At 44.1% G+C, this 115230-nt stretch overlaps 1 protein-coding gene across 4 annotated transcripts; it reads right to left on the bottom strand.

Moving 5' to 3' along the window:
- Positions 1-2380: 2380 nt before the first annotated feature.
- On the bottom strand, positions 2381-109092 carry phc3a (polyhomeotic homolog 3a). Of its 4 annotated transcripts, XR_013579636.1 has the most exons (16): positions 108926-109092; positions 92811-92996; positions 82737-82895; positions 80364-80432; positions 76651-76809; positions 71563-71655; positions 60495-60771; positions 56854-57722; positions 52418-52574; positions 49780-50027; positions 45115-45283; positions 42978-43092; positions 24420-24570; positions 14929-15163; positions 12061-12309; positions 2381-3819 (listed from the first exon to the last, which is right to left on the bottom strand). XR_013579636.1 is itself a non-coding variant. In XM_078564344.1 (15 exons), the coding sequence occupies exons 2-15, from the start codon at positions 92925-92927 to the stop codon at positions 12155-12157; spliced, it is 2973 nt and encodes a 990-aa protein (XP_078420470.1). In that variant the 5' UTR covers positions 92928-92996; positions 108926-109092; the 3' UTR covers positions 11322-12154. The 4 variants fall into 4 exon arrangements, 3 of the variants coding, with proteins under 3 accessions (XP_078420470.1, XP_078420472.1, XP_078420473.1); XM_078564344.1 differs by lacking the exon at positions 2381-3819 and having other exon boundaries at positions 11322-12309; XM_078564346.1 differs by lacking the exons at positions 2381-3819; positions 71563-71655 and having other exon boundaries at positions 11322-12309.
- Between the last annotated feature and the right edge of the window lie 6138 nt (positions 109093-115230).

Below are 115230 nucleotides of genomic sequence, written 5' to 3'. Positions count from 1 at the left end.
CCTTATGACTTACCGCCTCCAATGGCATGACAAGAGCCTCGTCTCTCTCTGCAGGACACTTTCAATACTAATCTGCAGTGGCTGCTCTTGATCTGGCTGTAAAATGAGGACGGATGGAATACATGTCATTCAGCCCATTAAGCATCTTTGTGCTTCAAGCAACTAGGTAGTCTGCTCTATCATGGACTTCACCAACACTATTCAGCTCCTGCACCCTAACCCCAACTCGAACAGCAAGCGAAGCTCCTGCCTTTGCATCGCAAGCCTGCCCAGTTGCTACTGATTGGACATTTGGCTGGCACTTAACAGTGCTGGAACTTGCATGTGCCCTGGGAATTAGATCATCTATAAGTATCTCTAGAACTTTCAATCCTCTTCCTAAAGAGTTAACTAGCATTTTATTACTGTAGTTAATGGATGAAACATCAGTGGGAGTTGTTCCTACACAGCGACCACCTAACCCTTCTCCTCCGAAATCTTGTTTAATGCTTGTTAATTTTGTACTTTGGCCTCTAATTTTGCACCTATAATTCCAGAAATGAAGAACCATTTTATTGATGCAAATACAACATACAAGCACTTAACTAGACTTTCCACAAACTGCTATTATGTTCTTTTATGGGTTGCTAATTGTTTGGGAGATAGGAGAGAGTAGATTGTACATTCTAAATAAAAAGAGGGAAAGTAAAGGATTGTACATTCTGATTGCTGGCATGTGATAAGTAGTGTTCCCTGGGGATCTGTACTGGGACCTCAGCTTTCCAGCATATATTGTAATAACTTGGATGAAAGTTTGCAGCGACACCAAATTAGGAGACAGTAAACTGTGTGAATAGGAGGAGGAAGTTACAAAAACAACATAGGCTAAGTGAGTTGGACAAAACTACGGCAGATGAAGTTCACCGTGAGGAAGTGTGAGATCAGAGAGTATTAAAAGACTATGAACTGCGGAATCACTAGAAATGTGTGAAGAGATACAATAAGCAATTAAAACGACTGATGGAATGTTGCCTTTTACCTCAAGAGGTTTGGAATTCTAAAGTGAGAAAGTTGTGCAGAGCTTTGGTCATTCCCCGTCTGGAATAGCATGTCTGTTTTGGGAAGCAAACCTCAGGCAAGATATATTGGCTTCAGAAAGGCTACAGTGTGGATTAGCCAGGTTAAACTAGGGTTTAAAGAGTAAAATTATGAAGATGTTGCATACACATGATTCGTATTCCCTTTTCTGACCAACCAAAACAGCTGATGGGGCTTCTGTTTAACATTTCATCTGAAAGACAGCACCTCTGCAGCGCTCCCTTAGTACTGCCCTGGGAGTGTCAGCTGGATTTTGTGCTCCCACTCTGGAGGGGGACTTGAATCCACAACCTTCAGACTCAGGGATGAGTGTGTTACCAACTGAGTCATGGTTGACACCTGAGAAGAGCAATAATATGGAAGCACTATCCTCCGCTGTTGCTGTGGAGTTCACCAACACCATCACAAGGACAGCAGAGATTCAAGGAGAAAACCGCAACATCGCCTTATGAAGGTGACTAGGGATGGCCAATAAATCTGACCATACCACCATCACCCACGTCCCGTCAATGAATAAAGATTTTTTAAAAACTCAATGAACTTTTTTCAATTATTTTTATTAATTGAAAACTTGGCACAGGAGGAGAATGAGGGTATTTGGGGTGTATGGTCACCAAGACCCTTAGGCTGGTTGGTACACACTAAACACATTGTCACAGGTGTGGTTTAGCACAGTGACACTAAGATAGATGCACAGTCCTTAAACAACCATTGCACATTTAACGAATAAAGATACACCATGTACAAAACAATACAACGCAATTATCCAACGTGAAAGTCTGATATTTTTCTTTCATCAAAATAATGATATGCGACTCAGTGGGGTTGGCACACAAACCACAGGGATCATGTCCTCAATGAGTGTGGCAATGTGATTTGGCAGTGAGCATGTTTCTGTCTCAGGGGACACTATTTACAAACATTCACTCCTGGAAAGAGCCAGAGCTGCTCCTGCTCCAGCCACTGGGCAGCCACCCAGTGTAAATGGTGCATCAACATGGTGAACCTTTAACTATTAAAACACAAAATGCCTTCGCAAAACTATCAAAGCTGGCTTTGCCAAAGATTTCTATTAAAATTTTCAATGGAATCAACAAATTAAATGCTTATCAACATAATACTATAAACATTAATAGTTTGTAAGAAACACAATACAATATCTATAGGCTGTTTCCCAAAGCCTCATTTTACAATAGTTTGTGGTTTTTACACTGGTCCTTGGGTCCACTTAAAGGGGCTGTGCATGGGGGCTAGAAAACAATCTATTGGCATGGTGATGTCAACTGGTAAATCCAATGTCATGTACAAACTGGAAGTGGCCATATCTGCTGCCAAAGACTGTCCTCCAGCCCAGGAGTAGGTGGGGGTCCTTACAATGCCCAGAATAGGCTGCAGAGTGTAGCTGCATCTAACCCAGTCAGATATTGGGCACCCACCCAGTATAGATGGTGGATCAACACTGTGAGCCTTTAACTCTTAAAACACAAAATAACTTCTCAAAGCTATCAAAGCTGGCTTTGCCAGAAACCTCAAATTATCTTCAACAAATTACAAATTGACATAACCCCTTTTAAATAGAGCTGAAAAGTCCAGCAAGTATTTTTAAGATTACCAACAGTTCTAACTTGCTGCAAGTAACTGATACAGACACAACCCCATTATAAAACTCTGCTGCAAGATTTTTAAGGACCAGCAAAGCAACAGAATAACATCCCATCCCCAGGCAGCCATTTAAAATATTCAGTGTTCCATCATAGTCAAACCAAACAGGTTGACCTCTGCAACTAAATAAAGCACAAAGTAAATTTCCAGTATAAATCCATGTCTCCTGGCTCTTGGAGCCTCTTTTATTAAGTGAAAACCAAATAAGATTGCACTTGCGTACTTGATCTGGCCCCTTTGTTTTCCTTTGGTTATGCCCCCTTGTCTGCAAGCCACAGATTTCTCAACAAGTACCTGCAATAATTCTTTATTACTGTTCTTTGGCAAGGATGTTTGCATCAGAAAGATAGCATCAGCAGGGAACCAGATTATGGCTGATCTGTATTGCATTGCCACTTATCTGCCTTTAAAAACAAAAAGACTTGCATTAATACAGTGCCTTCCCTTAACTTCAGGATGTTCCAAACTGCTTTACAGCCAATTAAGTATTCTGAATACAATGGTGTTGTATAAAACATGGTAGCCAATTTGCATGCAGCAAAGACCAGATAATCAGGTTTTTTTGGTGGTCTTGGTTGAGGGTTAGATATTGGCCAGGAGTCCAGGGAGAACTCCAGGGCTCTTCCTCAAAATAGTGCCATGGAATCTTTTACATCCAGCTGAGGGGGCATACAGGGCCTTATTCATCTGAATAATGGCACCTTAGACAGTGCAGCACTACCTCACTACTGCATGAGTATCAAGGTAGATTGTAAAAACCAGATAGCAATATGCAGTACACCATACCGAAACCATAGTGACTACCCTGTCCAGTTTGGTAATCCTATTTCAGGGGAAAGATTTCTCCACTGAGGCACAATGAGTGTTCAAGAATGCTAAGAGTCGAGAGACAGTGGGAGGAAAAAGGGAAGAAAAATCAAGTAGCACTCTCACCTCTGAGTCAGGGATTGTGGATTCAAGTCCCACTCCAGAGATTTGAGCACAAAAATGCAGGCTGACAGGAGTGCAGCACGGAGGGAGAGCAGCACTGTTGGTGATCCTGTTTTTCCCACGAGATGTTAATAACGAGCCCCATGTTCCCTGTCAGGTGGGAGTAAAAGACCCCATGGCACTATTTCAAGGAAGATCAGAAGAATGCTCTCCTGGGTGTCCTGACAAATATTTACTAAATATATTTATTAAACCAATATCACTAAAAAACATTATCTGGTCAGTTATCATATTGCTGTTTAGTGGGAGCTTGCTGTGCACAAATTCGCTGTTGCACTTCCTACATTACAGCAGTGACCACACTACACTTCTGGAGAACATTTTGGGATGTCCTGAGGTTGTGAAAGATGTTATATAAATACAAGATAAAAACAAAATACAGCGGATGTTGGAAATCTGAAATAAAAACAGAAAGTACTGGAAAAACACAGCAAGTCTGGCAGCATCTGTGGAGAGACGTTTTAGGTCCACTATGACTTCCTCTGTTTATATTTTTTTATTATATATGAACGCAAGTCTTTGTTTTATGTATGGTTTAAAAGGGTAGCAAATGACAAGTACAACTGAAATCCTTGCAACCATTTTAAGAAATTGTGTTTTTTTGAAAACTTCCCATGAAGGATTAGGAGGTCAGTGCTTCAGACTCATGTATCTCACATGTTGACTTCACCTACTTCTACACTTCTGTTTGGATTATCACTGTCTCAAGCCTTATGTGAACAGGAGCAAACCTTGGATCCAAATTAAAGGCTGGTTGCGATGCAGCTATGTAATAACATGTATGCCCTTCCAAAGCTTTTGGAGAAGGAGAGAGAGAGAGAGGAATCATCACATAGCAAGTAAAGATCATACACCAAACACAATTTTGCCCATCCAAGATCATACTGATACAGGCACAGGAGAAGGTCATTTTGACCCTCGATCTGGTTCCGCCATTCAGTGAGATCATGGCTGATCTGTGACCGAACTCCACCTTTGGCCTATATCCCTTAACACCTTTGGTTAATTAAAACCTATCAATGAGTTTTAAATTTAACAATTGATCTTGCATCAATTATCGTTTGTGGAAGACAGTTCCAAACTTCCATCACCCTTTGTGTGTAGAAGTCTTTCCTAATTTCACTCTTGGAATGGGCTCTGCTGTATTCCAAAAGTCCAATATAAAACTTCATGACCAGACTTATCATTTTAATACTGTACATCCCATAGCAATCATCCTTTCATTCACATTCTGCATCTGAAGGCCTTTGTGAATAGTCAAGATTAAAATCTGCCACAAATTCACCTGGCTCCTTGGACTATCGTTGCAATTTGTACTTAAATTGTATCTTAAACCTTAAAGGGAAGTTTCAGTAATTTTAATCAATGTGTCTGATCTGACTAACCATGGTGTCTAATTTAGTGATCGTTAAAACACACACGATAACCAAACTTAAGACTGGGGATGTTTTGGAACCAATGTATTGTGTAAATGTGCATCTAACTGACAGGTGGCATGAAGGAGCAAGTCTATTTTCATTTCCTTCAAAGGGTGGAATGGCTTTATTCTGAATTGTATGATTAAGAAAGAAAAGAAAGACTTGTGTTTATATCGCACTTTTCACAACTGGGTGTCTTAAAGTGCTTTACATTCAATGTTGTAATGCCAGAACACAGCAGCCAATTTGTACACAGCAAACTTCCACAAACAGCAATGTGATAAAGACCAGTAATAATCTTTTTTTTTGTGATGTTGATTGAGGGGTTAATGTTAGCCAGAACACCCGGGTTACTCCTCTGCTCTTCTTCGGAATAGTGCCATGAGATCATGCACATCCACCTGAGCAGACAGATGTGGCCGTGGTTTAACGTCTTATCCAAACGCTGGCACCCTCAACAGAGCAACACTCCCGTAATAAAAATAAAAATACCTGGAAAAACTCAGCAGGTCTGGCAGCATCTGCGGAGAGTTAACGTTTCGAGTCCGTATGACTCTTCAACAGAACTAAGTAAAAATTCGTCAAAACGTTAACTGTGTTGCTCTCCGCAGATGCTGCCAGACCTGCTGAGTTTTTCCAGGTATTTTTATTTTTGTTTTGGATTTCCAGCATCCGCAGTTTTTTGCTTCTATCTTAACACTCCCTTAATACTGCACTGGAGTGTCAATGTAGATTTTTGTAGTCAAGCCCTAGAGCGGGACTTGAACCCAGTACCTTATGACTCAGAGGCGAGACCATGCGGAGATGACACTTGATTCCACAAGTCACTGACAGAAAGATGGTCAGATATGACAGTTTCATGCCTAGGTGTAGTTTGAAAATCTAACCTTCGTAGCATTTCTAGACTTGAGTTTCAAAAGCCTGTAGGTTTAAAGAGGAAGAGAAGACTCAGGAAGCCTAGGCTGTTAAATTGCTCGAGAGAGATAGCGGCATGGTAGTAATGTCATTGGACCAATAATCCAGTGACCCAAGTTAATGCTCTGGGAAAGGGATTCAAATCCCACCATGGTAGCTCATGCAATTTAAATCTAATTAATAAAATCTGGAATTAAAACTAGTTGCAGTGATAGTGTGAACTGTTGTTAAAAACTCATATGGTTTACTATGTCCTCTAGGGAAGGAAATCTGCCATCCTGGTCTGGCCTACCTGTGACTCCAAACCCGCAGCAATGGTAGTTAACCCTTAACTAGGGGGCAACAAATGCTGGGCTTGCTAGCAACACCCACTTGCCCTGAATATTAAAAAAAAAATCACTGTCTCACGTCAATATTTCTTTGGTCCAGCTATGAGTTGATTCAAAGTCCTGGTGTCTGTTGTTTCATGTTCTAGATGGCAGTCAGTCTGAGGCCACTTTAGGAATAAAACATCTTGGCTGAATGATTAGAGTTTCTCTTTCAACAGTTACTGTAAATGTGAAACTGTATTAACAGAATAATGTGACTCAGGGTGCTGAACACGAATAGAAAATACAGTTAGTAACATAGCAACATCTGCAAAATGACACCAAGTCCAAATTAATTCCCTATCAGGTTTAGTTCAATGTTAAAGCTACATGGTTGAATTTGTGATTGGTTTAAAGTGTTTTGTGGGAGTCAAAGCAATTCTGTTACTTGAGGAGAAAAAATTAATATACTCTATTCGGATTATCCCTGGACGGTGGTAACTGTCAGAGATTCTGGAAAAAGACAACACAGGACAGTAGCAAGGCTGAATAAGTCTTGTACTATCTTGCTTGTAAGCAAGTAAACAGCAATAGTAAATCACATTGCTATGAAGCTGTCCCCTCCCCGTGTGTAGCCATGTTCAATAGTGTTGCACTATTACTGGTGAGCTTGTGTGTAACAGGCACCAATACCAAAAGTTAGTAAGAATCCCTTCTGACTTCCCTTGTGTTTCAGCTGCTGCAGTAGCACTTGTTAACCGACCAGGGGACACTTCTTTCTTTACTGAGTACTACACCACATCACATACAAAACGGAAGAGTTGGAGTGTCTTGGACTTAAGAAGCAAGCTTTGTGAGGATAAAGAAACAAGCTTGGTTAGCACGTACACCATCCAGAGTGGTACCAGACCATATCCAACCAGGAAGGTGCCATGTTCGAACCCTGAGCTATGTTAGTTTGTCCCAGTTAGATGACAACACAAGGGGTAGGATTAGGGGTTGCCAACTTGGGTTGCACATTTCACTGGATGTTTTATCACATGACCTCCTTCCATCGAACCATCCCACGGTCTTCCAACCTAGCAACTGGTCATCTGGCATGTCCATCCTAACCTGCCCCACTTTCCTGTGCCTATCGGAAAGTGAAGAGGTTCTTCATTACTCGCTTGGATGGTTCATGACTGTCACTCAGCTATTTTTACTCATGTCCAATATGTTTATTACTAGCAAGCAAAGGCGTCCTGGATATTAGTCTTTCATTCCTGGAAAGTTGGTAACTTATAGTGTTGAGGGGTTGGGTCACTACAATTGGTTTGTTGCACTTGGACTTGAGAGGGAAAGGGGTTGAAGTTGAATCACGATTCCTGTTCCTGATCACTGTTCAGTGACCCCTGCTGGAAACTGTGCATAATGGACAATGTTACTCCAAGGATCAGGCAGATTGCCAACACTTGTTGTGTGTGAGCCCACGCTGGAAGAATAGCTAAGGCTCAATGTAGCAGAGGGCCACTGGCAGCCACTCAATTGGAACTCAGAGCAAAATCAACAGAGAAAGGGATACAAAGAAATAAAGCAGCAGGCAAGTCATGCTTTACACTCAATAGTATCTTGTATCTGTAATATTAAATCAAGGTTATGCCTAAGGGATTCCATCCAGTTCTGGCACTTACCATCCGAGTTCTGTCTGATTTAAATACAGACCCAAAGAGAACAAAAAATTACTGCTCCTTGAGGTTTTGCTGCTCAACGTTCAAAAGTTCAATCACCAATGAAATGCTATATTCTGCAATACTTAATTTCTCATAGATTCTTGGCACCGGGCAGTCTTTTAGTTTAATAAACTAACTCCTGTGAAAGTAAGTTTACATGCCATCTAAAATATTCTGTGGTGCACTGGCTGGTTATGAATAGTGCAAAGCACATAATTCACCCTCCTTGTTAAAATGCTAAGCGCCATTATGTTTGCAAAAGCGTCAACTTTTTCCTTTGTGCAACACTTGCACTTCAGTAGGGAGGCCAGGCAACTCCAAATATTAAAAAAGAAAATCCACTGTTTTGACAACAATCCTTTGAGTATGTAGCTGGAGTACGGAGTTCAGTTCTGGGCATCACATTTTAGGAAGGGTGCCAAAGCCTTGGCAAGGGTGCAGAGGAGGTTCACTAGAATGGTGCATGGGATGAAGGACTTCAGTTACGTGGAGAGACGGGAGAAGTTGGAATTGTTCTCCTTAGAGCACAGGAGGAGAAGCAGAGATTTAATACATTTGGAGTGGACCTCACCATGTTCTATGATTAAGATAAGCTGTAGAGGGGCAGGATACAGCTAGAAATTTCAAGGGAGTTTATGAGTTGATGTGCTGGAGGGACAACAGATTGGTTCAGCTAAACATTTCAGGGTTATGGGAGATGAGAACTGGCACAAAAGCAGAATGCTAAAATATACAAGGTCCAAGGTGTATTACAAGTGACTTAATCTTGTGCTGTAGCTTTCATGTGGATGCACAGACATGAAAGTCTGAAAACCTGGGCCAAAAAATCTGGCCTTCTAGCCTTCCAATATGCCTGGCATGAGGTGTATGCTCAATCTGAGATGGAAATGCGCCATCTACCATACTGGTGCAGATAAATACTTTGACTTCAAGAAAGCATGTTTGGATTATGCTAATGACATAAATTATTTAAATGAGATCCTCTGTTTCTTGCAGGATTGGCTATAACCAGGGGTGAAATCGTCAAAATGAAAGCATGTGAATATTTTTCAAAATTTATTGGGATATGCTTTTTCTTTGACTAATTTTTTTATATGTCATCATAAAAACAGAATCCTTGATGAAGTCAGAGGTTAAACTTTGCCGTCACACTGACTCAATCTGAGGAAGCTCATGCAAAGTGCTCTTTCTATCACTGGGATATGCAAAGTTATTATGATTTTTCCATCTGTAACTTCCTTATCCAAATCTGAACCTTGCCCAATGTCTGTGGAAGATTTCTGCAGGCCCAAAGTATGAGGGTCACGTTATTGACCTAAAAGAAGAGGAGCAAAACTAAGGACCATCAGCAGAGAGATGTATGGAAACTCATGGTGCTAGCTGAGGCCATTTGCATTCAACTTTGGCACTGCTGTCCCCTACAAAAATTTTGAAAAACTGCTCTTGAGATTGGTCAGTGATCCTCTGGCAGTCACATCACTGGCTTCAATCGTAATTTCCCTGTCCCTCTGCTCCATGCCTGATGAAATCCAGGTCCCACAGAGGCTGTGAGGAATTGGAGAATTAAAATGGAGCAGGGACTGTGGGGAGGGTGCGCAGGAAACTCTCTCTCCGTTCCTACCAAATCTGACTGACTCCAATTTTAAATTACAGACAGCAAGGTTATCAGCCCCAAGCTGGGGTCCCCTTTGGTTTACACCCTTCTTAGATTATGACTGTTTTCTTTCATTCTCAGAATGTGGGCATCGCTGGCAAGGCCAGCATTTATTGCTCATCTCTAAGCTATCCTTGAGAAAGTGGTGGTGAGCTGCCCTGTTCTGGAACTGCTAAGGCCTGTGTGGTATAGGTACACCCACAGTGCTGTTAAGAGACAGTTTCAGCCTTTTGACCCAGCTGTGATAAAAGATCGGCGGCACAGTTCCAAATTGGGGTGGCGTGTGACTTGGAGGGGAACTTGGAGATGACAAGTTTCGATGTGTCTACTATCATTGTCGTTCTAAATGATAGAGGAAGATTAGGAAGGTACCATCAAAGAAGTCCTGGTGAATTGCTGCAGTACAGCTCTAGTTCTCAGCATGTTCCTCCTTGTGGGTAGAATCCACCACTTCTCTCAGTTCAGCCCACAGATAATTTGGCAGATCAGGCCCCAAAAACATTATTAGAGCCTAATCTGTTTTATCTGCTACAATAAACTGCTGACAAAGCAGCCTGCTTCATCAGCGCCCATCCACTACCTTAAACATTTACTCCCTCCGCCACTGATGCAGTAGTAGCAGCATGTACCATATATAAGATGCACAGCAGCAACTTGTCAAGCCTCCTTCAACAGCACCTTCCAAACCTGCGACCTTCCCCACCCAGAAGGATAAGGGCAGCAAGCACATTGGAACACTATCATCTTCAAAACAAAAATAAAAATACCTGGAAAAACTCAGCAGGTCTGGCAGCATCTGCGGAGAGGAACACAGTTAACATTTCGAGCCCGTATGACTCTTCAACAGAACTAAGTAAAAATAGAAAAGAGGTGAAATATAAGCTGGTTTAAGGGGGTGGGGTAGAGCTGGATAGAGGGCCAGTGATAGGTGGAGATAGCCAAAAGATGTCATAGACAAAAGGACAAAGAGGTGTTGAAGGTGGTGATATTATCTAAGGAATGTGCTAATTAAGGGTAGAAAGCAGGACAAGCAAAGTACAGATAGCCCTAGTGGGGGTGGGGTGGAGTGAAGGGAAGGGATCGAAATAGGCTAAAAGGTAGAGATAAAACAATGGATGGAAATACATTTAAAAATAATGGAAATAGGTGGGAAAAGAAAAATCTATATAAATTATTGGAAAAAAAGGGGGGGGATCGGAAAGGGGGTGGGGATGGAGGAGAGAGTTCATGATCTAAAATTGTTGAACTCAATATTCAGTCCGGAAGGCTGTTAAGTGCCTAGTTGGAAGATGAGGTGCTGTTCCTCCAGTTTGCGTTGAGCTTCACTGGGACAATGCAGCAGGCCAAGGACGGACATGTGGGCATGAGAGCAGGGTAGAGTGTTGAGATGGCAAGCGACAGGGAGATCTGGGTCAAGCTTGCGGACAGACCGAAGATGTTCTGCAAAGCGGTCACCCAGTGTGCGTTTGGTCTCTCCAATGTAGAGGAAACCGCATTGGGAGCAACGAATGCAGTAGACTAAATTGAGGGAAGTGCAAGTGAAATGCTGCTTCACTTGAAAGGAGTGTTTGTGCCCTTGGACGGTGAGGAGAGGGGAAGTAAAGGGGCAGGTGTTGCACCTTCTGCGGTTGCATGGGAAGGTGCCGTGGGAGGGGGCTGAGGTGTAGGGGGTGATGAAGGAGTGGACCAGGGTGTCCCGGAGGGAACGATCCCTGTGGAATGCCGGCAGGGGGTTACTATCATCTTCAAGATCCCCTCCAAGCCACACACCATTCTAACATGGAAATATTATCGCCGTTCTTTCATCATCGCTAGATCAAACTCTACTTAAAAGCACTGTCAGTGTACCTACAACACATGGTCTGCAGTGATTCTAGAAGAAATCACACCACAACCTTCTTAAGGGACAATAGGGCTTGGTAATAAATGCTGGCTTGCCAATGACAAAAATATCCTGAGAATGAAAGAAAATGGTCATAACATAAGGAGGGTGTAAATCAACAAATTTAACAAGGATGCACCATGATCACAGGGGAGAGGAGGACCTGCGATAGGAAGCAGTGGCTGGAAGAGTCAAGTTATATTTGTCATGATGGTGTCACAAGTAATTTAATTCCATTTTGGCGACACAATGGCATGAATCAAATTAGCAAGTCTCAGTTTTTGGCAAAGGCCTGTCAATGGCAACTTTCCCTTTAAGAAAGCTGGTGAGTTCAGGAAAGATTTTTCATCTGAAGACAAAGTTCCTCAGGTTATATTATGCTGACTCCTTGCTCTCACAACAACTGGTCCACACAAGGTCCTTGCCAGCATATAAACTGCTGTACCTTGGCACTTGCTCAATTTTAATACACGCTCTTTTAAATCACTGATCAGCAACGTGGAAGAATTTAGCAGCTTTTCTTCTGGAGATGGGGAAGGTTACGATTCCTTGAGCATGTTGATCCGAGCACAGATTTTGAGTGCTGGGCCCAGCTTGATGTTCATGGCACTCATCAGATGGTCCTCCTTTAGCAAGAGCAGAGCCTGGCCATCAATCTCCTGGGATCTGAATTCATCAGCAATGTCCTTGCAACCTGCGTATGAAAACCACACAAAATGGTCATAAATCTAACTGAAGAGGTTTTTACTTTGAATTGAGATGAAATGGAGAACACCAAGAGAAATTAGAAAAGAACGTGAGAAGCTGGGGCTTTTCTCCTTGGAGTAGAGATGGGGAGATTTTATAGATGTGTTCAAAATTATGAAGGGTTATGAAAATGATAAGATTAGGAGGGAGAAACTAATTCCCCTGACAGGACAATCAGTGACCAGGGGACACAGATTACATATTGGGGAGACAGGGGCATAGGGCTAATATCAATGGATTAGTAATCCAGAGGTCCAGGCTAGTGTTCTGGAGACATGGGTTCAAATCCCACCACGGCAGCTGGTGGAATTTAAATTCAATTAATAATCTGGAACTAAAAAGCTACTCTCAGTAATGATGACCATGGAGTCATTGTCGATTGTTGTAAAAACCCATCTGGTTCACTAATGTCCCTTAGGGAAGGAAATCTGTCATCCCCACCTGGCCTACGTGTGACTCCAGACCCACAGCAATGTGGCTGACTCTTTACTGCCCTCTGAAATAGTGTAACAAGCCACTCAGTTTAAGTGCAATGAGGGATGGGCAACAAATGCTGGCCTGGTAGCCAGTGATATCCACATTCCGTGAATGAATTAAAACATTTCAGGTAATTGCTAAAAGCACCATAGAGGAAATGAGGAGATTTGTTTTATTGCTGCAGTGAGTTGTTATGATCTGGAATGTGCTGCCTGAAAGGGCAGTGAAAACTGATTCAATAATAACTTTCAAAATGGAATTGGATAAATAGATGATGGGCAAAAAAGACAGCGTTATGGGAAAAGGGCAGGGGACGAGTGGAACTAATGGATAACTCCTCCAAAGAGCTTGCACAGGCACAATGGGCTGAATGGCCTCCTTCTGTCACGTATGATTCTATGAAAAGACAGAGTACATCAAAAAGCTGTGATTAGGTGGTATTAAGTTAAGATTTCAAAAACGTGTGGATATGTGGATGATATGTTTGTTATATTTAAATCTGCAGCTTACATGTCTTAATGGTCTCCATCCTGCGTTCAAATTCACCCTTGAAATGGGGCAGTCAAATGAGCTCCAATTCCTTAACATACTAGTTGAGAAATCTGCCAGGGGGTTCTCTACCACAGTCTACCGTGAGCCTACCTTCTCTGGTCAATATGCACGTTGGGATTCTTACAGTTCCACACACTTTAACATTGGTCTTATCGGCAACCTCGTAAATAGTGCCCGAGCCATTCGCTCACCATGCAATGCAAGCATAATGCTGAAATAGGGCACATTAGAGGCATCCTGTGGAATAATGGCTATCCTGATCAGATCATTTCCAGCTGTATATCGCGCAAACTCATGAACGGGCCTAAGGCTGTCACCTTCGGCCCTGAAAAGTGCCCAGTCTACCTCAGATTACCCTGGAAGGGAAAGGCATCTCAAAAATTTGAGCAACAGGTGAAGCTAGCTGTTTCACACAGCTACTATGCAGTAGTAACACGAGTGGTATTCACCATTAACAGGATGCTGCCGTCAAGCCAAAAAGACATTCTGCCTATCACACAAATGAGTAATGTGGTAGATTCAGTGTCAGTGTGATGCTAGGTATGTACGCCGTACGTCCCAAAGACTGGCAGATTGTATCAAACAGCATGTCCCTTCCACTGTTTGTAACAGGCAGGGAACAGACCGAACGCAACCAGCCTGTGCTTGCAAAACTCAAAACACAGTGTCCAACATTAGAAGTGATTCTGCGATTGGACAATATTTGCTAAATAATCTTCAGTATGCAAAGAATTGTGTTGACAAATAATTTAAGATTGTCAGTTGGGCTCACAGTGTGGAGCATTTGCATGTACTAGAAGCTACATATATTAATACACAGGGTCCTTTTCTTTGCAGACAGAAAGAACACGTACACAAATGGCACCTGATTCAACTAAACAAAATAAGTGAAAGCCATTCACTGGTTCATTCCTCGGGGCAATGCCTTGACCAATCAGAGTCAAGCTGCCTGGTTTAAATTTTGAACAATGCTTGGCAGTTAATTGTCAGTCACCATCAACTGGTGATTTCTCCATGGCAACACCTCCACAAATCAAAGTCCACTTCCCAACCAATCAGCACTCTCTTATCATTCAGTATTAATATGTTGTTTCACCTGACATTGTTATTTTCTTGCGAATTGCCCTAATGGGTGCAAGGTAAAAAGCTTCAACAAAAAATGTCTCTTTTTCAGCAATACTCAAGCATAAATAGTAGAAGGATAGGAGCACCTAGAGAGTTTGGGAAGCCAATAATTTAGAGCTGCTGGAAAAGGATGCATCACAGGAGGAATCCATGATGCAGGCACATGGATGTGCACGATCAAATGAGCCAAATCTCAGTACAATCATATTTTTAAGAATTTCCTCTGCAGGGTGATCCCTCAATCCCATTAGAATTGGTGTTGCAATATTTTAGCCCCAATTTCTGACTTACACTCCTATGATGCACAGTTTTTCTGCAGGGAAGAAAGAGTAACCGCACACCCCCTCCCCCCTTCACTTAAACAAGCTGACAAGTAGGTAGGTACAGTGACTGTGGTGAGTAGGGCACACACCTGGTAGCGAGTGTATGAATTCCCACACATGGTCAACTGTCCACATTGTTGGGTCAACGTGTAGCGTTTCGCCACAGTCTGCCACTTCCCTCATCCTCAGTTCTCGCATCTCCCGTTCGCGTTCCCGCTCATTCTGCCGACGGCGTGTCGTCATGGCGACAGTAACAGTTTCTTCAGGAAGTGGTGGGTTGGAGGTTGTTGTGGCCTCTTCTACAGGAGTGAAACTAACAGGAATCTAGGAGAAGTAGGAAGAGTTAATAATTTTGGTAATTTGCAGATCATCGAACGATACAAAGGCGCTGTACTTTACAACTGTACTATTGGATTATCATGGATGTTAGCAATTTGGTTGCTTCCAGTACCCTTAAATGTTTATGCATGCACTACCTTCCATTCAATTTTAAAATTCTCACACTTGTTTTGAAATCGGTCATGGTCTCTCCCCTTCCTCGTTCTGGAAGCTCCTCCAGCTCTTTAATTCTCCAAGATCTCGGTGTTCCTCTAATTCTTGCACATTGTTTGATTTTAATCACCCCAACATTAGCAACCGTTCCTTTGCTGCCTGGGCCCTAAGCTCTGGAATTCCCTCCCTAAACCTTTCTACATCTTCACCTTGCTCTCTCCTTTAAGCCGCTCCTTAAAACTCAACCTCATTGATCAAGTTTTTGGCCACCGGCTCTCATATCTCCTGATGTGTCGTATCTCTTCAGTGTCAAATTTTATTTGATGATGCTCCTGTGACGCACCTTGGGACATTTTACTACGTCAAAGGCACTATGTAACTGTGTTTGCTGGATTATAGACTTTCCCAACGCCATTATCAATACTGCTTTACAGTCAGCACAAGATTCAATTGAGCAAGGCAGGAGCCAATTAACTAACTTTTCTTTTGACCAACCCTTCAAGAGAGGGAACAGTCAGGCCTTCACATACAGCACAGGGATAGGCCATTTGGCGCAACTAGTCTATGTCGGTGTTTATTTTGCACACAAGCCTCCACCCACCCTCCTCATCTAACCAACCTCTAGGGTTGTAATCTCAGGATTACTCCCTGTGCCACGTGCCAGTGAGGCTAGAAATAGGAAGATAGTGCAGCTGAACACGTGGCTGAAAAGATGGTGTAGAAGGGAGGGTTTCCGATATCTGGATCATTGAGATCTCTTCCGGGGCAGGTGGGACCTGTACGAGAAGGACGGGTTGCATCTAAACTGGAGGGGCACCAATATCCTGGCTGCGATGTTTGCTAGTGTCACTCGGGAGGGTTTAAACTAGTATGGCGGGGTGTGGGAACCAGAGCAATAGGTCAGCAGGTGAAATGAAGGACTGGGAACCAGTGAATATGGCCAGGAGGACTAAGAGGAAGGGCAGGCAGGGAGAAATTACTGAACACAGTGGGACTGGGGGTCTGAAATGCATTTGTTTCAATGCAAGAAGTATAACAGGCAAGGCAGATGAGCTTAGAGCTTGCATTAGTACTTGGGACTATGATGTTATTGCTATTACAGAGACTTGGTTGAAGGATGGACAGGATTGGCAGATAAACGTTCCAGGATTTAGATGTTTCAGGCAGGATAGAGAGGGATGTAGAAGAGGTGGGGGAGTTGCACTGCTGGTTAAGGGGAATATCACAGCTGTACGACAGGAGGACACCTCGTTGGGCTCATGCAGCGAGGCAATATGGGTAGAGCTCCAGAATAGGAAGGGCGCAGTCACAATGTTGGGGGTTTACTATAGGCCTCCCAATTGCTGGCGGGAGATTGAGGAGCAGTTATGTAGGCAGATTCTGGAAAGATGTAAGAGCAATAGGGTTGTTGTGGTGGGTGATTTTAACTTTCCCTATATTGACTGGGAATCACTTAGTGCTAGGGGTTTGGATGGTGCAGAATTTGTGAGGTGCATCCAGCAGGGCTTCCTGAGACAATATGTAGATAGTCCAACTAGGGAAGGGGCAATACTGGACCTGGTATTAGGGAATGAACCCGGCCAGGTGGTCGAAGTTTCAGTAGGAGAGCATTTTGGGAAAAGTGACCATAATTCAGTAAGTTTCAAGGTACTGGTGGATAAGGATAACAGGAGTCCTCGGGTTAAGGTGCTTAATTGGAGGAAGGCTAATTATAACAATATTAGGCAGGAACTGAGGAATCTAGACTGGAGGCGGATGTTTGAGGGCAAATCGACAACTGACATGTGGGGGGCTTTCAAACATCAGTTGATAAGAATTCAGGACCGGCATGTTCCTGCTAGGATGAAGGATAAGCATGGCAAGTTTCAGGAACCTTGGATAACGAAGGATATTGTGAGATTAGTCAAAAAGAAAAGGGAAGCATTCGTAAGAGCTAGAAGGCTGGGAACAGATGAAGTCCGTGGAGAATATAAAGTGGGAAGAAACTTAAGCAAGGAGTCAGGAGGGCTAAAAGGGATCATGAAAAGTCACTGGCAACCAGGATTAAGGAAAATCCCAAGGCCTTTTACACATATGTAAAGGTCAAGTGGGTAGCCAGGGAAAGGATGGGCCCACTCAGGGACAGAGGTGGGAATCTGTGTGTGGAGTCAGAAGAAATGGAAGAGATACTGAATGAATACTTCTCATCAGTATTCACCAAAGAGAAGGACTTAGCGGTCGATTTGTCTAGGGAAGAGTGTGTAGATAGCCTGGATCATGTTGAGATCAAAAAAGAGGTGTTAGGCGTCTTGAAGAATATTAAGATGGATAAGTCCCCTGGGCCAGATGGGATCTACCCCAGAGTCCTGAGGGAGGCAAGGGAGGAGATTGCTGGGGCCTTGACGGATATCTTTGTATCCTCACTGGCTACGGGTGAGGTCCCAGAGGACTGGAGAATGGCCAATGTTGTTCCATTGTTTAAGAAGGGTAGCAGTGATAATCCAGGAAATTACAGGCCAGTGAGCCTTACGTCAGTGGTAGGGAAATTATTGGAGAAGATTCTTTGTGACAGGATTTACTACCATTTGGAAGCAAATGGGCGTATTAGTGAGAGGCAGCATGGTTTTGTGAAGGGGAGGTCGTGTCTCACTAACTTGATTGAGTTTTTTGAGGAAGTGACAAAGATGATCGACGATGGAAGGGCAGTGGATGTTATATACATGGATTTCAGTAAGGCCTTTGACAAGGTCCCTCATGGCAGACTGGTACAGAAGGTAAAGTCGCACGGGATCAGAGGTGAGCTGGCAGGATGGATACAGAAATGGCTTGGTCATAGAAGAAAGAGGGTAGCAGTGGAAGGGTGCTTTTCTGAATGGAGAGCTGTGACTAGTGGAGTTCCGCAGCGATCAGTGCTGGGACCTTTGCTGTTTCTGGTATACAAATGATTTGGAGGAAAATGTAAAAATGTAACTGGGCTAATGCATTTTAGAAGGTCTAATACAGGCAGGAATTATACAGTAAATGGCAGAACACTTAAGTGCATTGACGGGCAGAGGGATCTGGGTGTACAGGTCCACAGGTCACTGAAAGTTGTAACGCAGGTGGATAAGGTAGTCAGGAAGGCATATGGCATGCTTGCCTTCATTGGCAGGGGTATTGAGTATAAAAGCTGGGAAGTCACGCTGCAGCTGTATAGAACCTTGGTTAGGCCACACTTGGAAGATTGCGAGCAATTCTGGTCACCACATTACCAGAAGGATATGGAGGCATTGGAGAGGGTGCAGAGGAGGTTTACCAGGATGCTGCCTGGTCTGGAGGTTATTAGCTATGAGGAGAGGTTGGAGAAACTCGGATTGTTCTCACTAGAGCAACGGAGATTGAGGGGCGACTTGATAGAAGTTTACAAAATTATGAGTGGCATGGAAAGAGTAGATAGTCAGAAGCTTTTCCCAGGGTGGAAGAGTCAATTACTCGGGGACATAGATTTAAGGTAAGAGGAGAAAACTATAGAGGAGATGTACGGGGCAAGTTTTTTTACGCAGAGGGTAGTGAGTGTCTGGAATTCGCTGCCAGAGGAGGTGGTGGAAGCAGGTACGATAGTGGTGTTTAAGAGGCAGCTTGACAAATACATGAATAGGATGGGAATAGAGGGATACGGACCCTGGAAGTGCAAAATGTTTTAGTTGATGGGCAATATGATCGGCGCAGGCTTGGAGGGCCGAAGGGCCTGTTTCTGTGCTGTACTTTTCTTTGTTCTTTGTTCTATCATCATGCTCCCTCAACTGGGCGAGTTAGGAACTGATCAAAAACAAAAATACCTGAATAAACTCAGCAGGTCTGACAGCATCTGCAGAGAGGAATACAGTTAACATTTCGTATCCGTATGATTCTTCACCAGAACTAAAGACAAATAGAAAAGAGGTGAAAAGCTGGTTTAAGCAAGGGTGGGGGGGGAGAGCTGCTGAAGAGTCAAATGGACTCGAAGCGTTAACTGTGTTCCTCTCCGCAGATGCTATCAGACCTGCTGAGTTTTTCCAGGTATTTCTGTTCTTGTTTCAGATTTCCAGCATCCGCAGTTTTTTGCTGTTATCTTAGAAACTGATCAGATTTGCTGAAATGAAATTATTAAAATGCCCAAAAAGGCAAGAGTCAGAGAGGGAAATTCAGCCTTTTCAGCAGCTCTACCACATATCCTCTCTTCTTTTGCTCCAATAGGAGCAGCAGAACTTTCCACCACCACAATGCTGCGCTGGAGAATTATCCTCTCCACCCCTCTATCTCGCTACGCCTCTTCCCACATTCAAAACTTTCCTTAAACCTCTCTCTGTGAGAACGCACCTTTAGTCAACTAACTCTTCTCCTCATTCCTGCTCAATTCTCCTTCCTACCCCCTCCACATACACCCACGTGCGCGCACACAAATGTACACACACAAACATATGCATACATATGTGCACATGCACACACATGAACACACGCTTGCACGTGCACCCACACACTAACACACACACATGCATGCATGTGCACACACAAGCGTGCACACATGCACACACACTAACACACCATTGTGAAGTGCCTTGGAATGTTTTGCTACTTTAAAAGTTTTTTCTCATATGGCTTTGCTTCTTACGCCAATTACTTTAAATCTGTGCCTTCTCGTACTCGATCCTTTCACGAGTGGGAACAGTTTCTCCCTATCTACTCTATCCAGACCCCTTATGATTTTGAATACCTCCATTAAATCTCCCTCAACCTTCTTTTCTTCAAGGAAAACAGTCCAATCTATCTTCATAACTGAAGTTCCTCATCCCTTAGCCCATTCTCATGAATCTTTTCTACATTCTCTCCAATGCCTTCACAGCCTTCCTAAAGTGTGGCACCCAAAACTGGACGAAATACTCCAGCTGTCTTATAGTGTCTTATACAAGTTCAAAATAACGCCATGCTCTTTACTTTATTCCCCTATTAATAAAGCCAAGGATATCGTATGTTTTATTAACCACTCTCTCAACCTGTTCTGCCACCTTCAACGACTTATGCAAATATACGCCCAGGTCCCTCTGCTCCTACACCCCCCCCTTAGAATTGTACCCTTTATTTTATATTGTCTCCCAATGTTCTTCCTACCAAAATTAATCACTTCACATTTCTCTGCATTGAACTTCAGTTGCCACCTATCTGCCCACTCCACCAACTTGTCTATGTCCTTTTGAAATTCCACACTGTCCTCCTCACAGTTTACAATGCTTCCAAGTTTTGTATCATCCGCAAGCTTTGAAATTGCCCCATGCACACCAAAATCTAGATCATTAATATATATCTGGAAAAGCAAGGCTCCCAAAACTGACCCTTGGAGAACTCCACTACAAACCTTCCTCCAGTCTGAAAAACATCCATTAACTATTACTCTCTGTCTCCTGTCATTCAGCCAACTTTGTTTCCAAGTTGCTACTTTCCCTTTTAATCCATGAGCTATAACTTTGCTCACAAGTCTGATTTGTGGCACTGTATTAAATGCCTTTTGGATGTACATGTGCGCCACATCAACAGCATTGCCCTCATCAACCCTCTCTGTAACCTCTTCAAAACCTCCAGCAAGTTAATTAAATATGATTTTCCCTTAAGAATTCCATGCTGGCTTTCCTTAATTAACCCACATTTGTCCATGCGGCTATTAATTTTGTCCTGAATTACAGTTTCTCAGAGTTTCCTACCACCAATGTTAAATTAATTGGCCTGTAGCTTATCTCTACACTGTTTTTCAAACAAGGCTGTAACATTTGCAATTCTCCAGTCCTCTGGGACTACCCGAGTCTAAGGAAGACTGGAAAATTATGGCCAGTGCCTCCGCAATTTCCACTTTCACTTCCCTCAGTATCCTTGGAACCACCTCATCTGGTCCTGGTATCTTATCCAGTTTAAGTACAGACAGCCTATCCAATACAACCTCCTTATCAATTTTAAACTTTTCGAGTGACATATGAACATACGAATTAGGAACAGGTGTTGGCCACTCAGCCCCTCCAACCTGCTCTGCCATTCAGTAAGAGCATGGCTGATCAGAGTGTAACCTCAACCCCACATTCCTGCCTACCCCTGATAACCTTTCACCCCTTTGTTAATCAAGAATCTATCCAGCTCTGCCTTAAAAATATTCAAAGATTCTGCTTCCACCACCTTTTCAGGAAGAGAGTTCCAAAGACTCAAAACCCTCTGATAAAAAATTCTCATCTCTGTCCTAAATGAGCGACCCCTTATTTTTAAACAGTGACCCCTAGTTCTAGATTCTCCAACAAGAGGAAACATCCTCTTCACATCCACCATCAGGACCCCTCAGGATCCTAAAGGTTTCAATCAAGTCGTCTCTTACTCCTCTAAATTCCACGGATACAGGCCTAACCTGTCCAACCTTTCCTCATAAGACAACCCGCCCATTCCTGGTATTAGTCTAGTAAACCTTCTCTGAACTGCTTCTAATGTATTTACATCTTTCCTCAAATAAAGAGACCAGTCCTGTACACAATACTCCAGATGTGGTCTCATCACTGCTGTGTACAACTGAAGCATACCTTCCCTAATTTTGTAATCAATTCCCCTCACAATAAATGATAACATTCTATTAGCTTTCCTAATTACCTGCTGTACCTGCAAACTAACCTTTTGTGATTCATGCTCTGGGACATCCAGATCCTTCTGAGTCTCAGAGCTCTGCAATCTTTTAACATTTAGATAATAAGCTTCTTATTTATTCTTCCTGCCAAAATGAACAATTTCACATTTGCCCACATTATGTTCCATTTGCCAGATCTTTGCCCACTCACGTAACCTATCAATGTCGCTTTGTAGCCTCCTTGTGTCCTCTTCACAACTTACTTTCCTACCTATCTTTGTGTTGTCAGCAAATTTAGCAACCATTCCTTCGGTTCCTTCATCCAAGTCATTTATATAAATTGTAAAAAGTTGAGGCCCCAGCACTGATCCATGTGGTCACCTCCTGCCAACCAGAAAAGACCCATTTATGCCAACTCTCTGCTTCCTGTTAGCCAATCTTCTATCCATGCCAATACATTACCCCCTAAACCATGAGCTTTTATTTTCTGCAATAACCTTTGATGTGGCACGTTATCAAATACCTTCTGGAAATCTAAGTACTGTACATCCACCAGTTCCCCTTGATCAACAGCACATGTGTCTCCTTCAAAGAGCTCCAATAAATTGGTTAAACATGATTTCCCTTTCACAAAACCACACTGACTCTGCCTGATTGCCTTGCAGGACCTTTGAAAATCACAAACTGTCTTCGAGGTGGGGTACCCAGTGTTGCAATTTCCAAATTGCGCCTCTACCCATTCCCGTCCTAACAGCAATTGAAAATCTAGCCCATTGTGTCTAAGCGTCATTGAACACAATAAAAAGGATTTATTTTCAACCATACTTGGTGTCAGATTTGATTTGTCATAAAAGTATGTTGATAGAGTGAGATGAAGTAAGGTGTGAGTAGACTCCAGATTTCTTCAACATCTCACCGGCTAAGAGTTGGGCCAAATGGTTTGTTTCTGTGCTGAAAAATTCTGTAACTGAATTTATGTTCAATGCGCTAGGTTGACTGTTTATTCTTACAATTTTACGTATGAATTAGTTGAATTAGTTACTCTTTTTAAGTTAAATTTAACTAGACATTTCATCAAGTTATAATCGCAACCTTATTTCTCCTAGTTTATCTTGCCCACATCCCCTCATCAATTTAATAACTGGAATTATGTCCTGTCTTTTTGCTAGCCATAGTTCATTGCTGTATAAGCAAGTGTAAGATTTTGTGTATCGTAGGTCTCATGAAGGGGCTCCGAGTCTAGTACAGTTTAAAAATAAGTGTTTAGTAACTACTTGTAACTATATACATATATACAGTATAAGGTCTAAGCTAGGAGCTGTCTCCATGCTTGCCTCCATACACATCTCTGCCCACTACAAGACTGCCCTCTAGACTCGGGTCATGTGATCCTTTACATCACACTGTGGGTACTATTGCACCCAGTCCCACAATAACTCTTTCCATGCCAGACCCTTATATTACAGCAAGCACTATCAATCTCTCAACCCTTTCCAACAACTCTAAGCATGTTAATCAACACTGTAAACAAAACTGGCTACAATACTCCTAAATGCAATCCCATCATTATTTCCTAGTGTTGACATCACTTCCTTGGACTGGTACTCTCCAGATTTGCTTCAACACCTCACCATCTTGGCAAATGTTGTTAAGACAATATGAACACAATGCTTCGCCAATTAGTACACACAAACTTCACCCCTCCTCCAATGATACACTCTTCACTGTGACAGTTCAGGATCAACTGGTTAGGAACCCAACATTCTACCACCAATCCTTTCAGGTTGCCTCACAAAAGATAACAATGCGGAAATGATCACTTACCTTAACTGATTTCCTGAAAGAAAACCAATGTTAGAATATGATTAACAATCAACCAAATTGTTTGTTTAATATGATGAAAAAGTAGTCACTTTAAAGATGCTATTGTCTCTCAGGAGGCTCTACATATTCTCCGGAATATGTTAGCTTCAATAAAAGTCAGCTGGATGGAACATTTGAATGCAACGGAGCTACTGTTGAGAAGGAGGCACAGAAAATGATCGATAATTTGGTTCTTTTAAAAAAAAAAGGAACAGATATTTGCTTCGTTTGCCATTCTGAAATGGGTAAAGGCTCTTTTTATTGGCATAATGGGCACATTGATACCTGTACTGAATTACATTATCAAGTGTAGCAGGAAGACAAAAGTAACCAGATCAGTGGAAGCAACCTGTGGGAAAGATGCATTTCCTAATTTTTAAGAGAAGTGTTTGCTAAGCAGAATACACACCCTGACTAGCGTGGTCCCTCTGAGCAAAGCTCAAGTTCTTGCCACCCTCACAGGCTCACAGAACTTTAAGGTATCATTACCACATATTTTGTTTCAGTTTGGTCAGCATTGGATGCCAACCCTCCCAATCTTACTGGACTCGGGTGTCTAGAGATCAACTTGAACTAACCTGGAAACATAATGATTGCACCATGAGTCTACAAGTCTTACTGTCATGACACTTATACCTGTCTCATAAAGTGCTCGCCTGATGCTCCTTCAATGATATTGGGCCTCCTCCCTCGTCGGCTGAATCCATGGGGCTCTGTTTTTTTGGTCCACCGCGTGCTCTTGTCCGATTTAAAAAGCCCCATCCGTTTACTGCAACCAACATTGTACCTTGGAAATGAGAAGTAAAAACCTCGTTGAGAAACTTTTCAACTGAGAAAGTCAACACATTCTCCTGAAAGGGAGTGCAAGAGCAGAGAGACATTCGGGTGTACACAAATATTTGAAAGTGGCAGAAGTTGAGCAGGATGTTAATAAAATGCATAAGGGATCCATGGCTTCATAAACAAAGGCATTGAGTACAAGAAAAAAGGAGGAAGTTATGATAAATCTTTATAAATCATTGGTTAGGCCCCAGCTGGAGGCTAATTCTGGGCACCTCTCCGTAGGAAAGATATCAAGGCCTTATAAAGGGTGTAGATGAGGTTTACTAGGAAGGTACCAGGGATGAGGGACTTCAGTTCCATGTAGACTGAAGAAACTGGGCTTGTTCCCCTTAGAGCACAGAAGGTACCAAAAAAGTACTTTGCATCTGTCTTCATTAAAGAAGTGGATGTTGTCAATGTCACAGTAAAGGAGGGGTGGTAGAAAAATTGGAAAGGATAAAAATAGATAAAGGGGAGGCACTCAATAGGTTGGCTGTGCTCAAAGTTGAAAAGTCACCCAGTTCAGTTGGGATGCATCCTAGGAAATCAAGGGTAAAAATTGTGGATCTGTCACAATCTTCCAATGCTCCTTAGACATGAGTGTGGGGCTAGAAGGCTGGAGTACTGCAAATACTACAACCCTGTTTAAAAAACTGCAGCAGGATAACCCCAGCAACTACATTTTACAATTCTTTCAGAGATATCTTGCACTGTTGAAGGTAGCACACATTTGTTGGATTTTTAAATTGCTGTCTGGGTATAAAACTGGCATTGCAAATTGTTACAGAAACTGTCCAACTTTCATTTCCACCCATTTTCGGGGCTTCTAATTCATAATTCAGTTTTACAATCCCACTGGCAACTTGCAAATCTACTTTTCTGTGTCAACACTTCCACCTGATTATCAGAACAAGAGCTTGCATTTACATGGTGCCTTTAATGCAGTAAAATGTCCCAACCTGCTTCACAGGAATGTTATCAGACACATTTTGATGCCAAGCCAGATAAAGAAGATAATAGTCTGATGATAGGTCAGCAACCTAAAATGTTGAGCGGAATTTAATCCAGGCAACGGGGGTCCCCTCCATCGGCTGGAGAGCCAGCAAAAGCCCCATGTTTCCTCCAGTGGGAAAGGTGCACTGTATTAAGTGCCTATCAGACACTAAAGTGGCCATCATTGGGCATTTCTCAGGATCAAGGACCCAGGGAGCAGAAAACCTGTCCCCCCAGGACCTGCCAGCTGATCAGAGGCCTGCAGCTCTCCATTGCTCGTCAGCAGCACCAGGAGCAGGGACAATTGCCAGTAATGCACCCACCATAGGTCCAGCATCAACGAGGGACTCGAGGTCAAAGGTGAGTGAAGGTGGGATGGGGGCTGTGGGGTGGGGAGTCACGGGAGAAAGGGGGTTTCAGGGGCTAGGGCATGGGAGTGACTTTCAGTGGGTCCTCCCCCTTTCCCAATGCCAGGTCCCTCGATTAGGCACTTAATGCCTTTGAAGGAGGAATCCCCCAGAAGCCCTTAAGCAAGCTCGACAGTGACTGTTTTCTAGGCTCCCCGCATGGTGAGGACCTGCTCACCATTGGTTGAAAACTAGTGGCAGTGGGATGAAGCCCTTAAGGAGACATTAATTGTCCACTTAAGGGCCTCAATTAGCATTAGGGCAGGGAAGTATGCGGGAAAGCCATCCATGAGCCTTCCTGCCCTGGACTCCATTCAGTAGAGGTAGGAAGGCGTTGGAGTCTCCCCACCTGCCTCCATGGTGCTTCCAGGGGGCATTAAATTCTGCCCATTAGCTCTGTTCCTTTCTCCACAGATGCTACCTGACCTGCTGAGTGGTTCCAACATTTTCTGTTTTGACTTAAGATATTAGGACAGGTAAGCAAAAACTTGGTCAAAGATTTAGATTTTAAGGTGCATTTTAATGGAGTAGGGGTGCAGAGTTGGTTTAGTGAGGGAATTCGAGAGCTTAAGAGCCTAGGCAGCTGGAAGAATGGCCAACAATTGTGGGGCAAATAGAGTGAGGGATTCACAAAAGGCAGTAACTGCAGGAGCCTAGAGATCTTGGAGGACTATTAACCTATATTGATTACATCTTCCCTAAATCACGTAACATTACTGACATTATTAAGTCCTCCATGCCTGCCCCATAGTGAGTTTATAGGGATTTTCTGGCATTATCATTCTAAACACTGTTCCACATCTTCAAGGAACTCATTAGTTTACCACAGACTTGTATCAGTTCAATACAAAGGTCGCAGCAATGTTTGAGCCTTTTTGATGTGATACAGTGCTGCAAGTCTGGAGTTGGCAAGCTCTGATAAACTTTATTGAAAGTATAACTCTTGCTTAACAGTCAGCAAACAGCTTGCAATGACTTTAAAATTCCAAGGTATATCTTAGTACATGTGGCGGCGCATATTTCAAATCATAATGTTTAGTTTAGTTCAGTTTGTGATGGTATTTATACAGGACAATCTAGTTTGACTTGGCAGTGAGTTATTAACAGGGACCTGTAATGTACACACCAGAATTGTTCCCACTGTCTGACTGTACACTCTGAGCTCAGTTGCCAAATGGAAAGAATGCCATCACCATTTACTTTGAACCCTATTGATTTTTTCCCCAGAGAGCTTCAAACGAAATGGCTGGATGGTTTTCAAGGTTTTGTGCATATGAGAAGGCTTGGCAGATCTGCCAATCTGATACAGATCACTTTCATCACATCTTCTGGCAATATCTTGGATGGGGAACTACTAAACCTGACAGTTCTGGGTCAGCTTGGAGATGTCATGCACGACTTTGGAAACAGTGTGTCATGCATGAGAGCAATCAGCGATGCCAAATGAGGAACCATTTTCCTTTGTCCTGGGCAATAAGCTGTATATAAATAACTCTTGAAAATCTGCTTAACTCTTGCAGTCTGCCTCACATTTAGTTTCTTGTATTAAAGCACTAAAAATTAGAATGACACAGCAGGCAGTTCAGCATCCAAAACGGCAACAATGGGTCTATTTCAATTCTGCGTGTTCCCCACTTCTGTACTACACCTAGTCTGAAAGGCTGCAATGTGACCTTGCAAATCACCATGTGAAAATAAAACAGCAAAAACAGACATGCCTGATAAGTTATGCTATGGCCTTCTGCTGAGAAATATTTGAAAATATTCTCTTTAACTTGGGGAAAATAAAGCCTCAACTCTTGTGAAAATTTGGTGAATCATCCACTAAAATCTCCTTGTTCACTGACATCACATACCAACACTTATCTCTCGTTTTAATAAAGGCATCAACCTATTGGGCAGAGCAATGTCAGCCATGATTGAGTTTGGCAGCACTCTTGCCTCTCAGTCAGTAGGGTGTGGATTCCAGTCCCACTCCAGAGACTTAGGGGGGAATTTTCTCCCCGTCGTGCGGGCTGGGCAGGCATGCAGCCGATCGCCTCCCATGATGGGCTGCGCGCCGCCATTTTATGTGACGCGCACCCGGAAGTGCTCAACACTCCCTGAGCGGACGGGAGGAGGGAGGAGAATCGGGGCCTGTGCTCTTTCGCACATGCGCACGAAGAGCACAGAAATCTCCTTGAGGCACGGAGCTGCCTCAGGGAGATTAATTTCATTATGAAAATTTGAAAAAAACAGAAAAAATTATTCAGACATGTCCCCTCATGAGCTGGGATATGTCAACGAATTTTCGTAAAAAATTTTATTTCATTTATAAACCCTTCATGAAACCTCATCCTGCCCGTGGATGAGGTTTCATGAGAAATGCGAAGGCCGCCTGGGCTCTTCGCCTGCCCGCCAACCTTAAGATTGGACGGACAGCCCAGACAATCAGTTTAATTAGTTGTTAAAGGCTTTTGACAGTTTGGCGGGCACACATCCGACTCCGATGTGCGCCCGCCGAACTTAAGAACAAAGAACAAAGAAAAGTACAGCACAGGAACAGGCCCTTCGGCCCTCCAAGCCTGCGCCGATCATATTGCCCGTCAACTAAAACATTTTGCATTTCCGGGGTCGGTATCCCTCTATTCCAATCCTATTCATGTGTTTGTCAAGCTGCCTCTTAAACACCACTATTGTACCTGCTTCCACCACCTCCTCTGGCAGCGAATTCAAGACACTCACTACCCTCTACGTAAAAAACTTGCCCTGCACATCTCCTCTATAGTTTTCTCCTCTCACCTTAAATCTATGTACCCTAGTAATTGACTCTTCCACCCTGGGAAAAGCTTCTGACTATCTACTCTGTCCATGCCACTCATAATTTTGTAAACTTCTATTAAGTCGCCCCTCAATCTCCGTTGCTCTAGTGAGAACAATCCGAGTTTATCCAACCTCTCCTCATAGCTAATAACCTCCAGACCAGGCAGCATCCTGGTAAACCTCCTCTGCACCCTCTCCAACACCTCCATATCCTTCTGGTTCTGTGGCGACCAGAATTGCACACAATATTCCAAGTGTGGCCTAACCAAGGTTCTATACAGCTGCAGCAGGACTTCCCAGCTTTTATACTCAATACCCCTGCCAATGAAGGCAAGCATGCCATATGTCTTCCTGACTAACTTATCCACCTGCGTTGCCACTTTCAGTGACCTGTGGACCTGTACACCCAGATCCCTCTGTCCGTCAATGCACTTAAGTGTTCTGTCATTTACTGTATAATTCCTGCCTGTATCAGATCTTCCAAAATGCATTACCTCACATTTGTCCGGATTAAACTCCATCTGCCATTTCTCCGCCCAAGTCTCCAACTGATCTATATCCCGTTGTATCCTTTGACAATCCTCTTCACTATCTGCAACTCCTCCAACCTTAGTGTCGTCTGCAAACTTACTAATTAGCCCAATTACATTTTCCTCCAAATCATTTATGTATACCACAAACAGCAAAGGTCCCAGCACTGATCCCTGCCGCACTCCACTAGTCACAGCTCTCCATTCAGAAAAGCACCCTTCCACTGCTACCCTCTTTCTTCTATGACCAAGCCAATTCTGTATCCATCTTGCCAGCTCACCTCTGATCCCGTGCGACTCTACCTTTTGTACCAGTCTGCCATGAGAGACCTTGTCAAAGGCCTTACTGAAATCCATGTATATAACATCCATTGCCCTTCCATCGTCGATCATCTTTGTCATTTCCTCAAAAAACTCAATCAAGTTAGTGAGACATGACCTCCTCTTCACAAAACCATGCTGCCTCTCACTAATACGCCCATTTGCTTCCAAATGGTAGTAAATCCTGTCACAAAGAATCTTCTCCAATAATCTCCCTACCATTGACGTAAGGCTCACCAGCCTATAATTTCCTGGATTATCCCTGCTACCCTTCTTAAACAATGGAACAACATTGGCCATTCTCCAGTCCTCTGGGACCTCACCCGTAGCCAGTGAGGATACAAAGATATCCGTCAAGGCCCCAGCAATCTCCTCCCTTGCCTCCCTCAGTACTCTGGGTAAATCCCATCTGGCCCTGGGACTTATCCACCTTAATATTCTTCAAGATGCCTAACCTCCTCTTTTTTGATCTCAACATGATCCAGGCTATCTACACACTCTTCTCTAGACAAATCGACTGCTAATTCCTTCTCTTTGGTGAATACTGATGAGAAGTATTCATTCAGTATCTCTCCCATTTCTTCTGACTCCACACACAGATTCCCACCTCTGTCCCTGAGTGGGCCCACCCTTTCTCTTGCTTTTTACATATGAATAAAAGGCCTTGGGATTTTCCTTAATCCTGGTTGCCAGTGACTTTTCATGATCCCTTTTAGCCCTCCTGACTCCTTGCTTAAGTTTCTTCCTACTTTCTTTATATTCTCCACGGGCTTCATCTGTTCCCAGCCTTCTAGCCCTTGTGAATGCTTCCCTTTTCTTTTTGACTAATCTCACAATATCCTTCATTATCCAAGGTTTCTGAAACTTGTCATGCTTATCCTTCATCCTAGCAGGAACATGCCGGTTCTGAATTCTTATCAACTGATGTTTGAAAGCCCCCCACATGTCAGTTGTTGATTTGCCCTCAAACATCCGCCTCCAGTCTAGATTCCTCAGTTCCTGCCTGATATTGTTATAATTAGCCTTCCCCCAATTAAGCACCTTAACCCGAAGACTCCTGTTATCCTTACCCACCAGTACCTTGAAACTTATTGAATTATGGTCACTTTTCCCAAAATGCTCCCCTACTGAAACTTCGACCACCTGGCCGGGTTCATTCCCTAATACCAGGTCCAGTATTGCCCCTTCCCTAGTTGGACTATCTACATATTGTCTCAGAAAGCCCTCCTGGATGGACCTTACAAATTCTGCACCATCCAAACCCCTAGCACTAAGTGATTCCCAGTCAATATAGGGAAAGTTAAAATCACCCACCACGTTGCTTTTACATCTTTCCAAAATCTGCCTACATAACTGCTCCTCAATCTCCCGCCGGCAATTGGGAGGCCTATAGTAAACCCCCAACATTGTGACTGCGCCCTTCCTATTCCGGAGCTCTACCCATATTGCCTCGCTGCATGAGCCCAACGAGGTGTCCTCCTGTCGTACAGCTGTGATATTCTCCTTAACCAGCAGTGCAACTCCCCCACCTCTTCTACATCCCTCTCTATCCTGCCTGAAACATCTAAATCCTGGAACGTTTATCTGCCAACCCTGTCCATCCTTCAACCAAGTCTCTGTAATAGCAATAACATCATACTCCCAAGTACTAATGCAAGCTCTAAGTTCATCTGCCTTGCCTGTTATACTTCTTGCATTGAAACAAATGCATTTCAGACCCCCAGTCCCACTGTGTTCAGTAATTTCTCCCTGCCTGCCCTTCCTCTTAGTCCTACTGACCATATTCACTGGTTCCCAGTCATTTATTTCACCTGCTGACCTATTGCTCTGGTTCCCACCCCCCTGCCATACTAGTTTAAACCCTCCCGAGTGACACTAGCAAACCTCACCGCCAGGATATTGGTGCCCCTCCAGTTTAGATGCAACCCGTCCTTCTTGTACAGGTCCCACCTGCCCCAGACGAGATCCCACTGATCCAGATATCGGAAACCCTCCCTCCTACACCATCTGTTCAGCCACGTGTTCAGCTGCACTATCTTCCTATTTCTAGCCTCACTGGCACGTGGCACAGGGAGTAATCCTGAGATTACAACCCTAGAGGTCCTGTTTTTTAACTTTCTGCCTAAGTCCCTGAACTCCCGCTGCAGGACCTCGTCATTCTTCCTGCCTATGTTGTTAGTACCAATGTGTACCACGACCTCTGGCTATTCTCCCTCCCCCTTCAGAATGTCCCGTGCCCGATCAGAGACATCCTGGACCCTGGCACCAGGGAGGCAAGATACCATCCTGGTGTCTCTTTCAGGAACACAGAAGCACCTATCTGAGCCCCTGACTATAGAGTCCCCTATGACAATTGCTCTTCTGTGCTTTGACCACCCCCTGCTGAACAACAGAGCTAGGCGTGGTGCCACTGCTCTGACTACGGATGTTGTTTTCCCCTGATGGGCCATCCCCCCCAACAGTATCCAAAACGGTATACCTGTTAGAGAGAGGGATAGCCACAGGGGATTTCTGCACTGACTGCCTGCCCCTTCTAGCGGTCACCCATCTATCTGTCTGTACCTTGGGTGTGACCACGTCTCCAAAACTCCTGTCAATGTTAAGATCGGAATGACGCATGGTGACGCTGGAGCGCACGCCCAAAGTCACCGCGTGTCATTTTGCACGCCAACCAGAAGATTCAGGCCTTAAACACATAATCTAGACTGACACAGTGCAGTACCGCTGCACTATTGGAGATGATATGCAGAATCCTCCAATCCCACCTGCAGCAGGAATCATGGCGGGCGGGGGCACTTAATTTGGTGTGAACCAAAAAATTAGTTTCCCGACAGTGGGAAAATAGTTTGCAATTTTGTTCTCCTGACTTTCAAAGTGGGTCAAAGTTGGGTCCAGTTTCTCACTGAGTAATGCCAGGAACCCCAATTTTATTCATTAGCATGTCATGAATGCTCATTAAAAGGCCAACTCACTGGAATCACGTTCCCCGTCCAATTAAATTCCATGCCAGCGGCTAACTAGAACGTTCTGTATTACGACTGTATATAAGTGGTGTGCACTTCACTTCAATCATGACTTGATGGTCAGTAGATGCTGCTTTCACCTTCCTTTCAAAACGTGACTGATACAAATCAGGTGCCATTAACACAAGCTGCACCAAGGTTTGGCACGGGAGGCATTACCAGTGGGGAGGAGTGAGACGGAGGCAGGACTATACAGGGTTGGGGTGGGGGGGAACCATACAGGAAGGTTGAGATGCAGAAATGAGTGGAAGGAGTAGAACCAGAAAGCTCGATGGGAAGGGTGAAAGACTGTCTGGGGGTGGTGGGGAGCGGGCCATGTTTAAGAGACTGTGCGGGGAATGAGGCCACACTGTCGGGGGCATGTTAGAGGGCTCTACGTGGCACCATGTCTTGGTTCTGTTCTTGGGCAGGGGGAGGCCTCTCTGGACAGTGACAGCCATTCACAGAATTGTGTGTAGGACGTGATCAGTCATCTAAGGCATCTGGTCCTGGGGATTCGAGGCATGGTACTGGGACGCAGAGGGCACAGTCACATTCAGGGAAGGCGTTTGGATTCGGTACGGTGGCAATTTTAAGGTCATGGAAGAGTCTCTGAAAGTATGGGTGCAGTGGCTTTGAGAAGGGAAGGGGTCAGATTAACGAAGGGCATGGGGACATCAACATTGAAGGAACGGCGGGGGAGAATATGAATATCCATATAAATTATAATGGGGTCAGGAGTAATGGGGAGAGGTTGGATGGTCACAGCATGAAATGGAATCAGGTGGTGACTGTGGAGGAGGATGGGAAGAACTTGGTGGGTGACATGGGGAGATTGGAAAGTGCTGGTCACACTCACAGAAGTCAGGACAACACCTTTCCCTTTACTCAGTAATGACATAGTTGGAAAAACAAGCATGAATAAACAATATGGGAGGGGTTTCAAAGCGTGTGGGAGGAGTTAATGACTCCACTTTTGGGCTGAGTGAAGGGGCACCCTATTAATCATTTACTCAAACCATGAAGAACAAGGCTCAGGTTTCGAGGGTCAAATGTCAATTGAAGGAACATTGCACTTTGACTACTGGGGCACATTCATGTGAGAATTCATTAAAATTTGGGGCTACATTTGAGTAGGTATGATTGGCCATCTGTTCTTGACAGAGACATGTAAAAAGAGATGGAGATGGAGATTAAATCATTCAAGGGCTATGGCTGCTGGACAGCAGCTAGATGCACACCCCAAGCTTCACTAATCCCAGTTAAATGGTCATGGCTGACAAGGCACAATGCTTAAAGTTTTGACATTATGGCAAGGCTACGTTCTCTATATACAGTGTCAATGGAGGCAAGCTAACAATTGCCTTTTGGAGGGTTCTTGCACATGGCTGTAATCACCCTGATCAAGGCCCTATTTGTGCATGGGCAGTCATGTGTGAAGGGCAGGATCAGCCACCTGTGTTCCTCCAGGATGTGCCTCACCTGCAAGGAGTGGTCTGGGGATGCCATGTCTGGATGGAGGCCAGGCCAATGGCTTTGCACTGGCCTCCTGGCTGGAGATGGAGGGAAACCTGTCAAGAGAAAGCTTAAATAAATTCTCAAATATATTCATTGACAGATACAAAGAGGAGTGGAGAATGCAGGCTGCAGGCAACCCTGCCTTGTTTATAGCTCTAATATGAATGAGGAGAAGAAGTGCCTGTCACCGATTGGCACTGGTCCAGGATATGCAGCGGCATGAACTGCAAGAGGGAGTGGGGCCTCAAGAGGTCCAAGATACTCCCGAAAGGGGGCAAATGCAACAAGACCAGTGGCCCAACCACAGGTATATTGAAGACGCTGTTCATGTATGGAAATAAGCAAAAGACAATGCCACAGGCATCCTCAATTGTTCAAGGATGTGGTGACTCACATTTGCCACCTTCTCCATGAAGAACTGATGCCACAAGGTCTTGGAGGGCATCCCATGCCAGTGGCTTTGACAGGCAACTGTCGCACTGAGCCTTTTTGCCAGTGGGTCCTTCTAGGATTCCACTGGGGACCTTTGCGGTATCTCCAAATCGGCGGCACACGAATGCATAAAGGTGATAGATGCCCGTTTCACTAGAGCACACCAGTATGTCCAGTTCTACATGGATGCTGAAAACCAGGCTACCAGAGCTGTGGGATTCACAGCGATATCCGGTTTCCCCCAAGTGCAGGGTGTCATTGATTGCACATGAGAGCTCCCTGGCAGCAGCCCGCAAGATTCATCAATCGAAAAGGATTTCACTCTCTGAACATCCAGCTAATCTGTGATCACTGAAGGCAAATCCTGCATACGTTTATCTTGGTATCATATATGATACATCATATATCTTATTCTTATATCTTGACATACTTGCAGGTGCCACAGATATTTGAGGAATCTCAGCGCTTACAAGGCTAGTTCCTCAGGGACAAGGAATACCCCCAGGACACGTGGCTCAAGACGCCCGTTCGTCGTCCACTGAAATTAGTGTGGCTGAAGCGAGATACAATGCTGCACATTCTGCCACCAGGTCCCCGATAGAGCAGATGATAGGCCTCCTGAAGATGCGTTGCCAATGTTTGGACCACTCAGATAGGGCTCTCCATTACTCGCCATGGAGAGTGTCCCGGATCATCATTGTCTGCTGCGCCCTGCACAACCTAGAGCTGTGAAGTGGGAAGGGTTGCCTGAGGGAGAAACAGAGGAGCAGTCACAGCAGCTTATAAACGGCTGCAATTCCAAATTACCCAGGGATGCACTCATGACAGTCTGACACCTGCTCAATAAGATGGGCCGACCACACATATCACTCTTTCTGGCATAACCAGACAGATGGCTCAACAGTGAGCAGCATCATGAGAGCACTATATGTCTCATCACCAGCTCTCCTCAATGCAGAATGATGAGGCATCATCTCGCTAATGCTAGCCAATCACCATTAGGACATCATGAAACAATAAGCATTAGTATCTTGATCATGCAGTTATGTTTCAAGGTTTGTTTGCATTGTCCTCACTGAGAGTGTCTCAGCAGGACAATAGTGTGCTGAGGTGCAACCACTCAGGACCCTGCAATTGTCAGAAGCCTGAAAAGTTTCTGTCCTCGATGACCTTTGCATTAGGACAATATCTTGAGCAATCATTTTGGATATACCAGCCACTGAGGAATTGTTTTCTGCTTGGACTCTGTAGCCTTAAGAGAGTTGGTTTTGCGTCACAATCCTCAAGACGGTGCAGCACACAAGGCCACTCCTGTCTCTCTGTCCTAAGTCTCTGAGTGCCCTGTCGTGCAATGATTTCCAATTCGAGTCGAGTATCCAAGGACTACTGAAACCCTTGCTAAGGAGGTGCACAGGTCTAAATAAACATAAAGCTCAGGAAACAGCTTCATCAAGATGAACACACACCTCTCAATTCATACGCTCTAATCCTCTTGCAGTCAAGTCTAAGGTGCCCACATGCCTAATTCTTGCAGAGAATGACAAATCACTAAAGAAGGCCATTCAGCATTAAATGTGAACACTACAGCTTCCTCCAGACAGGCATAGAAGCCTATGGCCTTCGAAGGCTAGCATTACAGTGCTCAGAAAGTTTCTCACACATGAAAAGTCATTCTAAACGACACATTGGACAAGCGATTCTAATTTAAATCGCGGCAACTACTCGTGCCATCCACAAACTGACATTAGCACAACAGCAGCAGTAAAATCAATAACCTCAATGAGCACTTCTCCCCAGGCCAAAGCATGGTAACCTACGATAGCCGACAGGAGTATTGGCCGGGCAGCACCGTCACATATTATGTGCATTGCCCGATGTTGTTGATGTAGAATTATAGATGACTCACTCTGGTGCAAAATGTGGGAGAACTGAAGCAGTTGAAGTTCTTGATGGGACTTCTTTGGAGGCAACATCCTGGACCCTAAATGACCGTGAAACGTTGAAGTAAATTGAATAAAAATGGAAGCCATGAGACTTGAAGACGGATAGATTCAACATATATTTACAAAAGAGACATCTATACACAATGAGTAAACACCTGTGCCACCAGCGTGCATTCAATTCTTAATTTTTTGAACCCTACCACTAGGTCTAGGTGCAGCCCCGACATCTGCAGCTGAGGCAGGGGCAGTCCATTGACTGCTATGCCCTGTTGTCTGAGATGACTTTGGCGGGTGTCCTCTGATGGCCCAAGGCCTTGAGGTATCTGGCTTGCTGCTAAAGGCGTCCTGCTCAGGTGCAGGTGCACTTTCACCTGACCTGCTGGGGTTGATGGGGTCACTGGCAGAGGGGAAGTGGAGCAGCAAGGCACCCTAGGAGTGTCCTGGGTGGATGCCCCCAAAGTGCCTGGCTGGCACTCCTCCCAGTGGGTGCCTGATAGCCCCTGCCTGACTCCTTAAGAAGGGGCACCTGGAGGGAGGTCGAGGTGCCTGGTCCCCCTCTCACCTAGCCAGCTGCTGGAACATACCCATGGCTAGAGCAACGATGTGCAGGTCCGAGTGAAAATCTGGCAGAAACCGCAGGATCTGGGTCTCCAAGGCGGCCACCATTCTTTCATGGAGAATTTGATGTACTCACATGCCAGAACCATAACAGCAGACAGAACATGGACAGACTCCTCCAGCCTTCAGTCTAGTCTGTGGATGACCTCTGACAACTCTGCCTATGTTCCCCTGCCCGTCTCTGCATCTCCAAGAGGTCTCTTAGGGCCAAGTTCAGAGGCTCATCTTTGTAATCAGACTCAGAAGGGGCCTGGTCTCCAGCAGTCCACTTGAGTGTCAGAGGCCTCAGCTGTCACTGCCTCCGCCAGCTGTGGTCCCCTGTTTGTGAGGTGATCACCAGATTGCGAACCCAAGCCTGCTCTAGAACTAAGTCCCACCGAGATGTGTGTATCTGCACTGGTGGAGGGTGCAGGTGAACGCAATGATGGTGCTTCCTCTGAGGATACTGCGGCTTCCTCCTCAGAGGTGGCCTGGGGGCTGGGGCTGTGGCGCCTGGAGGGTGATGTCCTCCCCATTTTCTTGCTGGTACCTGGAATTGAGAAAAGAAAGATTTAGTGATTGACTAAGAAGGCACATACATTGAAGATCACTCACAGTCAATGCCAGCATATTGCAGATAGATACTGGATGCATCCTCACTCGATTGTTGTTGGAGGCCGATCACACCTTCTGCACAGGCATAGTGTCTCTCCTCTCCTGCCAGCTCAGCGGCCTGTTCCTCGAATGTACTGAGGGGACGGATTTCCAGGGTGCCACCTCCCGTTTTTGCACGCTCTCTCTTGTTATGGGATATCTTGTCCTGCAGAAAGACAGGATTGATTGTGAGGCCAAGAGGTGAATGTGCAGTTCAGAAGCATGCATGCCTATTGTCACTGCTGATCCCTCCCCAGTAAGTGATTAAGAATCCATTTGTCCAGCCACTAATATGAGATGGAGAGCTTAAGGTGGCTGGCACACATTCAGTGCTGATATCGCATCTGCTAATCATTTGTGCCATCCCTGTGCATTCCAACCCTTAGGCTGCCTGATGCACTTATGAGATAGAGAGTTTGCAGTGAGTAGACGTTTCACTTACCCTGGCGGAACACAGCAGATCATTTATTCTCTTCCTGCACTGCAGCCCGGCCCTTTTTTTGGACCCCATGGCCACTAACCATCCCAGCGACCTCTTCCCAGGTCAGTGTGGTCAGGTGGGAGGGATTCCTGCTCCCATCCCTTGGAAAGAGCACCTCCTGCCTTTCCTGGATGGCCTGGAGGAGAGTCTCCAGGGCAGTGTCGCTAAACTGTGGGGCCGACGGTTGCTTTTTTCTCTTGGACATTCTGATTGATGCAGAATCTGGAGCTCCTGGCCTGCAGTGAATGAATGGCTGTCCAGGTGCTGTTTAAGTATGGCACCAGAACCTTTGACCCCATGAGGTAACGGCGCCACGAGATTCGCCAAGCTTCTCACGGATGTATAATTAATGAGCTGAAAAGCGGAAGGTTGCACATGCTCAGCCATCCCAGTGGAAATCACGCCAACTTTCCTGCCTGTCACCGGAATTAGTCTCCAGAACAGAAGATTCTGCCCAACACCTTTTAAATAACATGTTAAACAGAGGTGGATTTAAAAGATCCCATAGTGCCACTCAAAAAAGAGAAGGGGAGTTCTCCCCAGTGTCCTGGCCAAGATTTATCCCTCAACCAACATCACTAAAACGGGTTATCTGGTCATTATCATATTACTGTTTGTGGGAACTTGTTGTTCAAAAATTGGCTGCTGAGTTTCCTAAATTACAACAATGACTACAACTTCAAAAGTACTTAATTGACTACAAAACACTTTGGGACTTCCTGAGATCATGAAAGATGCTTTATAAATGCAAGTCTTTCTTTAACAAGGTTTAAATCTCCTAGTCCCTACAGTGTAACTTCACTTCATGGGTAACACCAGTGTTCTCTGTAAATATTCTGCCTGTCAAGTACGCTGCTGACACATTGTTGATAAAAAGCGATATGGTTTTGGTACAATCTTTTTCAAAGAAACTGGGGCTGTTTTTCTTGGAACAGAGCAAGTTAAGGGTATATTTAACAGAATCATTCAAAATGATATGAGGTTTCGATAAGTGTTCATAGGGAAAAATGTTTCCACTGACAGGAGAAACAGTAACCAGAGGCCACAGATTTAAGATAATAGGCAAAAGAAAAAGAGGGGAGATAAGGAGAGTTTTTTAAGCAACAAATTGTTGTGATATTGAATGCACTGCCTGGAAGGGTGATGGAAGCAGTTTCAGTAACAACTTTCAAAAGAAAATTGAATATACACTTTAAAAGGAACAATTTGCGGGCTATAGGGAAAGAGCAGGAGTCTGGGACGCATTGGATGGCGCTTGCAAAGAGCTGGCAGAGACACAATTGACCAAATGGCACCCTTCTAAACTACATGAAATCATCATTTCAGAATTCAATACTGATCCACATCCAGTTGCAGCTGTGCGGTATGCTTACAGATAATCTATAGAAGCTTATTGTGTTGGCATAACTGCACATCTATAAACATAAATATGCTCAAGAATCAGAGTACCTTATTTATAAAAGGATGGTCTGATAATTTGTTTGTTATCTGAGGTTGGATTGTGGATGGTGTTGAGGCTGAGTTTGCATTGGGAGTGGAGGATGGGGATGCAATTGGGTTTGAGGTTAGGGTTTGCAGTTGGGGGTGTTGATGTGTTTCTGTTGGTTTTGGAGCTGGGCATGTGGTTGCGGATGGGGATGTGGATGGTTTGGGATGGGGTTGCAGATGGCGATGGGGCTGGGGTTGGGAATAGGCTTGTGGTTGGGGTGGGTTTGAAGGTGATGTTGGGTTTGGATTTTCTTGGGGTTCCTGGGTAGATGCACACAGGGCCAAGCCTAACGTATCCAGATGGCAGTCTATGATCTATGGTTGCAGTGCTTGGTGTGCAGCGCGATCTCCAATGCTTCCTCCCAAATCAGGCTGTTGTTCCTTTGTGGAGGTGCCTTGTGGAGCTGGTGAGAACTTGTTATACAGGTCCATGACATTTTTAAAATCAGATTCACCAGGGAAAGCTGCAGATCCATTTTAGGTCATTTTAGTGAGGGAAAATGGATTGTTATTTAAAGAGTCAATGACTTTCAAAAAATCACTGGGTCAATAAAAAGTTTTGAGGGGAATCTAGATAAGTACATGGGAGCAAGGAATTTGCGGATAAGTAGATAAGGTTAGATGAAGTAAAATGGGCGGAGTTTTGTGTGGAGCACCAACATTGGCTTAAACCAATTGGACCAAATTACCTGTTTCTGTGCTTTGAACTCTATCTAATTCTATGTAATCTGAAACACATCAGCAATTGCATTGCCATGAAAAATATTTATTCTGATAAGAACCAATAATGGTAAACCTAGCTGATTTCCAGTACATTCAAGCCGACTGGAATGCAAACCTTCCTTGGCACTTGGTATAATATTGTTACTGTGAACAATTCATAGTGGGTTCCCTTCTAGCTTTGTGGGGATCCTCCAACCTTACAATCCTCCAAGAACTCTGCATTCCTCTGACCTCCTGTGCATACCCTGACTTCTTTTGCCACACCACCAGCTGGCCATGCCTTCAGCGGCTGAGGCCCTAACCTCTGGAATTCCCTCCCTAAACCTCTCTTATCTCTTGCTCCTCCTTTAAGATGCTCCTTAAAAATGATCTCTTTGACCAAGCTTTTGGTCACCTGTCCTAAATAAAAACAGAAAGTGCTGGAAAAACTCAGCAGGTCTAGTAGCATCTGTAGAGAGAGAAACAGTTAAAGTTTTGAGTCCAACATGACTCTTCTTCATAACTGATATATCTTAATATGGCTCCGTGTCAAATTTTATCTGATAACGTTAATGTGAAGCACTTTGAGATGTTTTAATATTTTAAAGGTGCTGTGTAGATGCAATTTTTAGTTGCTGAGATAACAGCCCCTTAAGAGAACTTGGTGTATTTTTAACTGTGTAATGCAGCAGACAACACAATCCTCCCCCGCTGGGAAAACCTACATCCCACGTGTCAAACGCAGTTACTCAATTTATGTTGCTGACTCATTTTACTGTTTTTGTTCAGCAGATCGCAAAGTGTTTTATTAGCTAATGCTGCTTAAGAATGCTGGCTTAAGTTTGAGATACTAGTAAATCAGGTTTCTGTTGGACAGATACTATTCCAGCTGTTTCCCATCCCAAGCAATCCAACTTAACACAGGGGTGAAAACAAAGAGTAGATTAAACATAGAAGAAATGTCCAGCACTGAAAATAGAACTGATCACACAAAGAGAAAAGTGACAAAGGCTGCACATAACAGTGCATAGTGAAGGTCCTTCTCACTGATTAGATAAACTCCATCTTCATTAGAGCCTGGAAATTATATCGCTGCTGGAGAGTGCTTAATGTGTTCACATGGCATTCCTCTCACTACTAGGTATTTTAAACGGGTTAACAGCTATGTTAATGTAGCAGGTAAGAATGTTGTATGATCATGTTAAGCAGTTGTAGGCTAATGTTCCAAATAGTAACTTGGCTTATCAGTGCATTACTTTTAAACAAATTAAGTGGTTTGTTAAAGGAGACACGCGGCGATATTTTGTGAAAAAGTTGCATTTACAGTATAAGGGGGAGAGTTTTTCCTATGCTGGGCAGGGGCGGGCACGGAGCCGATCGCCACCTGCGATCAGCTGCGTGCCGCCATTTTACGTGGGTGGGCCAATTAAGGCCCGTCCAGTGTTACACGTGGCTGGTAGCGCTCAGCTACCTGTGCGGGCGGGGGGAGGAGGGAGAGTTGGGGCTTGCTCGCAGCAATCTCCCTGAGGCACAGAGCTGCCTCAGGGAGATTGAATGGATTATAAAACTTTCTTTTAATAAATAAAGTAAAAATTTATTTAAACTTGTCCCCTCATGTGACAGTGTCACATGAGCTGGGACATGTTTGTGAAGTTTGGAAAATGAAATTATTTATTTATAAAACCTGCAGGAAACCTCATCCTGCCCGGGGATGAGGTTTCCTGAAAAATGTGAAGGCCGCTTGGGCTCTTTGCCTGCCCGCCAGCTTAAAGTTGGATGGACAACATTCTTAACAAGTTTAATTACTTTTTAATGGCCCTAATAGGCCGTTGACATTTTGGTGGGCGCACCGAACAAAAGATCGAGGTGACGCACGATGATGTCAGGATGCACGCCCGACGTCACCACGCGCCATTTTACGCGTCGGCAAGTTGGGCCCACCCCTGCAGGCCAACCGGAAGATTCAGCCCAAGGTTACAGTTAAATAGTAGCTTAATTATCAAAAAGATAATCACCTGGTTTAGCAAAAAGGTAACAATTTATTAAAATACAACTTTATGGGGGAGATGGTGGAGTAGTGGCAATGTCACTGGACTAGTAATTCAGAGGCCCAGGCTAATGCTCTGGGGACCTAGGTTCATATTCCACCATTGCAACTGATGGAATTTGAATTCAATTAATAAATCTGGAATTGAAAGCTAGTCTCAGTAATTATCATTGATTGTTTTAAACACCCATCTGGTTCACTAATGACTTTTAGGGAAGGAAATCTGCTATCATTACCTGGTCTGGTCTTACCTATTTGTGACTCCAGACCCACAACAGTGTGTTTGACTCTTAACTGCCCTCCGAAATGACCTAGCAAGCCACTCAGTTCAAGGGCATTTAGGGATAGGCAACAAATGCTGGCCTTGCCAGCAACACCCACATCCCATGAAGAAAGGGAAAAAAAAACTTAATCTGCACAGAAAGATACCAAATATACAAAAGTGAGTTTCATACCTTTTAGCGCATGACATAGAGCAGAAGCGCTTTGATCTTCTGAATTTGTGTGCATAATCCATCTTCCCACAGAACTCACACTTCAGCATGTCTGGATCGCTGCCCTCCATCCCTTCTGAAATTATAATCAGAAATGAAAAAAAAATCATTCCATGAGGTAACTCATATCTAAAAACAGGCTCTTCTGCTGCTTCTGCCTGACAGCTGATCTTCTTTCCCTCCTTCAGATCAACTTCAAGGTTCCCAATTCCATCTCGACATCCATACCAACAGCACGACATAAGGGGAGTTCAACACACCATGACATGTAGTGGCAGAACACTGGCCTAGGTCCATGATTTTCTGCACAGCACGTTCCTGATCACAACTGTTCTTGTCAGGGGGAGGAAGGTGAAAATCCAAAAGGGATTTGTCCACTCTCTGAACATAATGTGAACATTTTTAAGAACAATGGCTTTTTCTGGCAAATTATTGCACTTCTTTCTTTGGGTTCTGCATGATGAAGGAAGTTCCCAAACAAAGGGTTCAGGGCAGGGAAATGGAAGTGGGGGGTGGGGTGGAACTCATTCACTCCTTTTCCACCTTGATCTGACCAACTGCAGATGGCAAGGGCACCCGCCCCAAACCAGTAAGGTCACCTTTAAATATGCAGATTGGGCCCTGATGAAGCCATGCACAAAGGATGGTAATGTGAGGTTTGAAAATGGATTTTGAATAATGTACAGCACACGAAGGAGGCCATTTAGTCTATCGTGACTGTACTGGCTCTTTGAAAAAGTCCCACTCATCTGCTCTTTCCCCATAGTGCTGCAAATTTTTCCTTTTCAAAAATTTATCCAGTTCCCTTTTTAAAGTTACTACTGAATCTGCATCCACCAACCTTTCAGGCAGCTCATTCCAGACCACAACAACTCTGCATTAAAAAATATCTCCTCATTGCCCCTCCGGCTTTTTTTTTCAATTATCTAAAATCTGTGTTCTTTGGTCACTGGCCCTTCTGCCATTGGAAACACTCAATTACTCAAATAAACCTTTAATAATCTTAAACAGCTCTACGAATCTCCCCTTAACCTTTTCTGCTCTAAGAAGAATGAAGCCCGACTTCTCTAATCTTCCCATATAACACAAGTCCCTCATCCTTGGTCATGTTCTACTAAATCTCCTCTGCACCCTCTCCAAGGTCTTGACATCCTCCCTAAAGTATGGTGTCTAGAATTGGACTCAATATTCCAGCTAGGACATGAGAATATACCTCAGTGTTATAAAAAGAGCCCTCAACCTTTCCAGGACATGTTGAATTCTGTTAAGTATCTACAAAGATCTCCCAAGATGCTCCTAGCTCCTTATGTCACAATAACACTAACTATTGCACATTTCTAAACAGTCATGAGAAAGACCAGGCAAAACTGAGCAGGTTGAGAAGTAGAAGGTTGAGAGATGAGCTAATAGAGGCCCTTAAGGTTATGAAAGGGTTTGATTGGGGAAATGATGTTTCCACTTGTGGGGGAGGCAAAAACCAAGGGCTACAAATATAAGACAGTCATTAATAAATCCGATAAGAAATCCAGGTGAACATAAAAAATAGGAGGAGGAGTAGACCATATGGCCTGTCGAGCCTGCTCTGCCATTCTATATGATCATGGCTGATCTTCAGCTTCAACTCCATTTTCCCTCCCAGTACCCATTTTCCTTGATTTCCTGAGAGACTGAAAATCTGTCTATCTGAACTTTAAATATATTCAACAATAGAGAACCTTGTTTACCCAGAGTGGTGAGAATGTAGAACTTGTTACCACAGGGAATAGTTGAGGCAGATAGCATAGATGTATTCAGGGGAAGCAAGATAAAAACATAAAGGAAAATGGAATAGATTATTTCGATCGGGTTAGAAGAGAGGGCAGGAGGAGGCTTGTGTGGAGCATAATCAGTTAATATCAATGACCTCATTCTGTGCTGCAAAATTCAATGCAGTTACTCTACTTCAATTAGCCACTCTACCTGATTTTAATGTCCATTTTTAACGTCCTTTGAACGGGACAGAAAATTGGGTGGGTGTATAATGGTCAGCGGGTCTCATTATTGCCCGATTTGCGTCTTTGCACTTTTTCCCACGCTCTGCAAGAAATGGTTTACAAACCTTCACCGGTGAGGTCATCCAAATCGCTGTCAAGAGACCCTTCCAGCTGTTTGCCTGCGTTGCTCTGGAGCTCACCAACTGACTGGACAGAGGTGGGGGATGTGGCTGGACCTTCGCAGTGCATCTTCTGCTTGACCGGCTGCTCAGTCAACAAAGAGGAGCGACTCACCTGTCAGAGGGACGTCATTCTAGTCAAGTTATCAAAGCCATCTCATTGAAACTCAAAGAACATGAAACTTGGGTGCTAAAAGTGTTAAATTATGAAGCCAGGTTACATAGACTGCACTTTTATCCCCTCAAGTTTGGAAGATTAAGGGGTGATCTAATTGTGTTTAAGATAATTAAAGGAATTGATAGGTTAGATAGTGAGAAACCATTTCCTCTGATGCGGGGAATCCTGAACACGGGGACATAGCCTTAAAACTAAAGCTTGGCCATTCAGGGGTGATGTCAGGAAGCACGTCTTCGCATAAATGGTAGTGGAAATCTGGAACTCCCTTCTCAAAAAAAAGCTATAAGGCTGTGGGAGGAGGGGGTTGCATCAAAGAAAATGTCAAAACTGAGATTGACATATGTTTGATAGGCAAGGACATTAGGAGTAACAGAACCAAAGTGAGTCAATAGAGCTAAGTTACAGAGAAGCCTTGATCTAACTGAATGGTGGAAGAGGCTTGATGGGCTGAATGACCTAGTCTTGTTCCTAAGTTGCAGAAACCTGCACAACAGACCAGTTTATGGACGATAATATCAGTTCCTTTGTCAACTAGCTTAGAATTAATTATTAAAAATCGATGATGGGGAACCAGCACTGATAACATAACTAAAATTTGGAATCGTAGAATCTTACAACACAAATAGAGGCCATTCAATCCTTATATCCCATGCCAGCTCTTTGAAAGAGCTAGCTAAAAATCCACTCTCCCTTTTCTTTCCCCAGAGCCCTGCAAATGTTTAATTTTTGATTTGCCCCAACGGATGCTCCTAATCTCTCCCTATCCAGCCATTATAAAGCAAGTGGCAATGAAGAGACATCCATAAGTGGACGGGTTTATAACGTTTAAGATAATTCAACAGACTTTGGTTCCCCTTTAAACAAGTGCTATTTCTGCGCAGATTTACAGGTCTCCTCACATTGCATGATTTCAGCTTTTGAGCAATGTGTAAGCTCAAACCATTAATTCTGCGAAACATACTGTATGTCAGACCAGTCTTTCGTTTTAACTACAGAGAGATAAGAATCAAAAAATTCTGCTTGGAATTTCACTATGATCTCCTGACAAGGGGATAAAATGTTGCGAAAAATAAGGTTATTCAGTCAACAGTAACTAAATGCTGCAGCATTGTATCCTCTCGAAAGCAAAAGAAATAGATGGCTAGCCTAAGCCAAGTTTTCTGACCCTACTTTCACATCACTGTCCACAGGGTCAAGAAGAAAAATTAAGTGTACAATTCATTCTGTTCTTTTTTTATATATATACAATAAATAACAGATGGCAATGGTTGTAGTTCGCTATTTACGTAGGCAAGCTGTTTTGCAACATTTAATTTCAGCAACTATAGCCATTACTTCGCACTTCAGGTCCCAGATTCACTCTAACACCAATTGCCTATCTCTAGTTGTCATAGAGACCGTGAAAGAGGCATTATTAGTCAGCAGGATGCCTGAGTGCACAACAAAACCAAAGAAAGGAACTTGCATTTGTCTAGCACCTTTCACTATCTTAAGGTCTCAAAGTGCTTCAAAAATTTTTTTATTCATTCATGGGATGTGGGTGTCGCAGGCTACGCCTGCATTTATTGCCCATTTGAATTGCCCTTGAGAAGGTGGTGATGAGCTGCCTTCTTGAACTGCTGCAGTCTGTGGTGTAGGTACATCCACAGTGCTGTTTGGAAGAGAGTTCCAGGATTTTTACCCAGCGACAGTGAAGGAACGGCAGTTCCAAGTCAGGATGATGAGTGGCTTGGAGAGGAACTTCCAGGTGGTGGTGATCCCATGTGTCTGCTGCCCTTGTCCTTCTAGATGGTAGTGGTCGTGGGTTTGGAAGGTGTTGCCTAAGGGGGCTTGGTAAGTTCCTGCAGTGCATCTTGTAGATGGCATACAATGCAGCCACTGTGCATCAGTAGTGGAGGGAGTGAATGTTTGTGGATGGGGTGCCAATCAAGCGGGCCTCTTTATCCTGGATGGTGCCAAACTTCTTGATTGTTGTTTGAGCTGGAGTCATCCAGGCAAGTGACGAGTATTTCATCACAATCCTGACTTGCACCTTGTAGATGGTGGACAGGCTTTGGTGAGTCAGAGGGTGAGTTACTCGCCACAGGATTCCTAGCCTCTCACCTGCTCTTGTAGCCACAGTATTTATATGGCTAGTCCAATTCAGTTTCTGGTCAATGGTAACCCCCAGGATGTTGATAATGGGGGATTCAGCAATGGTAATGCCATTGAGTGTCAAGGGGTGATGGTTAGGTTCTCTCTGGTTAGAGATTTTCATTGCCTAGCACTTGTGTGGCGTGAATGTTACTTGTCAGCCCAAACTTGAATATTGTTCAGGTCCTGCTGCATTTGGACATGGACTGCTTCAGTAGCTGAGGAGTGGCAAATGGTGCTGAACATTGTGCAAAGATCAGTGAACATCCCCACTTCTGACCTTATGATGGAAGGAATGTCATTGATGAAGCAGCTGAAGATGGTTGGGCCAAGGACACTACCTTGAGGAACTCCTGCAGTGATGTCCTGGACAAGTGCAATTAGGGATGGGCAATAAATGCTCACCTAGCCAGCAACGCCGACATCCCATGAATGAATAATTTAAAAAAACTGAGATAATTGACCTCCAACAACCACAGCCATCTTTCTTTGTGCTAGGTATGATTCCAACAATCAATAAAGTAACAAGATATAGTTGTGTAGTACTTATACAGCTGCACCCCTTTTTAAGGGTCCCAAATTGAATAGTTTTGTACGAAGTAGTTCAAAAATTACTACCCATTTATAAGTTTTAAGTATAACCAACCCCTGTATAAAGAGGTATATTTAGGAACCAGGTGCATCAGTCTTTTTCTTACTGTCTGAATAGATATGGGGGCTGGGTGGGTCAATGAAAGGGCTGTTTCTCCATTCTCTGAACTTTCGGCTTAGGATTTGGTCTCCCCCTACCACCGCCCAACCATGGAACTGCTGGGCAGCATCACTGGCTCCGCAGGAAGAATGGGGCCAAGGTCAAGAAGTGTCCAGTAATGGGTCAAATTAGCACAGGCAACCTGGTCATTTTAAGGGATGAAACAAATTAACACAAGTGAGCATAGGGGAAATCGATCTCTTCCTTGGGGATATATTTTGTCGCTTTATTTTAGAATAATCAGGTAAAACAAAACCTATTTTCTTTGGTTCTTTGCTGCATCACTAGGAATGCAGATTATGTATTCACATTCTGTTTTATTTATTTCATGTTTATGTTACTTATTGGGGTTGAAAATCTTGGGTTGGGGATGCATAATCTAATATTACATGCATTTAAATAAAAAAACCTGCTTTCATATAAATAGTTTTGATATAAGTAGTGGTTTCTAGGAACGTATCTACAATTTAAAAAAGGCTATCTCTGTATTACTGAGCTAGTAAATCTGGAGTAATAATCTGAAATCAAATCCCACCGTGGCAGTTTGACTATTTGAATTCAGTTAAAATAAATATGGCAATCGAATAAATCTGATTAAAATGAATATAGTTTAAAACTGGAGTCTGCACAAGCAACAATGAAGCTGTTGGACTGTCATAAAAACGCAAATGGTTCACTACTGTCCTTTGACTGCAGTCCCACACCAAAGTAGTTGGTTTAACTGGCCTCTACCGTGGCCTAGTAAGTCACTCAGTTGTATTAAGCATCTATAAAAGGTGGCCCACAACCATCTTTTCAGAGCAACTAGAGCTGGTCAATAAACACAAGCTTTGTCAGCAACGTGGATGTTCTGAGGGCCAACCTTAAAAAAAGCAGTCTTGAAATGAAGTCACTATTGCAATGCAGGGAAATTTCACACAGCAAAATCCCATAAATGATCAATTAAACAGATTTAGTGATGTTTTGAGGGTTAAATGCTGACCAGAAAACCAGAGAGGAAATTCCCTGTTCTTCTTCGAAATCATGCCAATAGACCTTAGAGAGCAGGCACGGCCTCGATTTAACATCTCATCTGAAAGATGGCACCTCCAACAACTGCAGCATTCCTTTGGTATTGCACTGGAGCGTTAGTGGTCGTGGAGGTGGCCAGCAATCTTCTTGCATGAATCAGTGACTTTATGAAGTGAAGGGGTAAAATCACTAGGGTTATTATTAATGATCCGGAAAAGCTGCTTGTGACAAACCCCACTGGTCAAATGGCAGGTTTTGATCTACCATGGCGGGAGTAGTCCTAAACAGGTTCAGGACAAGTCAGGGTCCCTGTGCAGCCAACCTCCACCACTGGAGCCTCAGTACAAACTCCTTATGCACTTGTGGAGAGACATAAACAATGCTGCACATTACCAAGGAGCGTCCCCTCTACAGACGAAGTGCCAGACTAATCATCTTAAATTCAGCTAATGAGGAGGCGATCGCTTGGCTCCGGGGATTTGCATTTGCTAAATAATAATAATAATGATCTGGAACAAAAAAGACAAGGTCTACTCACAGGGAATGGCTCCAGTCCCTCCTGAATTACAAACCCTTCAATGACGTGGGTCAGGATCTGTGGTTTCACAATGGCCTGTGGTGGCTTGTTATCCGTCCCAGGAAGGTTGCTGGAAGAGACTGCGCCATTGTGTTTCAGTTTGGCAGGTGGGACAATGAGAGCGGAAGGACTGGAGAACCTCAGCGTGTCTGCAGAGGACCTGATAACGGATGCATTTGCTGAGGTCACACTAGGTGGCCCTGCTCGTTCTGTAAGATAAAGAAATGTTGCTGAAGTAAAAACTCTTTTACTGGAAAATAAATAAATGCTTCCATTTATACAGTTCCTTCCACAATCTCAGGATGTGCCAAAGTACTTCACAGCCAGTGAAGTACTTCTTAAGTGTAGTCATTGTTGTAATGTAGGAAGCACAGCAGACAATTTGTGCACAGCAAGCTCCCACAAACAGCAATATGATAATGACCAATGTTGATTGAGGGTTAAATGATGGCCAGGACACTGGGGAAAACTCTCTTGCTCATCAAATAGTTCTAATACATCCAGCTGAGAGAGCGTATGAACATATGAAAGAGAAACAGAAGTAGGCCATTCGGCTCCTCAAGCCTGCTCCGCCATTTGATAAGATCATAGCTGATGTTTGCATTTTGAATTCCACTTCCCCTGTACCCCCAATAACCTTCGATTCCCTTGCCTAACAAGAACCTATCTACCTCTGTCTTAAAAATATTCAATGGCCTCTCCCCCTCCCACACCGCCTTCTGAGAGTTTCAAAGTCGCACAACCCTCAAATAAAAAAATTCTCCTCAGTGCAAAAGGAGCCTTAGTTTCACAACTCATTGGCAAGACAGCAGCTCCAAGTCTGCAGTACATCCTCAACACTGGAGTGACAAGTTTGGATTGTGTGTTCAGGTATCTGTAGTGGGACTAGAACTCATGACCTGCTGACTCTGAGGCAAGAGCGCTACTAAACTGAGTCACGACCAATGTCAACAGGAATGTAATAATAATGAAGATGATAGGGCACCATTTTGAAAATAAGCAGGGGCGTTCTACTTAATAAGAACAGAAAGTGCAGACACTGCTACCATTGTGCGATGGTGCTGGAGGCAGTGAATGCTTAAGGTGGTGGATAGGGTGCTTTGAGCTGGATCGTGTCGAGCTTCAAGTGTTTTTGGAGCTGCACTCATCCAGGCAAGTGGCAAGTATTCCATCACACTCCTGACTTGTGCTTTGTAGATGATTGGGAGTCAGGAGGTGAGTAGCTACAGTATTTATAAGGCTGGCCCAGTTCAGTTTCTGGTCAATGGTAACCCCCAGGATGTTGATAGTGGGAGATTCAGGGGCAGAAATGCCAATGACTGTCAAGGGGAGATGGTTAGATTCTTTCTTGTTGGAGATGATCATTGCCTGACATTTGTGTGGCACAAATGTTACTTGCCACTTAACAGCCCAAGCCTCAATATTGTCCAGGTCCTGCTGCATGCAGGCATGAACTGCTTTAGTATCTGAGGAGTTGCATGTGTTATTAAACACTGTGCAAACATCAGCGAATATCCCCACATCTGACCTTATAATGGAGAGATTAAGCAGCTGAAGATGGTTGGGCCTAGGACACTATTATGAAGAACTCCTGCAGCAATGTCCTGGGTCTGAGATGACTGGCCTCCAACCACCACCACCATCTTCCTTTGTGCGAGGTACGACTCCAAACAGTGGAGCGTTTGCCCATTGACTTCAATTTTGCTAGGACCCCTTGATGCCATAATCAGTCAAATGCTGCCTTGATATCAAGGGCAGTTACTCTCACTCCACCTCTTCAATTCAGCTCATCTGTCCATGTTTTGACCAAGGCTCTGCTGAGATCTGGTAGAACCCAAACTGAGCATTGGTGAGCAAGTTATTACTGAGTAATTAGGTATGTAATGAGTAATTACTGAGTACTTGGTAGCACTGTCAACGGCACCTTCCATCACTTTGCCTATGATTGAGAGTAGACTGATGAGCCAGTAATTGGCTGGATTGGATTTGTCTTGCTTCCTATGGACAGGACATAACTGGGCAATTTTCCATATTTTCAGGTAGATGCCAGTGCTGAAGCTGTACTGGAACAGCTTGGCTAGGGACACGGCAAGTTCTGGAGCACAAGTCTTCAGTACTACAATCAGGATGTTATCAGGGTCTATAGCCTTTGCTGTATCCAGTGCCTTCAGCTATTTCTCGATATCATGTGGAGTGAATTAAATTGGCTGGAGACTGGCATCTGTGATGCTGGGGACTTGAGAAGGAGGCCGAGATGGATCATCCACTCAGCACTTCTTGCTGCAGTTGGTTGCAAATGCTTCAGCCTTGTTTTGTGAAAGACTATATAAATGCAAGTCTTTCTTTCAAAAGTAACAATTTTCCACTTCCATACACCAACCAATTAGTGTTAGTTCATTCAATCAGAAATTAATATTAAGATTATGCTGAGACATTTAATGTGGGTTTCTAATAAACAGCGGGAAGAGTAAACTTTCACTTCATTAGTCTGTGCTGCGCTTGAGCCAAATTTGCAGAACTGAAAGGTTAAGAGGGCCACCAGTCTCTTGTTAGTTTCATTTCTCAAACTACCTTTATTTCCCTCTGCTTGACACCTAACCTGGGCAAATGTCCACAACTGTCAGAGCTTCTCCTTGTGCTGCAGAGATAGAGGATTCAGACTCAGAAGGGGTTGTTGAAACTGGTCTGCGTGCTGCAAAGCATTCTTCCTGGTCTTCCCTCATCTCTTGGTCACAGGCGTCATCCACCGGGCAGACCTGACAAGGCATGATATCATACAGTGAGACTGCATGGCACAACATGAAAATTCAACAAAAAATTTCATTCTTCATTAAAATTAGAATCAAAGTTCTGACTCCCAATTAATCCTCTTCATCTCAATGCTATCTCCAGTAAACACAGGCACACAAACACACAACAAAGAAGGTACATATTCCAGGCTTCTGAGAGACAAAAGAATAATGTTGAGCAGAGGACTGGTTTAATATTAACAAGCCTGAAGCAAGACTAGAAGAAGGCTCCATGTAACATTTACTCTACCTACTTTACAAATAATTCCATTGACTGATCAGTGAACCACATGGGAACTACTCTTGATATTAAGAAAGCTTTTCAATCTGAATTCAGCCTCCAGAGTGTTCACCAAGTGACCCTTAATGGTAGCGACACCCCTGAGGTATGAAGGACTCCATAAAATGTCTGCACTTGGAAGAATGTCTAGTCTTCACATTCTCAGTAGCAAATAGGCCGGACCGTGTCACCACACTTCTGTTCTAAGGAGTCCATATCAACTGGGAATAATCACTTGGATGGAAACAGGCATGACATTTGCTTGCACCATCCTCCGGGACTATGCTGAAGGGCAGTCTTTGATCAACGCTATATCTTGGCATTACAAATAAGGGATGAGGACTCCTTAATATGACCCAATCCTGGCACTAACACTGGGGCCAGGAACGATGCAGAAGCAACTGCCTGAACCTGAAGCTACGTTTGGTTTGTTGGTCGAGGGTCTCACACAGTGAAAACAAGGAGCCACGAGCCTCCTTCATGAGTCTCTGCAAATGTGGCTCCTTGATAAATCATCTTGACATTAACATCTGTGCATGAACCAGCACAAACTGATCAGTTGCTGCAGGATCAGTGGTTGACAGTTTGAATATTGGCGTTTGCCTCAAATTTGCTCATCAGTCTGGAATCATCCACTTATTGCTTCACCAACATAGCAATGTCCTTTTGAAGGAAGGGCACACACACAATATTCCAATGTGCACATGGTGAGAATAAGGGATGGAAAACTCTTTTGAAAAGTTTTACACTATTTTATGATCCGTTGTAAAGTCTTGGTATTTGTTTCTCTGTTGACTGGTTTTGACTAGAACCCTACAGATTAACAATGGATGAAATGGAGAAGAAAAAAAACTTGAAGTACGTGCAGGTAAATTTTCCTGATCACTGCATGGAGGTAATTTGGGGGACCGAATCTTTATAGGATTCACCGGATTTTAATCCCCTTGAATTCAACACAATGAAACTGATGCAGGTTCTATAAAGATCGAATGACCTGCTCTGTCAGATTACCACTTGGGTAGTGAAGGTGATAGTCTACCGCCTTATCTCAAAATCAGGCAAGGACCAATTTTTACAAATTACATCTTTTCTTTTTACTAATTTGACGATTAGTCTGAAATTAAAGAACAAGAACAAACATCAAGGATGGCAAACTTCAGTAACATAATAAGACAATATTCAAAAATGTCACCTTAATTTTCTTTATTCTTTACATTGAATCAGATTTTGGATTTTTGGCAGTCAAATCTAGCTTGATTTGAAGAAGGCTCTGAAGAAGGGTCAAATGGAATCGAAACGTTAACTTTGTTTTTTTCTCTCCACAGATGCCGTCAGACCAGATGAGATTTTCCAGCATTTTCTATTTTTGTTTCACATTTCCAGCATCCGCAGTGTTTTGCTTTTATCTAACTTTGTTATTGTTGGGTTGAAGCCTCTAATATGCCACCAGCTCTCAGATTCAAACCCACAAGTTTGGGTTGACAGAGGTTGACAGATTTCTAAATACCAATGACATAAAGGGATATGGAAATAGTGTGGGAAAAAGGTACTGAAGTGGATGATCAGCCATGATTGTACTGAATGGCAGAGCAGGCTCAATGGACTGAATGGCCTACTCCTGGTCCTATGTTCCCAAGTAGAACACCATGGACCTGGACACACAACCACCAACAGAGATTAAATTTACATCTCCCCGACTAAACTAGAAGACTATTGTACACATATCCTTCAAGATTATGAAAGCGTTTGAAAGGGTAGACATAGTGAAGATATGTCCATTTTTGGGGAAACTGAAACTGGGTGCCATAATTGTTAAGATAGTCACCAATAAATCCAATAATGAATTCAGGAAAAATATCTTTACCCACAGTGGTGAGAATGTGGCACTCACTTTTTTTTATTCATTCATTTACGGGATGCGGGCATCACTGGCTAGGCCAGCATTTATTGCCCATCCCTCATTGCCCTTGAGAAAGTGGTGGAGCTGCCTTCTTGAACTGCTGCAGTCCATGTGGTGTAGGAACAACCATAGTGCTGTTACGGACGGTGTTCCAGGATTTTAACCCAGTGACAGTGAAGGGACGGCGATATATTTCCAAGGCAGGATGGCAAGTGGCTTGGAGGGGAACTTGCAGGTGGTGGTGTTCCCATGTCCTTGTCCTTCTGGATGATAGCGGTCATGGGTTGGGAAGGTGCTGTCTAAGCAGCCTTGGCGAGTTTCTGCACTGCATCTTGTAGATGGTACACACTGCTGCCATTGTTCATCGGCGATGGAGTGAATGTAGAAGGGATGCCAATCAAGCAGGCTGCTTTGCCCCTAATACATGGATTACTATGAGTCAATGGCATTGATGCATTCAAGGGGAAGTTAGGTGAACACTTGAGGGAGAAAGGAATAGAAAGCCATGCTGATAATGTTTGATGAAGCGGCCTGGGAGGATGCTTGTATAAGCATAAACGCTGGCATAAACCAGTTGGGAACTTACATTCTGTGTAATTCTAAGTAATATGGACTATTAGTACAGGCCTCAACCACAGCCTTGACTAGTGGCAACAGACATACATGACTGGAGTCATACATGGAGTGAAATGCATAGAACAAATCAATTCACCTACCTTTGAAGAAACAATCAGCCGACACATGGTTTGGTCAAGCCCGACTAACAGAAAGGTCAGTGTACCTTATGCTGCTTGTGCATGTCATCATGTTATAGAGAGCAAATTTGAATTGGTATAAACTGGGCTGAAATTCATATTTATCCCCAAAAAAAAATCTGAAACTACATGATTCAGACCGGGGTGGATTTGGCTCCTCTCTCCCAGAAACATGACTCTTCTTAACCATTGTATATAGATGGTTTTGTGATGACCTAGTTGGGAATCACAGTTAATTTGAAAGGTACTGAGATTGAAATTTTGAAGAATAAGTGTGTTCTGTTATTAACATGTTCTTTTAAGTAAACACTTTCCATCCCTAACCTTTACCAAGAGGATGGTCAGAATACCTGCTGCTCCCAGGCGTCCACTAGTAGTCCTCCATTGGTTACTATGAGCTATATGTCTCACTCTCCAACTCCACCCTGTCACAGCCTGGGCTGCATTCAGAATCTTCCCCGATGGTATGGCTGAAATCATGGTCTTGCAACATGGAATTTGGCCGTTGCTTACCCATGTTCAAGTGCTCTGTGGCACAATGTACCTGGAGTACCAAGGCACTGCACCACTGCCCATTTGTTGGGCATGGTAGCATACCTTTCCACTGTTCCTCTAGTGACCTCATAATTACCCACAAGTGATCAACTCATGAGCAAATTATCATGGTCACGTGATGCATACAATAGCCTGTGTTAGATGGATTAATACAACATAATCTAGTCAACGTTGAAAGTGAACATCATTTGTTGCAATTCATGGAGACCTTTATGTCTAACCAATAATTTAATTTTAAAGTCTGTTGGTTTCTGCAGAGGTAGGGCAGCTGTGCTGGAAGATGTAATCATAACCACGTCACTGGTACAGTGAGTAATTCAGCCTTGAATTACGCTAAGTCTAGCTTTGTAAGTAACCCTGCATGATTTTTGCATTCAGTGGATGTATTCAACAGCTTATGGGAACATTCTCATTAAGAATTGGACAACACTCAGTCAATTGTGGGCTTCAGGAGGTCACTCCTGTACAATGAGTAGAGCAAAACACCAAACACAAATCCTTCTGGAACCCTAACTCAAATCCCAGTCTTGACTGCCATTCAAACACAACTGCCCCAAGAATAATTGCAGGATTGCAAAGCTGTTGACTGGATGGAACACTGAGTTTCCTTAAAATAATGTGGAATGCATAGTTTCAATATAAAACAAGTAAATACATTCAATGTTGAAGGCAAATATTCCAACAAGCGGTGGTTAATTCTCATTAAAATCAACACAATTTTTCATGCAAGATGTAAAAAATTCAATAAATCCCTACCAGTGGTACATCCACTGGGGGCGAAGGCTGGACTTGAAGATTAACAGCAATGGTCTGGGGCGGGGGAAGAGCCTGAAAGGGCATTTGGATCAGAGCCTGGGCTGCAGGGAGCTGTTCCCGTGAATGTAGAACAGTCTGTGGCAGTACCTGTGTAGAGGAAACAATCTCAGATGGTACTGTTAGGGTCTGCACTGACTGCAAGGGCAGTCGCTGGAGGTGGGTTGGTGCCGTTGACGGGGCCTCTTGCGAAGACGATCCTAGGGTTGGATGTTGCTGCTGTTGCGATGCAGTTAAATGCGTTGTCACTGGGCTTGATTGTCGCAACGGTCCAATTTGAGCCACCGGTGAGCGATGGGCTGGGGGTAAGTGTGCTGGGTGTGAGAGCTGGTTCGGTGGCACGTGGGCCGATGCTGGCTGCTGGCTGGAGCCCAAGGGCAGAGGCGCATGAACCAAGGTGTGAGACTGTGCCTGTATCAGTGCCTGCGGCTGGATGATGATGGTGGATGCCGATGGACTAGGCGGTGACTGAGAAGGTACTGGAGAGACCACAACTGTCTGCTGCTGGCTCTGGGGGTGAGAGTGAGCTGAAGGTTGGCTCAGTGGTTGGCTATGGGCCTGGGTGGATATGCAATGTGGCGAATGGGGAGAAGCCTGGATTAAGGATTGGCTGTGGGCTTGGATCGGCAGGCAGTGCTGAGACTGTGGAGGCTCAGAAGCCTGGGCCTGAAGTGCCAGAGGTTGAAGTTGCTGTCTGTGTTGGATCTGCTGCTGCTGAATAATAAGCTGATGATGTGCTTTCGGCGTCGCTTGCTGCAGTGGAATCTGTGGCTGTTTAATCAGCTGGTGTGGCTGAATCGGGGTATAAGGTGCTAGAGAGGACAAACAACAGAGTTAACAGAGAACAGCAAGATATCTTTTTCAAGGCTTTTAGCATGATATCTTTCCTTTATAAATTAATTCCAGCTCTGAAAGAAATCTCAACAAACAAAATAAAAATCCTCATTATTAAAACAACTGTTAAATATCAAAGTCACAAAGCATTACAATTAATTTTTCCAATTCCATTGATGCTTTTTAAAAATTACATGATGAATTTACATGAAGAATTTACCAATTCTTCCAGTGAAAGAGAGTTGAACTGCATTCATTTCTATCATCATTAACTTAAGCCATGTTTCTGAGTTAACTTGGGACAGGTTACATAGACTTGGCTTGTATTCCCTTAACTAAAGAATATTAAGGGATGATGTCACTGAGGTGTTTAAGATGATTAAAGGATTCAATAGGGCAGACAGAGAGAAACTATTTCCTCTGATGAGGAAGTCAAATACAAGGGGTCATAACCTTATAATTAAAGATAGGCCGTTTAGGGAAGCACTTCTCCACACTAGGGGTATTGGAAATTCCCTCCATCTTCCCCCCACCCGTCCTCCTCCAAAAAGCTGTTGCGGCTGGTGTGGGGGATCAACAGAAAATTTCAAAATCTCAGATTGACAAGATCTTGTTTGGCTTGAGTATGGAATCAAGGTGGATAAGTAAACGGCACTGGGATACAGATAAACCATGATCTTACTGAATGGCGCAACAGGCTCGAGAGGCTGAATGGCCTAATTCATTGTGTGATCTATTTTCAACGAATTTTCTGTGCCTCTTGACCTAGTAGCCATTTTGTGTGGCAAAAAGAAGCTCTGCCTGAGCAACCTTCCTTTGGGTTTCACAAGATGTTGCTGGAATGAGTAGCATGGGCCTACAGCCACAGAATGAGACAGTCAGGCCGGACGACCCCATCTGTTGCCCAGCCAGCCACTGCTTTTTTTTTATTTCAGTTGAACTAAATTAGGAAAAACGAGGGGCAAAACAAGATGCAGCCCCTTAAAGCGACACTGCAAACAGAAAGTCAAATGTTAAAGGAACCTTAAACATTAAACCAAAATGTGATCAAAGGGGTCTAGAAAATACCCCAGTCCCCACGGTGCCCACTGAGCACGGAAGGCCTCTAAAGTCCATGCTGGCTGACTCTACCTTATATACAATTGAGTATGATTAACAAATCAACACCCAGCACTTGTTCACCTTAGGTAAACACTTGTTCACCAATTCATTGGAGTTCTTTGAAGGAGTCACATGTACTGTGGATAAAGGGGAACCGGTGGATGTACTGTACTTAGATTTCCAGAAGGCATTTGATAAGGTGCCACATCAAAGGTTACTGAGGAAAATAAAAGCTCATAGTGTAGGGGGTAACACACTGGCATGGATAGAAGATTCGCTGGCTAACAGGAAACAGAGAGTAGGCATAAATGGGTCTTTTTCTGGTTAGCAGGATGCGACGAGGGATCAGTGCTGTGGCCTCAACTTTTTACAATTTATATAAATAATTTGGATGAAGGGACTGAAGGTATGGTTGCTAATGACACAAAGATAGGTAGGAAACTGAGTTGTGAAGAGGACATAAGGAGGCTAACAAAGGGATTATAGATAAATTAAGTGAGTGGGAAAAGATCTGGAAAATGGAGTATATTGTGGGCAAATGCGAGCAAAATGTCCATTTTGGCAGGGAGCATAAAAAAAGCATATTATCTAAATGGTGAGAGATTGCAGAGCTCAGAGGGATCTGGGTATCCTAGTACATGAATCACAAAAAGCTAGTATGCAGGTACAGCAAGTAATTAGGAAAGCTAATAGAATGTTGGTGTATTACGAGGGGAATTGAATACAAAAAGTAGGGAGGTTATGCTTCAGTTGTACAGGTAAGAACACATCTGGAGTACTGTGCACAGTATTGAGTTCCTTATTTAAGGAAGTATGTAAATGCATTAGAAGCAGTTCAGAGAAGGTTTACTTAACGAACAGCAGGAATGGGTGGGTTGTCTTATGAGGAAAGGTTGGACAGGTTAGGTTTGTTTCAACTGGCGTTTAGAAGAGTAAAAGGTGACTTGATTGAAACCTTTAAGATCCTGAGGGGTCTTGACAGGGTGGATGTGGAGAGGATGTTTCCTCTTGTAGGAGAATCTAAAACTAGGGGTGACCGTTTAAAAATGAAGGGTCGCTCATTTGAGACAGAGACGAGGAGGATTTTTTTCTCTCGGGGGTTGTGAGTCCTTGGAACTCTTCCTCAAAAGGCAGTGGAAGCAGAGTCTGAATATTTTTAAGGCAGAGGTAGGTAGATTCTTGATAAGTGAGGGGATGAAAGGTTATTGGGAGTAGGTGGGAAATTACAATCAGATCAGCCATGATTTTATTGAATAGCGGAGCAAACTCAAGGGGCTGAGTGACCTCCTCCTGCTCCTAATTCATATGTTCGTATTTTGAATACTAAGGGAATTAGGGAACAAGATGATAGGGTGGCAAAGTGGAATTAAGGTATAAGATCAGTCATAAACTTATTGAATGGCAGAATAGTCTTGAGGGGCCATAAGGCTTATTCCAGCTCCTATTTTATTATGTTTTACATAATTACACTGTATGCTGCCTTTGGCACACCAATTAACACACTTTTGTGAAAATAGTCCACATAGAATCTGACTTGAAGCGTGTTAACCAGTGCACCTACAAAGTAGGACTTAGTGGAATTTCAACCCCAAGGTGTCATAGTCAAATTAAAATGCATCTTTCCAACTCATTGTTAGCTTGCTGCTTACCAGGGACTATTAACTGCTGTGTGTTTGTTGGCATTTGTAACCGTGTGACAGTGGACACCCGGGTCTCAGGGCTGGCCGGGGTCAGACTTTCTCCTTTCTTGATGCTCTCAGGGGCCGAGTCGTGTTGGCTAACCTTGGGGCCGGTTCCTTGGCCTGCCGGCTTGGTGTGGTTCATCGGGAGTTGCTGGGTCTGACAGGTGCCTTTAAGCGGGACGCTCTGAGGTGATGAAGCAGGCAACGCACCTGACTGTTGGCTCCGAACTGCCAGGTTCTGAACCTACCACCAAATAGAGGAGAGGGAAGGACCAAATTACTGGACAACAATCAAATTATCTTGAACAACTGAGCTAGATTTTTGATAAAATAAAGGAATTATAGCAAGGTAAAGACACCTTTTGCATTCTGTGTATGAGGCATTTTGATAGAGTAAATAGGGGGAAACTATTTCCATTGGCAGTTGATTGGATAACCAGAGGACACAGATTTAAGATGATTGGCCAAAGAACCAGAGGGAGAGATTTACAAAATGTTTTTACACATTATGATCTGAATTTATTGCCTGAAAGGATGGTGGAAGCAGATTCAATAATAACTTTCAAAAGGAAATTGGATAATTATTTAGAATTATAAGTTTGAACGTTTACCTATCTGACTCCTCGAGAGTGTGGTGGGGTTGTCCAAAAGGCACAAGGAACTCTGAAGTCGAGATTTCCCCGCGAGTACACGTGACATCAGTGACCTCTTCCCACCTTGAAGTTGAGCCCGGTGGTGGTGACGGAGGAAGGGGAGTGGGCAGTGAGAAGGAAATAGGTTTTGATGGAGGTCGGGAGTGGGTGGGAATTGGCAGGAAGCTGAGGAGGCAGATTGGAGGTCTAGTGGGGTGGACCAGAAGCCTGGGGGAGGGGGAGGGAGTTTGGAGGCCTTGAGAGGAAGGTCAAGGAAGGCACTCACCTCACTCATCTCTTGGATCCACAAAGTCCTCACCTGGATGTAACTACCAGGTTCCCTGATGACCAAGGTGAAAGGCTGAATGGAAATGAGACTTGCAGTGTCTTTGTCATACTGAAAGCACCAACCTGTCTCCTTGGAGCCAGTTGGCTGTTGTTTCACCTTTTGGCCTCAGTAAAAGACAGGAGTGGGCAGTTTAGTGGCAGGTTTGGGTCAGCAATCTGATTTTTAAGACTTTAACCACAACCCTCCTACTCACCTGACCCAAACCACCCTTCGCCCCCACCCCCCCATTTTCTTTGTTAAAATTTCCCACTCAACCCATTTTGCCTGTATCAGCTCTTTGGTCGAGCTATTAATCAGTTCCACTTCTGTGCTCTTTCCACATATTTATGCTTTTGAAAGTTACTGTTGAAGCTGCTGCCAATCTTTCCAGCAGCTCAATCCAGACTCACTAAGTCAAAAAACGCTTGGCCATGTCACCTCTGGATCTTTAGCCTAGTATCTAAAATCTGTGTCCTCTGGTTACCGGCCAGTTCGGCAACTGAAAACAGTTTTTCTTTCTTTACTCTTTCATGACCATGTGATTTTGAACACCTGTACTAAATCACCTCTTCGTCTTCTCTGCTCTAAGGAGGACAACCCCAGTTTCTCCAGATAACCAAAGGTCCTCATTGCTGGTACCATTCATCACACATCAACACTAGCTTTTTGGATGGGTCAAAATGTTCCAACAAGCATGATGAATGAAGCAGTTTCTTCGCTGTTACAAAGGCTCCTTCTAGTTGTGAACCCCATGACCAGTGGTGGTTCTTCCTCAGCAACAAATGTAGTGGTGCCAGTACAGTGGACAGATTAGGTAAAAAATGGCTATCGTAATTAGTCATTCCGAGGAAAGATTTAAACTCTGTCATAATAGAGGTTGATGGTGCATCTTTAATTGTTTGGACCTTATCTTCAACAGGATGCAACCCCATTGCGTCCAATCTGTGAGCCAGGTAGGTTGCCTCCAATGCTTGAAATGTGCCTTTTTCTCACTTCAAATGCACACCTGCTTCCATAAATCTTCTCAGCGCTTCCTTGAGGTTGGCTAAATGTTCAGCTTCGGTCAATCCAGTGATGAGAACGTCATCTAAGTACACGGTCACACGTGGAAGTCCCTGCAGGAGACTCTCCATGGTGTGCTGAAAAATAGCACATGCTGATGAAATTCCAAAAGACAATTGGGTGTACTGGTAGAGGCCTTTATGGGTATTAATTGTCACGTGTTCTCTTGACGTGCTATCGAACTCCAATTGTTGATAGGCATGACTCATGTCTAGTTTTGTATATGACTTGCCTCCAGCCAACTTGGCATACAAGTCATCGATTCTAGGAATGGGGTATTTGTCTAACTTTGCTGCTTTGTTGACTGCCAGTTTGTAGTCACCGCATATACGTATAGTCTGGTCTGGCTTGACAGCTGGGACTATGGGTGCGGCCCACTCAGAAAACTGGACAAGCTTAATTATTCCCAGGTTTTCCAACCTGCACAACTCTGCTTCCACTTTTTCTTTTAGTGAGTAAGGCACTGGTCTGTCCTTGAAGAAACGTGGTGTTGCCTGGGGATCAATGTGCATTCTAGCTTGCATGCTCTTCAGTTTTCCCAATTTGTCTTGAACAACAGTGTCATATTTCTTCAATAGTTCTGGAATTCCATCGGACTTCAAATGGAATATTTCTGACCAGTCAAGTTTTATTTCCTGCAGCCAATCTCAACCCAGAAGACTGGGTCCCTCTTTCACGATTATCACAGGCAGTTGGGCTGTCTGTGGTTTGTAGCAGATTGGGACAGCAGGGGGAAGTGATGGCATGGTGGTATTGTAGCTGGGCTAGTAGTCCAGAAACCCAGGGTAATGCTCTGGGGACCCAGGTTCGAAACCTGCTGTGGCAAATGATGGAATTTAAAGTCAATAAAAATCTGAAATTAAAAGTCCGACGATGAAACCATTGTCCATTGTTTTAAAAATCCATCTGGTTCACTAATGTCCTTTAGGAAAGGAAAATGTTCATACCTGGTCTGGCCTACATGCGGCTCCAGACCCACAGCAATGTGGCTGACTCTTAAATGCCCTCTCAAATGGCCTGGCAAGCCACTCAGTTGTATCAAACAGTGACAAAGTCACAAAAAAGAAATGAAACCAAATGGACGACCCAGCATCGACCTAGGCACCAGAAACGACAGTGATAATCTCAGCCCTGTCGACCCTACAAAGTCCTCCTTACAAACAATGGGGGCTCGTGCCAAAATTGAGAGAGCTGTCTCACAGGCTAGTCAAGCAACAGCCTGACATAGTCATCCTCATGGAATCATACCTTACAGGTAATGTTCCAGGCACCACCATTATAATCCCTGGGTATGTCCTGTCCCACCAACAGGACACACCCAGCAGAGGCAGCGGCACAGTGACATACAGTCAGGAGGGAGTTGGCCTGGGAGTCCTCAAACATCAACTCCAGACCCCATGAAATCTCATGGCATCAGGTCAAACATGGGCAAGGAAACCTCCTGCTGATTACCACATACCGCCCTCCCTCAGCTGATGAATCAGTACTCCACTTTGAACATCACTTGGAGGAAGCACTGAGTGTGGCAAGGGCACAGAATGCACTCTGGGTGGGGGACATGAATTTCCAGCACCAAGAGTGGCTCGTTAGCGCCACGACTGACAGAGCTGGCCGAGCACTAAATGACATAGCTGCTAGACTGGATCTGCGACAAGTGATGAGGGAGCCAACAAGAGCGAAAAACATACTTGACCTCATCCTCACCAACCTGCCTGCCACAGATGAGTCTGTCTATGTCAGTATCGATAGGAGTGACCACCGCACAGTCGTTGTGGAGACCACCACTGTGCTAAATGGGATAGATTTCAAACAGATCTAGCAATTCAAGACTGGGCATCCATGAGGCGCTGTGGGCCATCAGCAGCAGCAGAATTGTACTCAAACACAATCTGTAACCTCATGGCCCGGCATATCCCCACAATGCTATTACCATTACCATCAAGCCAGGGGATCAACCCTGGCTCAATGAAGAGTGCAGGAGGGCATGCCAGGAACAGCACCAGGCATACCTAAAAATGAGGTGTCAACCTGGTGAAGCTACAACACAGGACTACTTGTGTGCCAAAAAGCATAAGCAACAAGTGATAGACAGAGCTAAGCGATCCCACAACCAACGGATCAGATAAAACTCTGCAGTCCTGCCACATCCAGTCGTGAATGGTGGTGGACAATTAAACAGCTCACTGCAGGAGGAGGTTCCACAAATATCTCCATCCTCAATGATGAAGGAGCCCAGAACAAAATCATCAGTGCAAAAGATAAGGTTGAAGCATATGCTACAATCTTCAGCCAGAAGGGCCGAGTGGATGATCCATCTCGGCCTCCTCTGGAGGTCCCCAGCATCACAGATGCCAGTCTTCAGTCAATTCGATTCATTCCAAGTGATATCAAGGAACGGCTGAAGGCACTGGACACTGCAAAGGCTGTGGAGCCTGATAATATTCCAGCAATAGTACAGAAGACTTAGGCTCCAGAACTTGCCGCACCCCTGGCCAAGTTGTTCCAGTACAGCTACAACACTGGCATCTACCCAACTAAGTAGGAAATTGTCCAGGTTTGTCCTGTACACAAAAAGCAGGACAAATCCAGCCCAGCCAATTACCACCCCATCAGTCTACTCTCCATCATCAGTAAAATAATGGAAGGGTCATCGACAGTGCTATCAAGCGGCACTTGCTTAGCAATAACCTGCTCATTGACACCCAATTTGAGTTCCGCCATAGCCACTCAGCACCTGACCTCATTACAGCCTTGGTTCAAACATGGACAAAAGAGCTGAACTCCCGAGGTGAGTTGAGAGCAACTGACCTTGACATCAAGGCAGCATTTGACCGAGTGTGGCACCAAGGGCCCCAGGAAAACTGGAGTCAATGGGAATCAGGGGGAAAACTTTCCGCTGGTTGGAGTCATACCTAGCACAAAGGGAGATGGTTATAGTTGTTGGAGGTCAGTCATCTCAGCTCCAGGTCATCACTGCAGGAGTTCCTCAGGGTAGTGTCCTCGGCCCAACCATCTTCAGTTGCCTCATCCATCTGTTGAAGGGTCATGAGGACTTGAAACATCAACTGTGCTCTTCTCCGCCATTGCTGCCAGACCTGCTGAGTTTTTCCAGGTATTTCTGTTTCAGTTTTTGTTTTAGCCTGCTCTCTGGTTGGTTCCACAACATATTGCTCCAAGAAACAATCTCTAATACACTCTATGAACTCTCCCTCGACGCTACCCTTGCCAATTTCATTAGTCCAGTCTAAATGCATATTAAAATCACCCATGATTATTGCCATGCCTTTTTTACATGCTCCTAGTATTTCCTGGTTTACACTGTGCCCTACTGCTGAACGACTGTTTGGGGACCTATAGATTACTCCCACCAGGGACTTCTTTCCCTTGCTATTTCTTATTTCTACCCAGACTGACTCTACATCTTGCTCTCCAGTGCCTTTCTCATTCCTCACTATAGCAATGATCTCTTCCTTTACTAACAAAGCTACACCACCTCCATTTCCTTCGTGCCTATCCTTCCGAAACACTGAGTACCCTTGGATATTCAACTCCCAAACTTGTTCTCCCTGTAACCACGTCTCAGTAAACGCCACTAAATCATATCTATTTATCTTTTACTGCGCTGTTAACTCATTAGCTTTATTCCAAATACTCCGCGCATTCAGGTACAAAGCCTATAAGTTTGCCCTATTGTTAATTTTCCCTCCTCTTATATGATTCTTTGGTGCAATATGGCGTTCACACACTCTGGCCCTTCCTCTCACTTTTTGGTAACAATCAGCCTCATCACTAACCTGCACTCTTACCCTCTCCTTAAACTTTGATTTTTTATATTTCCATGCAACTGAACCCTCCACCCAAATATTTAGTTTAAACTCCTATCTACAACCCGAGTTATGCGATTCGCCAGGACACTGGTCCCAGCATAATTCAAGTGGAGCCCATCCAAATGGAATAGCTCCCTCTTTCCCCACTACTGGTGCTAATGTCCCATGAATTCGAACTAATTTCTCCCACACCAATCGTTGAGCCACGCATTGACCTCTTTAATCTTATTGGCCTTGTGCCAATTAGCTCGTGGCTCAGGGAGTAATCCGGGGATTATTACCTTTTTGGTTCTGTTTTTTAATTTTGCCCCTAGCTGTTCGTATTCCCTCAGCGGAACCTCTTTCCTCGTTCTACCTACATCGTTGGTACCTACATGGACCATGACAACTGGATCTTTCCCCTACCACTCCAAATTCCTCTGCAGCCCAGATGAGATATCCTTAACCTTGGCACCAGGTAGGCAACACAGCCTTCGGGACTCTCGATCCCGGCTACAGAGAACAGTATCTATTCCCCTAACTATACTATCCCCGATTACCACTACATTTTTCTTTTCTCCCCCCACTTGAATGGCTCCCTGTACCACGGTGCTATGGTCAGTTTGCTCATCCTCCCTACAGTCCCAGCTTTCATCCACACAGGGAGCAAGAATCTCGAACCTGTTGGATAAGGTCAAGGGCTGAGGCTCCTGCAGTACTACTTCCTGGATCCCTCCACCTGCCTCACGCATAATCTCACCATCCTGTCCCTGACCACTGGCCAAATTTAAAATAGTTAATCTAAGGGGTGTGACTGTCTCCTGAAACACAGCGTCCAGGTAACTCTCCCCCTCCCTGATGCGTTGCAGTATCTGAAGCTCAGACTCCAGCTCATCAACTCTGAGCCAGAGTTCCTCGAGCAACCAACATGTGGTCACTAGGAACCACAATGGGGTCCATCAGCTCCCACATCATGCAGCTACAACACATCGCCTGGCCCTGCATCTCTATTTTATTTAGTTTTTCAATTTGTTTTTAAATTTCCTACTGGTCTTTAGTTTATCAATCTGTAAAATATTTCTCCTATTTACCTTTAATCAGAAAGCAAGTTAGAATAGAGATTCAAAATACACTTTTTAAAATCAACTGGAACTTGCTCTCTCTGCTGAGTTGAAGCTGAAATGTTAGGCCTCCGATCCTGGGCCCCAGTAGTCACCTTTAATCTGAAATCAACTTAGACTAGGTAGTCAAACTAGCAGTTACTTACAAATCAATGAACTTATGATCTTCCTGTGATGTCACTTTGTTTTTTTTCACTTGGCGACAGTGACTGCAGAGAACACTCTTCCCAGACTGCTTCACGGCGACGGTGACTACAGACGACAGTTTTTCCAGACTGCTTCACGGCGACGGTGACTACAGAGGACGCTCTTCCCAGACACAAGTGTCAGGCAATGACCATCTCCAACAAGAGAGAATCCAACCATCGCCCTTGCCGTTCAATGGCATTACCATCACTGAAACCCCTGCTATCAACATCCGGGGGGATTACCATTAACCAGAAACTAAACTGGAATAGTCACATAAATATTGTGGCTACAAGAGCAGATCAGAGGCTAGGAATCCTGCGACGAGTGACTCACATCCTGACTCCCCAAAGCCTGTCCACCATCTACAAGGCACAAGCCAGGAGTGTGATAGAATACTCCCCACTTGCCTGGATGAGTGCAACTCCCACAACACTCAAGAAGCTTGACACCATCCAGAGCAAAGCAGCCCGTTTGATTGGCACCACATCCACAAACATTCACTCCCTCCACCGCCGATGCACAGTATCAGCAGTGTGTACCATCTACAAGATGCACTACAGGAATTCACCAAGGGTCCTTCGACAGCACCTTCCAAACCCACAATCACTACCATCTAGAAGGATCAGGGCAGCAGACAGATGGGAACACCACCACCTGGAAGTTCCCCTCCAAGTCACTCACCATCCTGGCTTGGAAATATATCGCCGTTCCTTCACTGTCACTGGGTTAAAATCCTGGAACTCCCTTCCCAACAACAGTGTGTGTGTACCAACACCACACGGACTGCAGTGGTTCAAGAAGGCAGCTCACCATCACCTTCTCAAAGGCAACTAGGGATGGGCAATAAATACAGGACCAGCCAGCGAAGCCCACATCCCATGAAAGAATTTTTTTTAAATGCCATTGACCTGAATGGATTCTCCAGTGTAAGTTCTCAGCTTGGGAAAGGTCTGCTCCAATGTTAGTGGCTGACTCCCTTCACTGAGGTACTTGAATGTGTGTTCCCCAACAACATTAGTTCAAGCACCCGTATCCACCAGTTCACTTGCTCTGTCACTGTAATGGGCTCAGAATTAACAGCAGTCACATGATACAGAGAGTATACATCAGGAGTAGCAGCCTCAGCCTTTGTTGTAAGAGTTAGCTCAATCAGATTCGTTTGTTGTTGTGCTGTTTACCTATCCTTTGTTCTGCATTGCCTAACCAGGTGTCCTTTCCTGTGGCAATAATTGAATTCTGCCTTTTTGAACCTACCAACGTCTCCTCCATGATTTCCTCCACATCTGTAGCAAATGCGTATCTTTTTAGCTGACGTGTTACCATTAGGCTTCCTAAGTCTTCATGCAGCGGGCATAGAATTGCGTTTAAAATCTGCTGTTCTGTTTCTTGCGCCACTCTCAGCGGCAGGTTCCCACCCAACATGGTGCGCGGCGCCATTATCCACATGCTTCAAAAACTGCGAGTCTTTCTTGGCACTATCCATACTGAGAGGAATGGCACGCTTGAAATGGATGTTGGATTCAGCTGGCAAGTGGCGCTGTGTGGCATTGTCCTCGACTCCACATACAAGTCTGTCCCACAGCATATCATTCAAGGCATCCCCAAACTCACAGTATTCGGTTAACTGTTTCAGATTCGCCACAAAGGTTGCAATGGACTCTCCCGGGGTCCAAACTCTCAAATTAAACTTGAAGCGCTGCATGATCACAGACGGTTTGGGCTGAAAGTGCGATTTCACAAGTTCCACTAACTCACTGTACGATTTAGAACTGGGCATGTTCGGGGCAGTCAGGTTTCGAATCAGGTTATATGTTTTTGCTTCAACATGCATCAGAGGATCAGAGGGACCTTGGTGTGCCTTGTCCATAGATCTTTGAAGGTAGCAGGACACGTAGATAAGGTGGTTAAGAAGGCATATGGGGCACTTGCCTCTATTAGTCAAGGCACTGAATACAAAAGCAGGGAGGTTATGATGGAGCTATATAAAGCGTTAGGCCACATCTGGAGTACTGTGTGCATTTCTGGTCGCCACACTATAGGAAGGATGTGATTGCAGAGGGTGCAGAGGAGATTCACCAGGCTGTTGCCTGGGCTGGAGCGTTTCAGCTATGAAGAGAGACTAGATAGGTTGGGGTTCTTTTCCTTAGAGCAGAGAAGGCTGAGGGGGATCTGATTAAGGTGTACAAAATTATGATGGGTATAGGTAGGGTAGATAGGAAGAAACTTTTCCCCTTAGTGGATGGGTCAATAATCAGGGGGCATAGATTTAAGGTCAGTGGCAGGAGGTTTAGAGGGGATTTGAGGAAAAATCTTTTCACCCAGAGACTGGGGGTATCTGGAACTCACTGCCTGAAAGGGCGGTAGAGGCAGAAACCTTCACAACATTTCAGAAGTTTTGAGATGAACACTTCAAATGCTATAGCATACAAGGCTACAGGCCAAGTGCCAATGGGATTAGAGTAGATAGGGGTTTGATTACTGGCGGGGACATGATGGACCAAAGGGCCTCTTTCTGTGCTGTAAAACTTTCTGACTCTAAGCCTCTTCAGCACCCTCTTTAAGGTCCTTGACATCCTTCCTAAGAATTGGTGCCCAGAATAGACACAAAAATACCTCACCTGAGGCCTAACCATCATTTATAGAGGGCTGGTATAACTCCTTGCTTTTTGTATTCTATTCTATCTAAGCCAAGAATCCTATAAGCATTTTTAACAGCCTTCTCAACTTGTTCTGCCACCTTCAAAGATTTAGGTACATATATTCTTGATTCCTGCACCCTCTTTTAAATTATACTGCCTCTCCTCATTCTTCCCACAATAATGTACCCCATCGCTTCGCTGTTTTAATTTCAATCTAACATGCGTCTGCCCGTTTCACCTGCCTGTCTATGTCCACCTGAAGTCTGGTGTTTACTACATTTCCTAGTTATGTGTCATCTTTGAAATTACACTCTGTCTTCCTGAGTTCAGGTCAGTAACATACTTGCAAAGGAAAAATTTCAGGGCTTTGGGGAAAGAGCAAAGGGCAGTGGAACTAATTGGATAACTCCTTCAAAGATCCAGCAGAATGGGCTGAATGGCCTCCATCTGTGCTGTAAATGTCTATGATCACTGAAGTTGCTCATTTAACCTTCAAAATAGGTTGACCGGATTTAGGGAGTGCAAAACATTTTAGTGATAAGCTAGCACAGAAGCACATTGTTGTTTCATCAAATACAGGGGTTGTTGTGATGTCCCAGTGCAGTGATGCTACTACATCAGCCTCACAGAAAGAGTGGCATCCAGTGCTCCTAATAGCAAACAGAAATAAGCTTCACTCCAAGCTATGCACCTTCTAAAGACCAGTGTTTTCACTACATCACAGTGCCTAATTTTGGCAGTGAAGGAATGGCTGACGTGCCTCTAAGTCGAGCTAATGTGTTACTTGGGAGGGAATCCTGGAGCTGGTGTTGTTCCCATGCACTTGCTGCACTGGTCTTTCTAGGTGGTAAGGGTCGTTAGTTTGGAAAGTGTTGTCAAAGAAGCCTAGGTGAGTTGCTGCAGTGCATCTTGCAGATTGTACACACTGCAGCCACTGTGCGTCGGTGGTGGAGGGAGTGAATGTTTAAGGTGGTGGATGGAGTGTCGATCAAGCAGGCTGCTTTGACCTGGATGGTGTCAACCTTCCTAATGAGGGCTTTAGTACATTCACATTGTGGAAGTAACTCGGCAGCAAAGAACCTCACCAAGTAAATAGGTGGAATTTATCCCTGAAGACATACATGTATGTTTAAAAATTTTGAAAATGACAAAACTCTTAACATCAGTAGCGGTATGCATAAGATGAACCTTGCAAATAACATTTCGTTGAGTTTCTTTGGCTCCCTGAGTTTGGGGATATCAGTCAGAAATAACTCACCTGTGTGGATGTAGACACTGAGGAAGAGGAAGAGGAGGCGGCAGGAATATCTGGCTGGACAGTAGCTACAGTAGCAGTGGGAGTGAAAATCAGCTGCAGAGACAGAGAGATCAGAGAAAGAGCAGTACAAAGACGTGAGAATCAAGAACATCTACACAAGTCGAACACTGTTTTTCTCAGGCTGCTTTGCCTAAATCATGGCATGGACTCGATGGTGCGAATGGTCTCTTACAGTGGCATACTAACTCTATGACCAGGTACAGAGGACGTCTCTTGATGCTAGCCCTTGATGGAAGGATAATACTGATTATATATAGCTGGTTTCTACAGCTGGGCTGCCCAGGATCTTTATCCTCTGGACCCCGAGTGTGTACAATGGAGTATTACAGGATACATATTGGCCTGGATTTACATATTGTAACATTGACAGTAACTCATCTATAGTGAAGGAGTGGCCACTGCTCCAATTTGGACAATGTGGACCGGAAATTTTAAATTCATGGCCAAGACCTGCCACAGAAGGTGATAGGAACTCCATTCATTCTGGTGAAGTTATAGTGACACACTAGGTACCAATTCCCAGTCAGTGTTCCCATTAATTTCCATACATTTGAAGTTGCTGACACGAATGCAGCATGGTGTTCTGATTCAAGATTATTTTTTTTCTGGCCAATGAGCAACAACAAAGGCCAGGATTTTTCCTATGGTGGGCAGGCTGGGCGGGAGCAGGCGGGGGCGGGGCTAATTAAGGCCCGCCCAGCGTAATAAGCGGCCGGTAGCACTCAATGCTCCTTGTGCGGGCGGGGGGAGGAGGGAGGGTCGGGGTCAGCACTCTTTCACGCATGCAGGGAGCTGCCTCAGGGAGATTGAATGGATATTAAAATAATAAAAAGAATTGATTTTGAAATTTATTTAAACATGTCCCCTCATGTGACTGTGTCACATGAGTGGGGGCATGTTTTTATATTTATAAAAATTAATTTTTTTTTTTAAATAAAAGCTTCGGGAAACCTCATCCTGCTCATGGATGAGGTTTCCTGAAAAACGCGAAGGCCGCTTGGGCTTTCCGCCTGCCCGCTAACCTTAAGGTTGGACAGGCAGCGTTCTCAATTGATTACTTAATGGCCTTAATAGGCCATTTCCATTTCAGTGGGCACGCAGCTGACGTCATTGCACGTCATTTTACGCGTCGGTGTGTCGGGCCTGCCCCCGCACGCCAACCAGAAGACTGCCCTAAGAATAGCTCCCTCCAAACTTCCAGACCCACAAAATCTAAACTAGGCAAACCAGTCCAGTCAACATAAAATATAAACACAAATAAAACCGAGCTGCATGGGCTTCAACGGCGGAATTATTGTGGGCTGCATAAGGTCAAGAGGTGTAGTTTTGGACATCACTGATCTAAGGAAAGTATTAAAGGATTTGTGAGATAACACAATGAATAATACTTGCATTTAGAGACATCTTTTAATCCCACAGGCTCCTGCTCAGTAAGTTTATCCACCAAATATCTAAAACACAGAGACCAGGAAGGTCCCAGGATCTGTGTTAACTGCTCTCAATTGGAACAACAGTAGAAGTGTGACTGTTGGATTCAATGGCAAAGGGGAATTAGCCAGGATTTCCCACTCATTATCCATGTCCAGGGAAGCGCACATCAGAGACATTAAATGAAGGATATCTTACACTCTGTGATCAGATATGTGCACAGGAACCAGAATAGGCCATTCAGCCCCTTGAAACTGTTCCAGCATTCTTTTAGATTATGGCTGATCTGCATCTCTATCCCATTTACCTGCCTTTACTTCATATACTTTGATACCTTTACCCAACAAAAATCTACCAAGTAGCCAGGCCTTTGTCCCCTTCACTGTCAGGGCTGACGGCCTGAAGGTGCTGGGGATATGGTTCGGAGGGACCGGGGCATGCGTTAGAAACTGGAAGGAGCGAGTGGCTATGGTGAAAAGGAAACTGGGCATGTGGGAGCGACGCTCCCTCTCCATTGCGGGTAAGAACCTGGTCATCAGGTGTGAGGTACTCTCGCTGTTGCTGTACGTGGCGCAGGTCTGGCCCATTCCACACTCCTGCGCGATGGCGATCACTCGAGCCATCTTCCGCTTTATCTGGAGGTCGAAAATGGATCGTGTCTGCAGGGACGCGATGTACAAGCCTCTAGATAAAGGGGGAAAAAACGTGCCCAACATCGCCCTCATACTGATGGCCACCTTTGTGTGCGGCTGCATCAAGCGGTGCGTAGACCCTCAGTACGCAAACACCAAGTGTCACTACGTGCTGAGGTTCTACCTGTCCCCGGTGTTGCGAAGGATGGGTCTGGCCACGCTGCCGCGGAACGCTCCAAGTAGTTGGACCGTGCCGTACCACCTGTCCCTGGTGGAAAAATTTATGCAGAAAAACACCTTTGACCACAAGTCCATCAGGCAGTGGTCAGCACGTAACGTCCTAGAGGCCCTGAGGGATAAGGAGAGGGTGGACCCTGTGGGATGGTTCCCCGAGCAGACTGTCAAAGTCATTTGGCAGAATGCCTCATCGCCAGAACTTTCCAACAAGCACCAAGACGTAGCTTGGCTGGTGGTGAGAAAGGCCCTCCCCGTCAGATCCTTCCTACACGCCAGGAGTCTCACCCCCTCTGCACGATGCCCTCGAGGTGGCTGTGGTGGGGAGGAGACCGTTGTTCACCTCCTTGTGGATTGTGCCTTTGCAAAGAAAGTCTGGAGAGAGATGCAGTGGTTGCTGTCGAGGTTCATCCCGAGCAGTTCTGTGACACAGGACTCTGTGCTCTACGGGCTGTTCCCAGGGACACACACCGAGACAAACATCGACTGCAGCTGGAGGATCATCAACTCGGTGAAAGAGGCGCTTTGGTCTGCCCGAAACTTGTTGGTCTTCCAGCACAAAGAGTTGTCCCCGACCGATTGTTGCGGACTGGCACAATCCAAAGTCCAGGACTACGTGCTGAGGGACGCACTAAAGCTTGGGGCAGCTGCCGCAAAGGCGCAATGGGGAAGGGTCGCTGTCTAAGACCTTTCTACCACAGCGCACCGAGAGACTGGGAACTGTTTAGAGCCCCTCGGGCTGTACAGATCAAAATGAAAGGCTGTAAATGATTGTAATATTGTTTGTACTGATGCACCTGGTGATACATTTTGTAAAAGTTTAACCTGGATTGTACCCTTGTAATCTTGTTTTTGAAATGGTTTGGAATGTGATTGAAGATATTTTATGAATAAAGTATATTTTTACAAAAAAAAAAAAAAATCTGACTGGCCAGCAGCTCCATCAGTCCTGGCAGCGCCAAGAGCGCATTAGTGGGCACTGCTGGGACTGCAACGAGGAACAAGAAGGAGGACCGTGGATGCCAGAGCCAGGCAAGTCTGGGGTTTTGATCAGGGAGCATTTAGGCAGTCTAGGGAGGAGGGATGGTGGGGGTGGAGGTGTTGTGTTTAATGGAACAAGGTGGGTATGTAGAAAGGGGGGGTCTATCTTAGGGAGGTGGGGGGGTTGGTCCCCAATCCGCAAAGGGTACCCCCTTTACAGTTTTGGCTAATTTTTTTCTCATGCTCCCTCTTAAGTTCCTTTAATTTAACCTCTAGAACCTCTTTTTTATTGTTCATGTTTGCCCTGGTTATACATTTTTTTGTTACCCGCCCCGCAAGCACTTTTTGTTTTAAGTTCTATCGAACCTCCTGTATATTTATGAAATCCCAGTTTTCAGTATTTCCTGAGAGAATCAAGGATTCCTTCCCACCCTCTGAAATTTTTTTTTTAAACCAAACATTTTATGGTGTGGGCAGTATATTATTGGGGTCAAGGTAAAAGCAAAATACTGCAGATGCTGGAAATCTGAAACAAAAACAAAAATAGCTGGAAAAACTCAGCAGGTCTGACAGCGTCTGTGGAGAGGAACACAGTTAACGTTTCGAGTCCGTATTATTGGTGTCAGTTGGCTTGTTGGCAAGCTCAATTAACCCTTGATTATTTATTTAAATATGGCGAGCAGGCTGCTGACTTCGGCATGCACCCACCCCTCGTATTATGGGGGTGAGCTCACGGGCGAGCGGGAAGCTGGTGAGGTTCCCTTGCCGAAAGCACATCCGGCAGGAGCACGTAAAATGCAGCCCACTGCCTTTTCTATTCAGTTATTACTTGCAGCTTATTTAAAGCGATGGAACAAGTGAAATGTATTCCATTAAGGAATAAGAGCATTAAAAAAATCAGGAGAAGGCCATTCGACCCCTCAAGCCTGCTTCACCATTCATTCAATCAGATCATGACTGATCTTCTACCTCAATTCCACTTGCCTGCATTGTCCCCATATCCCTTGATTCTCTCAGGAAATACTGAAAACTGGGATTTCATAAATATACAGGAGATTCGATTGAACTTAAAACAAAAAGTGCTTACAGGGCGGGTAACAAAAAAATGTATAACCAGGGCAAAGACGAACAATAAAAAAGAGGCACTAGAGGTTAAATTAAAGGAACTTGAGAGGGAGCATGAGAAAAAAATTAGCCAAAACTGTAAAGGGAAATAAAACAACTTCTCTACAGGCAGGAAGTTTTAAGGCTGCTAAGAGATGAAAGAGACAATCTTACTTTGGATAGCAATTGTCTCTTATATTTGTAGTCAAACAAGGAGAGGTTTATCAGATATGCTTTTGTCAAGGACGGGCTTTTTAATGATAACAACTTACATTTATATAGCTTCTTTAATTAGTAAAGCTTACCAAGGAACATTACAGGAGTGTTACCAAACAAAATCTGACACTGAGCCACGTAAGGAGATATTCAGACATATAACCACAAGCTTGGGCAAAAGAGATAGTTGTTAAGGAGTGTATTAAAAGAGAGAGAGGTAGTAGAGAAGAGGTTTAGATAGGGAATTCCAGAGCTGAGGGACAAAGCAGCTGAGGGCACAACCACCATTGGCAAAGCGATAGAAACTGGGAATAAAGGTTGTAGTATTAAAGGCTGCCTGCATGCTTGACAACATGGGTTCATTGATTAATGGGGTGTTCCAAATTCCACTTTTTATCTTGTTGCACTGCCATTCCTCTGCTGCACAACTTACCATTTGGGCCCTGAGGTACATCTGCGCCTGGCTTGCTGTGAGGGTGGGAGTGGTGTTGCCGAGAAGCATGGCTTGCTGGGTGATCCCACTGCCTGAAGTGCTGGAGGTCTGAGCACGGCTTATCAGCTGAGTAGCAGAAGGAGACGCCGAGAGGTTAATCTGCACAACAGGGACCCAAAGGTCTATTAAAGGTTGAGTGCGGTAATGCACACAGAACCAAAATAGAACATTATTCACACAGTTTCTGAACTTAATTTGTTTCAAAGATAATGGAGTTACCTAACAACAAAAACATTTTGTTAGAAAAGGCAAACTATATTTTGATACCTGTCAGAGAGTACAGTCCTGGTCTCCATATTACAAAAAGTATATAGGGGAACAAATGGCAACAAATGCAGTCTTGCCAGTGATGCACAATAAGATTTAGAAGGATGATACCAGAAATTAGAAAAAAATAGAAAGAAGACTTGCATTTATATAATGCTTTGCATGACTGCCAGACATCTCAAAGCACTTTACAGCCAGTGGAGTATTTTTGAAATGTAGTCACTGTTGGAATGTAGAGGAAACACAGCAGCCAATTTGTTCAAACAAACTCCCACAAACAGCAATGTGTTAACGAGCAGATAATTTGTTTTTTTGTAAGGGCGACTGAGGGATAATTATTGGCCAGGACATGGGGGATAACTCACCTGCTCTTCTTCAAAATAGTGCCATGGGATCTTATACATCTGTCCAAGAAGGCAAATGAGGCCTTGGTTTGACATCTCATCTGAAAGATGGCACCTCCAACAGTGCAGCACTCCCTCAGTACTGCACTGAAGTGTCAGCTTAGATTTTTGTATTAAAGCCCTGGAGTGGAACTTGAACTCAGAACCTTATGACTCGGACGCAAGAGCCACAGTGGACAAAGAGATTCTGCCAGTTCGGGAAAGATTGATTAGATTGGGTCTCTCTGCTCCAGAAATGAGAGTTGACTCAATAGAGTCAGCAAAATTATGACAGGATAGACATAAATAAGACATTTCCATTTGAGGGGAGAGCAGAACTTGGGGTCATAAATATAGACAGTCACTATGAAATTTAATACGGAATTCAGAGGAGCTTATTTGCTGAAAGAGTGATTGGAACGTGGAACTTGCCACCGTGGGAAGTGTTTGAGGTGAGTAGCACAGATGCATTTAAGGAGAAGCTGGATAAGTACATGAGGAAGAAAGGGATAAGAGAATATGCTGATAGGGTTAGATGGAGATGGGTGAGAGGAAGCTCATATGCAGTATATACGCTGGCATAGTCCTGTTGAGCTGAATGGCCTTTTTCTGTACTGTAAATTCTATGCAATTCTATTGAAATGAATGTTGTTTCACTACGTGAAAGTAAGTGCTCTTATTAATGGATGAGTTGCTAAGGTTGTTTGAATAGAATGATGGGATTACATGCCAACTGGATCAGCTTCAATAAGTAGGCAGGGAGGGGATACCAAGAATGATAAGCTTGTAGTGTTTCTGGCATGGGCCGTGAAGAGAATCCATTGCTGGCGATGCTGCAGCTATGATTGGTTAGTTAAGAGTGGAAGCAAGCAAGGACAGCTCTCTGAACTGGACAATGGAGGTGCGGTGCTGAAGGAGAATGGTGTGACCAACAATGTCAAAGGCTGCAGAGAGGCCAGGAAGGGAGAGTTCACAGTTACAGGGGACAGCATTTGTGACATTTCATTAGTGTGGCAGGGCAGAAGCTGATTGGAGCCAGGACTGGATCCTTGGGGAACTGAAGCGCTGACCGTACACAGGCTGGGCACAAACAATTGCTGGGCATGCACTGGTAGACTTGGGACAAATAGGTGTAAAACGATGCAACAGCACTGAGGGAAGGTAATGAATGAACACATTGTGATCAGACAGTATTTGGCACTGGAGAGATGTCAAGGGGCACTAGAAGGAATAAAGCATCACAGCTGTAGTCACAAAGGTTGGTGACTTTGGTCAGGGTTGCCTTGGTGGTGTGTCCAGAGAGAGGACCAAAGTGAAAGGATTCAGACAGGGAGATTTGGGAAAGTGTTGCAGTTTTCTTGTAGTTGCGGAGTGCACCTGTTAACTGCACCAAGAGAGATCCAAATCTTCAAGGGAGAGATGGGCCTGTTTCAGCTGGGCAGAACACATCTTACATAAAAGGTACGTAACGCATAACAGTATTCAGGGCCAGAGGGCTCTAATGGATTCGTGTTGATCACCTAAAGAGGGTCAGAGAAAGATTTCCCAGATTCTGATCCTCTTCAATGGTCTTGGGTTTTTCGGCTCTCATAGGCCATCATAAGCTGGGATTTTCTGGCCCCGCCCACCACCAGGATCTTTCCGTCCTGCCAAAAGTCAATGGACCTTTGGCTGGCCCGCAGCATCCCCCGCGCCGGATCTCGCCATGGCAGGGCCGAAAAATCCTGGCCACAGTGTCTGGCTCTATCGATTGTGATGTAAAGGCATCAGTTTGTGAGGGACATGCTGGATGAATCGGAGGGTCTTCACCACCATTGTTTGTAACCCTGACAAGAAAATCGCAAACCTAGATATTTTGAGTCTACAAAGAAAGACCGCTATACATTTAATAACTTTCACAGCCTCAGGATATCCCAGAGCACCTTACAGCTTATGAAGCATTAGTCACTGTAGTACCATAGGGAAACAAGTTCAATGCCAGGAAGAAGGAATTGGATTGAGTGGTGTGAGCAGCAGGAATCAGCTCACATGTCTGCCAGAATCCAAACTAAAACAGCATCAATATAAGCTGAAGCAAATTAAAGTTCTAACCCAATTGCTCTGCCAGGGACTGTATTACTTCAACAGAACTCTGCTGGGCACATCCTACAAATCCCTGTACTGTGAGTACCTAATCTCAGCTGGGCTGAATGATAACAATATAATCAGAGGGATGGGTAAAATCAGAGCAAATTAACCCAGGTCAGTCTCACATTTCTTAAGTTGCAGAGCAGTACCAGCCCTGGGCAAAGGGCATCTCCCTGCCACCCTTGGCTGGGTATGCAAGGCCTCCATAGCTCCTAGTAAGCGGAGAGAGGGTAAAGGTAAATCATTCAAAACAATTGAGTAATAGCATTAAAAATGAATCTCCTGTAACAAGAAAAATGAGAAAATAAGAGTAAGAAAAATGAAAATAAGAAATCAGTGTGACCTCCCTGTAAACTCAGGAAGGGGGAAGTATATTTGTGGAGGGACACTGAAACAGAATGTCTGGGAAACATGTGCTTGGTGCAGTTCAAAAGAAAAGTTGCTCAGTTAAAGAACAACAGTCTGACCAAATTTTTCTGCATGTAACCCGAGCCCAGAAACTGCCGTGCCATATGAGTACGCAACTTGTAAGAGGCGAATTCACGATCCTGCGCCTCCAGAGGGAATCTGAGTTTGCAAGGAGTGTTTTGTGGGAAGCAGCAATTTTCCCTGATCCATTCCCCAATGGGAGAACCGGATCTTGGGGTGGCCCCTTTAAAGCACTTGCAATTCTAATGGCTGCATCAACCACTGAGAAAATAAAACAGGTATCGACACCTCTTGTAAAATCACAGCCACAGACATTTCATACGAATCCAGTCACATCTGGCACTGCCTTTGTTCAGCTGCTTGCTCTGTAAAGGTGAGTTCAAGAAGATTGGTAAAAACTGCATTAGTAATAGCACTAAGATATCAAGAGGGTTACTGGTGACTCACTGAGGTCTGTGACACACTTGATTGCTGGCTGATGCTCCCTGTAGGTGAAGAAGACTGACGCCCACCTGCCTGAAAATGGAGTATGAAGAATAATCAGATAATTGCACAGTGCATGAAAAGAACCCAGCGGCCAAGACTGGGGATGGGGCACCTGGCTCGGGGGCCCTATCTATTCATAACTCACCCCACTTAGTTGATCCCTTCTCCAAATTCAACTGGAATATAAATATCATCAGCAAGGTATAGCAAAATTTAATAGCTCTCAAATTACCATATTAATGTAGCTGTCCTGATGATGTCCCATTTAGCAAAGCTCAGAGTGAAACAAGGATCTGCTTATTCTAAAGGCAAGCAACAACGAACATGCATGAGTCTCAACAAATTTCAGCCAATTCTGCTTCCATCTGTCAAAACGTTGGCTTCAACTCTCAGCTTGCCAGTGAAGCCATGGGATTCCCTCATCTCCCTGGGGCTAACTGTTTTAAGAACTTTAAGAAGTGAAGGGGGCAATTCAGCCTATTGTACCTATTCCACCATGCTATTAGACCTCAATTCCATTTATATACCTTTATTGTATAACTCTTGATGCCGTATCCCAACAAATTCTCAGCCTTGAGAGTGACAATCGACCAAAATGTAGGGAACAGAGTTCCAAATTTCTACTGCCCATTGTGTGAGAAAGTGCTTCCTGAACAGCCATGGAGGGAAAAATATGCAGGGAGGGTGAGGGGGAATCTGAAGGCTCATTAAAGAGAAGGGTTGCGGGGAGGACTTTGAAAGCACAGTGATATGGCAAAGCAATCTCAAGGAACAGAAGGGGTAGTTTTTGAATGAGTATTTCTCCACAGATGAAGCAGAGCGTGTAGGGGAGCATACAGTGCGTGTAAAAGGCTGGAGGAGACCTCTAAGCTACACTGAGGCAAGGTAGTGAAGGAATTTAAGGGGAGTTGATAGTGTTTAGAGTGGGCAGGAGTATTGTGGTGGCAGCCTGAATCTTTGCGCAGTTAACGTGCCCCATGCCTTTCACTGAGTTGCTAGGCATCCAGAGAGATACTCAGTCAAGCATCGAAGTGGTAAAAGCACAGACTATAACTCTGATGGCAACGGGGGAGAGACAGAGAGAGAGAGAGAGAGAGAGAGAGAGAGCGCAAATGGAAAAAAAATGCAGCAGGTGTGTGGCAGAAAGTTCAACTCAAGGCCAAGCAGCATGCAGAGATTTCTCACATAGCCTGAGGTGGCACAGAGTGACGCAATTAAGGCCTGAGGCATGCAGGTGCTGGCAGCAGCCGAAAAAGACGCTTCCATTCTATTTTAAATTTTATTTCCTTGTTTGCCCCTTTAACTTGTCTTTATTTCCTCTATCTCCTTCATCCTACTTTGCATTTAATTTTGGAAATTAGTCGTCAGTGGATTGACTAAGAGCTGAAATTGAGCTTTCAGCCAATCAAATGCCAAAGAAAAAAGACTGACAAGATCACACCTGTCAATCTGTTATACATTTTCTAAGTTATAAGAGGGAGGGGCTACAGATGGAGGATGAAGCTAGTCAACTGTGCACCAAGGCAACACAGTTACTCAGTTCAGGGAGTATCTAGCTCCCAGCTCCAGAGACTAATTAGGGCCCAGCATTAACCCATTCAGAACCCACCCACATACAAGAGTTAAAATCAGGCACTAAGTATTCATCTCGTAGTAATGTGTAGCAACATTATAAATATTTTTGTGAAGCATTTAAAAAGTACTTGGGCGTGCATTTGAAGTGCCATAAGCGACAAGGCTACGGACCAAGAAGTGGAAGGTGGGATTAGGCTGGATGACTAGTTGTCAGCCATCACAGACATGTTGGCCCAAATGGCCTCCTTCCATGCTGTATATTTCTATGGTTTTATGATTTCTATGAATTCTCCTGATCACAATTTCGTGCTAAACCACAAACACATCGAAGGTCTTTCTGACTTTGGCCGACAGTTTAAAACAGGCGGTATCAATGCAGATATCCATTATATGTTCTTTCTGATCTCCATTTCTGTTGACTTTAATCAGGATAGGTGTACAAAGGACACCTGAATTAATCTCACAATTTTACAGTGTTATGCAGGCCCCCATTATTTTAGAATTTACAGTGTCACTACGCAGATCAGCCTGAGCAATTATAATTCATGTGGACCTTGCCAAAACAATTGAAAGCACGTATCTGACTAAATAAGGGAATTGAAGTGAAAGGTTGGTGCGAGATGCAAAATCTCTGACTTGGTTGACTGTCCAAGACTTCAGACCATTTCTGCCCAGAATAAAGTTTTATTTTCGTCCTTCTCCACCAATCTAATTCTACCTAGGATATTGCTCCTTGACTGTTGATCCACGACATCTCACCTGTTGGACAGCTGCCAGGCTCTGCAGCTGTGTGCTGCTCAGGTGCTGCTGTTGGAGAGCTGCGGTCTGCAGCATTAGGTGCTGCTGCTGTGCTGCATACATCTGCTGCAGATACTGGGCTGCGGTGCTGGGCTGTCGGTGCAAAGCTTGCTGGATCACCTGCATTGAACAAGATACAGAAAAACCTCATCAGACTTTAAAAGACGCATTCACTACAACAGTACAGAATGTGTCCCATCTCCTCCTTTCTCAACATCCCCATCCTCCATCATGAATCGTGTCAACCTTGGTTCATTTGGTAGCCTCGGAGTCAGAAGGGCTTGAGTTGGAGTTCTTGAGATGTAAAGTACAAAATCTAAGCTGTTCTTCCCAGTGCAACAATGAGAGAATGCTTCACCATCAGAGGTGGCATTCTTCATATTAGATGTTAAACCAAGGGCCTGCCTGCCCTCTCAGATGAACATATAAAATCCTAGGGCATTATTCTAAAAATCACAGGGACTTTCTCCCCAGTGACCTGGTCAATAATTATCCCTCAACCATCATCACCAAAACGTATCATTGGGTCATTATCAAACTGTTTGTGGAAGCTTGCTGTGCACAAATTGGTCACCATGTTTCCTACATAATAACAGTGACTACGCTTCCAAGTATTTTATCGGTTGTAAAGCACTTTAGGACACCCTGATATAGTGAAAGGCACTATATAAGCACTTTTTTTTTCTCCCCCTCCCTGCACCCCCTCCCCCAAACAACCCTATGGCTCAGTAGCTACACCACATGGGCACAAATTTTATTCCTGGCCTGTGCTCATCTCATATCTTGCGCAGACTGCCAGCTGGTCATAACAGTCACGTCGGCCAAACATATTACACGACACTCACTGACACATTTCCCTCTCTCCTGTAGGAGAAGGTGGCACACAACCATAGTCAGCAGGAACTAGCTGGCGCAGAGAGCTACGCATCTATGCTTGGCCATTATGAAAAGGGCAGTGCTCAGGCCGTGGCCGCTGGTGGAGCTGAGACAATAGAACATGACAGTATCCTCATGCCTAATCCTCCTTCTCGAATCCCACAATCTCTTTTGCTTTCCAAACTAAAGATGGTGTAAGCATGTGCTTATTACTTTCTCTTTTGCCTTCACCACAACCTAACCCTTGTCCTTTTTTCATTTCAGACGGCCAAGAATGGCAATCTTCCCAGTGGAAGAGTAGGAAGGTAGTGCTGTTGAAGATGCACTGTCAATCAATTTCACGCTCGCAACCATTAGTTCTACAATGACATGTCATGTAATTTAGAGGATGGCATAGAGGTGGTCTTTGCAGATAGTGAGATACCAGGTACCAGTGTATTCCAGCCAGCGTAGAGGGCTGCTCGCCAGAGTGCAAAGTCCCAAATGGGCAATGCTGCAGAGGGCTCAGATGAGAACTTTGATGGGCCAGGCTACAGAAAAAAATTGATGGATATGCACTTTGAAATGCTTGGAGCATTGGCAGGCCTACCAGAAAGCTTGTGGTCAATTTCGAGGAGCATGGAGGAGTGCAGCACCAACCTGGCACAGGGCTTTGCACAGAGCTTGGGGCCCATCCTTTCCAGTATGAAAGTAGTGGCCAACTCCAACACTTGTGGCACCAACCATAATGCAGCACCACATGGCCAATGTTTCAGCTTCTAACGTAGCACAAGCAGCAGTCACACAATGTCTGGGCGTTGCAGTGGAAGTTCAGAATGCTGCCATTATGGTTCTGGATACCAACGCTCAAAGATGTCCTCCATGCTAATCTGTCTTCCATGGTCCTTGATATTGCCCGCAAGCACTCACAGAAATCCAGCAATCGGTCCTCCGATAGATTACAAGGGTTGCTGAGGGAGTGGCAATGCCTCTATGGACCATGAACCTGCTGCCCTCTCTCAGGATGACAGCATTCATCTTCTCACCCCTGCCATTCTGCTAGTGCTCTTGTTGCCAGCCCCGATTTCTGCCATCCATGCCAAGATGGTGGAATCTGAAGTCGGGCCTTCAAGGCCCAGAGTTGCCCAAGGGCATGCTCTGAGTCCATCTGCAGTACTGTATCGCCCATTGAAAATCAACAGCCTTCCACCAGCCTTGTTGCAACCACTGGGTAGCACAATGTAGGAGCACCAGGCCAGGCAAAGGAACACAAAAGACAGGCACTAATGGAATGGGTTATTTTTGTATGAAATATGGCAGAAGTTAATTTCTAAATTTGGCTTGAAATGTTTATTTGCTGTTGGGTTTTATTTTTGTGCTGTGGCTAAGAGGGGAAGGAAGGTAAGGAGTGTGGGGCTGTTGGTGAAGGAAGGTAAGGAGTGTGGGGCTGTTGGTGAATGGGGAATTGAGGTTGAGGTTATGCATGTGAATTATGGTGGGATTTTCTGGCCCCACCCACTGCCAGGGTCATCTGGTCCCGCCGAAAGTCAATGGACTTTTGGCTGGGCTGCCGAATCTCCTGCGGCGAGTCCCACCACGACAAGGCCGGAAAATCCCGGCCTTTGTTCTTCACATACAGTACCGGCAGAAAGGAGAGGCAACAGAAGGAAAGAAAATATCTCTGGCCGATGCATGAAATAAAATCTCAGGGAAATTCCTCTCCAGCCTTCGCTGGCAGTCAAGCAAACACTAAGAGACCATAGTGCCCGGTATCACTATTCCACAAACTCGCTTGTAACTCCAGATATCTTGCATTTGCAAGAACTTGTCCAGTTCCCTTTGAATACTTGCAGTGAATCAACATTGCCATACATATCGGCAACTTATTCTGCAGGGGGAATTACAGCAAGCACTTATTCAAGGAAATGTGAAGCTGATTGCACAATATTCAATGCATGAAGGGGCGGGGGGGGGGTGGGGGGGGGACACCAATGGCTGTGGCAAAAATGACCATCTAAAATGACACAGAGAACTGCACACCAATTCCACCCTGAGAATGGTGCAAACACGTGATTGATTTACTTGCTCTTGGTGTAGAAGACAGCTGTAGCAATTCTCCTACTGGAGCAATAAGCAAAGAAAACTCCACCACTTTGAAGATTGCAAAGCGAGGAGATACTGATTTTTCATGATTTTAGCAACAATCACAAGGCTTGCAAACCGATTCTAGTTTTCAGTTTTGGCCCATCCCTTACTACCACTGACAAGGGAACCTTCACATACACGGAATTTCCACCTCTGAGTTTTTGCAAAACAATAATGTGTTTGCAGTCATTGCTTGTTTGCTCACAGAAAAATGGAGGCTCTGTTATTGGGTATAAAATAGAAACCTGTGCCATTGGCAGCATCAACCTTATGGCACTGAGACTTGTCCTGTTGGAGCTGTCATGGAAACAAGTACAGTAATTTTTTTCATCACTAACCAACCCCACAGCCACCAGCTGCTTGTCGTCTTACATTTGTTTCCATCTTATTTTCAGGGAACATTAAGCTTCTACTCCTGAATAATGCAAGATAAATTTTCTACTGCTGCCTGAAAATGGGAATTAATTAATTTTCTCCCCCAGTCACTAAAACAAATCAGACCAGGGTGCCCAGCTTTCATTTATCACGTGGCAATGTGCACTGGTGAAGATCAGAGGAATATTTGAAATATTGCTCCTGAGTCACTATAGTTCCAAAGAAGAGTAAAATTGGAATCAAAAAGTTAACTCTGTTTCTCTCTCCACATATGCTGCCAGACCTGCTGGTATTTTCTGTTTTTATTTCAGTATAGCTCACATCTGAAACAGAAATAGGGAAATAAAAACTAGCATTCCCCTACAATGGGAATATCAAACCAGTATTCTCCCACTCTGGGAATACCAAGCCTGCATTCTCCTACACGGGGAATACAAACAAGTATTCTCCCACTCTAGAAATACAAGCCAGCATCCCTCTGCAATGGGAATATCAAGCCAGTATTCTCCCTCCTCCTCCTTCAGGTACCATGCCCAAAGAAGGCATTGGCGATCATGGACTTCCATTGGATTGGTCCATGATTATGCTTGTCAAAGTATTGCAGTGGCTTGCTTTATGGTTGACAAGAAAACTCTCCTACTTTTATTGCCTGCCATCAGGCAAATTGGAAGGATGTACAGGCTGATAATCAACCTGTTCCGCCACATTGTGAACACACTTTCTGTGGCCATCAAGCCCTGGCGTGGGATTTGAACCCAGAGCTTCTGACCCAAAGATAGGGATTCTACCACTGCAACACAAGACCCCACTCTAGGAATACCAAGCCAGTATTCTCCCACTCTGGAAATATCAAACCAGTATTCTTCCAGTTTGGAAATACCAAACCAATATTCTCCCACTCTGGAAATATCAAACCAGTATTCTTTCAGTTTGGAAATACCAAACCAGTATTCTCTTGCTCTGGGGAATACCAAACCAGCATCCTCCCACACTGGAATACCAATCCGTCATTCTCCGACTCTGGCAGAGAATAAACTTTCATCCTCCCAATTAGCACCACTACACCCTGACATTGTGTCTCCACATATTCCACTCTTTGATTTGGAATTCCAGCCCAACAAATAATAATAATTTACAATAATATCAACAGCAAATATCATTAATTGTAAGATGATAATTTTCAATTATTCTCAAAAATAAGTATCTTGGCAGTCTTCCAAATTGTGAGACGATGGTTTGCCCAGTGGTGGTCAATTCTGCATTAAACATTGCCTGGTGTGGCTCAGGAGCCCCACTCTGGCATGAAAATCTTTGCTGCATTTGCTGCAGCTGAAGGCAATGGGCTGAGGAGGTGCAGGATTCAAGGGCCACTGTTTTCTCTGAGCCTTCTTCTCGGCCAGCTGAGCTTTCCATTTCTCCTTGCCTCTTCCAATGCTGCTCCCAACAGTCAGCCACAGCCATCGGCGACTATCTCCCAGTTGTTTGTGTCAATGTCCGTCACCTTAATATCTCGCTTGGAGGTGTTCTTGTATCAGTGATATAGATATGCAGCAAGTCGTGACCCGGTGGCCATCTCACTGCACATAAGGTCTTTGGGTTAACGGCCATCATCCGATAGTTGTTGCGATCGCTGTGGTGTCTCTTGTTCTTGTACAGGGTCACAATCTTTGCAACACACATATCCTGGGAGACAGCCCCCTCCCTTCAGCAGAGACAAAGAAGTTCATGCAGATGAGGCAGGAATGCCGGTTTCCCGTGCTTGATGAGTTTAGCCGGTAAGGCATCAGCACCTGGAGCTTTGTCATGGCAGGTGAGTAAGTAGCTTTGCTAAGCTTCTCCACTGTGGGTTCTAGCTCTTCCATGATAGGCAGGCTTACTATGGTGTCCAGAGCTTTCTTGGTGACCGTGTTCTCCCTAGAACATAACAAGGTAGTGTTCCACCCATCCCTCCAACTGTTTATTGCAGTTGGTGATGACCTCCCTGCCTTTGTTTTCAATGGAGCCCTTGTCTTTGCTAATGGACCTATTGCTGTTTTGTTCCCATCATATGTGTCCCTAGCATTCCATGTCAAAGGACATCTGGATATTCTGGCAGAGTTGTAACCAGTAGCCATTGGCACAGCGCCTAGCAGGCTGCTGGACTTTACTTCATGCAACTCTTAGTGCATTCAGAGTCTTCTCTCCCAGATCGCTCATGTAATTAATGAGAGCAGATCACTTGGCTTCAATGACAGATTACATTACAGTGATGTTAACCACAAATCAGTCAAGTGTTTTCTGCTCTTGCTTCCCAGATCTTGAGAGAGTGGCACTGTAGATGGTGTCTGGAAATATGTTTGACTTTGCTTCTGCACTCTTTGTGGAAATACCAGAAAGTGCCCGTTCAATCAAGGTGAGGGACTGTTGGTTCAGGTCTGGGTAGGCAGTATGGCTGATGTTGATACAAGGAAGGCCATTCTGCTTTGCATGAAAAAGCTTCAAGGGTTGCATCCTAACTGTGGGGCATACCAGGGAGTGATTTGTACCACAGTCAGCGCTGGGGTGGCTGCGCGTGTTGAGAATGCTGTTAAGAGAGTCACGTCCGGCGAAGTTTACGCCCGGCTCACGAGTTTCCTCTGAGCACTTTCCCTGCGTGGGCTGTCCAAACATCAGGGTCCTCTTCTCGATCTCCCCAGTTGGGGCTAAAGGAATACAAAGCACCACATTTAGTGCCAGCTTGGTTGCAGGAATTGATGGAAAGATGACATATTTAGACATCAGTCCACTTTTGGGCTCCACTCCAGGTTTTTTTTTATATCAGTGTTTCCTCCATTAGCTTTCAACTCTCCCACAGTATCCACAAGGTAGCAGAGATATTCGCCCTGAGCTGGGAGTTTGGTTTGCGAGTGCCAGAGTATCCAAATGCCAGTGGGCCTGCACACTGCATGTCTAAGGACCAAACCTCCTCTGAGTTCCTCTGAAGCCTTAGCCTGGGGCCACGAGGGACCCAGTTTCCGTGTGCCTCCATCAGGAAGCACAGCTGAGGACTTGCCAATGGAGAGGCTGTGTACTGATAGGGAGAGGCTTGCGCATTCAGCTCCCCTTTTCGCATTGCTGCTACCCAGCTATGTAGGTCAAAAATGAAAAGCACAAAAAAAGCGGGAAGCATGCTAGATCTCTTCACCAACACACTAAGTGCATCACATCAACCTGTTGAACACACTAACAACGTAAATTAGTACAAAGCTGTAAATAAATTTACTTCACTCAAAGGGTTGTGAATCTTTGGGATTCTCTACTCCAAAGGGGTCTGGATGCTCCCCCATTGAATACATATAAGGCTGGTATAGACAGATTTTTGGTCTCCCAGGCTATGGGGAACAGGTGGGAAAGTGGAGTTGAAGCCTAAAATCAGTCATGGTCATATTGAATGACGGAGCAGGCTCGTCGGGCAGCATGATCTGCTCCCACCACTATTTCTTCTGCAAGTTTGATCTTTCCTGAGCACTACAAAGAGACATTTACAGCACAGGCAGAGGCCATTTGGCCCATTGAGACTATGCCAGCTCCCTATGGAGCAATCCAGTCAGTCCCCTGCTTGGTACCCATAGTCCTGTGAGTTTATTTCCTTCACGTGCCAATCCAACTTCCTTTTGAAATCATTGAATGTTTCCACTTCACCGGCCTCGTGGGCAGCAAGTTCCAGGTCATTACCACTCACTGTGTAAGAAAGTTCTACCTCACATATCCCCTACGTCACTTACTCAAAATCTTAAATCTGTCTCCCCTAGTCCTTGTGCCATCAACTAACAAAGTGACTTGAGAGTGACTGCCCTCGACATCAAGGCAGCAATTCCCACTATCAAAATCCTGGGGGTTACCACTGACCAGAAACTGAACTGTACTAGCCATATAAATACTGTGGCTAAAAGAGCAGGTCAGAGGCTAGGAATCCTGTGGCAAGTCACTCACCTCTTGACTCCCCAAAGATTGTCCACCATCTACAAAGCACAAGTCAGCAGTGTGATAGAATACTGTCCACTTGCCTGCATGAGTGCAGCTTCAACAACACTCAAGAAGCTTGACACCATCCAGGACAAAGCAGCCTGCTTGACTGGCACTCCATCCACAAACATTCACTTCCTCCACTACCGACGAACAGTGGCAGCAGTGTGTACCACCTACAAGATGTGCTACAGGAAATCAACAAGCCTCCTTAGATAGCACCTTCCAAACCCACAACCGCTACCATCTAGAAGGGCAAAGGCAGCAGACGTAAGGGAACAGCACCAACTGGAAGTTCCCCTCAAATCCACACACCATATTGACTTGGAAATATATCGCAGTTCTTTCACTGTTGCTGGGTCAAAATCCTGGAACTCCCTTTCTAACAGCACTGTGGGTGTACCTACACCACATGGACTGCAGCGGTTCAAGTAGGCAACTCAACACCAACTTCTCAAGGGCAATTAGGGATGGGCAATAAATGCTGGCCTAGCCAGCGAGGTCCACATCCCAAGAATGAATGAAAAAAATAATGGGAAGAGTTTTTCCTTGCTACTTTATCTAAGCCTGTCCAAGTCACCCCTCAATCTCCTTTTCTCCAAGGAGAACAATCCTAACCTTTCCAACTTAACCTTATAGCTAACCCTCCCCGTCACCACCACTACCCCCATTCCTGGAACCACGCAGACAAATCTCCTCTGCACCCTCTTAAGGACCTTCCTGAGCTGTGGTGACCATAATGGGACAAAATGCTCTAGTTGGGGCTTAACCAGAGCTTTATATAGTTCAACAATAACGTCCCTGTTTTGTACCCAATGCCTCTATTTATGAAAACAAAAGATTCCATATGCTTTGCTAACCACTCTCACAATATGTTCTGCCACCTTCAAAGATCGATGATGATTTATCTCATTGTACTCTTAACTTTGGTGCTATTCCATATTATAGATTGAGCCAGTGATTTATCATCACTTTGATCCTTGCAGAAAAGGAAATTTGCACAGCCTACAGGTATATTAGGAAACTGTGCAAGTGTAGTGACCTGGACCCAAATGACTTGTCCCATCTATCAACCTTGGCCCTCCACCTACATTCTTCCATTAGAAAAAAAAGTAAGGGCAGTTCAGTCCTTTAAGGGTTAAAAGAGAACACTAGGAACAGGAGGAGACCACTCAGCCACTTGAACCTGTTCCACCATTGAATTAAATTATGTATCCTAACTCCATCCACTGAGAATAAAACAGATCACTTAACACTCCACTGAATTCAAAAACTTGTTTCCTTCAAACTAGAGCAAAAGAAAACTTTGACTTATCAAGAATTTGAATGTAGGCCTTCGTATGAAGAAAAAACAATTGTGTCCACGGGCTTCGCACTGAAAACCAGTCTGATCAGCCTGAGAATAAACAAAACACGGCCTTGAGCAGATATATTTTCCCTCTCTCCAAGTAATGTCTTGTTAAAACCATAATATTGCTTATCATATTACGAACAAAGTATTCCCTGCCCCCTATTTGAAAAGGGTTGATGAATGTGGAAAAACTGGGCTCTTTGTTATTTCTGGACCTGAATCTTGCTCTCTAGTCCTGGAACAAATGTAAATATCAAAAAGAAAGATCAAACCTGCACTGACATTCCCACTGGTATAGATCGGTTTATAATAACATTTAGTGGACGTGGAAATAAATTAACTTATTCAAAGTTTGGTCTCAAATATCAAGCCCCAGGGAAAGCTAGAATCTAGTAACTAAAAATGTTTAGAAAGCAACTGATACCAAGGGAGCTTATTTCACCATCACACCACTCTCAGAAACTACTAGCATTAAACACATGAGATATCTGTCCTGGTTATGGTTATTTCTAACTGCATCCAACTATCTAGTTGTCAATTGTGGCTAAGTTGGCAGCACATAAGCCTCTAGACCCAAAGATTGAGAGTTCAAGCCCCACTCCAGAGATTAGAACACAAAAGTCAGATTACCATGCCCAGTGCAGTACTGAGGTTGTGCTGCACTCTCACAGGTGCCATCTTTTGGATGAGATGTTAAAATCGAGACCCTGTTTGCCCCTTCAAGTGAATGTAAAAAGATCTGGTGGCACTAATTCAAGGAAAACTAGAGGAATTCTTCCCAGTGCTTTGGGCAACATCTATCTTTCAACCAACATCACTAAAGCAGGTTATATGCCTAGTTAACTTATTGCTGTTTGTGGGATCTTGCTGTGTTTCTTCCATTATGACAGTGACCATACTTCAAAAGGGACTTCAGGGCTTTAAAGCACTTTGGGACATTCTGATATCATGAAATGCGCCATAGAAATGCAAGTTCTTTTCTTCTTCATCCGTGTTTATGCAGCCAGTTAAACTTGGACAGATGTGACCAGAAGAACCTAACAGAGTTGAAAACAGATGTTTCTAGTTCATTGCATAGCAGAAATGGGGTGGGGGGGGGGGGGAAGGAAGCTGAGCGCTATCATCATGTGGAAATGCTTCTAATCATCTCAACAATCAGAAGGATATAATCTATGTGGCATATATTTAGTCCACATATGTGATACAAATTCTATATAAATCTTGGTTCTCTGCCCTGACTTCCACCTCAGATGTAATCCCACCATGTGCAATTCAGGACCTTTGTAATAGAACTATACAGGCCAAACAGTATCACAGCTACATACTTGAACAGCTTGTCTGTCAGAACTGCTGTAGACTGAGATTTGTGGTGCCTGTGTTCTGGGCGACGTGCTGATTGTTGTCGTTGTGGTTGATGTCGTTGTACTTTGGTCATTTTCCATGGCTGATTACTGCACGGCTTCAGGCGCTCAACACATCAGTTACAAAGATCAGGGCACGAAGCTTCAAAGCTGAAAAATAGCAAAATGGGGAGAAGTTACGTACATTCCTCACCACCTACACCATCAAGAGATATCAAGATAAACCTCCTTTATCTAAATGGGGGATAACTGACTGCCATTTACACTGAAGTCACTCACAAAGACATTACCAAATCAAGTGCGCTATTTTGGACAATTCAGCAGGGTCACTGCATTGGTTGTGGAAATAGAAATCAAGAGAGAAATGCAGAATGGGCTTCTGATTTATTATCGTGCCTTTAACACTATTCTATAATGTCTATGTCTATCCCAATGTTTTTCCACACATCATAAGAAATTCAGCTTGGCTGTTCATCAGACCAGCACGATGATGATCTTATGGCAAGGTGTTCCTCATCCATATCAACAACCCTTCATGGTTCTCCACGTACTGAACCAGCAGAAAAAAAAGAGTAGAAGGGGCCTTATTTCTGGAAAGTTTAGAAGGATGAGGGTTGATCTCATTGAAACATAATATTTTGAGAGGGTTTGACAGGGTAGATGCTGCGAGGCTGTTTGTCCCCAGCTGCAGAGTCTAGAACTAGGGCACAAAGACCCAGGATAGGGGGTCAGCCGTTTAGGGTTGAGACGAGGAGAAATTTCTTCACTCAGGAGTTGTGGGACTTTAGAATTCCCTCTCAGAGGGCTGTGGATACTCAGCCATTCAGTGTATTCAGGGCTCAGAATAATAGATTTTTGGATTCTAAAAGAATCAAGGGAATAGGAGGTCGGACAGGAAAATAAAGTTGAGGTCAAAGATCAGCCACGATCCTATTCAATGACAGAGCAGGTTCGAGCAGTCATATGGCCTATTCCTATTCCTAATGTTCTGTCAACCCAATGTATTTCAGCAGACCAGCAAAACTATTGCTAGTTTGGGCCAAAGTCAGGAACAGCTTAGGACTTGGAACTATTCCCTAGGTGTTGGAAGGAGACCAGGCAGTGATAATTAAGTGCAGTGAGAATAATAGTGATGACTTACTGCAGTTCATAATCACACTGTGAAAAGTTGTGTGCCAGAACATATTTACAAGCTGACACACAATACTACTTTACCATTGCCAATGTGTTTCTGGAGTCACTTCATTTGTATGAAGGAATAGCTGAGGTGTTTAGGGATTACCTGATTTGTAGACTTGGGAAGGAGGCTTAATACAGCTCCATCGATAACTTGTGCATTACACTCCAAATAAATGCTAAAATAATTACCTGGGAAGTAACACTTTAGAACAATATGCAGCTACCATCCTCGAGAGGATGAGTTACTGATCTGAGTGAGCAAGTAAAAGGTCAAGAATTTACCCACTGAGGGAGAGGCAGGATATGTGGAATCACAGAATGATACAGCACGAAAGGAGGCCATTCAGCCCACCATGCTTGCGCCAGTTCTTTTGGAGCGCTGTCCAATTACAGTGAAATCATAATGAGTCAAATCCACGATAAGCACAGCTTTATGATAGCTGAGGAGGCCCCATTCCCACATGAATTCATGTCTATGTAACCCAATATGTCTACAGATGTGGTCTATGTCAAAACCAAGAGATTCAAATGCCAAATGAAAGCACAGTGAAGTAGCAAATATGTGAAAAAGCCTTTAATCAATTTTTTCACACCTTATGTCGCTGGGTCAAAATCCTGGGACTCCCTTCCTAACAGCACTGTGGGTGTCCCTACACCACATGGACTGCAGCGGTTCAAGAAGGCAGCTCACCACCACCTTCTCAAGGGCAATTAGGGATGGGCAATAAATGCTGGCCCAGCCAGCGAAGCCCACATCCCGTGAATGAATAAAAAAAAATGGCCTGATCTTGAAAAAGGCAGGAGCTTTGCATTGAAAAATGTTGGGAGTTAGCTCCGGAAAAACTCCATAATATTTTTCTGCTTAGCATGCTGTCTTTGGATGGGCCTGATACAATGTCATCAATGCAGTCACATGTATTTTCATGCTGCAGTGCGAAATCCCGGAGCAGCTCTCCAGCCTCTCTGGCATCGGCTAGCAAAACAGGCAGTTGACGAACATACCGCACTACAATTGCATCATCTCTCAGTTCCGTGGTGCAGCATACGGCATCATCTACCTCCATGGTTGTCTCTGTTGGAAGCTCCATGCCAGCCGCAGGCAAGCAAAAAATGCCTCATCATCGGGTTGGTTGGCCTCACCCTGCTCTTCCTCATTATCAAATGACTTGTCCCATCTATCAACCTTGGCCCTCCACCTACATTCTTCCATTAGAAAAAAAAGTAAGGGCAGTTCAGTCCTTTAAGGGTTAAAAGAGAACATTAGGAACAGGAGGAGGCCACTCAGCCACTTGAACCTGTTCCACCATTGAATTAAATTATGTCATGTGCATTTGTAACCTGTTTGTACCCCGCGTGATGGAAGCAGTTGGCAATTGTGGCTTCCTTCATCATCCTCCACACCTTCTTCTTCATGAACATCGCCTCTAGAACAGTTGGACTGTACTCCTGCTTCTTATCGATGGCTTCAATAACCTGGGAGCTCAGCTGCCGTCAGTAGTGGGTTTTCACCCCCACCAGATCCGTTGGCTGGAGCTTGGCCATGATGTTGGTAGGTAAGAACATCAGCTTGAAACTTATGAGACCAGTGATGTCGGGGTGCATGGGGCAGTTGTCTGTAATGATGACAATCTTCCTTTTCCTTTGCTGATACGTTTTGTTCAATTTCCTGATCCACGCTTCAAACGCACTGAAGGTCACCAGGCAGTTTTGTTAGCATCATACTGTGTGGATAGTGTCTTGACATTCACGAAGCAACATGGTTTTTTGGACTTTACTATAACAAGAAGCAGCAGCTTTACGCTGTCATTCATGTTGACACAGACCATAGCAGTAACATGTTTCTTGCTCCGCTTTCCACCATTACGGGTTACATCTTTAAATATCAAAGAACAGTCTGGCAAAAGACAGTAAAACAGTCCAGTTTCATCTGCATTAAAAATATCTCGTGGTGCATACTGTTCCAAGATGTGCACCTTGTGTTTCATAATATGGACAAACTTGATGATGGAATCTCCCACTCCTTCACGATGTCCGCTTTCTGCTTTGCACAGATTTCTGCTTGCTGTATCAACTTCACCTTCTCTCCAATTGACAATACTTTTAACTTTCTCACAGGTTTAGCCAAACTCACAGGCTTTGCATGTCCTTTCACAGGGAGATCTCAATGTCAAATGATGGCTTGCCCAGCGCTCCATGATTCCATGATTTTGTGTCCTTCTGTGGTTTAACTCTGCTTTTATTGATCGGTACGGTCAAATAACAAGCTTAGACAAATTCGGCTAATCTAGAGTTACCAGTGCAAATTTCAGTTTATCATGGGCATTGTTCTAAGGGCTTTGCTATTCTGCTGGTGGGATTGGTAAACGATTTCGACATAACTGCAATTTTTTGTCATCTAAGTTTGACTCATTGCAATTTCCCTGTTCTTTCCCCTTCAAGTATTTATCCAATTCCCCTTTGAAAATTATTATTAAACTCCTGCCACCAATTATTCTATATCACAACAACAAATCACAGCATATTATTTTTTCCTCATTTCGCCCCCGGTCGTTTTACCAATTACTTAAATCTGTAACTTCTGGTTAACAACCCTTCTGTCACTGAGAACAGTTTTCCTATGTTTACTCTAGCAAAACCTGCCATGATTTTGAACACCTCTATATAATCTGCCTTGAATCTTCTCCGTTCTAAGGAGAACAAGCTCAGCTTCTCCAGTCTCCCCATATAACTGATGTCTTTCATCCCTTGGGTCTTATGCTGGGGGGTTGGTTGAAGAGTTCTGGATGAGTTGGAGTTTTTATAGGCTGTACAATCAACTCTCACCCATGGTTGGCCTAGATTATTTTAATGGTGGGGCGGGGGAGTGGGTTTGAGTGCAAGTGGTGACAAATTCTAGATTGCTTTCAATTCAACAACTGGCATTTATAAGGCATCTTTAATGTAGCAAAACTATCAAAAGGCACTTCATAGGAGCATTATCAAACAAAATTTGACAGTCACATAAGGTGATTTAAAAAAAAAATTTATTCTTTCATGGGATGTGAGTGTCACTCGCAAAGCCAGCATTTGTTGCCACACCTAACGGCCCTTGAACTGAGTGGCTTGCTAGGCCATTTCAGAGGGAAATTAAGAGTCAACCATATTACTATGGGTTGAGAGTCACATGTAGGCCAGACCAGGTAAGGAGGACAGATTTGAAAACAAAAAAAAAATGCTGGAAAAACTCAACAGGTCTGGCAGGTAGCATGTGTGGAGAGAGAAACAGTTACTGTTTCAAGTCCATATGACTCTTCAGAAGGATAACAGATTTCCTTCCCTTAAATCAAATGAGTTTTTACAACAATGATAGTTCCATAATGGCTAGCTTTCAATTCCAGGCTTGTTTTTCATTAACTGAATTTAAATTCTACCAGCTACCATGATGAGTTTTGAACCCATGTCCCAAGAAGCATTAGCCTGGACCTCTGGATTGCTAGTCCAGTTATGTTACCACTATGCCACCATCATCAATAGGATGGGTGACCAAAAGCTCGGTCAAAGAGTTAGGTTTTAAGGAGCAGACAGAGGGATGGAAAAGTTGAGGGAGGGAATTTCAAACTTCAGGGCCCGGGTAGCTGAAGACACAGCCATCAATGATGGAGTGATGGAAATTGGGAGTGTGCAAGTGGCCAGGACTGGCGGCATTCAGAGATCTCAGAGGGTTGCAACAATAATAGCAAAGCAAACCACCCAAATGAGTGCACTGGACGTTAAACTACATTTCAGAATCTGTTTTGAATTTGCTCTGGACACAGCTGGCCTCTGCAAGTGGGATTCCAGGCATGTGAAAGCACCATATTTGTGTGTTTCGTTAATCCTTTTCTAAAGCTAGCCAGGGCTTTGCTGCTCGCCTGGTTCCTGCTGTATCCTGTACACAAGCAGCAGCTCAGATTTCATGCAACAGTATCCCTTAAATTTGTTTATTTGCCAGCCAGAAATGAATAACTACATTTCCGACCAGGAATAAGCTTGTCAAGCTATGCTAAATTTTGCCTCTGATTAAGCTACCCTTCTGAATTACGCTGTTATTCCATAACTCTTCCTCTTTCAACCTAGCCAGGAAGGCTGATGGCAAAAACAATAAGGATATCATACCTGTTGTTATGGCACTGGCACCTCTAGCAAATACCATCAGATGGCAGGTGAGCAGAAACATACAGCTACAATTTCCTCAAGAAATGTCTGCATTGAAAATAGCATTCATCCCTCATTAAACTGGCAGATGTGCTACTTCACTCTGAACTCATTCGTAATAGAACTATTGTTAATAATGTCTGCCACATAATTTGGCAGACTTCAATGCAGTCAGGCAGGAGCACACAAGTTCGGAATTGTGAAGGGCAAGTTTGAGACAAATGCCACAAAGTATTTCTCTCCACAGAGGATGAAGAGCAGCTGGAAAGGCTTTGCCAGAAAGGGTGGCTGAGGCCAGGAGACGAGACTCGCTTAAGAAACAGCTTGGTGCTACCATGGAAAATAGGGGTGTTGGTATTCTGGAATGATGAATCAAATTACCCAAACAGCTTTCTTTGTCTGGAGATTCTGCTTCTTTTCAATACAATTTTGGAGGAAGGGGAAGAGGGTGGGGGTTGGACCGCTGTTCTAAAAGGATCAGCCCTTCACCATTTTGCCTGTTTCCCAATCATTCAAAATCAGATGGTCGAACGATGTCTTGGAGCTTCACAGCGGCATTCTAAACAAGGCTACAAAAAATAAAGTGTCTGCTTAAAAAACAAATGTGAAATCTATCTTCTGGTTTTATTTTACTTTTCAGTTCACAAACTATCCTGTGCATTGAGACTATTCTGGCCATTGGCCACACCAGTTCCCAGGCTCATTTTCTGGCATTCACAGAATGATGAGGCAATTCTGGACGCTGGGTCCACTGTCCAAACTGGGCCAGGCAATGATTGACTATAACTGTGTCATATGGACCCAAAGCCTTCTCTTTAGGTTGCTCTTTACTAATTTTCATTCTAGCCGAGTTGATGAACGCACTACCTATTGCGGAATGGAGAAATACAGTCTAGTCAAGTCCTTTGTTGGATTTCCAGTCTGTACCGAGTTAAATGCAGGATGCATAAACATAGGGCAGGAATTTCCGGCCCTGCCTGCTGCCGGGATCATCCAGTCCCGCTGGAAGTCAATGGACTTTTGGTTGGACCACCGAATTTCCAGCGGCGGGTCCCCCCATCACGGAGCTGCAAAATTCTGGCCATAGTTTCCATTACCTACAATTTACAAAATTGAAGGGAGATCAAAATTATGAATGGATACAACAGCTTGACCCTATTTCCTCTGCTGGGAGAATCCACAACAAGGGGGAACAATCTTAAGATTACAGTGAGGGCAGGATGCACTTTTTAACAGAAAAGATAATGGAGGTTTGAAACTCTCACCCCAATGGATGCTGTGTCAATTGAAAATATTAAGACTGAGATGAACTGATTTTTATTGGATACGGGTATCAAGAATATGGATCAAAGGCAGGGTTATGGATTTGATGTACAAATCAGCAATGATCTAACTGAATGGCAGAGCAGACTCGAGGGGCTGAATGGCCTGCTCCTGTCCCTAAAAATATCAATGCAGCCATGTCACATCTAAATGATTCTTGTGCCTAAACCTCTGGTAAACTCTATACAGGGGCTGGTTTCTATCTGTTAAGAAACAGAGTGATAATATAAAATTTAAGGGACAACTGTCAGCACTTTTTCTCCATACAATTAAATACAGCAGTGAAACAAGCGCATCACTGTGATCTTCAGATGTCATAACAGCTTTAACTTGAAAACCACCATGTTTAGGCACTTTCAGAAGCGTTGAACAATCTCAGTAGAGTTGGAATGACAGTTTTGGTGACATTAGCGTTTTTGGGTCAAGAAGGAAGAAATGATTCAGCCAGGGTGCCACCTTGTCATTTCTATTCCCACATTAGAAAACTGTCAGCCATGGTTCAGCTGGCAGCACTCTCACCTCGGAATCTGAACGCTGCGGGTATGAAACCCACCCTAGAGGCTTGAGCACAAAATCTAAGCTCGTACTCCAGTGCTGAACGAGTGCTGTTCTGTCGGCGCTGTCTTTTTGATCAGACATCTGACATCTCAGGTGAACGTAACAGCTCCAACTGCACTACTTTGAAAAGCAGCAGGAGAGTTCTTCCCAGTTGTTCAAGCCAATATATACTTAACCAACACCAATGAAACAGATTTTCTGGTCACTTTGGGACCTTGGTCTGCACAAACTGGCTGCTGCGTTTCCTAATTACAACAGTGACTGCACTTCAAAAGTATTTCATTGGCTGTAAAGTGCTTTGGGATGTCCAGACATTATGAAAGACACTAAGAAAAGCAAATTTTTCTTTCTTCTTTTCCTCAGGGAGGATGAAGCTTTCGCAACAATCTACAGCCAGAAGTACCAAGTGGATGATCCATCTTGGCCTCCTCCAGAGATCCCCACCATCACAGGTGCCATCTTCAGCCAATTCAATTCACTCTATGTGATATCAAGAAACGGCTGAAGGCATTGGATATTGCAAAGGCTATGGGTCCTGACAATATTCCAGCAATAGTACTGCAGACTTCTGCTCCAGAACATGCCGCGCCACTAGCCAAGCTGTTCCAGTACAGCTACAATGCTAGCATCTACCCGGCTATGTGGAAAATTGCCCAGCTATGTCCTGTACACAAAAAGCAGGACAAATCCAACCTGGCCAATTACTACCCCATCAGTCTACTCTCGATCATCAGTAGAGTGATAGAAGGGATTATCAACAGTGCTATCAAACGGCACTTGCTTAGCAATAACCTGCTCACTTGCAACAGGGTCATTCAGCTTCTGAACTCATTACAGTCTTGGTTCAAACATGGGCAAAAGAGCTGAACTCCAGAGGTGAGGTGAGAGTGACTGCCCACATTTGACCAAGTGTGGCAGCAAGGAGCACTAGCAAAACTGGAGGCAATGGGAAAACTCTCCACTGGTTGGAGTCATACCTAGCACAAAGGAAGATGGTTGTGGTTGGTGGAGGACAATTATCTCAGTTCCAAGACATCACTGCAGGAGTTCCTCAGGGTAGTGTCCTAAGCCCAACCTCTTCAGTTGCTTCATCAATGACCTTCCTTCCATCATAAGGTCAGAAGTGGGAACGTTCGCTGATGATTGCACAATGTTCAGCATCATTTGCAACTGCTCAGATACTGAAGCAGTCCATGTCCAAATGCAGCAAGACCTGGACAATATCCAGGCTAGGGCTGACAAGTAGCAAGTAACATTCACGCTACACAAGTGCCGGGCATGACAAGAGAGAATATAACCATTGTCCCTTGACAATAAATGACATTACCATCACTGAATCCCCTACTATCAACATCCTGGCGGTTAGCATTGACCAGAAACTGAACTGGACTAGCCATATAAATACTATGGCACAAGAGCAGGTCAGAGGCGAGGAATCCTGGGGTGAGTATCTCACTTCTTGATTCCCCAAAGCCTGTCCACCATCTACAAGGCACAAGTCAGGAATACTCTCCAGTTGCCTGATGAGTGCAGCTCCAAAAACAATCAAGAAGCTTGACATTATCCAGGACAAAGCTGCATGCTTGATTGGCACCCATCCACAAACATTCACTCCCTCCACCACCGATGAACAGTGGCAGCAGTGTGTACCATCTACAAGATGCATTGCAGAAATTTACCAAGGCTCCTTAGGCAGCACATTCCAAACCCACAACCGCTACCATGTGGAACAACAAAGCCAGCAGATACATGGGAACACCACCACCTGGATGTCTGGAAGTTCTCCTCCAAGCCACATACCATCCTGACTTGGAAATATATCGCTGTTCTTTCACTGTCGCTGGGTCAAAATCCTAGAACTCCCTCCCTAACAGCACTGTGGGTGTACCTGCACCACAGAGACTGCAGTGGTTCAAGGAGGCAGCTCAGCACCACCTTCTCAAGGGCAATTAGGGACAGGCAATAAATGCTGGTCTTGCCAGCAACACCTACATCCCAGAAATGAATAAATAAAAAGAAGAATCATGGTCACCTACACTGGCTCTTGTTATATACCAGCTAAAGTGTCAAAATTCAAAATTTTCTGGGGGATTATTAATTATTTTCAGTATAACCTATCAATGGCTTTCTATCATCTCTATAAAAAATAAGTTAGCAGATCAAGTTCTGTCATTTGTGGAATAGGCGCTATCACTATTATTTTAAAGAAATCGCCAAAAGAAATAAAGGAGAGCTGAGGATGTTTTTTTAAACACAGTGAGTTGTTATATCCTGGAATACACTGCCTGAAAGGTAGTGGAAGCAGACTCAATTGCAACTTTCAAAAGGGACCTGGATAAATACCTGAACTTATCAGGGCTACGGGGAAAGAGCAAGAGAGTGGCACTAACTGGATAGCTCTTTCAAAGCATCAGCGCAGGTACGATGGGCCGAATAGTCTCCTGCTAGGTGGTAAGATTCTATGACTGCCAGTTTCCAAACTGTAAACACCTTCTTCAGTCCATTGTGAAGCCAGTTTTTTTCCATCAACTCTGGCTTCCTTCACAAGTCCTCCAATCACAACTTCACACATGTCCCAAGTTTCTCTTTTTATTTTCGAATGATTTCTCTCTGCAACTAGGCCAGCTCTTCACTTAACCTCTGACGTGACCAACAATCTGAGCCCAACAATAGTTCAAGAGTTATTGAAACGATTATTGCCAAATATGAAAGGTGCCTTCCCCCTTACATTCTTTTCATCTAATTCTTTATTTAATTCTTTAATTTGTTCCTGTCTATTGTTCTTTACACCTCTTTCCTTTCAGCATTTTTGCCATTGCATGGAAATTTTCTGTTTTCTGTACAGCTCCTATTTTTCTCCCGTATACCTTCCCTGACAGATTCGATCTTAATTGGTTTCTCAGTGTTTTCGATGAAAAGAACAGAAGCAGGGGGTAGGTGACTTTGGACTCCACAGTGCCTGCAAGATGGTGGTTATCAGATGACCAATTTTTAAGTCAAGAGAAGTGACCTGCATGTAGTAAGATGGGGAGGGGTGGAGGTGAGAAGAATTTGGTAATTAGGGCATGTGCACAGATGACTGAAGATAGATACCCTTTGAAGGTCCTAGTGAGAGTCCAATGTGTAGAGGGAGTGGTGTGGAGGCAGGAGGTGAGGGAAGGTGTAACAGCATAGACGAGGATTACAGGTAGGACTGTTTCAATGAGGTCCGTGCAATTTCAGTGGCAGCAGTCATGGGGAGATGAACGGACAAGCTCTTACACAGAATAAACTCTTTGCGATGGGTATTGCTGGGTTACCTGAAGTGCAAAACTGGCAGTTGGGGCATTATTACTGTCAAATGTCTCCATGTTTTCATTCTTAGATTTAATGCATGTCTACAAATGTCTCAGCAAAATTATTTATTTATTTTTTTACACAAACATCTTGACAGTCCAGGGTTAAGCAAAATATCCTTTGAGCTAATATTTACTAAGTTACAGTAATTATATCTAAGTTAAGTGGCAAGCGGGTTTGCACTTGATTTTCCACAGATTTGACAGCAAACTAATTAAACATTGAAAGAAGCATGCTTTGTTAATCCTCTCAGTGTTGGATTTTGCTTTCTCGTTGTTCGATGTTAAGATTCCTTTCCTTCCCACTTTCTCCCGCCTCATGTCTTATCATAGGCAGGCACCGCTCCCTCAGAATTGTATCTATCCCAATCCAAAGTTTAACACCAAAAAAGCTGCTTTTAGTTGTACTTCCTTCCAACTTTCTTTCACCACCTCCACATCAGTCCCACCAAGTCTGGGAACTTAAATCACCAAGAACCCTGAAAGCAGTGCATACTGATGCACCAAAACAGTAAGACACAGCTTTTCCCACTCTTTTCCAGCTTGAGAAAAATCTATGCCTACTGCCAGTAATTTATTGGCATGACACTTCCATAGTCTCAGCTTAGAATGCCAATCTGAGCAAAAATGACCCTTGGACTTCACCCAACTGGCAAACTGCCAATCAACAGTAGACTACCAAGCAAAGCTGTAGGCACTAAGTAAAGTGCACAATTGGCAGTAGAGAATGGCAGCACAGGTTCTACCAAAGTTCAATGACCCAGCACCGTGGCAGTACTCTTGTGACAATTTTTGAAGTGGGTAAACTGTATTGCAATATAAAAGCTAATTTCTGGGTAGACTCAGGGGTATGCTCTCCAAGTTTATTTTTTATCTTTTGACATCTAATTTGGTGCATTTTCCAATAGTCAATTTACATATCTGCATATTATTATAGGCATTTGTTCTCTAGAAGCCTTAGTTCCCATTGTCGTAATTCTTGGTTATGATTTAATGTCAAGATTTCCAATTGTCTGGGCCAAATTAATTCTTTAACCAACATGATTGAAAAAAAACAAGTCAGTCAGTAATTTACCATACTGTTATTTGTGCGATCTTGCTGTGTGCAATTTGGGTATTCTATTTCCCTACATTGTAAAGGCGGCCATACAACAAAAATAAGTTCTTTATTATCTGTGGGATGCCCTGTAGCCATGAAACACACTATGTAAATGAAAAGTTTATTCTTTCTATTGTAAATTACTATGTCCATGTTTCTCATTCAATTTTGCCATCTCAAATGTCACAACGTAGTTTGTTTTTTTCCGTTCATGGGATGCGGACATCGTTGGCTAGGCCAGCATTTATTGCCCATCCTTAATTGCCCTTAAGGTGGTGGCGAGCTGCCTCCTTGAACTGTTGCAGTCCATGTGTACACCCACTGCTGTTAGGAAGGGAGTTCCAGGATTTTGACCCAGCAACAGTGAAGGAACCATATTATATTTCCAAGTCAGGATGGTGTGTGGCTGAGAGGGAAGCTTGCAGGTGGTGGTGTATCTGCTGCCCTTGTCCTTCCAGATGGTAGTAGTTGTGGGTTTGGAGGTGCTGCCTAAGGAGCCTTTGTGAATTCCTGTAGTGTATCTTGTAGATGGTGTACACTGCTGCCACTGTGCATCAGTGGTGGAGGGAGTGAATGTTTGTGGGTTGGGTGCTAATCAAGCAGGGTGCTTTGCCCTGGATGGTGTCAAGCTTCATGAGTATTGTTGAAGCTGCACTCAGCCAGGCAAGTGGAGAGTATTCCATCACATTCCTGACATGTGCCCTGTAGATGGTGGACAGGCTTTGGGGGTTCAGTAGGTGAGTTACTCGCCACAGGATTCCTAGCCTCTGACCTGCTCTTGTAGCCACAGTATTTATTTGGCTAGTCCAGTTCAGTTTCTGGTCAATGGTAACCCCCAGGATGTTGCCACTGGGGGATTCAGTTATGGTAATGCCGTTGAATATCGAGGGGCGATGCTTAGATTCTCTCTTGTTGGAGATGGTCATTGCCTGGCACTTGTGTGGCGCAAACGTTACTTGCCACTTGTCAGCTCAAGCCTGGATGTTGTCCAGGTCTTGAGGCATTTGGATGTGGACTACTTTAGTATCTGTGGAGTCGCGAATGGTGCTGAACATTGTGCAACCATCAATGAACATCCCCACTTCTGACTTATAATGGGAAGAAGGTAATTGAGGAAGCAGCTGACGATGGCTGGGCCAAGAATACTACCCTGAAGAACTCCTCCATTGATGTCCTGAAACTGAGATGATTGACCTCCAATAACCACAACCATCTTCCTTTGTGCTAGTTATGACTTCAACCAGCAGAGGGGTTTCCCCCTGATTTCCACTGACTCATTTGTCTAGAGCCACTTGATGCCATACTTGGTCAAAGGGCAGTGATGTCAAGGGCAGTGACTCCCTTTAGGAACTAGGTGGCTCTGTTGGAATTTCTGAAGCCTTTCTCACAGCTCATTACCAGCTTATATGTACAACCCCTTATTTTTGTGAACTGACCATGGGCAATGCAATAGGCATTTGACTCATAATGCATAAGTTATACAGGGCATTGCTAAAGCCACATCTGGAGTACTGTGTCTCCTTGTTTAAGGAAGGATATAAAAGCATAGGAAGCAGTTCAAAGAAGGTTTACTGAACTAGTACCTGGAATGGGAGGGTTGTCTTATGAAGAAAGGTTGGATAGGTTAGGCTTGTCCCTATTGGAGTTCAGAAGAGTAAAAGGCAACTTCATGAAACATACAAGGTTCTGAGGGGTCTTGACAGGGTGGATATGGAAAGGATGTTTCCTCTTGTGGGAGAATCTAGAACTCAGGGTCACTGTTTCAAAATAAGGGTCAGCCATTTAAGACAGAGTTAAGGAGAATTTTTTTCTCTCAGAGGGCCGTAGACTTTGGAACTCTGTTCCTCAAACAGCGGTGGAAGCAGAGTCTTTGAATATTTTTAAGGCAGAACTAGATAGATTCTTAATAAACAAGGGGATGAAAGGTTATTGGGGGTAGGCAGGGGTGTGGAGTTGAGGTTACAATCAGATCAGATCAGATCTTATTGAATGGCACAGCAGGTTCGAGAGGCTGAGTGGCCTACTCCTGCTCCTAATTCATATGTTCGTAAATACTCTAGCAACTTGCATTTATATAGCACAAGCAGATGTGTGATAATTATATAAATAATCTGTTTTTCTCTGTTAGTTCAGAGACAAACATTGACTGAGACACGGGGAAAACTATCCCGCTCTTCTTCAAACAATACCATAAGGACATTAGCTTTAAATTACCTTCACTAGTTTGATAATGGGACTCTTTCCTCATTGTCATGGTTTGATTTGAAGTAGTGCTTTAGATTTGCCTTTTCAATATTATTTAATATTTTGTATTGCAGCTCAGTTTTTCAGCATAATTCAGTCCTTTATAACAGTCCTTTGGCTTTTCAACGCACCCCGTCCAGGCTTCAACATCTCTCCCGTGTCTCAGTGACCAGAAATGGACATAGACAGATTTGTATTTATATATCTCCTTTTACAACCTCAGGACATCCCAGAGAGGTTATGGACAATTATGTGCTTTTGAAGTGTGTTCATAGTTATACTGTATGAAATAATGCTCAAAGTGTGATCTAATTGTTAACTGGATATTGATTGTGTTTAATTGTATGCAGGTGGCATTAATTGGGGTTCCACTTGAGCACAAAAAAGGGACACTTTTTGAAACTGTGGTGTAATTGAGTTAGGAGTTGCATGCTAGTAATCTTTCACTCTGTAAATAAATATAATACTGAATAAAGATAGGTTGCAGTACTATCCTTCACCACATAGCTTTCCACAGTATAACACTAACTATAGTGAGTGAATTTCTTCAACTTGTACGTCACCATTTTACTGTGTGAGCTATGATGCAGTTGATACCCTCTAAATCAAAAGTTGTGCATTTATAGTCCCGTTCCAGAGATTTTGAGCTTATTAACCAGGCTGACATTTCAATACAGTACTGAAGGATTGCTAAACTGTCACTGGTGCTGCCTTTCAAATTAGACATTAAACCAAGGTCCCTGTCTACCCTCAGGTGGAAGCAAAAGGTCCCATGACAGGGAATTCTTCTGGCCAATATTTATCCCACACCTGACACCATCAAAAAACTTGAGCATTTGGTCATCCGTTCCTTTTCTGTTTGTGGGACCTTCCTGCATACTAATTGGGTGCCACATTTGCCTATGAAACATCAGCAAATTAGGATTAGTGTCAGAAACCGCATCAGAAGAGCTGAGGAACTATCCCCTGTGTCATGGTCATTGTTTACCCCTCAACCAACATCGCTAAAACCGATCATCTGGTCAATATCACTTTGCTGTTTGTGGGACCTGCTGTGCCCAAATTGGCTGCTGCATTTTCTGTATTATAACAGTCACGAACTTCAAAAGTAACTCTATAAAATCTATAAAGTGCTTTGGGACATCCTAAGATTCTGAAAGGTGCTATATAAAAATGCAAGATTGTTTTATTTGTTTACGGACACATAACAGAAATATCATTAAGCAACATAATTGGAACATTAATGTGTAACATAATGAAAACGTTCACAAACATTTTGTTGGAATTCGTCTCTCCAAACCGTGGATCAGCATGAAGCTTGGGCCAGAGCCCAGGGGACTACAACACCCAGAGAACATTGCAAGCTGTACGCAAGCTCAGTAGCTCCTGTCTATAGTAAATACGTCACGTCTCGCATATATTCAGTAATGGCATTTCTCTTAACTGCACAAAAAAATTAAAAACTGAAAGCTTTTGAATAGATAGGAGGAGTAAGATGGCATGCATTTGAATAAAACTCCATTCATTGTATTAGTCGTCCTTTTACCAACATGTTAATTTAACTGCAGGAACAGTGTTAAGTCTGCTAAACAAAGCTGACCTCACAGTTCTAACAGGCAATGTGTAAAAAATGAACCATCAACAATATGCAATTAAAATGCATTTTCTATATTGCACTGTGTGATGTCCATCAGTGAATTACAACTCCGCAGCTTCCGCTAATTGCGGCGGGTCTGCAAATTGCAACAAACGATAGTGAAACCTACATCAATATTTCAGACGTCTTATCAATACATTTTAAATATTTTGTTTCGACTGGTTAATTCTTCAGCGATGGAGCTTTTTTTTAGCCGGTGACAAACCTGATGCAAACAAATGCACAGACACAACACACAGCCTTGCATTTCTGGACCTGAAATCTAAATATTCAGACCAATTTGAGTGCATGTCATTTTCGAATCGAATTCAAGCAAAACTTACTTAGAATTCCCTCGGAAAGGGATTTTGCAAAAAGCTGCAATTAGCTTAATTAGTCATTACAATTATTTCCCGTTGTATTAACTGGCACGTCAAGCGTGGCGCGGGGGGGGGGGGGGTGGAGGGCAGCACCGCAGGGAAGTGAAAGTGATTTTATGCATTATTTTTGTGGGAAGGGTGCATGGACTTACCTGCATTGCACCGGTGTCACGGAGCTTGCATCTCTTTCTCTCTCCTATTTAATGCATCTCGCATTGAGCAGACACGGGTTCTGAATACAGTATCAGAAACGCAGTCACGTATTGCATTGCGCAGAGTCTGATGCGAGCAGAGCAGAGACGAGGGGAGGGCGAAAGGCACATCTACACGAAAGTTGATTTTTTTTTAAAGTAACGCACAGCACCACACAGAGCACAGGAGTAGAACAGGTCGAGTGGTGAAAATGTTGGATAGATGTAAGAGTTTCCTCCGGTTTACCAAACCTGAGACTTTTTTTTTAAGTTTCTCCATCCTTTTTGCAGATCAATGGCTGAAGGTGTCGTGTCCTACCATCATCCCTTATGTTTATCCCTCATCTATCTCACCTATAAGATGCACTGCAACAACTCACCAGGACTCCTTCGACAGCACCTTCCAAACCCATGAACTCTACCACCCAGAAGGATAAGGGCAACAGATGCATGGGGACGCCACCACCTGCAAGTTCCCCTACAAGCCACACACCATCCTGACTTGGAAATATATTGCTGTTCCTTCATTGTCACTGGGTCAAAATCCTGGAACTCTCTCCCTAACAGCACTGTGGGTGTACCTGCTCCACATGGGCTGCAGCAGTTCAAGGAGATGGCTCACCACCACCTTCTCAAGGGCAATTAGGGATGGGCAATAAATAGTGGCCTAGCCAGCGACACCCATGCCCCACGTAAGAATAAATTTTTTAAATGTCTTACCATCAAATTAGAGAGACAGAATGAATTGCATCTTTACTACATCTTTTACAACTCTTGAGCTCCGATTCTACAGCCAATGAAGTACAGTTGCTGTTGTAGAAAATACAATTTGCACACTGCAAGTTCTCACAGCCAGCAATGTGATAAATGACCAGCTAGTTTTCTTTAGATTGTAGTATAAATAAGGGAGAGCTCCATTAGCTGCTTTTCTTAGAATAGCACCTTTGGGTCAACCTGAGATGGATAATGTCTCACCTGAAAGGCACCTCTGACAGTGCAGCACTCCCTCAGTACTGTGTTTCAGTGTCAAACAAGATGCCCCTGAAGTGGGGCTTGAACTCATAACCTTCTGACTCAGAGGTGAGAGTGCTTCCCCAAGTCAACAATTCAATGTCATGAAGGGAGAGTCCAAAGTACCAGAAGGAGCCTGATTGGGCCAAATGAGCACTTCTCCTGTTCATAATTGGCAGTGAAAGTGTTGGGGGCACATTCATATTGCAGCATTTAAAATCACCCTTAACCCACCATCCTCAAGCTCAGTAGTATAATCTGTACAATTTATTGTCATGTTGGATTTTAGTGCAGGAAACCGAGCACACTGATGAAAGACATGATTCTATCAAGTATCATTTTAGATCAGATGATGGATCTTTTGCATCTAAGTTGGTAAATTTATGGTTTCAAACCCTGTCCCAGAATGAGAGAACATAATTAAGGTGATGTTCTAGTACTGAAGAAGTGCTGCACTGTTGAAGGTGCTGTCCTTTGATTGAGATATTGGGCTGGATTTTTCCACAGACTACAGGACCCTGACCAAATGGTAGTCCTGAGCCCATACTTACTGGCAGCATGCCCGACAGTGCAGTCTTCCCAGAGGCAGCCTTTTAATTGGCCATTTGCGTGCTCGCTATCCTGTTAAAAGGGCATATGGGCTCTCGATGCTGCCAACCCAATCACAGGGCTGGCAGCTTTCAAGCCTTGGCAACGGCACAAGGAGAGTTGAGCACTGCTGAGGGATGTCAGGGACAGCAAGGGCACCTCAGCATGGAGACATCTGCAGAGCCATGCATTTAAAATGTTAAAATTATTAGAGGTGAAGCTGTTAACACCCTTGAAGTGGAGGGGTAACCCCTCCTGATACATCACTTGGGTCACAAGCGTGGTCGTTCCTGGTTGCGGCACCCTTTTTGGGGCATGGAGCCTCTGTCACCTCAATGGAGATGACAGCCTCTGCACATAGTGGGAGGTCACTCCACCAGCAGAAGATGCTGTCGTGCCTTCAAGATTAGGACTATATATTCCTATCAAATACTACCTGTTGAATGTGTGGGTTTCAGATGCCTCACAGGGTCCTGGGGCTCAGCAACACTATAAAGAAGGAATATGGGAGTTAGCCCATCACATTGAGGGAGTTCCTGGTGTTTGGTTTCATTGGAAGGTTGGGGACATTTGCAGGCGGATTGAGTCTGTCAGCAATGGGAAGCAGTACCTTTGTTGTAGCTTGAGGTGGCATCGGAGTGGCTCATGCATTTTGGCCAAATTAGGAAGATAAATAACTCTCATGGTGGGGCGACTTTGGGAAGGTAACCCTGTCTGTCAGAGTAGAGGTGGAAGTAGATCTGAGATCAGCAAGATTGGGAGGCGGGGTGGGGGTTTCAGGGCTCTAATAGTAATGGATTGTGAAGGATCATCCATTGGAGGAGGCAGTGATTTTCTGTTCACCTCTTCCATGCTGATAAGGCTCCTAACCCCCATCCCCATAGAATCTTTATTGCCAGTTCATGGGTTCTCACCTCAGTACTGTCACATAATGGAAACGTCCCCATGAGTCCAACCAAACACTTCAAGAGCTGTAGTGTCTAGCTGTACTGGGGAGGATCCTGGTGTCCTGGAGGACATGAATCAATATTTCTAGGATGTGGCAGCAGTGTGAAAAGGTGCTTTTGCTGTGGCAGTACTTGAGGTGGGATCCTGGGGAGAAGCTCATACATACTCCTTTAGTGAGGCAGCTTTGACAGGTGTAGAAGGTCCTGACAAGAATGAAAGGGCAGCCCAATGGTGGCGTGGAGAACAAAGTAATGAATCATTCCCCACCTCCCAAACTTATCTCCCCACCAATCCCAGTTCTCACTTCCTTTCCCCTCCCCTTTCATATCTTACCCTTTCTTCAACTTCCCCTTATCTCCCTATCTCTTTTCTTCTACCTTCCCTTTCACTTGCCTCCCTCCCTTTCCCATCCCATTGCTTTGTGGGTTCCAATGAACAGAAGGAGTAATCTGTGCTTTGGTGCTGAGTGCACGTAACAGAGGGAGTGTAACATATTGGTTTTTTAGCCGCTGGTATCAGGATTGGGGTTGCAGCAACGACAGGGGAAGGAGAAGAACTCTCACTCTTAACATTGCAAGATAATGTTGATGGATAGAATAGGAGGTCAGAAGGGAGGCAGAACAGATTGGTAGATGGACTGCGCTGGGGGGGCATCTTTCAGTTGTAGGTCAAGAGGGAAGATTGGATAAACAAGGTACCAGCCTTCGTATTAACCAACACCAGCCCTGCTTGGCTCCTTCTCATCCTTCTCCAGTTTTTTCTGTACTTAATTTGTAAAGTTATTCTATACTGAAGTGGGATGCTGCACTCAGGCAACTGCAAATACTGATGAAGTGGATCATTTTGTATGTACCCCTCAGGCTCTGTGCACATGCGAACAAAAAAAGGATCCACATTTGGCCATTTTCTTTTTCTTCCCCAACTTTAAATAATGATTATATAATATCACAATTATCACAACTCTTCCCTCCAATCTGCTCACTCACAAACTGGGCTGTACCATCAAAGAAATACAGAAAATTTACAACACAGAAGGAAGACATTTATCCAAGCAGCACCAACAACACTCAATAAGCTTGACACTATCCACGGCAAAGCAGTCCACTTGATTGGCACTCCATCTACCACCTTAAACATTCAATCCTTCCACCAGTGATACACAGTGGCAGCAGTGTGTGCCATCTACAAGATGCACTGCAGCAACTTATCAAGGCTCCTTTGACAGCATCTTCCAAACCCGTGACCTCTACCACCGAGAAGAACAAGGGCAGCAGACACATGGGAACACCGCCACCTACAAGTTCCCCTCCAAGCCACATACCATCCTGACTTGGAACTATGTTGCCATTCCTTTACAGTCACTGGGTCAAAATTCTGGAACTCCCTTCCTAACAGCACTGTGGGTGTACCTACACCACATGGACTGCAATGGTTCAAGAAGGCAGCTCGTCACAATCTCCTCAAGGGTAATTATGGAAAGGCAATAAATGCTGGCCTAGCCAGTTATGCCCACATCCTATGAAATAATTTAAAATAAGCTTGTTGATGCTGGCTGAAAAAGAGCTCTCCAGCCATATGCTACTTTCTAGTACTTGGTCCATAGCCAGGCCCAGTGCAAGGGTACAAAAACAGAAAATGCTGGAAAAACTCAGCAGGTCTAGCAACATCTGTCGAGAGAGAAACAGAGTTAACTTTTTGAGTCCGTAAGACCCTCCCTCATCATACAGACACGAAATGTTAACTTTGTTTCCCTCTCCACAGATGCTGCTGGATCTGCTGAGTTTTTCCAGCATTTTCTGTTTTTGTTTCAGATTTCCAGCATCCGCAGTATTTTGCTTTTATCCCAGTGCAAGTATATTTGCGTCCCTAGGCCTGGCATCTCCACCACCCACCCTCCCCCACCAACCTCCTCATATTCCAGGAGACATTGCCAGAAGTGACATCACAGAAAGCCGGCAGCAAGGCACAAGTGAGTGCTAAGGGGAAGCAAGTCCCAGGAACGGGCTTAGGGAGCAGGTTAATGTGGGGAATCACTGCCTCCACATTAGGACCTCAAACACCCTGCTGTGTGAAGACACCTGAGTAACGAGCGGACTTTGGGTTAAAGCTCTGCTGTATAATTTTCAGTCACAGTCATTAATAGATAAATTGTGAGAATATTTGCAGTAAACCTTAAAAATAAATCACTGACCCGATGAGGAATGAAGTGATCTGAAACCTTGCTACCGCCCATCACTGTCGAACTAATGCTTGCTGCTTGTGTCCAATTCCTCAATGAAATTCAAACCCCACCATTCCTATTGCAGCCAGCCAAAATCCCAGCCACTGAGAGTCTTCCTGGCTTTTTAGTTGGCTTGAAGAGGTTTGAGTTTGATTGGGCAGTGCTACGCTTGATATGTCACTGTGTGGCAATGCTTCATGATGATAGAAGTTGGAATTTCTTTCCCCTTGGTTGCTGATGACAAATTATGGGACTGATTTGTTTAAATGCTGGGTTTCAGTTCCAATTTTAAAAAAAAGTCTGAAGTTTTCTCTACCCCCCCCCCACCCCCCCCAACAACCTAAATCTTGCCCTAGGCGAGCCCCTTGTCCTTGTTTGCCTAGTGTTAATGCAGCCCTGTCCATAGCCTTGTAAGTTATAGCACTTCAAGTACATATCCATGTATTTTTTAATTGCAATAAGGGTTTTTGCCTTCATCACCCTTTCAGGCAGTGAGTTTAAGATCCCCATCACCCTCTGGGTGAAATGAAAACTTCCCTCAACCTCCCTCTACTCCTTCTGCCAATTACTTTGAATCTATGTTCATGGTTATTGACCTCTCTAATAAGGGAAAAAGGTCCTTCCTATCTACTCTACCTAGGCCCCTCATAATTCAATCACCTCTCAGCTTCCTCTGTTCCAAAGAAAACAACCTCAGCCTATCCAATCTTTCCTCTTAGCTAATACTCTCCAGTCCTGGTAACATCTTGAGGATCACATCTGTACCGTCTCTAGTGGTTTATATCCTGCCTATATTGAAGTGATCAGAGCTGTATGCAGTACTCTAACTAAACGTAGTGTTTCATACAGTTCTAGCATAATCTCACCGCTCTTATGTTCAATGCCTTGGCTAATAAAGGACAAGTATCCCATATGCCTTCTTAGCCACCTTGTATACCTATCCTGCTACCTTCAGGATCAATGGACATGCGCTCCAAGGTCACTCTGTTCCTTTACACTTCACAGTATCTTATCACTTATTGTGCATTTCCTTGCCATATTTATCTTCCCTAAATGTATTTAAATGGATGTATTGAATTCTATTTGCCACTTTTCCACCCACCTGACCATTGGTATCGAACTGCAGTTTACAGCTTTCTTCCTCATTATCAACCACAGGGCGAATTTTTGTATCATCTGCCACTTCTTAATCATGCCCCTACATTTAAGTCCAAATTATTAATATATACTACGAAAAGCAAGTGACCAAGTGTTGAGCCCTGCAAACCCCACTGGTAGCTTTTCAGCCACAAAAACATCTCTGATCACTACCACTGAATCAATTTTGGATCAAACTTGTCACTTTCCCTTAGATCCCATAGGATTTTGCTTTTCTGACCAGTCTGTCATGTCTGACCTTGTCAAAAGCCTTACAAAACTCCATGTGGATTACATCAAATGCACTACCCCCATTGACCCTCCTTCTCAAACATTTCGATGAAGTTAGTCAGGCACGATC

Source organism: Cetorhinus maximus, chromosome 19, assembly GCF_964194155.1.
Source record: "Cetorhinus maximus chromosome 19, sCetMax3.hap1.1, whole genome shotgun sequence".
Taxonomy (NCBI): domain Eukaryota; kingdom Metazoa; phylum Chordata; class Chondrichthyes; order Lamniformes; family Cetorhinidae; genus Cetorhinus; species Cetorhinus maximus.
This window is presented reverse-complemented; position numbering and strand designations above follow the sequence as displayed.

Bases quoted from the DNA above. Each gene is read 5' to 3' on its own strand.
- phc3a (XM_078564344.1), bottom strand. From the start codon at position 92,927: ATGGAAAATGACCAAAGTACAACGACATCAACCACAACGACAACAATC. The intron at 80,433-82,736 runs GTGAGATGTCGT...CTCCATTTTCAG, and splicing joins GCCTGGCAGCTGTCCAACAG to GCAGGTGGGCGTCAGTCTTC. The intron at 24,571-42,977 runs GTATGAAACTCA...CTCATTTCCAAG, and splicing joins TCTATGTCATGCGCTAAAAG to GTACAATGTTGGTTGCAGTA.